Here is a 139,647-nt window from a genome sequence, read left to right on the forward strand (position 1 = left end):
GTTAGTTGATCATTATCTATATAATTAAAATAATTAAATAATTAGATAAATTCATACTTAGATCATTATACCTGTTGTTTGGTTTATAAGCTTTTCTTTTCTCTATCATAGACATTTTATTAAATTTTTTTGATATATCACTGCAGCTATAGCAATTAATAACTTGTAAAATGTCAGACTTTTTTTTATTAATTGACCCGTTATTAAGAACTGTTAACGATTTTGGCTTTACTTCTGTTTAAAGCAGTAAAACAAAATTTATATATTACAATCTTGCTTCTAATTACAATGCATATGCAAAAAAACATTCTTACCCTTCACAGGTATTATTCCAACTTCATCTGGATGTAACTTATTCCATTCATTTTTTAAGAAGCTTAAAATATTAGAACATCCAAGTGCTACAATATCTTCCGGTGGCATAGTAAGAGGATTACGTGCCACTTGTAAATTTTTTAATTTAGGTACCATGCCTGCAAATATATATTATATTATTTACGAATAAAATATATAAATACATGTTTCACATGCAAAAAAAAAAAACAGCATTTAAATTGCAAGTAAACTTGAATATACACAATAGAGATAATTAGTATTTTATATTGCATACTTACAAAGTTCTAATGGTAAAACCTTTATTTTGTTTCCTTGTAATAAAAGCGTATGTAAAGAAGAATGAGATTTTATATTCTTTGGTAAAGATTTCAATTGATTATTCCGTATATCTAGCCATTCAAGATTTTGTAAAGAAGGAAAGAGCTCTTCAGGAATTTCTGACAAGGCATTATTCTCTAAATAAAGCATCTATAAATAATTCATACATACATACAGTAGTAAAATTTACTAGAAGATATTGGAAAAAGTGAAACTAACTTTAACGTATACAATACCCGTATCCTTGAAAAATGTTGCATTATATTATTTGGTAATACTGCAAGTTTTGCATTTGACAAATCCACAAATGTTGAATTATAAACTGACGTTTTTTCAGGAAGAGGTAATAAATCTGTATATTCTTTGTTTGAGTGCTGAGGCGTGTCTTGCGTTATTACTGAAGAAATATCAGATATAGTATCTAAATCTTCTGCAGGTATAGGGCACAACTCACTAATACACAATTCTTCGGGATCTTGAGAATATGTAAAAAAAAATTAAGATAGGTTAACTATTTTATATACAAGCAATAAAACTTTAATAATTTGTTCCTCATTATTTACCATAAGATACATAGGGCATATTAGCATTGTTTTCATGTAGATCAAAAGTTTTTTCATTGTTTAAAATATTAGCAAAATGTGATTCAGAAGTTATATTTCCATCCTCTTTTTCTTCCTCTTTATCCAATCCACAAAAATTATATGTATATAAATCAGTAGATTCCTCCTCATTATGATTCTTCTCACTTTGCTATAATAAATAATTTTTATATTAACATGTGAATATGCATTTCTATGTGTAATAACTACAATTGTAATATAAAAAGTGCAAGTAATATAATTGCATGTATGATTCATCAATGAATTTTGTATTTTCATTAAAGGTTAATTAATCAAAGCAAAATTTATGAGAAGAAAATAATAAGAGTGACCAAAGAAAATACCACATCTCTCGTTGTAATTTCCTCCGTTTCATTTAAGATCGTTTGTTCGTCAATATTTTCCTTTTCATAATCGTTTCTATTATTAACACATTGGTGAATTGACAAAGATCTATCATTATTAGATTCATTATGAAATCCATAATACTGTTCAAGAAGTTCTCGCGTTATATTAATCATTGGAATACATAAAAACCTGAATGGATATAGTTTAAAACATTTATCGTATAATTTTTTAATTTATTGAACAGAATCAATAACGTTCGAATATAAGTGTCGATTTAATTTTCTTAATTCAATGAGTTTCCATGGAAACAAAAGCGATGTTTGAAAATGGATATCGTTCCGCAATATACATTCATTCCACTTGCATGTAAAAATTACTTTAATATAAATGATAAAAAAACGCAAAATTTATTTAACAAATGGTAATCCCTCTTGTCATAATATTATAATATATTGTAATAAATTTTTATTTTATCAAAACATTCATATAAAGATTGCCATTGTTTTAATATTACAAACATTATTTCAATAGGGGATTGAAGGGAAATATTATTCTTCAACATTTTTCTTTCAACGAACCTTTTCATTCATATCATAAATACCAATTTGCTGAGGTACGTTATAATAGTAACAATAGCAATTGAGGATTGTATTTATTTATTTATTTATTTTTTTTTTTCTTAATTCCTTATAAGTATAAATTAAGTACATATATGCTATTAAATTGCAGGCCTTTTTTAAAAGCAGCATTGTTGCCCAAAACTTGTTAACAAAAAAAGGAAACTCATGGACAAAGCAAGGTATCATAGCTATCTTCTAATAAAAATTTTTTCCGATATTATATTATTAAATACGTTTATCCTTTTCTTTCTCTTTCTTTCTAGGAATCATTGCATCAACTGTGGAAGTAGAACAAATACCATGTTCTGTTACAAATATGTCTTTTTTTAATAAGTTACAAAATCCAGATAATGGAATAATAAATATTTCTGGTGTTATTTGCAAAAGATATGATAATGAAATTAATAATTTCCTTGTTTCTGACAAGTTGAGAGAGGTAAATTAAAAAAAAAAAAAAAAAATGTTAAATAACATATAACAAATTTAATTTAAAAGATGTGTTATATATTTCATAGATGTTATTAGACGAAGAGTCAGATCATTATGGTTTATATACAGAAGATGAAAGGAAAGAATTTATCTTTTGTATTTTCCAAATGTTAGTTCTTGGAGGAATATTATGTCAATATGAAGATACTTTGGAACCGTATCTTGATACTACCAAACGAATTTATAAAGATCTTATAAGGTTCTTAATTTCTTTTGTTAATTATTTTATTTGAATCATATGCCATAAGACAGTCTTAAATAGTATCATTAATTATTTCAGAGTACAAAAACGAAAACATTTGGATGATTTATCTGTCAGCACAACAGTTTTAAAAGTTACAGCAGAAGATAATAAAAAGCAAGCGTACTTTCCGAGTAATGATCCTTTTAACATACAAAATATTGGATTTCTATTGATTGATGGAAATCTACGTGAAGTTACAACCTTTCTACATCAGTTTGGAGGATATTGTGATTGATATTATTTATTTTTACTTTTAAGTCAACTTCATTTTTAATTGATAAGGAAGGACAAAGGGAAAAGGATAACATTTTTAATTACCCATTTATCTCATAATCGTTTATCAAATACGTACATATATTCTTAGTTAGTGCTTTCGTTCTCATTATATGCTACAAACTGTAACTTGGAATTATTAATATTATTTATGTGAGGAGAAATAATAATTATTTATGAATTTACAATCGCTTAATTCAAAATTAATGACAAATTTATTAGAATTATGATTTTAAATAAATAAATAAATAAATAAATAAATACGAATAAAGAAAATCTTATATTACATTAGACATGGCACTCTCATTTTCTTTAATTAGATTGTTAATTTGTACCCTATCTTATGCGTTTTGTTCATCGTTTTTATCGTGTAATTTGCATGGCACATTTATTAATAACTATAAAAATCATCTTTCAAGGATTTAAAACGAATATAATCATAATTGATACGATCTGAACGTATCAATTACTACGTTTCGTATATAACATTTTATTTCTTTTTCTCTTTCATAAAATATTTATAAATTAAAACGAAATATTATTTTCCAACAAATGACTGATTCTATTCATGGGATATAGTAATAAAGAAACGTAATCTTTATAATTATAATTGTTCAATAATTATTAATGATTATGAATGATGATGAAAAATATGAAATATTTCAGTAAAAATTATCTGATAAAAATTTATAAACAGATTAGACGTTGTTAAAACAGTATATTTTGTTATCTCTGTTGATATAATATCATTGGTAAAATATTACTTAGAAGAATCTATATATTAGTTATATCAAAAATTTTGAATCTAATAAATGGCCTTTGGTAATGTGTTTATAATTAATTATAAATATTATATATACACATACATGTATATGTGTATGCATATATATATATATATAGAATAATTAATCTTTACAGTAACAATATTTGCGTAAATGGAATAGTGAATTTTCCACACACCTAGCTTGTGATCCATATTTGTTAATCCTACTGACATCAGAAATCTAGAAAAAAAAAGTAATAAATATGATTGTCAAAAAATGTAATTTCATTTAATCAACTTACTCTAGTATTAAAAAGGTTCTTTTTGATGTTATAAGTAATGCTTGCTTCAAACAATCCACCACCTGGTTCTGTTTTTACTTTTATTTGATACATCTCAGATGTTAGCTCAGTTTTTGCACTGAGATCTGCTATGAAGCCATCCTGATCTCCAGATTTGTGAAAATTTAATAAACCTAAGATATTTGTAATCATTGTATATACTTTTCTTGCATATAAAGTAATAGTCTTATAATATAATAATACCTTTAGTGGGTAGAAGTTTAGCAGACCACAATATTTGATTTAACTTTAAAGTTTCACATATATCACGATGTTCCTCTGTATAGGAATTAAGGAATTGAACGAAAAACTTGGCAGCGGCAATAACGTTGGGATTATCAACTTGTATTTCTTTCCAACTAAGGCAAGCACACCAATGTGGCTCTATGAATGCGTCCGCGCATGTTCTCTCCAAAGGGATCTATCATATAAGCATATGACGAACGAAATATTATAATTTTTTTTAATCGTACAATCCTTAGATATTACTAATATTTATTACGTGAAATATATCATATATACCTTGTCAAATAAATTAATAGCTCTTTGATAACGATCTCCTTCTTTTGGACTTTCAAAATTTAATATAGCTTGTAATGTTTTATGTATATCAAACGGTGTTGTTAAATGCTTTGTGTTATATAAAAAATTTTCATAGGCACGTGAATGTACTTTTTTGAACCAAGGCGGGAAAGTGAAAGAAAAGAACGGTAATCGTTCTTCTTGTTTACCTTGCAAAGTATTACGAATTTCTGCAAATCTATGACCATGATCACTCATCAGTATTAAAACAGTATTGTTCAAGTGACCGGAGTCTTGTAACTGTTTTACCCAAAGATACAAATCTTCATCCGCAGCACCAATATCATTATAAGAATCATGAGATAATTCTCCATGAAAACCAAATACAAATTTAGGTTCATCTTTGTAAGTATCAAAAATTGTTTTTATATAATTTAGCATCACCATATGGCGTGGAATGCTTCCCATACAATACTTGTTGTAATTACGAAAATATCGCTCTGCAGCCAAGTAAAATGTTCTCATATAATGATTGGTGGGTTGTTCTTTAAAACCTTTTAAACGATAAGTAAATGTTCCAATCTGATGAACATCTTCCATAAATCCCGTTATATATCCCTTTTCCTTATATTCTTTCCAAACCATCGGATATATATTAACATACTGTGCTTTCTGATGCATGCGTTTACGTGTCTCTGGTAATTCAAGTTCAATTTTTCCCGTTAGAATGGGGATAAGAGCTTGCGGAGTACCATCTCCTACTATATTATATCCTTCCAAAACTAATGTATTCAAATCTTGTTTCAGATAATGGTACGTTTTAGGTAATTTTCGTATAAATGTATTACGAGATAAAGAATCAAAACCAAACATCAATACATTTAATTTGAGTGAATTATTTGGAACATTATCCCAATTATACTTCTTTTTGATTTCAAAGTCTAATTTGACTCCAGCTAGGACACTATGCCATCTAAAATATTAATAAATATTAAATTGATAATACATCATACAATCTAAAGTAGCTAGCTACAAGAAATAATCTTATAATTTTTTTATGATTCATTTTATACCAACTTTCTTTTACTTTCTGAAGTGCATTTTACATCAACAAAATCACTATATCTGGGAATGTAAAAATCATCAGCTTCCACCGGTTCAGAATATTTTATACTAAAATCATCTATCCTAATTATCTCTACAAATGAAAAATACAAATGAAAAACACATTAATGAGACATTTAACAATTTATCAACTTATTTAAAACTTTTAAAATAATTGAAATTACCACTAAATGTGCACATTAATCGTCCATACTTATTTTTTATTTCTCTATCGACTATAAGCCTTGTTTTGTCAACTTTTACCCAATCTTCAGGCGTACAAATTATGGGAGGTACTTTGTTTATAAATTTCATTATTTCTGGATTAGAAACCTTTAATTCTGGTAATTTACATGCTGGAATTCCATTTCTAAAATGTAATTGACTTAGTATCTATCATTAAGCATTAACAATGTCGTTTGAAAGAGATCGTTATGTTAATTTTACATCATATAACTAATTTTACATACCCTAGATACAAAGTATCTTGTTCGACTGATTCTTTTATCAATTGTGACATATGCACACTGCAATGAAACAAGTAACAAGTAAAATATTTCTAAGATATTAAACGACGCTAAACAAATTTTCTACCAATAAAAAATACTATTAAAGAATTACTATTTACAGTTTATCGTAATTTGAAAGGTCATCGTTAAATCCTAGTTCGGATCTAAGTACTTGACCAATACAAAATATTACTGCAATTATTAATGCAGTTATTATGAGCCTTCTAAAGTAACATGATGTGATCCTCATGTTTATTTAATTTACCATGCCTAGAAGAAAATTATTGATTAGTTTTTAATATTAATGTTTTTTAATCAATTTGTATATGGATATATGTAAATAAATACTTTATAGTATATAAAAGTTACTGCATAGATGCATGATAACATGTTTATAAATAATTGTATTTTTTATTTTGTTGAATCATAAAGAGATATAATTGCACCACACACACAAACACAAACACACACACATACACACATGTATATACGCAAAATATCGTGTGTATTTCTAATTTAATAGAGAATAATGAAATTAAAAAAAGATTTGTTATGTAGCATATCAGAATGCATTTTTAATAATCACTGCATAATGGAATACACACACAGAAAATGTATATATATACATATCATACATACATACATACATACATATATACACACAGATATTAATATTCATCAAAACAAAATATTTAATACCTCGAAAAAAGTAAAAATGAATGTATATCCACGAATCACGTTTTATTCACATAATCTTTATCTGCTCGTTTCAAAGGAATAAGAGACATTTCGTTGATTAGATAAAGAATTTATCGAAATTTTGTCGTGTTTTTACAACAGGTCAATCATGTTTCAAAGTTCATATATTGACTGCATCCAAATTATTGACTGCAGTCGAATAGTAAGGAAAATTCCTGCAGGGATTCTGTCTTGTCAATTGCATCGTCTGTGACCAGAATTTCCTTTTTATCCATCTCTGCATAACAATTCTAAAATCTTCAAGAATTCCCAACGAAAAGCTTCTTTTTAATGGTTTTATTTTCCAAATTTAGTGTTACATGCAACATAGATAGGGGGCGTGGCTCAGAAAAAATTAGATAATCTCTGTCGATCCCAAAGTAGCCGTATATTTTGTATTATCTGTTTGTGATAAATCGCGTGTTTTAATATACAAAATATATTTATATTGGAATTCGTTCCTCTATTTTGACATCCTTATAAGCAATGCAAATACACAACACTCACGAATAATTGTATTAATTTCAATTCATCACATAACGAATTTTCATCCTCACAGTACACTTCAACGATTTTTTGGATTTTTGCATAAAAATAGCCAAAAATAACAGTGCGCGTAATCGTTAAGTGAAAATAATCGTTAAGCCAATAATTATTACTGTTCCAAAAAAGACCTAGAAAATACTAGTGAAAAAATGTTCTTTTATAAAGTTTAATATGAATCAGCTGATTATTAAATCAATTGGATACTTGAAAATAAGTATATTTGTTTTATATATAAAAATGTATTTTTAGATATCCATTCACGTGATAATACCATTTGACAAAGAGTAAGAGTTATTTCAAATTTGTAAAATATCTTTTTAATAATTTCGTATATTTTTGTAATAATTTCTTGAAATCATTCACTAATATTAATTAATAATTTTTGTAAATTTATAAAGAAGTTAGAAATAAATAATATATTACAGAGTATTTTACCATAATAAGAGAAAGTAAAGGAATTTAATATTCCATCTAGATTTGATTCATTCGGCCTTATCGAAATCAAAGTTACCTTTCCATGGTAAAATATTTTTAATATTCCTACCCTACAAATAATAAAAAATTGTTTTCTTGTAAATGTTCTTTTCCTTCTGATTTTAACAACTTTTTGTTAAAACGTATTTTAAATATATATATATATAATATTACTGCGTGTTATTACCTGAAGTTGATAAGACGTAGCTGTTTCGTTGTCACTATTAACGAAATGTACGGTATCTGGAGTTTCTTCATTTTTACGAAGAATTCTGTTTGCTCTATATAATTCATAAATTCTAATGAAATATCCAGGAATTAATGAAAGAACAAGTATTACCAATGTAAGTAACCAAAATGTGCCTGATAATAGCAACTTGGGAAATACAAAGAGCATATCACCGTCGTACTGTCTAGAATATAAAATTATTTCGTTACTGACAATATCTATTACGATATCTGATTATTTTTCTATATCCTTATATTAACTCAATTGTTTATATGTTATACTTACATGTTTATAATAGAATATAAAAAAGCAGACATAAAAAAGCACAGTTCTGATAATATGATGCTAAGTATAAACGGTAGTGTCCAATACGAACTGCATAGTAATATCTAAAAAAAAAATTTGAATTATATATAATCTTTATGACATTTTGTACCAAAATAATATAAAATTAATAAAATTATACCTGGCAATTAATGATAAATATAACCATATGTAATATCCATGTACTATAAGTCCACAATTCTACTGGCGTATTGTCGTATAAAATTATAGGATTATTATGTACATAAACATATAATACAAAATATATTACACAGGTCTGCCATGTACCTACGAAGCAATGAAATTTATTATACATGTTTGTTTATTGCACAGATAAATGTTATGAATATTTACCCATAGCAAACCACAATATAAATTGTTTCCAGGATAATAAAAAATTTTTTTTATGAAGCTTATATAAATATGGATTATGCAAAAGTTTACTGGAAGAATAATTCTGTTCTAATAATCCAAATAGAACTATTGGAAATGATGTAAATATTGCATTGAATAACATCAAAAATATACTGTCATATAATCCCTAAATAGAAAACATTTAATATAAATACAATACAATGATACTTTCCAAACCTTGTGCTTTTGTGGTCTCACTTTTTGATATAAATGTACCTGAGTAGAAAAACCATTGTGTATACCAAATAATACTTGTGGAGTAATAAAGACAAAATTTTTATAGAAAAAGTATTGCGTTAAAATGCTGATTCGTCGATAGTACCAATGTCCATGTACAAGAAATACTTTCTTCAGATGTTTAAATCGTGCAATTGCAAAATCCGATGACATCATTGCTTGACGTCCTTCTCTACCCATTATTCCTAAACCGACATGAGCTTCTTGAATCATGGAAACGTCATTTCCACCATCGCCTACCGCCGCGGTTATTGTTCTCTTTGTATTTTTTATCAATTGTACGATCTGTAACATTTAATTTTCCCGCCACTATTGAAAGACACGATTCCATTTTTCTCGTACTTTATGAAGATACTACGTTATTCAACTTCATTACTAATTATGACTTGGTAGAAAAAAGAAGAACGACTGACTATTATTCAAAATAAAATCGCGCGGATAAAAATGGTGTCGTATAAAACGATTTATTGTTTTGTCGTTTTTATTATATCATTTAAATAATTTCTTTATTCGTTACCTCGCTTTTTTGGAGAGGCGTTAATCTGCAACATACGACTGACTCGCATGCCATCGCAATTTTTTTAAACAATTGTGGATACGTTTGTATGACCAAACTCAAACAACTTCCATTGATTATAAATCCATATTGTTTATGAGGTTCCAATTTCATTTTACGCCTGTAAAAACGTATTCGCGAAAATTATATTAATATACGGTAAGAGGAAGGAAATTCGCGCAATATATGCGAATGGTATTATATTTACTCGAAATCAGTAAGAGTAAGGAAGCAAGTTTGTTTCGTTGTTTCAGTCATTAAACGTAGTATCTCAGTACCCTTTTTAAAATGACCACACAAAAAAGCTACATTTTCTGCTGTTTCTGCTTTGTCTCCGGTAAGTATCCAAACCTACGAAATGAAATATACAACGAATAGGTTAACCGTACGATTTACGATACGCATAATAATTATAAAATCATAAACCTTTATTCCAGCTACTTTTAGACACTCGAGCGTTTCTTCAACGTCTTCTTGAAGACGATCTTCGACCGCAGTTACTCCGAGTAAAGTGAGACCACTCTCCATCTCTTCGTAGGCACGTAGTATGCGTGTTCCTCGATCTTGTCCTATCACTTGCCTCGCAAGTTCGATGTTACGTATTAACTCCGTATAATCTCTTTGACTTAATTTCTTATAAGCCACTACCAACGTACGCAATCCTCTCTGATGCAAAACACGTAACGTGTTAGTCGATAAACATAAATACATAATCATCATTTTGTGGAATACTGATATACCATGGAGAAATCTTCAACGTGAGCGGCTGCTGTTTCGATGTCTCCTTCTATAATCAAAGGTAAAATCGATGTGTCCGCACCTTTGCAATACAACCACAAGTCATCCGCGGTATCCTTTAGTATTACCGACATTCTTTTCCGTTCTGTTCGAACAGAATATGAATAATTAGATTTTTTTCTTCTCGATCATCAGGATTGAAGCTCAAAGGATCACGGTAATTTTTCAACTCACCGGAACTGAATTCTAATATGTCCATTTTCGTAAAAATAAGAATATTATCGTTTATTTTAATTTCCATTGTCTCTCTCGTGTCTTTGTGAAATATAACACCGCATCTCGCACTTGCTTCTACCAAAGCTTTCTCGTCCGTCGATGTTGCCTGTAATACGTTAGATCGGGTCGTTGAACAGTTTTTTTTTTTTATTTTTTTATAAACTATTACTATTTCTTCTCTTTTCTAATGTTTTTTTTTCTTTTTTTTTTTTTTTTTTTTTTTTAATATTGTCATCCTTACTTGATATTCTGGAAGATCTGGATGCATAAGTAACGAACTATTAACCTTCGTAATTTTCTTCGATTTGAAACTCTCACGATACTCTAAGCGTTTTGTACTAATCGTTAACTTTCGACTTGATGGTGCAATTTGAACAACGTGGCAAAGAGAAATACTCATCATGAAGTGCCAGATTTCAGACTGTAATTAATACACTCTCTTATTTATATAGACTTTCTTTAAATATGTGCGCATTTTTACCTGCCACGATTGTAATTTTACAGCCTCCCGTTCGTCTCCGTTAGGTGGTAACAAGTAAAGATTTCCATCGCAATCTTTTTCTATATATACTTGTCCGTTGACCGAACATCGCCTAAATACCATCAGATTTTCAGTTAGGGTACCAGTTTTGTCAGTGAATAAGTACTCGACCTGACCAAGTTCCTCGTTTAAATCCGACGTGTTGCTCAATGCTGCTTGATCGGATGCTTTGTCGTACAGATCGATGTCCCATTTGAAAAAAGCAGATCCCAGAAATTTTTGTACTTCTGAAAAGCACACGAGTCACGATGTAAAAGAAAATATGCAACACGTTGAAATATCGTAGATAATGTCTCACCGATCGTAACGTATAACGAAATAGGAACGATGTAATTATATAGAATAGTAAAACTGAGTAAATCTATAAGAAGAGACAACGGGGTTGTGGAACGTTTTTCCCCCAAATAATCATCCCACGTTGAATTTGATTCTATTATGAATTTCAGAATCGTTGAAATACTTATTTCGAACAGCAGGAGTATGATAAACACAGTAAGGTATTTATTGATGGATCTGCAAGAAGAGAAAACATTTTGTTATCAACTTGACAAAGTAATCAAGTTACTGATCTTGTCTCTTAAAATCGAAAGGAATTATATTTTTAGGTACCTTTCTACGGTTGAAAATTTATTCGGAATAATTTTCGAATTTAATGATAATTTTGTATCTTGACCGGTGTAAATGACACAACCGATCACGTAGTCTGTGTCTCTTAATATTGCGCCACGAAGCAACATATTATCTATCGTTAAAAATCCACTTGTCGTCACTTCGTTCGAATTATTTTTTATTTCTATTTTTCCATGAAAGGTATAAAGATCTGCCATTGGAGTCTGACACGTTACAGTTGCTTGCATCGATGCGATCTCTTGTAGAGACATCGTGGATACGATTTTCGGTATGTGTACCGACTAGATACGTAAAACAAAAGCTTTTCATTTTGAAGAGCAAGGTATAACGTGAAATATCTCGATACAAATAAACAAGTACCTTTAAATTTGTTTCTCCATCAAGGTTTGACGTTGTAACGAAACAGTAACCAGAACTTTCGTCGCTGTGTAAAAAAAGAAGATCACAGGGAACATCTTCGTCTCGTCCTACCTTTACTATATCTCCTACGACTATTTGTTCACAATGAATGGCCTATGATATTTAACGATATTTTACATTTGTTATAAAATTATTATGGCGATTATACTCCACTACGATATTACACCCACCTGCAGACATTTGTTGCGAATAACGGTTACCAATTTTTTATTAATGCTATTATCTACCCTATATCGTAAATAATCTTCGTATCCCTGTTTGCAAGCAGTCACCAATATAACGAACGTTAAGGGCAATAAGCTGGTCAATGGCAAAATTGGAGATTCTATCGATAATGCTACTATAGTATTAAGAAGAAAATAGAAATTTGCTATTCGTCGAAACTGCTCGAATAAATTTTTAGGGATGAAATTCCACAAGGTGTACTGCAAGAAAAGAACTTACGTAGAGTCTTCCGTGTCGCAACTCGCGTAGACTTGTATTACACATACTCACTTTGTGTGACACGATACGATTCCTCGGAAATTGGCTTTTCGATGGGACATTGTCAGGACTTATTTTGATGATTCTATGTCCGGTGAATATCGAAGAAGCTTCGCCCTAAAAATTAATGTCCATATAAATATAATAGAGCATTGCGTGAGTCGACATTGCGTAGAATTTTTCAACATTTTTAAGAAACATCGTACCAAGGAGATGGTCAATAAATTCCATTGAAAAGAATTATGATAAATAATACATTAATTTGTACATTTTTCTTTACTTCTCTTACCACAAGAATTTTGTATGTCACGTTTCGTATATCATATTATATATATATATATATATATATAATATATATATATATATATTATATATATAGGCGAATCCTAACATATTCTAGCAACGGAAATATCTTTCCTGTTATCGGTCGAGGCGATAAGAGAATAATGAATATTTACAAAAGCGATGAGTATCGATCGTGTAGACTGCTGGCAAAGTAAAAATTCATTGTATGAAGATTGCTACGAACATATTATTATGTAGCATTGACGTTATATTTAAGAAAGTTGAAGTGTCAAAATGAAATTGACTTTTAATATGAATAGGGAAAAATTGTTTTCTTATTTGGTATATTGCCCTGTAAAAATGTTTAAAGAGAAATAATCATATGTGCACGTTCCATTTTGATTAAAATTCTTTTAGGATTCAACAGACATTAGATAAATTAAAAGATGCACATGACTACACCATTTTTTTTATTACGTGTGCCTCGAAAAATAAGATGTTGTCAAAAAAGGTTCAGGCGTTATAAACACGATGCTGGTTCTAATGAGAGAGAAGACACTTTTCTTACTACATCAAGTAATTATTATTTACAAAATATGTATAATGCTTGGCTGAAGGATAAAAATTCTGTACATTCCTCTTGGAATGAATTTTTTGAACGAATTCATTCTCAAAAAAATAACATCAGATCTACTTTACCTAAAAATAATATTGCTATCATTACAAAAATGGCTGCACGACAAATGAAAAGTGGAGCAGGACAAAATAGTAATTATTAATTTTCTTCATATTCGTACACATATACGTTTGTTTTTAATTATACGTATGTAATAATGAACTTTTGGAATTTTACCAGTTTCGTTATCGCCCAAAACGAGCGGGTCTTTCAATCAGTCTCAAAATGAACGTTTTGTAAATAAAACTTTGGACATTGATTCCACGATTCGTGCTTACCAGGTAGATTTGGACAACAAATCAGGAATTATTTATTGCTGTAATGCAACGATATAATAACATTTCAATGTTTCAAGACTCGTGGCCATTTGATAGCCGATTTGGATCCATTGGGCATTCAAAATCCAGATTCTGCTAAGCTTCGAGGAACTGCTAATTTGCCACCAGCGATCGTGGTGAGAGAATATCTAAAAGGAATGACCGAAGCTGATATGGATAAAGAATTTTTATTGACGAGATCGACGATGATCGGTGGCGAAAAGAAAAGTTTGCCTTTACGCGAGATCATCATGAGATTAAATAAAATTTATTGCGGGCATTTAGGACTTGAATACACTTATATTCATGATCCTTCTATGGTAACTGACCAAAGTCATAATTAAATTAAAATATACATTTCTACGTCGACAATGTGCTCTTTTTCAGTTAGATTGGTTAAGAGAAAAATTCGAAGTACCGAATGCCTGGGAGTTATCTACCGAACACAGAAAATGGATTTGGATGAATATCATGAAAGCAGTGAGATTTGAAGGATTTTTACAGAAAAAATACGCTAGCGAGAAAAGATTCGGATTGGAAGGTTGCGAAGCGTTCATTCCTGCGATGATGGAATGTTTGGAAACGTCCGCTGAAAAGGGTACTAACTTCCTCTCTCGAAGTCTCGACAAAAATCAAATTTTATTTTATTTAATATTTATATTTTTATATCGGCTAGGAGTGGAAACCGTGGCGATAGGAATGGCTCATCGTGGTCGTCTGAACACATTAGTCAATGTTTGTTCGAAACCTCTGCATCAATTATTGACCCAATTCAATCCTATAGCTCTAGACGGGTTTGGATCCGGCGATGTGAAATATCATCTTGGAACGCATGCTGAGAAATTGTTAGAAAGGTCTCGCGCTTTATTATTGTTATTTTTAGTACTATTTCGATTCGATTCTTTCATTTTTTTCTTTTTTTATATCAAGCATATTGTACATTTTTATTTATATTCAATTCGTATACAGAAGTAACAGAAAAATACATGTTTCCATGCTGGCGAATCCTTCGCACTTGGAAGCTATCGATCCTATTGTAGTAGGTCGTATCAGAGCCGAACAAGTGGAGAAGAAAGATACTAAGAGTACGTAACGATTCTTTTCTATTGCGAACAAAAAATTCTAATTTACAAGATTTAAATCTTGAATTTACGTTAACAAGGTGAAAGATCATTGGCTCTCTTAGTACACGGTGATGCTGCCATAGCCGGGCAGGGCGTAGTTTTTGAAACGATGCACCTAACGAATCTACCAGAGTACACGACTGGAGGTGTTATTCATATAATTATAAATAATCAGGTAGATTTTCGAATTCTTTTTGTTATTATAAAAAATCAATTGTGATTTTATCGAATACTTTCATCATCTTTCAATACGTAAATCATTTCAGATTGGGTTTACGACCGATCCGAGATATTCTCGATCCAGTTGGCATTGCTCGGACGTAGCGAGGGTCATCAACGCACCTGTATTTCATGTACATGCCGACGATCCGGACTTGGTAGCTTATTGTAGTAAAGTTGCTAGCGAATATAGGTAAATATCTTGATAGAGCATAAATGTCTGATTCGAGTAAAAATATATTTATATCAAATATTTATGTGAAATATTATTTATTTAAAAGGGCAAAGTTTCATAATGACGTTATGATCGATATTGTGGGATATCGAAGATATGGCCACAATGAGTTAGACGAACCTATGTTGACTCAGCCAATCATGTATAAGCACATAAAAGCTCATCCAAATGTTCTGGACGTCTACAGCGATAAATTATTGAAAGATGGTGTGATAACGGAAACCTTTATAAAGGAAGTGTGTAAAAATACACTCAATCGCGTTTTCAATGTTTGTTTACTTTCTCATCTCCTTTTTTTTCTGTTTTAGGAAATCGATAAGTACTTGGATCATTGCGAGGCAGAATTCAAAAAAGCGCAATCCATTCAATCTATACACATGTGGGATTGGCATGATATACCTTGGAGCAAATTCTTTTCAAATCAGAGCTCGGAAAATAAAATACCGGTGTCAGGCATTGATTTGGAATCAATTAATACCATATGCACAGCTTTATCGACTCCTCCAGAAGGGATAACAGTGCACAATGTGGTGCATAACAGAAAGCGCGATATTTTCCAATGAGTTAGATTTTTAATATTTTAAGGGAATATTCTTTTGGTACGCGTATAGGTGTTAAGGGCAATGAAAAGACGAAAGCAGATGATAACGGATGAGAAAATTGACTGGGCTATGGGCGAAGGTTTAGCATTCCTTAGTTTGCTAAAAGAAGGACATCACGTAAGATTATCCGGGCAAGACGTGGAACGTGGAACCTTTTCCCATCGGATGCATATTATTCATGATCAGAAGAGAGACAAAGTATACAGAAACCTTCTCAACAACGTGTTCCCTGGTCAGGCGCTTTATACCGTTTCAAATTCTTCGTTATCGGAATACGGGGTTTGCGGTAAAATTTACAAAGACACGAGATGCATATGCCTAAGATTGTACATTTTATTTTATTAAAAATTAATCCTTTGATATCGTTGTACGCAAAAGGTTTCGAGTTAGGCTACTCGGTTTACAATCACGAAACACTTACGATTTGGGAAGGACAATTCGGCGATTTTTGTAATACCTGTCAGGTAATTCGCAAACTACAATATATCCTAATACTTGATTAACGTAAAATCATGATAAATCCTATTTAGGTTATCTTGGATTGTATATTATCTTCTGGCGAATCAAAATGGGGTAGGCAAGTGGGATTAGTCTTGTTTCTACCACATGGCATGGAAGGTCAAGGACCTGAACACTCGTCGGCAAGATTCGAAAGATTTTTGCAAATGTGCGACGACGATTGCATTCACATTCCTGGAACAGAACCGAATGCTCCCAAAAATAAATCTGCGGAAGAGATTATGACGAAACAACTTTTTGAAATAAATTGGATCGTTTGCAATTTGAGTACACCGGCAAACTTGTTTCATGTTTTGCGACGGCAAATATTGATGCCTTTTAGAAAACCACTGGTTAATGATTTTACATCCAGAATTCTACCTTGATAAATAATTAATTGATCGTTCATACGCAAACAATAAATAATTATCGATCAATTGTTCCAGGTAATCATGTCGCCAAAATCATTGCTTCGACATCCCATGGTGATATCGAGTTTCAAAGAAATAGGCCCTGGCACAACGTTTCAACCTCTGATTGGAGATTATTCTGTCAAACCAGAAGGCATTAAAAAAATACTCTTTTGTACGGGAAAAGTATACTATGATCTCGTTGAAGAACGTAAGAAAAACAAATTGGAAGATAAAATAGCAATAATCCGAATCGAACAACTCTGTCCCTTTCCGTATCATCTCATTGCGCATGAAATAACTAAATATCCGAAATGCAAGGTAACTTTATGTGTACTTTATTTATATTATATTATAATCGAAGATATTTCAAGATAATTGAAGATAATTACACAAAATTTCTTTTCATAAACCACGTAAACTCGATCTTTCAATAAAAAATTAATCTATACGCTATTTCGAATGTGTAGATAATGTGGTTTCAAGAAGAACACAAAAACCAAGGCTCATACTATTATGTAAGAGAAAGATTAGCGTTAGCTTTACATCTCGCACTGGAAGAAATAACTTATGGTGGTCGAGTACCTAGTGCTTCTCCAGCTACTGGCAATAAGACTATTTATATGACAGAATATCAAGACATGATGAAAGTAGCTATGCTTCTTTGATGCATCGCCATTCTTTGATTGAAATCCAAAGAATGGTAATAATGATAACGTCTTTCGAATATAATAATAAAAATTCAATAATTATTATGAGGTATCGCTCTAACTCACCAACAGACACAGATATTTCGTCCGTTCTATTTTCCAACGCGAAAAAAATGATCGATTTGCATAACTCCACATCACATTATGGCGTATTCTTCCGTTCGATATTAAAAAATTAACTGAGGCATTGCAAAACAACGCATTCTATATCCGAGCTCAAAGATGCGAGGTGTTAACGTAACTAATACGTCTCATATAAGTATATGCATATTCGTCCTTAACCGAAGTTTCACACCTCAATCGATGCTATCATCGAAGATACGTTCTCCAACAAATTTGATACATCATAGATTTGATTCTGGCAAACTACAAGTCGAAATAAAACGAGTGAATGTATCGTACTTACCATATTCGTAATCAGCGATCTATGTAAAACGTTCGATCAAACGAAACAAATACACTTTTTGTTTAAAAAATATAAATACATTGATTAAATATTTACAAAATTTTACAAAATTATTTCACTTTGAAATACTCATCACACTTGAAATGATTAATTTATTCTCAATGCGTCATTATCTTTTTTTACAAGACAACAAACTTTTTTTATTTAAAAATTTCAACTAGAGAAGATTCTCGGAGTAATATCGATCGCGATTGACTCCGATTCCTACAATCCTTTAATGAACATCGAGACGGCTTAATATTATCGTGATAAAAGATGATAAAGAATTTAATATAGCCTATGAACTTGTCCAGATATATAATCAATTCTGAAAACCTTGGTATTAGTACCTTCTTAACGTTCTTATCAAGTTCGATAGTATAGCGTTTTAATAAAAAAATCTGTAACATTTTCTTCAGATAATATCGATAAGATGTTACTTTTGCAGTAACATTACAATATCTATTCTATTCTATGGTCATACGATTTATTCAATTCCTTTTTTCATTGTCTAAGTTAATATCATTAATTCAGTCATTATAATGACTTGATTGTAGATCGTTATTAGTCTCTAACATCTATCAGCGATTATAAATGTAGATTGAGAAATATGACCATCGAATTAAAAAAGTCTTTTATTTTTTTATTTATAAAATATCATTTTGCATGAAAATTAAAATTTTTGATATAATTTAAAACACTGATATTCTCGTTTTATATAAGTATGCATCTATATATCGTATATTTTTAAGAGATCATATCTCGAGGAAGAGTAAGAAGATCATGGTCGGTATTATACCGATAGCGTATATAAAAAGATTCTGCTATCCTACCGATAGAGTGCCTTAAATCACTGTTGAAGAAAATGTCATGAATGATCATAATCATTCGAGTGATTCAAACCATACGATTTGTAACGATTGGTTGTATGTAAATAGTGTGATTGTTAATTACTACATAAGATCTCTCAACGCTTATACGTAACAATGATTAAATAAAAGGGCAATCCTGTTAAAAACACAAATATGACATTACCTGGCATTGGAGTGTTTGGCACAGGAAGTATTGTTAGAGTAATTATTCCCTTTTTGAGAGAGAAGGGATTTAAGATTAAAGCTATATGGGGCAGAACGTTATCCGAAGTATCAGAAGCAGCAGCGGACCTAGAAATACCATTTCATACGAGTCGTATAGATGACGTACTTCTTAGGAAAGATGTAGATTTAATTTTCATCATGTGTTCGCCAAGTTTACATGCACAGATTGCAGTCAAAGCTCTAGGTATCGGGAAACATGTAGTGTGCGATAAACCTGCTGGTTTAAGTCAAAGTGAAGCGTTAAAAATGGTTAGAGCTGCTCAATATTATCCATCGTTAATAAGCATAGTCAATCATAGTTTAAGATTTCTACCAGCATTTGTTACCATGAAAAAAGCTTTAGAAGAAGACTACTTAGGAGGTCCAATAACGGTTATTGAAATTAGAGTACATATGGGAAGTTTATTACATAATGGTTAGTACTAAATTTATGATATATTTAACAAATGTAAAATGATCTCTATTTCTTTATCTACCTAATGTTTTCATTTATTGATACAGATTATGACTGGTTATGCGATGATACGATGGGTGGTGGAATTTTAGCGCTAGTAGGCAGCCATGTTATAGACTTAATATTCCATTTGGTTGGTCAACGTGCTATAAGAGTACATGCTGTTGTTCGAACTTTTACTCAAACTACAAAGTATATAAATGGTATACGTCATATAACATCACCTGATTTTTGTACTTTTCAAATCGAGTTGAGCGGAGGAGCACTGGTTACAGCCACATTGAGTAATCACTTGCAAGGGCAGCTTTCTCAAGAAGTATTAATATGCGGCGGTAGTAATCATCTACTTGTTTGCAACGGAGACTTGTATGGATTTAAAGGAGGACAAGAAGAAATTCTTTATAGGGATACCGAAGATTTAGAATTATCTCTACCTGTTTCTAATTCTATTCCACGTCCTTATATCAAAGGATTACGAAATATGATTGCTGCATTAAGGGAAGCTTTTCAATCGGTTGAAGACAAGAGAGGTTGGGTAAAAGAACCTGTATTTTGTGCTGCTACGTTCGAAGACGGCCTATATGTACAAGCAGTTATCGATGCTTTACGTCAAAGTAACAAACGCCGAGAATGGGCTAAAGTTAATATTTTAACAGAAGAACCTGATCCAAATCCATTACTGAGTGCTGCTGTTAGAGCTACAGCTATATCAATATAAAGAAAGTAATTTTATGAAGGCAAATTACTATGTTCTAATAGATCAAAATTAATTATCACATTTAATCTTATTAAAAACTTTATAATTGCACACATATATATGCACACAAAATGCTTAACATGTACATATAAACATACATTAAGGCAGCTAACATGTTTCTCTATATTGAAATAATATATTTAATATTAAATTGAATATTTTTTAGAAAATACATAACTTTTTCTTGAGATTTTATAGTTCAAATTGAAGGTTGTTTAATTTATATGTAGCTTTTAACATTATTTAATATTCTATATTTTATTATATTCGCGCAAATATGTAAATATTTATTACAAAATGAAAGATATACATACATATACGTTGTATTTTTAATACCAATTTACGTTTGCAGATGATCTTAGGAATTCCCGACGTTTACTCGCCGAAGTATTACAGCAGACTAATTTGTTTTTAACTATTGAGATATGTAGGTCGACTCTATCGTTGTTTGTTGACTTTCAATTCGTATTTACAATAAAACCAATATCAAACAGTTGAAGCTTTGATCTACCTTCACGATTGATGGTATTGTCGCGGTTCTATATATATATATATATATACATATATCTTATGTAATAACTTTTATCTTAAATAATTTTTATTAACATTATACATTTATTTTCTTTTAAACACATATGCCGAAATAATGTAATACTATGATCTAATAATGACATAACAAAATATACATAATTACAATTAATGACGCGCTGTGGCGTTTGTGTCGATATAGACGAATGTAAATATATACGTATATATATATATATATATTCGCGTATGTACAGAAGGCTGTGTGATATCGGCATTCTGAACTTTGTACGCTTACGTTATTTATTTTTGATCGCGTATTTTATGATAATAGCGAGAAAAGAATTTTCTATCGCAGAATAACGCATTTTAATATAATTATTTGCCGTTTCATTAATTTTTTTGAACTTACGTATCTAAAATCATGAAAGAGCAAGAAACCTTAAAAGGATGGTACATTATATGGTGGTTATTTAAATTAATTGGATTTCCAATTACTATACCATGGTTATTGTACCATTTATTTGACATTATGCAGCAAAGAAAACAAAAGGCTATATTAAATAATAAGGTATCAGTGTATTTTAATTTTTGAGAAAAGATTTTATAATATTGTTATTTCATATGTTTTTTCGTTTTATTATACCGTTTAGGTTGTAATGATAACCGGTGCTAGTTCTGGATTAGGCGAAGCATTAGCTCATGTATTTTATAGTTGTGGTTGTCGACTTATTTTAATTGCAAGGAGGGGAGCTGAGTTAGAAAGAGTAAAAAATACGTTATTGGAGAAACATTGCGTATGCTCATCGTATTCTATTTTATCATATATAATGCATATATATGCACACGCATTGTATTAGCAATAGTACATTTTACAGACAGTTCAGACTCATCCACCTATAATTCTACCTTTGGATTTAACTGATATCAATTCTTTACAATCCAAAGTATCAAAAGTTTTAACGATACATGGGAAAATTGACATTTTAATAAATAATGCTGGTATTTCATATCGAGGAGAAATTATTAATACAAATGTAGATGTAGACATTAAAGTGATGCTTCTCAATTATTTTGCACAAATAGCTTTAACTAAAGGTAAATATAAAAATTTATATATATTTAATAAATTTATTTCATTTGAATATACGACATATATATTGTTCTAGCTGTTCTTCCATCAATGTTAAAACAGCAAAGTGGACATATAGTGTGTATTAGTAGTGTTCAGGGTAAAATTTCGATACCACATAGGTTTGTATAATTTTCTAGATCTACATCTTTTATTAAGATAGTCACTATATATCATAATGCACTAGGTCCGCATATGCAGCGTCTAAGCACGCATTACAAGCTTGGTGTGACTCCTCTAGAGCAGAATTAGCTGAACACAATGTAAATGTTACAGTAATTAGTCCTGGATATATAAAGACTGCTTTGTCATTAAATGCTTTAACAGGAAGTGGTGAAATATATGGAGGTTTGTCTATTTAAAATATGTGAAATATGTTTAAATATGTAGAAAGCTTTGTCCCTTTGTATAAAAACGTAATGTGCTTGTAGTAATGGATCAAACTACAGAGCAAGGATATTCTCCTAAATATGTTGCCAAAAAAGTTCTACAAGCTGTACTGAAGAAAGAAAAGGATGTAGTTATTGCTTCGATTACACCAAAATGTGGTATACTTATACGTTTCTTATGTCCTTCTCTTTATTTTTGGCTCATGGAAAAGCGTGCTAAAAAATTTACAAAAGAAAAGTAATTTTCAAGTAGATAAAATCAGTGTAAATATCACTTCGTTTAAAAATATTACAATGTAATAATTATTTAGTCTAGATTAAAGAAACATTTCTTATTATCTATTACATTTTTCTACTGATGACTAAACAATTATTAATCAGCTTATTGCATAAGTAATAACGATGAATGGTGTCATTAGTATACATATAAATACATAACACTAAGTGAACTTGATCAATAGACTTAAAATTGTTTTATTTTTTTTTTTTTTATAAATTTTTTTTACCACAAAAAATCATTTTAGGTAAGTGCTTATACACTGCAACAAATAATAAATTTAATATTGATAATGCAGCAATAATTTGCAAATTAAATTTTAAATATTTGTTTCTTCTGTATGAGAATTAAGTTGTAAACTGATTTATAAAATGCATCTATATGTTGTCACATTAGTAAAAATCATATGACATAGAAATTCAAATGTCATTTTTTCAAGAGTATTATCTATTTAAAAATGTTTAATATTTTTGCTTTAATACCACTGTTATGCTAAAAGGAAATTTTATTTACGAATAAAAGTTTTCATATGTATAAAATTATAAATCATGGTAGAGTATGTTTCAAATATTTGTTTTCTTATAAAAAGAATATATTTACTGTTATCAAGGCAGTTCCATTATTTAAATATTTTACACGATTAAAATAAAAGTATGTGTATTCCAAAGGTTTATGTTATGAATAGTTTTTTCGAATATTATTATTACTATAAGAGATATATCATATATGTATAAATATACAGAATTGTCATGGAGTAGTGCATTAATGATTAAAACTTAGTAATTATAACCAATTGAATATTATGAATATTATAAATATTCTAAACATACCAATTTAAATACAATTATATATATATATATATATATATATATATATATATATATATACACACATATATATACTATACATTTAATCTTTCAAATAAATACATGTGACTTCACTAAATTTATCACAAGGGAAATGTTCTATACATTAATGATTCATATTTTATTGACATTTTTTTATTTTGACTAATAACTTTAATTTTGAATGTATACAAATATCATATATAAGAAAAATAAAATCACTTGGCTGTATTTAAAATATTAACCTCTTTAAATTATATAATTGTTCTTTTCATTATAATTTATAAAATTAAGATTCTACGCATTATTGGTAACATTACAAATCGTCTTATGAATGAGGGAAAACATATCTAAAAATTTGTATACATACATATATAGCATAAACCATGTAACGCATGTGATCGATCGAAAGTTTATTATTTTACAATTATTTATATTACTAGTGTACGTTTAAATCTTTTGTTTTTCTCACATAATATACTAGAGGAAACTAGAGGAAATTGATTATAGCACATTTCTTATAGGTTCTTGTTCATTTTAAAACAAATCAAGGTGATCAAGTTTATGGTTTAATTTTTATGTTTTAATGTATCATACTATTGAGATTTGTTTTGCAAAAAATCTAGTTATAATTTCACATAATCTCCTGTCGTACAAAGATATTGATTTCATTCTATTTTTTTTATATAAAATTTGGCATGAATTAATTAAATTATTATTATTTATTTATACACGTTATATTGTTCTATATTTTGTATTTTGTAAAATATGTATTTGATGTTGCACTTAAAACAATTTATAACGACACTATGTACATATTTATTAATAAAATTTTATATACATATACATATATATATGTATATATATATATATATATATATATATATATATATATAATGTACAACAAGGTTCTTAAAAAATTCAAATGTATTTTTATGCTCAAATATCAAAGATAATTTTTTTCTTATAAATTTAAAATTAAAATTCGAATACCCAGTTGACTAGAACTTCTATATATTCTAATAATTCCAGTAATTCTAAATAGCACTAGTAGTGATTCTACTAAATAGTGGATATTATTTGATCAAATTTATACTATTGCTATAAATATATCAACAATTATACCATCGCTATAATTTTTTTTTTTTTTTTTATTTATTATTTGAACAGACTTCTCACCAATGTGAAGTAAAACAACAAAAGCCTTATCAAGAGGCAGGTAGAAAAAATGAGACGTTATTTTAAAATATGAAATAAAATGGTGACTTTTTATTCGCACATATTCCGAAAGACCTTTTTATTCTGAATAACTTTAGTTGAAAACATTTTTCAGAATAAAGCGCACATCAAAAGTTACAGAAATACAGAGTTCGTACACGCATTTCCATTAAGAATACACATTTGTAACGAGATATTATTGTTTATTGATATTATCTGTATCTTTCAGAATCATTTCGTCGAATACGACATCAGAATGTAAACAAACAAACATAAAATCATTTCGAACAGGCCTACGATTCGAGCAAAATATTCAACAAATGCGTCAAAAGTAAACACTTTTGAAAATAAACGCAAATAATTTCAAAAGTATCTGTTAAAAGAAATATAATCATTTTCTACGGAATTCATTTAATAATTAAATGGGAGTGAAATTGTCGTATAGAGTACTACGACTCGCTGTAATTATTGATGTGTGCATTATTTCGAACAATAATAATAATAAGAATAACATATTTATAATAAACGACTTTCGGAATATGTACGAATTAATCTATCATTCAATTTAATATTTGTTAGTAATATCTTGTTTCTCTCACTTGAGAAGACATTTGGAATTTTGCTTCATATTGATAAAATAAATGTTTTTTCGTGCGATAATGTGAAATAAAATTATACTGACGTAGCGAATTGATATATGAATACAGAGTTAGCGAGTCAGTCTCTATATAACATCGATTGTAGTTCTGTTTATCACGAAATTTGAAATTTTTTAAATAATATAAAAGAAATTAAGGTGAAAATATCATTGGTATTTCTAATGCTATGTTGTAAGAGAGATCTTTATCTATTTATAAGAGAGATGGTTTATCAAGAATTTCATATTAATTGGAATGTTAGAACATTAGAATACTTGGCCGTAAAGGTAGACGAATCCACACATATTGACTTATAGCTGCTGCGTTCATTTTTTTACTCGGTATGTTAGTAGAAAACCGAGTAATCGAAATTCGGGTTTTAAGTAAGAGGCCTAATGTCGATATACAAATAGAGAAATAATCTTTTTCCTTTTACAAGCTTCAAAATGGTTAAATACGTTTTATACACTAAATTGAAAAACTTTTAGAATCGTTCATCATTTGCTGCAGGAATGTTTACAATGCTCTTTTTTTGGGACAGAATTATGAAGCTTGATATACCTTTTCGAGTAAACATTTATTTACTCAAAGTTGGTTGTTTCATTTTGACTCAAAATAATTATTTACTGAAAACACAATGTAATCGTTAAAATGTTATATTATTTAAACAATTTGGAGTATAGAATAACACTATCATTTACAATTATTATGCACAGACACAGTCATTCGCTTTGATTCTGGTTAATTTCATAAAATGAAAAAGTCTAGGCAACGTTCCTTTCTTCATCTTGTGTTCTGTGCAATCTACCTATTTTATATACAATCTAAAAATACACGATGCTACATTTAACTTCTCGAATTTAAAGTGGCAATTCTGTATAGTTAAGAGAACACATATTACTTTAATTCTTTTGGATTATTTTTCAATTTGCTTTGTGACAAAAATGATTATAGTATAATCAGTAAATTATGGATCACAGAGTAAAAACACCTACAACTCTGAAGATAATATCCGAAGCTAAATGCAATTGTCAGGTGAAGTTATACATTTTATGTAGTACAAGGTCTCCTTTGTATAAGCAAATGTGATTCCGTGTTTCTTCTAATATAAAGAATCCTATGCTAGGCCTTGCTTCAATTTTTGATGATGTATTGCACGGCCCTTATGTTGCTTCTTCAATTTAAAAACAAGATATAATTCGTTTTTAACAATCAAATTTTCACTTAAAAGCTTGGTAGATTCTCCATGCACTAATGCTAATCGCTCCCAGTGTAACAGTCGCATGAAGAATTCGTCTCCTCGTATCATCCTTTCTTACAAGGAACGTTGGTGATGACGGACCTAAGATAGCTAACACTTCTACGTGTGGTAGCTTACTTGTGTCAGTTTCTACTTGGTATTGACAGCATGGATCAAACTGCCATGATAACGTATAAAGTCCACAAGTTATAAGTGATACAAAACCTAATGTGCCACAAATATAAGGTCGATCGCCCCATATAAGACCTACAAATATTAGAAACCGATAATTAAACGGACAAAGTATTAATTACAATTACGGTATAAGGACGTTGACAAACCTGTCGTGATGGCTGTTAAGCCAGATAACGTCGCAGTTTTATGAAGACAATTTCCAACCGTTATCCATCTGGAAGTTTCATCTCCTAATTTCGATGGTTCAATAATGATTAAAGTACATTCGGACTCGAGAGCTCTTTCTAACTCGTACTCAAAAGTTTCATGAGCATTTTCACTGTCATACACTTCTCTAATAATTGCAACTTTTGAGTTATCATCCCTGTAAACATAAAAACGTTACGATTTGACAGAACGATACTAATGTCACTTCCATATGTCTGGATAAGCAAAAATTGAATGAAAAGCGTATAAGAATAAATTACAAAGATGTAAAAATGTACGTGTATCATAATACAGACATTAAATGTACCTTTTAATAAGATTGTTTTGCCATATAAAATCATATAATTTTAAACCTTTGATTCGTCATTTTTAAGAGGACTCGTTAAAAATTGATATCTAGCACGTGACATTTGAAAGTAGATCGGACAAATTATGATTTTTTTGACCATTTGTTTTCTTTGCATGTTATGTAAGATGTCTGGTTGAATTTAATCAGATTAAGATTTGTTTCGATATAACATTTTTCCATATTTCTAATGAATGTTTATACGTTTTTTTTTTTTAATACTAAAATATATTATAATAACGTTATTTTACAGGGCGATTAAAAAGCGAATGTAGAAATTGAAAGCAAAAATGTAAAACTGTTGGAAAATATTTAAAATACGTATATACTTTGTACCTTTCAACGATTCATAATTGCAACTTTAAAACGTGACATAGTAGACGCTCTTACAATTTACTGAAATACTCTTTGCAATTAAATATTTACGAATATTAACACAAATAAAAGGTTAATTTGTTATACCCAAAGTATAACGTTAGAGGTTAACTATATTTTGCATTTAATTGCACGATATGATAGCAAAATTTTACGTAAACATCTTTGCGACTAATAAATACAACTTTTCGTATAAAAAATTAAAAATAATCAGAGCTACGAACCTGTAAACACCTTTATCTACCATCTTTACAGGCAATCTCATAGACGATGGAACAACAGTCGTTCTGAACCCGGAACAAATCTACGGATATAGAACCGGACGTGTAAATCAGCTGATTGTTTTACATACGCGTATGACTCAAGTAGTTTCTCAAAACTAGAAATAATTTTTTAATAGCGATATACGAGAGATAACAAAATATCTTTATGAAAATTTTATTAAACAACGTAGCTCGTTTAATGTTCGATTACGAAACGAAGCGAATATACGATACATGTATCAACAGTATTATTTGTTTCGAATGAAAACATATATCAAATTATTATCATTTAATAATTCCCGCCTTTTATGTTTTTAGGTTCATGCGTTTTATTGTTTCAAGATGTCGCGATATATTCGATTCGATAGTAGCGGGAATAAAAACGCAATAAGTAGATCCGTGTCGCTCGAACAATGTCGTTCGTCGTTTCTTTTGTTTTATAAATAATTGGAACGATCGTCGATCGCGTGCTACAAATATTTCGTAATTCTGGCACGGTGTATCGTACTCGTCGCGAGGAACGCGCGCGCGCGCGCGAGTGCGCGCACACACACACACGTACACACGTAAACACACGCAGCAGAGAGACAGAGGTAACTTTGGAAGATTGCTTCGAGATTACATAATTGGTACCTCTACTATCGAATATTTCGATACGTATGATCAAAGAAACGTGTAAAAACGAGAGAGGCCCGTGCAGAAAATATCGCAGCAAAAAATTTCACAAGTATATCCGAGGTCGGCCACTCGGATCGAGAAACACGAGTAATTTTTTATCGTCGATATTGCTTCATTTGTAACATTCGATTCGATCGAAGAAAATCGTATCGTCCGTAAGACGACGTAAGAAACAAAAAAGAATAGAGAAAGATCATAAATTTGCATCGCATCGGAAATCGACCAATGGTAGAAGGCATATGTTAAGGAAATATGGCGGATACGCGTTGGTAGCGTTGGCGACCAATCAGCTGACGAAGATGGGCCGATAGCTGGAGAAAGATCGGAAAGGGTAAACGGTGGCGCTTGGATTAGAGGAAAACGGGGTACGGTAGCGCGGATCGCGGATGGATGTACGCGCGAGTTTCGTTCTGTCATGGATATTATCGGACGGTGTGTCATAGCTTTGTCCGAGCATCGTCGTCGCGCTCGTCTACGTGCTCGTCGTCATCGACGTCGCCGGCGTCGTCGTCGTTCTTATCGCTAGATAGAACGACCCATAGCGCCCGTGAAGACACGGCGTCACGGCGCGTATAGGCGTTGCACGCGAAATTCAGGATTCCGTGCTCGCGTTTTGTTTCTTTCTTGCGGTGGTGCATCGAGTGAAACGGACGGAAGGCCCGCGGGAGGGAGGGGGAAGAGGGAGAGAGAACGAGGCTTCTCCGTGATTTCATTCCAACGTCCACGTGCTTTCGCGGCTTAGGCAAGAGATTCTCGAGCGACGGGTGCGGCGGTGAAAGAGTGGAAAGGGAAAGAGGGGGTTTGGCTTGATCTCTCTCTCTTTCTCTTTCTCTCTCTTTCTATGCCGGAAGGTGGTAGGAGTGGGGGGAGAGCCAGTCCGCCGTCGACCTTAGGAGTCGAGCGGTCGTTTCGTTGCATCGCGTTTAGTGCGTGTCCGTCAGTGCGCGAGTCAATGACGACGTCGTGAACGCGCGAGAACGCGCGTGCTCGTGCGACGACGCGCGTTTCCCGCGACGTCGAGAGAGAAAGAGAGAGAAAGCAGAGAAGATAAAGAAAAAGAAGTGGGGAGACGCGGAAGGGAGAGAAGAATAAAGGAAGCCAAGAACGAAGCATCGTCGAATCGTTTGATCGCACAGCACGTTTGCGTGCTCAAATCCACGCGCGTACGCACGTACGGGCGGAAAACGTGCGTTTCGTTCGCTCCTGCGTTTAACCTCGAGGAAATCAAGATTCGTCCTCCTGCTCGGCGTTTTTCAAGGATTCGAATAGTCTCTTTTAAGAGCGTGACAGGGTTAGAGGAAGACCGGGCGGGAATTTCGAAAGGCGTCAAAGTGATTCGAAACGTAGGTTAGGGGGCGATACTTTCGGATTAAGGGGGTCCGCGAAAGTGACGCGAAGTTGTCGCGAATCCCGGAGGAGGAGGAGGAGAAGGAGGGAGAAGGGTGTTAAGACGGTCAAAGGATAGCGACAGAGGTCGATAAAAGATCTGAGAAAATAAAAAGGGAAAAACTTTGAAGAGGGGAGCGAGTAAATGGAACGATGTCGTTGCCATCGTCACTAGTGTTGCTGTTTTTATCGGCCGATAATAATCGTCGTCCTCGTCGATAAGCTCGCGCTCGCGTCAGTGTGTCGCGATGTCGAGCGGCACGGCGGGCGTCGTGCGTGCTACCGGCGCCGAGTGCAGGAAGTTCGCACCAAACATATTCAACAAGAGCAAGTGCAGCAGCTGCTTCAAGCAGAAAGAGGAGCACAGTGCGGAGGCTCTGGAATGCAATAGGGTGAGTTTTCCTTGACGGACTCTATCTTTATCTCTCTTTCTCTCCCACCTCTCGCTCTTTCTCTCCTTATCCCTCTATCTCTCTACCTCTATCTCCTTTCCTTTCTTAGTCCTTCTTTCTCGCGTGCTCTTGCGTGTCCTTTCTCTCTCTCTCTCCCCCCCTCCCTCTTTCATTCTGCCACCCTCCTCCATCTTTCTTGCGTACATGCTCGACTCGACGCGCCTCGAGACGTCTCCCTTGGCTTCTTCTTCTTCTTCTTTCTTCTCCTCCTCCTCCTCCTCCTCCTCCTCATCCTCCTCTTTCTTCCCTTCCCTTCCCTTCCTTCTCTTCTTTTTCGTCTTTCTTCTTCGTCGTTGAATTCCTCGGCACGATCGGTGAGGAACAGCGGCAGGGAGGCCTCGTAGGGATCATTGCTGTTACGTAAGTCATACTTTTTCATTCGATCTGCTGCTACCTTCGGGGCATGTCTCAAAGGAGCAAACTCGATCGATCGATCGATCGGTTGGTCGATCGATCGATCGATCGTTCGTTCGTTCGTTCGTTCGTCGGAGAAGCGTTAATTGCTCGCTTCCTTCGCGAGATACTTCTATTACGACGCATTTTCTCTTTTATACGTTACAAAGATGCGTCACCTATGAGAATTCGTCGTTCGTTATCCCATCGATAAAGGTGGTCGCTTCTTTTACGTACAGATTCTTCGCAATCGATTTTCTTTTTTAAGGACACAGCACGAATCCTTTTCGATTGTTATCGACGTTCTCGCGGCCTTGGCATCGTGACTTTTACGTATAGGTATGCCTTTCGAATCTACGTTTCCTCTCGCCGTGACGCATCACGTTCGTCTTATCGCGTAGATATATTTATGCGGATTCGACGAAAAAAAAAAATCTCGATGCGCCGATAAGAGGTCGTACGCATTCTCTTATCTTGGACTCGATATACGGAATCGGAACGCGAAGATATCATTTCGATCGAATGAAAATAAAAGGAAATTAGACTTTTGCGTTTTTCGTTCTACGGAGGAGGAGGAAGAAAAAAAAAAAGTAGAGAAAGTCAGGATCCTTTTTTATATCGTTACTTCGTTAGAAAAAAGAAGTCGAGTCGAAGTAGAGCCACGCGTTTCTCCTTTCTTATACTCGTTTGCAAATTTCGGAATGCTGGCAGCCTTGCGACCTGTTCTCTCGGTGCATTCCAATCGCCTTCTTCCAGCACCCTTTATAACTGCCTGTCGGAGAGCCGTTGCCTCGTCGACTTTCGAAGGAACGCAGTAATTTGCGTGAGAAAGAAGGAGAGAGAGAGAGAGAGAGAGAGAGAGCACGGTCCTCTTCCTCTTTTCGTAACAACGTTCGAAGAGACAAAAATGACGAGTCAAATTACCGGTATAATATCTAACTTCGGAATGCTCTTTCAAACTTTCCCTTATCGTTAGGAAATACATTCTCTTATTATCTTTTCTCCTACCTTCGACTCATCCATAAGATCGTGTTTTTATGAAATTAAGAATGGTTTCGTGTAGGTCACCAACGCCTCTCTTTCTCCTCTCTGTCTCAGTTAAGATCATTGCATAAAATTCCATGAATTTGCATTAAGTTTCAGGGCTTTCGATCGTCGCACATGGCATATTTCCATATACACCGCACGTAGAAGGTCTTGCGAGTGGTATACGTATAAAGCGAAATACGTTGCCCGATTGCTTTACCACTAATTACGAGAATACTTGGTTCTCTCTCTCTCTCTCTCTCTCTCTCTCTCTCTCTCTCTCTCTCTCTCTCTCTCTCTCTCTCTCTCTCTCGATGTACGATCTTAAGGAAGCCGTAAGACGTGCTTTTTACGAACGATACGTTCTCGCGGAGCAGTCAAAAGCGTGTGCCCGTTATAAAAGCGACGGAGCTTATTTATATCGGTTTGGTTTATGCATACGAAGTACGTATAGTTTGTTCGACTATAACGGTTATACACGAAAACGACGTCCGACTTACCAACGACCGAGAACATTACCCGCGAGTCCGACTATTTTTTAATAAGAGTAGATGAAAAATCGGTAGATAGCAGTTTCGATCGTAATTTCTTCATCAAGACGCACGCGGTACCTTCGACGGCACTTTTCTATCTCGATAATCCCGATAGAAATTTGACACGAGACGAGAGAAAGACTGGGAGATAAGATTTCTTTAAGCGAGACACGTTCGCGATGAAAAAAATTCTTCCACCGTCATCGCCCTCGTCGTTGCGTTTGGCATTCGAAGAAGATGAGCGAGAGTCGAAGAATTTCAGTTTCCGTTCTTACAGCGATACGAAGAAATTTTGACGTTTGCCCTTCGAAATTCTCGCTACGCTAGAGAAGGTCAACATTTTTTCTTTCCTTCTTCGACGACTGACAAAGACGGCGAACGTTGCCGCGTAACGTGTTCACGCGTCTCTCTCTCTCTCTCTCTCTCTCTCTCTCTCTCTCTCTCTCTCTCTCTCTCTCGGCCGCATATTTACTTTGCTTACGACTCCGAAGCGTATGCCATAAGCGAGATACTGTTATGTTCGGCGCTGTACGATGTACGACGACGTATCGCTTCGTCGATCTTGATATTTCTTTCTCGCTTTTCCGAGCCATTCGGCTCTCGCTACAAAGTTTCGATGAAATTGCGCCTTACGAAAGACGTACGTATTTGTACAGATAAGTAGGTGTATACGTTGTACAAACGTCGTACTCGACAGCCTTTGCCGCTTTGGTGCGAGGCGGTGACACGGTCGATGTACGGTCGCGACTTTTCGCCGGACCGACGAAAGAATCGCCATTGTTTTTCCTATTTCATCGAGGATTGGCGAAAGCGGTGAAACTAGTGTATCGCGTGGTGGCAGAAGCCGCGAAGCGAGTTTTGCGCGCTTCTTAAACGTGCCGTTACAAAAAGGTAAAAAATCTTTAAGAGCGGGCATCCAGTTGTAACGGTATACGGTATACGGAGGCGAAAGAAAAGAGAGGAGATCGGTTCGATCGTTAAGCGGGTAAAGGCTAAATGAAACGTCCTGTACGCGAGAGTTACTAGTGAATGGGAGTCGAGTCTAAAGCGCGCGCACCGTCGGTGGCCCGCTTTACGGTGTATCCCGGATAGATCGCCCTCGAGCGATTAATCGAGTCTGCGAAGGCGAAGAGGAGGAAGAAGGCTCACCGCCAGCGTGATAGACGGACCGCGAAAGGAGGGAAGGGCGCTTCTTCTTTCCTTCGAATCGAAGCTTTTTCCTTAGCCGCCCTCCTCCTCCTCCTCCTCCTCCTCGCTTCGGTTTCCTGCCGTCGAAGTCGCGGAGAGCGCGCGCACGCTTCTTACCTTTATAAGGACTTCATTGAAAACGTCGTCGACGGAAAACGAGCACGCTCGAGAACCTATCACCGGCCATCGTCGGCGCTACTACCGTCGCGCGCTTTACAACTTCTCCTTACCGACCGACGAAAATACTTTTACGAGTTGGCCATCGCGCGTGCGTCGAATGGATTATTTCTTTCTACACGTAGGAACGTTCCCTCGGAGAGGGAGAGAAAGGAGGGTCTCGCAAGGATTTTTTTTACTATCTCGGAGATTGCTTCTTCCTTGCATTTTCCCCTCTCATAAATAAATAATACGACGAGCGCTACGTTATTTCGATTTTAAATCCGAAGAGAGACGAACGAAGAGTCGTTTTTCCTCGTAGGATTCTCGGGACTTCCAGGAAGATTCTATGGGTCTCTAACATGAATGAACGATCTCTATCGTCCGGGCTTTACCTTAACGGAGTTACTCTTAACGAGAAAATCTGGTTCCGAGACGGTTTCCGCGTAGTCGTCTCTTCGAGGGAAGATGACCGTGGCGCGAGTAACTCGACCGATCTTTCCCCTCGAGCAGCTCTCTAAGCTCCCTCTCTTCTTCTTCTTCTCTTCTTGACTTCACCCGGTGAGACAGCGCGTTATCTGCGATCTCGACGAAGGATCGGCGTAAAACTTGGGAGCGCTCGTAAAATGAGCGGGATTTTCAGCTCTTACGCTTTTTAGCTCGTCCTCTGGGACGAGGAGAAGTCTCTCGTATTTTCTTATCTTCTATGCGCTTCTTATCTGCGAGGAAACCAAAACAGAGAGAGAGAGAGAGAGAGAGAGAGAGAGAGAGAGAGAATAAAACGCGATTGGCAAAGATCGATGAGTTATTTCGTTGTTCTCGTTCTTTATCGTCGTCACCGCGGGATCGTTTATCCACTCTCGGTCGTTCGTCCTCCCGTTGACCACCGGCAATTAGCTTCACGGTCACGACAAGGACATCCACTTCGTGATAGACTAAACGCAGGTCGGCCAAGTTATGAGATATTGCTCACCGAACGGACGGCCCGGGGTGACTCGAACCGGACGGATAATAACGGCACTGGATTTACTCTCGATCGAAATTTCTCTTTTCCATTTCCGTTCTTAATTGATATCGCTAGGTAGCTAGTATATCTGAAGCTTTTGGAATTCGATCATTTTACGAGCGCGTTTTTAGTCACGGCGCCAATTTTCTATACGGCTGACGGACGAATTCAGTCGAATAGTCATACATTAATGCTTAGCACGATTGAATAACTCATCGGGTAGAAATCTCGGTGCTACTATAAGCGTGCCTGGAATGCCGATTTATAGGTCGATGAAGTTCGATCGAAGCGCAGAGGATGATTATCTGTAATCGAGCGGGCATAACGTAGTACCAGATCTTGTTTCTCCGATGTGCATCGGCCAGTCGTTTGCTAGTCCTCTCTCTCTCTCTCTCTCTCTCTCTCTCTCTCTCTCTCTCTCTCTCTCTCTCTCTCTCTCTCCCCGTTCCTCTATCATTTTCCCCTCGTCGTGTTTTAAATATATGTACGGTGTGAATCACCGAGGAGGAAAGCCACCACGCTATGTAGTTACTTTATTATGTCAGGAATTACTCGAAGGCGCGATGGGTTCACGTAGCATTAAGAATAAACTCTTGAAGACTGGCGAGAGGGAGAGGGAGAGGGAGAGGAGCAAGCTCGAGCGAAGAGAGAACTCGTCTTGGAATAATCCGTTGCTTCTTACGGAGCCCTCTGATCATTCGATTTAATTGTTGATTTATTCCAAACGAGAATTCATAAAGCGCGTGGGAAAGCGATCGGACCGGTTTCATCGATCTATTTTCCTTTCCTTTTTCGTAAGCGCGATATCAGGGTTAGGCTTTCGAATTTGAAGGATTTCGTATCTCGACGGCTGGACGAATAGGTCGATTACCTTAGATGGCGAGAAGGCCCAACCCAACTGCTCCCAGTGTGCACTCTCGTTTCCCTCGCGGAGATCTTATCCTGACCTTGCAGTTGGCGTATAAATGATTTATAAATAATGTATGGAGCGCATTTATTTGTACACGGGCGTACACCACGCAAAGTGGGCCGTAGAGGAGCGATGCGCGATAAAAAAAAGCTTTGCGAGAGAGAAAGAGAGAGAGAGACACGTAGCTGATATTTGTCTCGGTTCCTCTTCGATTCATTCACTCGATCTCTCCCTCCTTTTACCTCTTCGACCTCCCACTTGACTCGTCCGTTGGCACACCGTCTCCTATCTCTCTGGAGCCTTGGCGGCTGCGACGACGACGACGACGACGACGACGACATTGCGCACCGTAATGCGCCAAAGAAAGGAAAGACTTGATTTTTGTTCGAGACACGACCTCGGCCAGCTCGACCGAAATCGTCAATGAACGTACACGCGTGCAAGAAAAACGATCCCTATGTTCTATCTTTTCTCCGCGTCTCCGATAGCGATAGGATAGGTCAACCAACCTTTCTAGTATCCCATCGAATTCTCGCGTTCGAGCGATAGAACGAAGAGCGCGTAGTCACGTGGAAGCGAAGAACTTTCCACCTGTCCCCGATCTTATCTATATACTCTCGGTGAACTCGCCGTGTAAAACCATACACGTGCGATCTCCGTGCTGCATTGCACGTGCATCGCCGTGAATGGTGCTACACGCTCGTTACATTTGTCTTCGTTGCTTTCTGGAATTTCGCGTGTTACGACGTAACCGAGGAAAAAGGAAAAAAGAAAAAGAAAAAGTCTTCTTTCTTTTCGAATTTTGCAAAGAGAAATCGTATCTTTCGTTCTTCGCCGGCTTTATCGGAGTATCCTCATCGAAGGAGGAATCATCGAGATCGATCGAAACGAAATTTCTTTTCTCGGAATCCCGTTCGCGCGTAAAGCTTGCTTTCCACCTGTTCCGGATCTTATCTCTTTGGCATCGCTCGACCGGTGAAACCTGCGAGCGAAATCGGCGACGACGGCACCAGTAGCCCTCCTCCTTTCATCCCTCTTCAACGACGAATCCCCGCGATCGTCGAATGGAGGGCAACCGCTTACGCCTAAAAAAATGTACGCGTAGACGTGTACCTGCTTACGTACACGACGTATACGCGAGCTTGTCCGCGCCGTTGTGGAAGATTAATTAATATCGCGGTATCGTTCGCGGCGAGCAATGACAAATTGGAGAAAGTGAGGGCAACTCACTCTCCGGTGGTCGTGACTCTTGCGGGTAAGACACTCCATCGTGATAAAAGTCGTGGCGCAGGGTTGGAGCGTGATACGAAAAAGAGCCTGACGCTTCGAGCGCCAAACCTATCATTATAGCTGTTGATGTCGTTGTTATTATTATTTTGCATTATTTTTTATCCTCCTGCAACCACTCGAAAGAAATATTTGAAGAATTTCATGCAATTTGTGTCGGAATTAATTGGATCGCGCATAACGCGCGATAATTATCTACTAGATTTCATAACGATTTTCCGTTTCTCGTCTCGTAACATTTCATTTTTTTTTGCTCGTACTTGAGAAAAGCATAGAGTTTCTACTCGTTTGGTGCGTTGCTCTCTAGTCACGTAAGATTAATAAATTTGAATTCTTCTGTATTTCTTTCGACGGAAAATGCGTTAAATGTTTGCCTGCGTTACGTGACCGAGGACGATGATTTGGCGTACACGCATACGTACGTGCATTGCGTAACGCAGATACGTGTCTTCTAATCCTCTATCTCTCCCTCTCGCTATCGCTCTTTCTCATTTCGTCGTATCTCGGATCGGTCGCTAGCTCGCACACGGTTTACGCAATGGGAAACGCGTAGGAAGATGCGGATGTAATATGCAGATTGAATAAAAGTGGATCACATGGTCGAAACCGTAGGAAACAGGCGGTTCGCGCGTACTCCGTTATATCTTATCCGTCAGGTTCGTATCGGAAAAAATAACGTTGTAATCCTGCTTGGAAGCGACGGGAAACCTATTCTTTTTTTTTTTTTTTTTTTTTTTTAATACTTTGGAGTCGACGAGTTTTGTTCTTACTCGCTTCGTCGCATTCGGTAAACGCAAAAGGTTTTATGAATGCTGCTCATCGAGCGTTCTCGAGTGATTCGTTGTTTGCATCGAAATTACATAATCTCGCGGCTCGATGGGCAAGGGTCGACGAAGCATCGAAAACATTTTTCCACGGTGCAGCCGCGACGCTTCGTCGAGCGAAACGTTTTCATCGGCATACCTACGAACTGGTCCTATCGATTACCGATCCGATCTTATATCGATGCTCGTATAATATTACTGCTCGGCTTATATCCCAGGTGGAAGGAGGAGGGCGGATATCGTGTCTCATAAAGAATCCGTCGTATAAAAGTCGATCCTAGAGAGGTCGGTCTCGCTCTCTTTCTCTCCTTCCTCGCGGGAGGTGTACGCGATTTCGAATCGTGCTCTCATCGAAAATAACAATCGATGACGCTCCCGTGCACGATGATTCGAGGAAAGCGCAAGAGTATCTTTCCCGTGACACATCTCGCAGTGGATCTCTCGAGTCGATCTATCGTCGAAATTCCGAAAGGATTACTCTTCTCCGAGAAAAAGGGTGATTCGGTTAGGTACGAACGTAAAAATAAAGGAAAGGAGAGAAAAGGAAATGGAAGAGAGGAGAAGGAGAGAGGACGGTAGGAGGAGGATGTAGTATCTCGCATAATCTGCGTCAGGGGATCGCCGTGGTGGTGATGGGTGATCGATCGTTACATAGCGTGCATGGAAACGATCTCGCTTCCCCCGATTTGCGATCCTCCCTTTCTCTTCTCCTCCTTCCTTTTGCCAGTCATGAATCCCAGTGTCAGGGCCGTAAGGAGAGCTACGCGGCAACGGGATCTCTCCGCGCGCTCGGTGGAACGCGGAAATCGAAACTTTCCTTCCTTTCCAAGACTCTCTCTCTCTCTCTCTCTCGTTATCGGGCACTGGAAAAGATATCGACGAGAGATACGAACGAGATATCGTAGCGACTTTTGTACGTACGAGGAAGATAAATAATCCGATAGACGACTCGTGCGAGCGACTCGTCGCACCGACTAGATCTCGACGAACTTCTTGCCTTTGCGTTTTTATAATATTTAACGTCATTTTTCCGTATTCCACGGATCGATGTATCCTAGAGATTCGATAGAATATCGACTTTAACTCGTCGATGGAAGCACTTAATAGAGAGGATAAACTTGGTTTTCGTTATTGCGATGTTATCGGTAGATACGGGACTGGTTTATAGAACGGTCGAAGGAAGATGGAAGGAGAGCAGAGACGAGAAGATCGTAGTCGGTCGGTCTCCGCGTGATTATAATCTCCTCGTCACTATGGCGGCATGCAATCTGAGACTAGAAGCATGTCATTCGGTTGTTCGCAGCTGCCAAGGCCTATGGTTATCCCTTCGTTGCCCATCTTTTTTCTTCTCCTTCTTCCTTCTTCCTTCTTCCTTCTCCTTTGCTTTTTCTTTGTCCTTTTGGAATCCGCGGAATCTTTATCGCGAACGAACCACAGCCCAGCTTCGGAGAGACAGACAGAGAGAGAAAGAGAGAGCGAGAGAGAGAGAGAGAGAGCGCAACGCGGATACTCACGTAGATCGCGCTGATCGATAGAACGCGCTCGGTAGCGCAGATCACTGTAATATCGAATCTCGAGAGCCCCTTCGAGCTCCGAACGATCGAAGAATCATACAGGAAGAGAATCTCGAGACACCTTTCAACATTTTCTTCGATCGATCAAGCTTTTCCATGTAAATCGTTGCAGCTGACGCTTCGGCGAAGCGAAGCAGACGTTTACACTAATATTAGAAGCTGATAAGATAGGTAGAGAGAGCTTCCTTGTACGCACTTGTTCGACTTATAATTCTCTTCGGATTAGCTCTAATCGAACGAACGAAAACGAACAGGATACTCCCATTAATTAGTCATCGAGGAAGCAATTCGCGCTAATTCGATATACCTACGGAACAAGTTCTTCGCATTAAAGAAAATGATTAAAGAGAGAGAGAGAGAGAGAGAGAGAGAGAGAGAGAGAGAGAGAGAGAGAGAGAGAGAGAGAGAGAGAGAGAGAAAGAAAAAAGGGTCGTTAACGAGGCGGCCTCGTTGGAAGAGTAGAATAAATCCCGCTTTGGCGAGGCTTTAACTTAGCTGCTCGAAGTACAGAGCAAAGTCACGAAGGCGCAAGTGCGCCGCAGCTGCGGCACTCTTCGCGAAGAGAAGAGAGAGAAGGGAAAGGAGAAGAGGCGGCGACGTACGAAGCGGTGCAACGTCTAAGCCGATGGCTAAGCCTGCTATTCCTGTACGTTCTATACTAGACGGCACACAGGGCAATGACACTCGTCCCTGTCCCGGTTGGCTTCGCGCTTGCAGGTGCGCCTTTGCATCTCGCGCACGGCCACTCTTCTACGGCCGCCGCGACGCTAATTTCATCGATTCCCGAATGCTCTCCCTTCGGACGTCGGATCTCGATGCGTAAACCGTCGTCCTCCTCCTCTCTACCCTCCTGCTATTTGCGATAAATACTCGTCCTCCCTTCTCCGTCCCTTTTGCACGAGCTATCCTTCGTATCCCGTCGAGTTTCCCTTTACGTTTTATCGCTCGTTCTAATTTCATTTCGGTCCGACTTTCGGCGAATCCTCGAGAGAATTTCTTTTTCTCCGTTTCCGTCTCCGTCTCCGTCTCCGACTCTAAGAATACACCGTCGGTCTCGAGAATCATCGGGGAAAAACCAAGCCGCGTCGAACTCGCTTTACGCTCGTGACCCCGCTTCTCCGTCTCTTCGAGTTTATACTCGCTCAGTCTCGTCATTTCGATCGCACGCCGAATCTTTTCCGTTCCGACCCCTTTGTCCGGTCTTTCTTACGGATCGGCCAACAGTTCCTTTTCTTTCTTTTTCTCCTTTTTTGTAATTTTTTTCTCATCCAAATCCCTGATCCCGCGTCGGCCAGTAGCCGTGCTACTTTCGTTAATTTTCTCTCCGACGCGTTGTACGTTATTACTTCTTATTGTTGGCCGGAACATTGTTGGCCGCTCATTGTGGTGGCGCACGTAAGTGCGGCGCGCCGGTGCGCGCCTATAAGTGCATTATAACGGAATTATTAAGTTAATTGCGGTTACGCGCGCGCGCGCGCGGCGGACTAATTGTAAGGCTAACGTTCTGCGAGCTTAGATATATCTGTATGCAGCGCGCGTATCGCATTAAAATAACCGTAAAATACGAACGTTCCTCTCGCGAGCTAATCTTTTTTTTCTCCTCTTCTTCTCTCTCTCTCTCTCTCTCTTTCTTTTTTTCTTTATCCCCCTACCTTACGTGGAAGGAAAGAAGCCGCACATCGTGGAACGCTTCGAATCCTTTTCTTTTTATTGTCCGAAGATTTACCGATAAAACCATAATGGTCGCCGTGCTTCTTGGTTCGCGAGTCAGGCGAAAAGTCTGGCAATTTTATGAGCCAAGAAAGAAACGAGCGAGAAGTTGATTACAGAGTTGCAAAGATTGCAGGATATGCAGGTCGACGACGCTTGTATCGAGCTATCTTCCTTTGACGTGCGTCATCGTCGCGATGCTACATGTGCGTGACCGTCGATACTCTTTGTCATTTCGAACGCATCGCACGTTACGATCTCTTTTTATTTTTCCAGCTCGCTCGCGTGCGTGCGTTCGTCCTGTGTACGATGATCTTCGTTAAACGTTTAACGTTCGTGAAAGATAATTCGACGAAACAGAAATATGCTTTTTCATACGACGACGATTCAAAGATCGTCATCTCCGATTCGTATCCGCTCGGTAGTAATTTACAACGCTTCGCGTTATTATTTCGGAGATTTGCGAAGAAAAAAAAGGCTCGTTACGTAAACCTTCTCGTTTCGTTTGTTGGTCCTCGGAGAAGTTGATAATTCATCTAAATGTCTCGCGACTCCTTCTTGTGATACCAGTCGTCGTGGAGTTGCTGAAAAAGTTGCTCAATGATAATGCAATTCTCGCGCTTCTCTCTCTCTCTCTCTCTCTCTCTCTCTCTCTCGCTTTCGTTCGTACTCTGTACTTTGGTAAATAGCGATTTTGCGATTGCTGGGCGTTGTCTTCTTTTAACAATTTTGCACCGGACACGAGTCGGTCACCGCAGACCGGTTTTTTACCCTACTTTCTCTGCCTTCTGATACTTTATTCTTCGATAACCCGACGCTCGCGAACAACGCACGTACCGTCCAAGATTTTTACAAAATCCGCGTCACGATGATGAATGAAAATCGGTCACGTAGCATGCCGACTCTTGATAGTTGCCATTTTTTCGCTAAATAATCTGCTCGAACGGTCTAAAAGAGTAACGAGTCGATCGCGCAAAGGGGCGTTGTGTCGGGAAGGGGTCAGAGGTTAAACGGAGGAGGAGAGGGAGGGAGAGAGAGAGAGAGAGAGAGAGAGAGAGAGAGAGAGAGAGAGAGAGAGAGAGAGAGACTTTCGAGGGCGTTCGCGCTGCGGTCGCCGAGATAAAAGCGAGCATCGTTATAGATGCTTTCGAGAATAGCGAGTCGGTGGGGTCGACTTAAGCGTGCCACTATGCCAGTAACAGTACTCCTCGTAAGAGGATCGGCCTCCGAGGTCATGACCCGCGTCTCACGTACGTGGTACCACTTACCAGCCCTCTAACCGACTTCAAATCGTTCTCGAAAGCACCTGCGCGTAACAAGATCGTCGTTCCTTTTTCTCATTCTTCAAACCTTTCTCCCAATTTCCAAGGTCCGATAACGTCGGAGATACGCCTCGACGTTCTTCACGATGTAATTGCACGACGAAACTCCGTCGCGTACTCGATAGGATCGCAAAGAACGGAATTAAACGTTGCCATCGGGTGGCTCGTAAAGCTTAGCGCGTTACGTTATAAATATCAAGGTAAGCGAGCGAGCTGCAGGGATGTGAGAGAGCGTCGTCGGTATTTTCTACGTCGTCGACACCTCTCGGATCGTAGATCACGGAGAGAAAGAGAGAGAGAGAGAGAGAGAGAGAGAGAGAGAGAGAGAGATACAACGACATCGATAAGATTTAACTCGGCGACGTTATCGTATCGCCGCGGCCGTCGAGATATATAAAAGCTAAGAGCGATCGCTCGATTTCGAAATTTTTCGGGGTAATTGTCGTACGATCTTATCGATTTCCGCGATGCTAAATTTCCTCCTACTCGGCATCTCTTTGAAATGTGTCAATTATCTCGGTTGGCGCGCTTTCTCGAGTCCAAGACTCGAGGTTTCTCACAAGTAATGGCGCTTGTGCTCTCGGAACTTTTTCTTTCTCTCGACTGGAGGAACGGTAGTAGTAACAGCACGGCAAGAGCCGCACACAAGAGAGTGTTTCCATCTCCGACTCTGGTCTCTCTCTCTCTCGCTCTCTCGACTCTACGCCATCTTGAACAGTTGGTTGCATTTAGTGACGAAACTAGGATACTGGTATTAGACAGGAATCCGTGCACGCGTTGCTCCGGGGCTCGTGTCATTCGAGTGAAAGGACCCTCTGCTCTACCCTTTGTCGAGGTTGCGAAGGACGAAACTTTGCGCTCGATCACGGTGTATCGATATCGTCGTTCTCCTCGCCGAGCCTCGAGAATAATTCCAACGAACTCGTCGGAGCACCGCGGCCTCAACCACTTTAATCCGCGCGCACACGCACTTACGCCTCCAGATGATTCGATTCGACCCGATCAATTGACCTCTCGCGATCCTACGCTCTCTCGCTCGGTCGGCCGTCGATATTAAATCATCGGTGGAATTAAACATTTAATGGCTTTATCTCCGCCGTTCGTTGCACTTTTTCACCGAGGACGACTTTGTTTGTCTCGCTCTCGATCAAAGTCCTTAGACGCGTGCCTCTACGTTCGATCGCGACGCTTCTAAACGTAGAAAACGTAACGCGACGTTCGACCGATTAGAATTACAGTCTCGTTCAAACGGCCCGTCGTAAACGAAGGCTTTCCTTTTGAAACCGTTTTCGAACGGTCGCGTCTATTAATTGTTATTTGAAGCGACGCTCTTGGTTTCTCTGCCACTTACCTCTCCTCGCGTGGAATTCTAAACCGGAAGTGAGGTACGCGTACGAATGCCAATCAGCGAGATTAATATTCCACGTCCAAGCTCCAAAGGAATTCGAATATATCGTGTTACATTCTTAAATAGTCCGACTCGTCCAACGAATTTAGTCGGCTAGATAAAAATGTGCTTGCATTTACGTATGCGCGTAACGGTACCTCGAAACGCGCCTTGCCGTGCGCAAGTCGCTTCGTCGTCTTCATTGTTTCCTCTGCGTCTCTCTCCCTCCCTCCCTCCCTCTCGTACCGATGGCCGATGAGGTAAGACGAGCGGCCGACGTACCGCGAAACGTCCTATACATTTTTCCGGCATTATCGAGCCATCATCATCATCCTCCGAGAGCGCGATTCTGTTACGTCGCGTAAAGATAATCGCAAGATTCGAATGCGCGTAATTAATATTACGTGCGAACTCGAACGCCTCGCGACTCGGATCGTACGTTTTCGAGCAGCGCGTATAACTGTATTTGCAAATTGACGGAAAAGCGTGTGCGCGGTAGAAAATAACGGTCTTCGATCTCTACGATCTTGCAAAAGAGATGAAAAACGATAGAAACGTTGGCGTATCGGTTCCGTAACGGTTTCGGTTGTAGTTAATATCGGTAAACGCATACCGTCGTCCGTTTGAAATAATACGAGAAAAAGGAAAGGAAAGGAAAAAAAGAGAAGAGAAAAAGGACGAAGGAATAAAGGAGAAGTGGGTCGGTCGAACGTACTTCCGCGTAATTTCGCATAAATAAGACGTTTTCGCAACGAATCGACGAAGGGAACCGAAGGATCGTCGATTTTTACGAGAGAACGTCGAAATATCTCGACGAGGCGCGTAATCGTTACGAAGCATTTTCATTTACGGTCGAGTCACGATTCGAATTAAAGCGCGCGCACTTTCGAATGCGATCCTACGGTGAAGCGGAGCGGTTCGAGTCGCGAATCGTCGACCGAGGAAACCGCGTACCTCGAATACGAATCGGAATTTCTATTCACGGTCGACCGTGAAATCGAAAACTTAGGCTTTGTCGGTAGTCGAAGAAAGTCGCGTACGAAGATGCCACTCAATGGCGATTCTTTTCACCGTGCTCTTTCTTGTCATAGCGAGATCATTGTTATTCGCGATTCGTTTAACAAAAGTAAAGGAGAAACCTCCTCTCTCTCTCTCTCTCTCTCTCTCTCTCTCTCTCTCGCAAACTTTCGATTTTCGAGCTTCCACGCGACGTCGTTTACTTTCCCAGAAAGAGGCCATTTCACGAATCGATAATGATATTGCTGCCGTTTGGAAGGAGCGAGGGAGAGAGGGAGACGGAGTCGAAACGGAGCTCTCTTTTTTTTCGCTCGAATATTATACGCGTACGCGCAAGTACTTACCTGTTATTGCCCTGGGCAAGCACGAAGCGCGCAGCAGGCCAGTCATTGCCGACAAGTGCGCATCACGACGTCGTTTTACCTATATATACCGACGTATTCTATACGCGTAACGTATTTACGACCGTATTTACATACGTAAGTACTCGCGTACCTACCTCTATACACGTAGAGACGTCCCGATCCCGATCGTATTCGATTACGTCATTTGCTTTTTGTCCGACTCTCGAGATCGTTAATAATATAATAATCCCGTGCGTGTCCTTGCGAAGGCAGACCAAGCCAGAGAGCCGAAAATATACGATCGGGATCATCCCGCTGCTTCGAGGTTCGCTTCTTCGAGGTGAACGGTGAAAATGATAACGCGCGACTCGCGCCTACATAACGCGGCTTTACTACGGCTTTACGATTCGTGGAAGAATTCTTACAACACGGATATTTCGCGGATGAGGCAAATAAAATGAGAAAATGCGCTGATTCAGAGGCGCGTGCGAGAGCGAGAGAGAGAGAGAGAGAAACGTTTGACCTTAAAAAGGAAAAAGAAAACGTATCGAACGTGTAATCGTAATATTTTCCACGAATACAACGCCCGAACGATAAAGAAACGGCTGTTTACGTTGGAATGTTTTTCTTTTTTACGAGGATTTTTGAAGGATAACGCGATAAAAAAGGTCGTACAGCGATTTCGCAGAGACGTTTACGCGTCAGAGAACTTGTAATTATTGTAAGAGTACGTAAAGAGAAGGAAGGGGAAACGCCGAAGAGCGCGAGGTGCGATAACGAGCATCGATTTCCAAGGAAATTTAAACGTTGCGGAGATAGAGAGGATAGTTTTGTAATCCGTAGGTGCGAGCAGCATGCGAGGCGTTCCGTTCCCATCTCGTTTTTATTCCCGATAAGCGCACGATTCTCACCTCGAGTCCGCGGCGCGGAGGCTTGTTAGCGATTTGCGTGGCAAGAAAAATGGCCGACAAAAGTCTTCGGCCGATTACGCTGAAACGTAGCTCGAAGTGGCCTCTCTTCGTTTCTCTTAAGCGACAACGAAACGACTCGTTCGATCCCACGTCTACGACCTCCAACGATCTCTTCTCTTGAGTAATTCTTTTGGAATACCTACGGTCGCGGTCCCCCCCCCCCTATGTTTGTACGCGTTTGTGTGTACAGCTGCATCGCTATTGCGAAACGCTCGAGAGGTAATAATCGGCGTAACGTAACGGAGGAGGAAGAGAGAGGACGTGCGAGGGCTCGGCGAGAAGGGAGCGGAGTTTGCTTCTGACATAACTGCGACTCGCGAGCGATAATTTATGTGCATCGACCGAGCGCTTCGCCGAGCGCCTCGCGAGTAAGAAAAATTGCTCGATAAATCGTCTTATCTAACGTCTTCTCCTAACTATTTCGTCGAGTCTCTCTTTCTTCTCTCAGCTTCTTCAATTATAACGATATTCGTTTTACGAGCAAGAGATCGCGAAACCGTCGTTATTGGGTCAAGGCGATGCCGCGGACGCAACGAGGCTTATTAACGCGTCCCACTTCCCTCTCTCTCTCTCTCTCTCTCTCTCTCTCTCTCTCTCTCTCCCTCCCTCCCTCCCTCCTCTCCCGGGATCGAGAGAAGAATCGCGAGAAAAATGCAATTATAGTATTTAACGAATCGTACGACGAGATCGCTGTGATCGTATTATTAAATCGAGATACACGTGCGCGTACGGTCGTAATAAGCGGGAGGCAAAGTGTGTCGCGACTCGAAAACTAAATCGAAGCGTTAGTCCGCTCGTTGACCGATTTCACGGCGTGATAACGTCTCGCGTCGAGGGACAGTCCCGAGCTGCGAGGACTTTGAGCACGAATACCGGATGTGGGATACGCGGAGGACGGGATTTTTCCTGCGACGTCCGCGAGCAAGACTCTCGGTACGTTTTAAGAATCGATGGAACTAAGTAAACTCGTATTATCGTCTCCGTTCAAACGGCCTCGTCGATGGGTCGTTTCATTAACGAAATATGCTCACGTATTCTTGGCTCGATTCATAATTAATGCGCGTCCGTCGGATTATTTCCGAACGAGAATACGAGAGACGTTCTTTCATCTTGTATGGACAAGTCGGACAGCTAGCATTCTTCGAGAATAGTTTATACCATGCTCGGAGTACGTAATAACGATTTAAAGTCTATGCGCGTGGAGAAGGAATTAACACGTTTAACGGTATTCGCCCATTGGACGGGTATCGCCCACGTCGACGTGTTCTGATTGGCTAACGAGTTGATTCGTCGACAAGGTAGACCTTTAATTGCCTTAATAAACGCCACCTCGCTCCTCGTTTTCCTTCGTTGTGCCTTTTGCGTGTTCGCGCGCACGTACAAAAAGGGAGACAGAGAGAGAGAGAGAGAGAGAGACAGAGAGAGAGAGAGAGAGAGAGAGCGTGCATATACACCTACGAAATAACGAGAGAACGCCTTATCGGCCTTATTAGAAATTATAAACGACGCTCTGGCCGAGATCTGGGTCGCGAATTGAAGCTTAAGGATCGGCAAGGACTAACCTCGAATCGTGTCAAGGATCATCACGAGGAAACGGAGCCGGGATGCTCGTCGGCGATATGTCACGTTCTTGCCTCTCGTCGTTTTTTACTCGCTGACAAATAAATTTCTGGCAGGACGTTTCGAACGACCTCCTACGTATTTACGTGCGCGTGTACGCGCGGTCGCTTTACCCAGCGGAAGTTAATTGTTAGTGCCGAGGAATGACAGGAAATCATCGGAAACCGGATGGAAAGCGGTTAAACAGAGCGTACCCTCGTCGGCCGATGCTACGAACTATATCGATCGGTAATTTCGAACGATAACGTTTTCCGTAATATCGCGAGAATGCGATGCGGATTTATATATCGATTGCGACTTTCCAATGTCACTTTTTCCTTTTTAGTTTTCTACTTTCTTCTCTCATTCTCTCTTCTCTCCTTTTCTTTTCTTTCTTTCTATTTTTCTCGATCGCGCACGATTAACGCGGCAAGCGAACCGTGAAAGACGCTTTTCGAGATTCACGATGAAACTGCACGAGAGCTCTCCCGCCGCCTCTCTCTCTCTCTCTCTCTCTCTTGCGCGAATCGGAGCACGCTCCATCTGCTTCGTCGTCGTCGTCGTCGTTCAACGAGTAATTTTGCGAACCCGTTGACAAGAGTTTTGCGAGCGTACTTTCCTTTTATATGGGTCGTCTCGATTAGGACGAACGTTTTCCCTCGGTCGTGCGTGAAACATCGAACGTAGAAACTACCAACTTGCCGGTTCTTTTTTTCTGTTTCTTTCTTTTCTTTTCTTTTCTTTTCTTTTTTTTTTCATAGATTTATTTCCGAGAGTTTAAACTGAAACTCGACTCGTCTCAGTTTCCATCCTACAATTTTGTTCTTTAGAAACGATATACATAAGCAGAAACTCGTTTGGAAGGAGCGTTCTTACGAGTTAAGTTTTGCACGTGGGTTGTGCGTAAGTGGATCCATCAAGACGAGACGCGACGAGGCCAGATCGAACAATGTTCGCGCGAACGAAACGATCGGCCCTACGTGTAATTTCAGTGCTTTACTCTGTCATGTTCGACGCGAGAAAAACTCGAGACGACGGGTGCCTCTTCTCTTTCGTAACGAGCGAAAGTTAAGCGCGCGAACCACCTGGATCCATGGCGAATCATTTTCTTCCCTACGTCGAGAAACATTTTCGAATCGTTTAATCAAATCGTTTCATTTCCTTTATTCATTTTGTTGCAGGCTACAAGAAAGATTTCAAAATGTGGATACCTCTTCGTCGCACCCGGCTGGGACTTTTCGAATCCTCTCAACCGTACAAAGGTTCGTTATTTTATTCATCGCTAGAAAATGTTCACTCTGATTATCTTTTAAAAGTCCACCTACCTACCTACCTACCTACCTACCTACCTACCTACCTACCTATCGATCGGTCGCTTCCGATCGTTAGATTCCGTCGATGCCTCCTCGGGAATTATCGTTAGTCCGTGATCGACAAATCGTGTTGTAAAATCGATCTCGAGTTTCGCAATTTTCTCATTATCGTGAAAGTGAGGATAACCGTGCCTGCCGCATATTTCCTTTTTTTCTTGTCTTTTCTTTTCTTTTCTCTTCTTTTCTTTCCTTTTCTCCTCATCTCTTTCATTTTATCTTTACAATGGTAGGATCGACGTTTTACGTAAGACGCGAAACGAACGATTATCCACATTTCTTCTTTCTTTTCGATTCGATTATTTGTTATTCAATCAAAGAAAGAGGAGAGAGAGAGAGAGAGAGAGAGAGAGAGAGAGAGAGAGAGAGAGAAAATGTCTAACGTATAAGAAAATTTCAAATCTCAAACATTCCGTCGCGTGAGCACGGCGGAGAAAGTGAATAATTAGGAGTCGCCTTAAGGCCTTAAAGGCCTTTGAAGCCTCGAACGACGAACGACGCGTAATGGCCGTTAATGCTTGGTATCGACTCCTTAATCAAGCGGATCTCGTTAATTCGTACTCTTACTAATGTCGCCGTGCCAGAAAATTTTCTCTTCTCGCGAAAAATCAATGGGCGAGATCGGTTTGTATTTTGTTTGGAAAAGAGAATATATGATTTTGTATTTATTTACAAGCATAAATTCTCCATGTCGGTAGTCCTCGTCTTTCGCTGGCAGTTCCCAATGGAAGAAAGTTCTATTTTTGCTTGGCGAAGCTTAACGAGCGTGTTTCGAGCGTAATGACGGCTCGTCGTCGCCTCGCGAACGCGCTCTCTTGCCTTACACGCGAGAGCTCGGCTTAAGCCGTCTTTTCTTCTTCTTCCTCATCCTCCTCCTCGTTCGTCTCCTCTTCTTCCTCGTCTTCCTCTTCCTCTTGTGGAACTTGGTCGCTGCAGCCTTTGCAAAATGCATTTGCTTACGGCTCGCACCGCGACGAGTGCACGGTGCCGTATAAAATGGCGCATTATTCGCGAGTTATGTCCCGCGTACGCACGCCGCCTCTCTTTTCTTTCTCTTCTTTCTCCTTCCTTTGTGCCGCCTCTCTCAAAGCAGCACCAGCAGCACCAGCAGTAACAACCTTAAGGCGGCGGCCCCCTTGGCGCGCGCCAATACGACGACTTTCTTTTCTCTCTCTCTCTCTCTCCCCCTTTTTCTTCTTACCGCACTCTGCTGATATTCTTTTTCCTTGACATTTTTTATTTCCTACAAAAGTACACGACAGACGGGAGCTTCTTCTCCCAACTTTTATTTCACGAGTTCCAAACGACTCCACGCTCGTTTACTTTTCTTTCTTACGGTTTCAAAGATACGCACGAGTTGCGACTCGATTCGAGAGTTTAGACCCGAGTTTGCGATATATATATATTTTTTTTTTCTTTTTCTTTTTCACGGAATTCAACGGATCGAACGGGATCGCTTTCACTGCTGGGTCTGCTTTCTTGCGTCTTCCGGAGTACACCGTGCAAAGTTCCCTTAATGGATAAGTTCATGCGCGTCGACCTCAACTTCGTTTCGCTTTCCATTATCGGTACACCTGGAGATGGGTAATAGGAATCGTTTTTCCATTATCCGTAGTTACGCGAAATATTATTCGAATACATTATTCGGTCAATGATCTCTGGAAAGTGAAAATCATCTTATACATTTCCCGAGCCCATTAATGGGATTTTATATATTTTCTTGGCTTCCACGCTTCGCGTTTATCCGACGAGAATAGGGTTACCGAATCGCCCTGCGGGTAGATCGATACGTTTTAAACGAGCTTGGACGAGCCAGCAATGGACGATATTTTTTTAAATACGTAACTATACGATATACCTAGCATCGAGAGAGAGAGAGAGAGAGAGAGAGAGAGAGAGAGAGAGAGAGAGAGAGAGAGAGAGAGAGAGAGAGAGAGGAAAAAAAAATCAGGAGCGGCTCTACTCCGTGTCCGTTTTGTCTTATTTCTTGTGAAACTCGTAACGGTCAACCCGGTTTACATCTCGCAAATTGTTTTCGTGTTAATCGTAGTTTACGACGAACGTATTTAAACTCGGATTTTAATCGATATCGCTCTCGATGTACCCTGCAAAATCTTCAGATCTATGCTTTAATTCGCAAACTTTTTAAACGATGGTTAGTTTCGTCGACCGCGAAGTACCGTTCTCTACGCCGATACACGAGAGATGGAAGAAGCGATGGAAAAAAAGAGACGTAAAGCGTTCTCGAAGGCCGGTTGACACCTGTGTCGAAAATAAAAATGGACCGCAAGTAGGCGGCCTGAAATATCTCTCTCTCCCTTTCTCTTTGTCTCTGTTATTCTCGCCCACAGTACTTTGCGCTCGAATCACCGCGAAATCCGTGTGAACGAACCGTCGTGAGAACGAGAAAAAAGAATGCTTCGGAGTCGTAAGGAAAGCGCTACCACATGGTGCCAGCTTGGAATAAAAGGAGAGCTCTGCGAAGCGGCGCTAAAGAGAGAGGGAGAGAGAGAGCGAGTCGTTAGACGCATATTAAGGTCAACGTCCGGCAGGACGCAAGCACGAGACCTCGATTTTAAAATTCACTTTCGTCATCGCCACGGCCCTCCTCTCGTGTCAGGTGCATTTCCATCGCAATACGAAAACGATGCGAAAAAGTGAAACGCTTCGTTGGCGACAATTTTATTAGATCGATTTTTAAGAGCCCTTTCTCGTTGCATGCTTTCTCGATCGCAAGGACGAAATAGTTTTCGTAATTTGGACTTTCTCGGGCGTTTCCTTCTCCTCCGATATTTAAAAATGGTCTCTCTCTTTCTCCCTCTCCGTGTACCCCACTTCATCGCGACTCTTCGCTTCGCGGATCTACCGATCCGTATAAAATCGTTTCGAAACGATCGAGCGAGCCTACCTGACGCTTTCTTCTTCCTCTTTTGCTTCTTCAAGGTATCGGTTCGTTTTGAGGAAGCCTTGTGAAAGAATCGGAACATCAAACGAGCTGTCCGTTCCTCTCCCTCTCTTTCGATCTCATTGGCCGAGAATTGGCAGGTGTTTCGAGCGTGCGTATAAAAAGCAGGGCGTTAGGCGCATGCAAGATGATAATTTATCGACTCGCTGGCACAGCAGCTTTGCAATATATTTTAATTAATATGCGACGCTGAAAAAGTCGGTCGAGGTCGCGTTCTCGAAGGTCCGAAAAAGTTCGATCGATCGACTCGCCGATCAACCGACCTACGTACGATTGATATTTATTTAGATCAAATAACGGTGAAGAACGTTCCGCGCGAGGGACACTTCGTAGGCGAGTCGATCGTTAAAACGACGTTCGAGGAATCGTATTCTCTCGTTTAATGGGAATACTTTAAAAAAGTGTAAGTTGACTTTTCGAGCTAGTTCGATTAAATTTTTACCGTACTCGATGCAATGACAAAATGACTCAGTTATGTCCGAGCCGTTAACGGATCGATTCTTTGCTTCCCTTATTTTCTAGCGCGTCCAACGAAATTGAGAAACGCTCGTACGTTAACGTTTGTTTTAGAAAGGTAAGAAACAGCCGAGCTCTGGAAAGCTCCCTTTCTCTCTTTCTCTCTTTCTCTATCTATCCATCCATCTGTCTATCTATCCATCTCGATCTCTCTATGGATGGTTTCTCCGATCGGACGCAAAGTTAAGAACATCGTTGAGGAAGAAACCGCGTTCGGAGTAGCTCGCAATGACGATATCGGTGAAAGCGAATCTTCATTAATGCTTCACGAAGACATTAAAGGCCACGCCGTTTGGTTCGTCGACTTCCGCGTAGAATCGTACCTGCGTATCTTAGTAGGTATCTTATCCCCTGTACTTACGTAGGTATTATTTACCTATCGTCTTTATCTCGAGTGAAATTTTTCACGATTCCGTCGAAAGATTTGCATTCGAGAGGGCAAACAAACGTAGAAACAATCGTCGAGAAAGATGGTACGATGTTTGAAAACGCGTATCCGCCGGACATGGCTGTGATACTCGAACGCTCGTCTTATATGCATAACTGTACCTGTCCGCGGCGGAGCGCGATTACCGGTGCCGATGCAACGAGGTAGGTAGGTACTATTAGCGATTCTGCCGTTAGGATAAATACGTGTCAGGCGCCATGGGATCATCTCGTCCTAACGATTAATAGCGACGGATTAACCCGGACGCTAAGACACCAGTAGGGATATAATGTCATTCTGGAATTTCATGGAAAATTGAGCACGAAACGTTTAACTTTGAAGCTCGAGGTGAGAAAAAGGTTAATCCTTGCGTACTATTAAAAGCGATACGGTGGACGTCGCACGTGCGAAGCCGAGCGAGTGAGTCACCGGCAGAGAAGGAGGAGGGAGAGAAGGACACTCTCGGAGGACGATTTCAAGGGGGTTTCTTGGCTCTTACGCAGGTGGTTCTGCGGTAGCACGAAACCTTCTCTCTCTCTCTCCCTCTCTGGGGGGGGGGGGCATGGTCGGACGCGCGTGCGCGCGAGCGCGACTCTCGGCGGCGGCGGTGGCGGTGGCGGTGGTGGCGGTGGTGGTGGTGGCGGCGGCGGCGGCGGCGGCGACGGTGTGGTAGTGGTGTTACGGTAGGTTATGCCTTGCATTCCTCGCGAGGTCGACGAACCGAGACGAGCGAGCGCGCGAGAGCGACTGCCTTGCATGTTCGGCCACGTTGCCTTCGCTTCTGGCCACTGTCCGCTCCCTCCCTCTTTCCTCCCTTTTCCCTTCCCGACGGACCTCTTTTCCCTTTCTTTTTTTCTTCCGAATAAAATCCATCGTAAAGGCACGTTTTGAAATTTTCTCATTCACCTCCTTTAAATTTATCTGTCGTAATTTCAACGCGTGGCTCTTTTTATTCTCCATTCGACGGCGTATTATATTTACTTTAATAGCTAACGCAATCCTCGATGAAGAGGAAGTCGATACGGGGGTCTTGCTCGTAAGTTTCTTTCTCTTTTCTCACTCGCTTCTATCGTACTCCGTGGAAAGAGAAGGATCGCCTCTCGCTCTCCCTTCGTCTCCTTCCTCTCCTTTCGTCCTTACAGGGCGTTCCAGCTCGGGGACACTTCCGTCTTTCTTGCCGAACGAAGGAGAAGGGGAAGGACGAGGAGGTGGAGGAGGAGGAGGAGGAGAAGGAAGTACGATCGAACGATTCTGACGACTTCTTGCACGTTACCACGGCAGCTATTCTCCACGACTCCACGAGGCACAAACTCGAACAAGTTCCTTCTCTTTTTCGTCTTGCTCCACTTCTCCGGATCCATCAAATTTTTTCCCTTCCTCCTGATCCTCCAGAGCTCTTACCGATCGAATACGTTTCATTCCGATCGTATAGTTCCACGGAGAAATTATTAAACGGTAATGTCGGGGAAAAAATGACCCTACGAACGACGCGTCAGCGACCTCTCGGCTCTCGGTAGCTTTGCCTCGCGAAGGGCTTTCGACGGGTTTTTTCTCTTTCTCTTTCTTCGTCGTTCGCGAGGCGCGCACGTGCCGATGGTAGTAACCTCGAAGACAATGACACGTCGGCGACGAGCTCGTCGGCACATGTAAATGTAACCTTTTGCGAGCGCACGTAGAAGACGTTGCGGCTCCGTTCGGTGAAAGGTGCGACGTGTTTCGATTCCGCGATCCGTAAGGCCTCCGCGCTGCCGCTTCTTCGCATTCGCCGCTAGGAAATGTCAGGTAGCCGTTTGCGAAAATCTCGGAGGTAAAGCGGCTTCGATCTCTTCCTCTTGCACCTCCTTTCTCGTCGGTTCGTTGCGAAACCTATCGACTTTGTTTCTCCGGGATTCTTTTCGTCGTTTTCTTTTTCTTTTTTTTTTCCTCGCAGCCACGATAAAATCCTAATCTCCGATTAATCGAGTTCGGCGCGACTCGATTAACATTCGATTCCTATTGGAAAATCGTTTAATTGCTATTACGTACGACGAATCGAGAGGAGAAAAAATCTGCGTTGCGTAATGCCCGCCGATCGCGTACGAATAGGGAGAGCTAGCGGGGGGAATTTCAATGAGATCTTTCCCTGTCAAAGTGGTAGGGGATCGTTTGCGCGCAGTCTCGAGAAAGATCACACGAGAGCAGGATCATAACAAAGTCGCCGTATCCGTCTTACGACGAGGATCTCGTATTTCTGTGGGACCGTTTCACACGGATACACGGATCTTCGACGTCGAGCGGAGATGCAGCGAGTCGTGTGTGCTGTATCGTTGGATGGATACGCGCGTGGAGTCACGCGAAACGGGCTTTACGATACCGACACCATTCATCGCGCTTCTTCGAGCAATCCCGCGGAATGACCTTCGATCTTCTCGCATCCATCACGCTAGGATCCTCGCCGCGTAATCCTCTTCTTCCTTCGCCGTCTCTCGTAATAGATCGCGAGGTGCTTGCCGATCGTCGCTTGAATTTCAGCTTTCCGGTTTCCCATTGGATCTCGCGTTAGCGAAAAAGATACCTTCTTAGGCGATTCCGGGAAGATCAGAGCCGCCGATCCAACGCCGCTTGGAACGCGCGGGTAGGTTCTTTCGAAACTCTCTCGTTCTCGGCGCTGTTTTTCTCGCTTCCTTCGAGAGATCGTAATTTCCACCTGCCGGACCACGCTCGATTTGCATTCGCGTGCTGCGCGAGCAGAGGCCTGCCAAGTACCGCGATCCGGTCGATTAATCGGCTCCCGTGAACGCGAGAGAGCTCTCCTCGAAGGAGCGTTGTTTCTCGTAGCAACGCGTAACGCGTTCGAACGAGATTACGCGTCGCCTTATTACGACACCGATCTCTTCCCTCTCTTTCTTTTTCTTTTCTTTCCTTCGCTTTTAGTTTCGTTATGTCTTTTTTTCTTTTTTTGCCTTCCTCGTTCTGCTCCCCTTCTTTCTTATCCTTTCTCTTCTTAGCTGGCGAACGAATGTGCCTAGCGATCGCTAGTCATTAACGTTTTCGCGTCGAAAGGTCATCTCGTTAGGCGACATCGCGCTTCGCGAAACCAAGTGTTGCAATAATTCATTGCGTAAGCGCGACTTTAAAGGCGGCACCTCGCGCTTTTACGTCCGGGATCATCGAGAGCGTCCTTTAACCTCGGACCGACTCTCGTGCTTCGCAATTTTAATGTATCCGTCAGCGACCGCGATCGAGCGAGTTCCTCGCCCGCCAGGTTCTTCGCCCGAATCAAGATCCAGAGGATCGATCATCGGCCGTTAAATATTTCGCTATTTTGCCCGGCTATGATCCATCTTCCGGAGAACCCGACGATTACGTAACGATTTTCTACGTTCGCGGCTCTCCCTCTTAGATCTCGCCTTTGATCGCCATTCCCTCGACTCTGCGATTTTTGCGCAGTCGCGCAATCGTGGTCACGGTTGGCAAGGGAAAAAAGAAGAGCGAGCGAGAGAGAGAGAGAGAGAGAATATCATAGAAGAAACGATCTACATGGAGGGTAATACGAGTTAGCACGAGGAAGCTGTCGACAAGAAGGTCGTAACGGAAGCAAGATAAATGCGTGCGAGCACGCATAGCCGTCGGTACATCGGCCACTTTAAATGTACACGCTCGCGAGATAACGATTCCTCTCGAGGATTGCCTTCTGTTATCGCGAAATACTCTTCGACGGCTAATGAAAATTCTCCGGATAGTAAAAAGTCGAACGAGCTCGATAGATTCTTTTTCTTTATCTCGGCCCGTCCCCTTCGTTCGTGCCTCTCTCGTTTTCGTTGTCCTCGTTGAACCAAGAGAACGACGTCGCATTGCGCCGAGATTTTATCTTATCATATCGCGCCCTTGGACAAAGGTTCGTCACGGCAAATTACGATAGGCGAAGGTACTACCCGTTTACTTAGTCGCGCCAACGAGGAGGCGCAGAGGACGGGCGCGCGCGGCTTACTCGAGAAAGTAAGCCGCCAATTATCACCTTTCTAGCTCTTGTCCGAACACGAACCCGTTTTACTTTTTCTCCGTTCGACGTAGCCTACCTACGCGAGTCCCCCTGTTTTCTACCTCTCCTCTTCCGTTCGAAAGAGACGAATCGTCGCGCCTTTTTCTTATCTGTCGGGTGAAAACGCGTTGGAAAACTACGAGAGAGGAGGATTTTCCTGTCTTCCTTTATAATCCTGTCGTCGAGCCTCGAAAAAGCCGACGGATCTACTTTCGACCGTCGCGATTTCACTTAATCGTCCGAGAAAAGTACGAGCCGAGTCTTGTCGCCATGGAGATTCGTCTTACTTTTCATTTGTTCGCCTCTTCGCTTCTTTCCTCTCGGCGCGAGTAATCACGCGTCGCTCGTAACGGTTTCTACAACGAGACCACTACGATGTTTATGGCGCGTCACAAATTGACACGCCTTTTTCTTATTTTTATCTCGAACCCGCGATCGAGCCTTTGCTTATGCGCTCGTAAATCTGACGTATCGGGTGCGGATAAATTATTAACCTGGACTAGAAGGATAGTCGTGCGAGAGCGCGTGGGTGGATAGTCGGCTCGGCGGCGAAATTTCGATTTACATTTTAAGGAGGTGTTACGAACTAGCCTGCGCCCCGCGAGAGGGGACGAATATTTATTTATTAACGTTCGCGCTCTCCAAAGGAGCTATCTGCCGGGTGAAATTAACAAAGCCGGACTTTCTATGGGTTTATCGCTAAATCATTGCCCGTTAATTACAGAACGAAATTCAAAATAAGATCTACGCGGCGCATCGTTGCCCACGGATCGCGTGTTTGGATTCATTTAAAAATAATCTTTTTCGAAGATCGAATTCTGCGAGGGGCTAGGTACATATATAATACATATATCCGTTCCACGCGATGTCCTTTCTTATAACTTATTAATCGAGAGAAAATCTCTAAGGTCGGATAACGTCATCGGCGCGTAGCGAAGCAGCGGGATTCGTCGAATATACCTATTTTAACGATCGTCCGTGTACGTACGTACTTGGAGCTTCCCCTCCCTCGCTCTACCTCCTTGTATTAATTATTGACTGGACGAGCAATTATCTTGCCAGAGTCCGAGGACTAACGGCGAAACTTTGAAATTATGATCTTCGCAAGGCGGAGAGTTAATTACGCTATTTGACTTCGATCTCTACGAAGACGCCTAACGAGCGATCAAAATTCATCGTTCCCTCGATCAAATCCTTTTACTTTGTCTCTTCGTTTCGTCGAAGAAAGAAAAGCGAATCAACGAGCGATACGCGGAATCCGACTACGGTCGGCCATCGAAAGAAATTTCTACTTTCATCGGAAAGGAAGATTTCTCTTTTACGTTCTCATCGAAGACGTTGATAAGGTCGAAGATTCTCGGCAGCGGTTGCGCGTCTAATAAGAGAACGATAATAAAACTGATTTCTCTCGTTGCAACCACGTACTTGTCTCTCTCTCTCTCTCTCTCTCTCTCTCTCTCTCTCTCTCTCTCTCTCTCTCTCTCTCTCTCTACTTTTCTCTCACGATTGCAAGTGGAAAAATGCGTAGCACGTCACGCTTCGAGGAAAAAAAGTTCTTCCAAGTTCGCGTTCGCGAGGTGCCGTTCAATTTGAACCGTCTCGAGTTTGCGCCAATTAGTCGTTTACCGTCCGAATCGATGTTTGCCCGTTCTTCTCGACGTTCCGTAACATCTTTAAAGATCAGGATACTTTCACTTTACGCGCTGCATTACCTTTTACACGCTTGCAGTCGGTGCATCCGACGAAACTACTTTCTGTATACATTTTCTCTTAATACATATAATTCTTTCTTCTTCTCCTTTTTTTCTTCTTCGTTTTTTCTTCTCTTTAAATACCCATCCGCAGGAGACTTTTCTCGCGGGATTAATTCTTTAGCGGGAGTGCGTTCGCTAATTTCGAAAGAATCGTTCTCGAAGAGAAAGGAGGGGGCATGGAATGCCGGTTGACGAAACAAGATCCATAAATTGTGGGTCCTGGATGGAAGAAAAAGGATCATGGTTGGAACGGATTGGGTCACGTTACCGTTGAGGTCAGATCGGTCTCTTTAGCAACCTCGCCCATTTCCTACCGCAGGGGAAGACCATAGCGTGGCGATAGTAGTTGTCTCGTAGCACGCCAGGCCATAACCGCACGACGCCGACGACGGCGCTTCCTCTTCGATTCAGACGACGGAGAGTCGTGAGCCAAAGAGAGGAAGCCGAAGAAGATATAATCCGATCGACGTCTAGGAAGTCGAAGCTAACATCGGGAACGTTTCTTTACCACGTTACTTTGTCACGAAACGTTTCGCTGTTTCTCACGAGAACGACGCGCGTTCTTCCGTCATTGATATTTCTTCTTCTTTTTCTCCCCTTTTAATAACTCTCGCTCGCTGATATAACAGGATTTGTTATAAGCCAACTCAACGAACGAAAGTAACGAAAAGTTATACCACGATAGGAGTTTTGCCATCCGTATCTTTTTCATCCAGGAAGCGCGTCCCGAATGACCATCGATATGTAAGACGAACTTCTCGATCCGTGGGCGATGCAAAACGATCGTCGCTATACCCGGAAGAAGGTGCGGTAGGTCAGCGTTCCGAAGCGCGCACCGCGATCGATCGATCGATCCGTCGATCTACGGTCCATCCTTCTCACTCTCTCTCCGTAGAGTTCCGTGGAGCGCATCGAGGGACGGACGTGACTCGAAAGTCTTTTGCTTCGAGAGGAATACGATCTAATCATAGAAAATACGCGCTTTATAACGTTTATCGAGTAGTATTTGTCCTGTCATTTTTTGCCGACCACCGTTAAAGACAGGGTGATTCATCCGTATTCTAAATGACCAAGTGGTACAACGATAGCGCGCTAACGGTCTGCGCTTTATTATCTTTAGGCACGCGACACAAAGAAGCCTCGATCGATTCCTCTCATCGCGCGCGCGCGAGGGAGAGCGAGAGAGGATATATACGAGGGCTAGGTCTCTAAAAGTATAGCTAGAATTACAGCAGACGTTACACGAGGAAGAGATTACGGAGTCCAAAGTTCCGCGCTTTCTCTTCTGCGCACCGTGTCTCGATTCTCTTCCTCTCTTTCTTTCGCTGGCGCATTGTTCGCCAACGACGTCTCGCTTCTTCGTCTTTTACGTCCTTTACGTCTTCCTTCTGCTTCTCCTCCGCCTCCCCCCGCCACTTCTTCCTCTTCCCTCGGCGAAGAGAAGATCTTCCCACGCACGTGCCAGGGCCCCTCGTACGAGTTCACCGAGGCCTGGTGAATAATTACCAGATAAAGATACCGCCGTTCTGTGTAGGCCGAACGTCTCCTTTCTTCTTCTTATTCTCCTTTCTCTCTTTCTCTCCTTCTCTCCTTCTCTCCTTCTCTCTATTCCGCATCGGACGATTTTGCAACGGTACCTAGATGCCTGTTCGACAACGTACGACGACGTATCTCCACGATGACCACCGACGAATTCTATCTACGAGGAAGTTTTCTCCTCCTTCTTTCCCTTCTCGATATGAATGCGAGGATAATGAAAAGATAAGGAGAAAGAAAATCGCAAAGTCGAGTCCTCCATCTTCTCGTCTTCCTTCGTTCGTCAAAGTTCGTGCCAGGAGCGATGACTCGGCACACTCGTCGTCGCAAAGTCTCGTTCCATCTCGCCGTAAATCAATGGCGGCTTTCTACCGCGGCCGCGTTTTTTACGAGGCATCGTAAAATTTGGAAAATGCGAGGCACACGTTTCAAAAAAAAAAGGAGTCGCGGCGGCCTCGCCGCAGGTGGCATTGAAAGGGAAATCGCGACGACCTGCCGCGATGGCTCATGCCGTCGTTCCTACCTTTCTTTTCTTCTCCGACTTTGTTTCTAATTAACGGCTACCTCGTGCTAATTACCCAGCTAGCGCGTCGGTAAACCTTAGAGATTCCTTGCCGCGACTCGAACAAGTACGGGCTCCTGACTCTTTCTCGTAGAATAGTTTTCGCTCGGAGTCGTAATTACGATTTCGTGGAAGCTCGCTGTATACTTGGAGAAAAAGAGGAAAAAGCGAGAGCGCGGTTTTCGCGGTACGCAAGTCTAAACGACGATCGACGCGTCTCCGCGGCTATCTTTATTAACCTTTCACTCGTCCTTCTTTTTTATTTCTGTTTCAGAGATGGCAAAGAAGATGGTTCGTCCTTTACGACGACGGAGAGTTGACTTATTCGGTCGACGAGCACGTAAGTACTCGCTACGATTTATAATTCGAAGTAGGTACGTTAAGACGAAATCGAATCCCTTTAAGGGCACCGTCGCCCCTCGAAGGCGCTTCAACAGCCTTTCGCGTTAGCTCGAAAATCCACTTTACCGCTGACTAATCCGTTTACCGTACCGATAGGGATTCGTTCGACTCGCGCTCCGCTATGCTCGACCGTCGCTGAGAAAGACGACACGGGTCAGCGTGCCGTGTTCCGTTAAAGAGTACGAATTAATACCGCGTTCCTTCTTTTCATTTTTCATTTGCGTCATCGAGTCTCTTGTAAAGCTTGCGTAAGATCCGTTGGGGTACGCTTCAAAGCTAAATCGGCTTCTACGATCATCGATCCCATTACAGGGAGAATACTTAACCCCGCTCCGCGCGCATTTTTTCTCGAACAAAATGTTAAACCTTGTCTCGTTCGTTTCCCCCGGCGCCTTCTACAAAGAATCATTTTCATGGAATTCCGTTCCTCCTTCCGTACTCGGTAAAGAAAGAGAGAAAGAAAACGAGATGGACGAAGCCGACGGTCACGTATTATCATTGAAGTATCATGAACTGTCGGACTTGTAACTTTATAGCCAGGCAGTGAATCAAAAGCTGCCCCGCCAAGTGGCTTCCTCGGAACGTAGAAGCGTCAAAGGTCGAAGTCAATTGTGCTCGACTGACAGGCCGGTTCGCGCTTCCCGGACTCCCCACGATCTCTCCGTAATATCTCTCTACCTTGACCAAGAGGACCTTCGACGAGAAGAGGGAGAAGGAAGAGGAGGATAGCGGTTCGTCCGTGCGCGATAATATTTCCTCTTCCTGATGTCGATGCTCGCTGGAAAACGCATTGTCAACGGTAACGATTTAACGTCGCGTACGCGAGACTCGAGGACGATTCGTTCGAAAAGATTCTTTCTCTTCCTCGGCGAAGCTCCTTGACTCGTGGTGGTAGGCCTTCTCGTTCAACCGGTCGAAGGTCGCGTCGACGATCCAAACTCTCCGAAGAAGCCCTATCGTTCCTAACACCGACACGGCCGTCTCTAATCTCCTCGCAGTCCGTTCGAGTTATTAAGAAGATAAGTACGACCGCGTATGGGGAACGAGACACGCCATTTCTCTTTCTCTCTCCCCTTATCTCTGTCGTTATCCTTCTATGGTGACAGAGGGAGAGATCCGCGTAGCCACCGTAAGTACGCCCTTTCTTTCGGTTATCTCTGTCGCGCGCGAGTCCGTATTTCTGATATTCCGTAAGGTTCGTGATACGAAGGCGTGCGTATCTTTTGTATTCGTCGACCTTGGCTCGTCCCCTTGCTAGCAGCAGCAGCAGGTCCTTGGAGGCGTGGTGAGGCTCGAAATCGTCATCTCGCGCGAGGTCGCACGAAAGTCGCAAAAAGGAAATGGACGATCTTGTTCGCGTGGTGCGAAAGAGGTTCACCTCGAGACGCCTTTTCTCACAGTCGTCTCTCTCTCTCTCTCTCTCTCTCTCTCTCTCTCTCTCTTTCTCTCGCATACACGCACGCACGCACATCTCGTTGGCACCTTGTGCTCATTCCGAGATGAAATCTGTCGGGGTCCTTGATTTCCTGCGCGCTCGAGTTCTTGTAACGCGTTCGATCATTCTATCTCATCTTCGAATCCAATTGATCGTCGGACTCGCAATTACCTTCCTCTCGCATCGCACGCCTTGCGATAAAACGCGTCACGATCGGTCGTCCGTCTCGTGTTAGGAGAAAACTGCGGAACGAGGAATGGCCTTGTCGCTTTCGTGGAAGAACAAAGACGATGCGTTTGGTCGGTCTTTGGTGACGGTGCGCGATAAGACGTCGCCGCCGTCGCCGCCGCTTGTACCTCAAAGTGACTCGGAGATAACAGAAAGTTCTACCGTTAGCGGAGATATGTGGGCGCCTCCATTACCCAGCTGTTCAACCTGCTCGCTCGCAATCGGACTCTCGAAGGAGATCTCGAGGAGACTTGGAAGGAGCGCTTTGAACTAGACCAAACGGGGTACCGACTGTTGGCTACGTTTAATGGTACCTCTCTCGCATCTCTCTATCTCTCTTACTTCCTCGGATCGTTCGCCCTTTTCGCATAGTCTTCGTCGTCGTCGTCGTCGTCGTCGTCGTCGTCGTCGTCGTCGTCGTCGTCGTAGTTAACAGTTAGTCGGAACACGGAAGCTGCACCTTTACGATTTAATGGAACGCGATGGAGGACGAAGAAGGCACATCGTGGGCTCGTTGAAATCGAGCTTCGAAACGAATGCCGGCACGAGTTTTGAGCTATAACGACCGGTTTAATGACCGGCTTAGATTCATTGTATCGAACCACGCTTCGGTGCTTAGGCCTCGAGAGAGGTACTTACTTTAGAAGTAAGTATGCGAGAGCTCTGATCAACGACTCTGTTTACTTACGTGCAACGCCCGTGTCCAGTTAGGTTTAGCTCGATCTCTCGCCACCATAGCAGCCGCGCTAGCAGCGCTGCTAGTAGCGGAATGTTCGCTGTTCCTTCGGTATTCTCACGACGATTCGACGCTTTAAGAAGAAGGCAGCGCTATTCAAAGGAGAGACCTTACAACGAAATCTTTTTAGGTACGTTCCATCTCGAAATTCTTCAGGCATTTTTCCTCGACGCATTCCGTAGAGAAAAAGAGAGTGAGAGAGATAGAGAGAGACGGACTTATCGACGCCAATGACGAAAAGAAGCGGTGACTCGGAACCGATAGCCCCATCCCCGTAGAGAGCGGGGCAGAAACTCATTTCGAAAATTCCTCAGGGAGAGGTATGTAATTATCTGGGAATAATGGACACCCTAGGCGGTCTGGGTAATTTTCGTCCACTCAAATCCATCCAAAGGGAACCAGTTGAAACACGACGGCGAATTAATTGTCTTCCTATGCGCTATACGACGACGATGTCGTCGTCGTCGTCGTCGTCGTCGTCGTCGTCGTCGTAACGTTTTATGAATAATCGTTTCTCCTTTTTAACGCGGTTCTTTTAATTACGTTACCAGCGATTAATAATAAAAGAGAAAAAAAAACATTTAATTTTACGAAGCATATTTCATTGCTTCTAGTAACAATACAAACGCGCTCGTTAGAAACGATAATACGAATTGATAAAACGTAGTAGTAATTTGTAGTACTTTAATCCCGTGTAAGTCACACTCGGATAATTTATTACCGGCGTAAACGAGACGGCGTGACGACACATGAATTATGAGCGCTCCTTCCTCGTCTCGTGGACGGACCCTCGGAGTCACAACTTCGAACGGAATTTAACGAAAAGACTCAAAGGTGAATATTTTCAAAGATATTCTTGTCGATAAGACGATGTGGAATTTTGATCTTCTAATTGGATCTCTTTTTACTTTAATTAAAATCGAAAACGACGCTGTTTTCGCAATATCTCGCAGATCTCTCTCTCTTTCTCTCTCTCTCTCTCTCTCTCTCTCTCTCTCTCTCTCTCTCTCTCTCTTTCCTTCTCTCCGTCTCTCGTTTACAGGGAATCGCGTTTGAAATATAACGAGGCGTGTCTTCTGTCGAATTTTCTACTCGACTCGTCGACCCACCGCCAGAACTGGTCGACCTCTATCCACTCCGTGTTTTTGTTTATCATTTTCCTCCAGACATCCTGTTGTCGTATTGTTCCCCTCGTTCATTTGCGGCTCGATCCGAGAGCGGAGAAGAAGGAAGGTTGGGATCCGAGGATCGGTCGTTTTCAGGACGAGGCGTTATACAGACGCAATTATCAATAATAATAGTTCCGAGGAAGGTCGCTCCTCGGCAACGACATTCGTTCCATCTTCTTCTTTTACTTCGTCCTCTTCGTCGCTGTCCAAATTGACAAGCACTTACCGTGCGAGATAATAGAGAGCAACTTTGTCCCTTTCTTTCCGTCTACGACATAGAAATCACGCGAGCATTATTTTCCTTTCGTTTGCCGATAAAAGTAGATTGAGATAAATACAATTACCCCGCTAGCTATTAATTATAATCGTCGTCGATTAATCGGACCTCTTTAAACATAATTTCAAAGGAAAATCGTTTGAGAGTTAATACGAAGGAGAAAGATGAAGAATATTTATTAAGACGTACCTACCTACTCCGTCGTAAATGACAAGAGAGCCTCGTCTATTCGGAGAGACGTTTCATGGCACATACCTCGAGGAGTCACCGTAGGAAGTTCTCCTTTCTCGTTAGAGCGCAGTATCAAAACATCGACTTGTAATACTGGTACTATTCCTTACTCGAAGCGATTACCCGTTTGGGCGCAGTCTTGTACGGAGATATCGTATCGTTTGTCTCTAACTATTTGCCGCTTCCGTCATTCCTCGATACCGGTTCGAGCCTATCGTCGTCGTCGTCGTCGTCGTCGTCGTCGTCGTCTTCGTCGTTGTTTGCCGAACGAACGTTCGCCAAGTCGAGTGGATTCCTATCAATGACATGCAAATTGATCTCTTGTCTCGACCTTTCCTGCGATGCCAGACGTATGTATCTCTGATAGCGCATTGCTATCTTTGCCTTTGCTACAGGTATATCCTTTCATACTTGTTGCTCGAGAAGCTCCTCTCTAACGTAAATAGGATTCTCGGTATCTTCTTTGTCGCGTTGATTCAACAAAGTAACGCGTATCTCATCTGGAAGGATTCGTAAAAGTTGTCAAGGACGAGAGGCGCGTTCAAGGGCGATAAGACACGAAGGATTTTCGCCCGTGGCGCGTCTTCCTTTCCAAAAGCAGCCCGTAATTTCTCGCCTTTATTTGGTCGTCGTGAACCAGCTCTTCTCTCTCTCTCTCTCTCTCTCCCCCTCCCTCGTCCTCTCTGCGGACCAGATGCTACACGAAATCTCGGAGGAGAAGACGGGTGAAAGGGTGCCCCGCCGTGGGCTCCAAACGGGTTCTAAATTGCGCCAGGCAAAGGCATTTGAATGCGAAACACGCGAGGATACGAAAGGAGCCGCCTCGGCCTAGCCGGAGCAGACTTTTCTTTTCATCCTTTTAACGCACTTTGTCCTTGTTACTTTCTCGAAAGAGATGAAAAACGCAAGACCATTGTGGGATTTTTGGAAAATCAACCGAGACGGACGACTCCTTTCGCCGTTCGTCTTCGTCTCGCTCGTTGACGTAGCGAATCCCGGATAAGTAGTTCGAGTTAAGTGGCTTGTCAAGTCGTGAATCGTCGGCGTATCGGCATCGATAAACGCCGTGACGTCTATTGGAGAAACGCTTGGAGAAGCGTGGCTATTAAAAGGGTTCAGGGATTTGCATACGTCGAGGATGGAATGCGCGTGGAAAATATTTGAAAAATCACGCTCGTCGTCGCGAACACGCCCTCGCAAACTCGAACGATGATCGATGAGTCGCGAGTTTTTAACGAACTACTTAAAATTTTTATCGATCGTCCTCGTGCTCGGAAGATATTCTCCTTAGGAATCTCGCTCCTTTCCTTTTCGATTTTCTATGCGATGTACGGGATTCGAACGATAAGGGGATTCCTGAGCCGGTGTAAAGAGCGAGAAAAGTGTCGGGGCCGATAGATCTCGGCGTAATTGGCTTTCCCGTTCGACCTTTCAATTAACGCCAATCGATACCCGCGCTTACCTCATACATGTACATAAACCTATGTATACAACGATCGTTATAGACGTACATACGTTAAAAGCGCAGGGAGTCCGTGGTGCAATCTAATTCGAGAATCGATCGGGACCGACCTGCCCGGTATCCTGATTAACACAGGTCGTACCTCCGATCGACGCGCGGTGCCGGACAACGAGTGTAGCGGACTTCTAATCTAATTAGATGCAATTAGAGGAGCGAGCAACGGCACCAGCTGTCCATCCACGATCGGCTCCGTTCAAGCGGTCGAGCCTTCTTCTTCTCCTCTCCTCTTCGCTTCGCTTCGATTCGATTCGATTCGATTCGATTCTACTCGATTCGATTCGATTCGATTCGATCCGATTCGATTCGCTTCGCTTCGATTCGATTCGATTCGACGAGTTACGAGCTTCTTAGTTTCTTACAATTAAAAGAAACTCTGTTTATTCTCTCGGACGGTAGGATATCTTGCTTTTTTCCCGATCGGACGAATCAAACGTGCATTTACGAGGATATTCGCTCGAAGCACGACTATAATTTCGTGTCGCGAAGCGAAAGCTAAGAAAAATAGAAAAAAGCTCGGACCACTCCTGGCATATTATTTCCATAGCTTAGCTCGCTCTCTCGTTATATCGAATAGCACGAGTCGGTAACGAGTCGGTTACGGTGTTCCTGCTTACATGGTGTCCTTTACAATCACCACACGATGATGCTTGCACCATGCTCCAGCGGCTTCGCGCGCATTCGCTCGGCAATGTCTGTCGGACTTCATTAAGAGGGTCATATACCACTCTCCTCCAAGAATAAGAATAAGAAGAATAAGAAGGAGAATACGAAGAAGAAGAAGAAGAAGAATCGAAGGAGGGAGAAGAGCCGAGGAAGAAGGTCGAAAAAGCGAGGCAGTGATCGGTTGCGATGATCGCCACTTTTCTGATTATAAACGAATGACCCCTCGGGGTCGAACAAATTTTGTGCGGTAATCGAGTAAAAATCTGGGCCCGTTGATTTTAAACGGAGGATGATAACTTTATTTCCAGCGTATCCATCGACGTAGAAGAAGAAAGAAAGGGAGAAGGAGAGATAAGCTCGGCGTGGAATGCTCCACGACGGCTGTCATTAATCATAGGAAAATGAGCGGACTTATCTGCGCCGTAAAATCTACGAATAAATCTCGGTATCGAGGAGAGTCTTAAATATCCGTTCATTTTCTCGTGATTAATCGACCGTCAAGACGATTCCAAGCGAGCTCCTTCCGTCCTTCCATCTCGAATAAACTTATTAATCCTTCTTTTACGAAAGAGCAATCGCGAATCGAATTAAGGAACGAGTGCAAATCGGAAAGGACCGAGAATAGAAATATTCGGTTCGTTGACCCCTTTGATATCGTCCCGCGAACACTCGGTGGTTCCTGTTTTCGAGAATCGCTCGCATTCTTCGATCTCTTTCTCTCGAGGAAACGTCCTTTCGGACGAGTTACAGGACCTCCTGGACTCGACGGCCAAAGGTAGCCGATGTTGCCTTCTCCTTTGAAGTATTTACGGTCTCGTCGAGACAATGAGCCTCTCTCTTTCTCTCTCTCTCTCTCTCTCTCCTTGTTTTTTATCTCCAGGCGTCGTGCACCGTGAATCCCACTTTTCTCTTCGGCTCCGATACACCTTGTCTTAAGGAGGAAGAGAGATAGAGAGATTTCGCCGTCGCCTTCGTCACCCTTCTTCCGGTTACCATTTACAGAAAATATCTGTCCGGCGTATTAACCCGACCAAGAGGTTGGGAGGTCTGCTTTCACCCAATATATCTTATATACCTGCTACTTACATCGAATCTATATCGTAGAATTAGCGTTAAATATTTTCTTTTCAATCGCAAATATAATGCGACGTTGATTTATAGTTGTTAACGTTTAACGAGACGTCTTAAAAATCTATTTGAAAAAAATGACGGCGGTTTTGACTCACAAATATATCGTCGAGAACGCGAAGATAGAAGGAGAGAGACTCTTCGGGACTTGTCGCTCGATCACGAAGTCGTATTTCGTAATCTACCGCGCCGTAAGGTTACATAAATCTCTGTTTATGCCAATGTTCGCGTATCGGATCGCTAACTCGTTCGGCAGATAAATCGTGCCGGATTATACGTACACGCTCCCTCTTCTCGCGAGAACGTTTTACGAGGTAAGATCGCGCCGGGGCCTCCTTTGCGAGACGATCTCTCGCACGCGCTCGATTATTATTATTATTATTATTATTATTATTATTATTACTATTATTACTATTACTATTATTATTATTTTACGAGGGTCTGTAATGAAACCCCCTCTTTCTCCTTCTATCCGACGTTCATTCTTCGAAAAGCGTACCGGAAACGGATCGAGTTTTCACGTCATTTTCACCCATCGTTCGATTCAACGAGGACTTTAAAAGGAATTCCTCTGGATCGTTCGAATACGACCAACTCGCTTTGGTGGATCTCTTCCAAAAGCGAGGGCAGTGATCCTCGTCGTTGTCGTCGATCCAACTCGGAGAAGATGAGAGAGGAGAAGGAGGAAATCTTTTTATTATATCGTTCTACTTCCTACGAAGAACCTGGAAGTAACGTACGTAACCGTGGAATTGAAACGACCCGATGTAAGAAGCAGAAGAAGAAGAAGAAGAAGAAGCAGCAGCATCCAAGAGAATCAGAAGAGGAGGAGAAAGAAGAAGAGGAGAAGAAGAAGAAGAAGCAGAAGGCTATTATACGGTGTACCGACCATTCAACCGACCAAGCCCATTACCATTTATCCTGGCAGCCGCGTGCCAGAATCGGAATTTGTACTTTTGCGGGGAACGAGCCGAGCGAATTTATAATAACAAGGAACTCCTTGTTCGAGAGCCTTGTAATCGACATCCTAGATTGCAGAGTATGCCAATCGACGGACGATTTGACGGATAGAGAAAAGACTAAAACGCTTGGAAAGAAACGAAGGGAAAAAGGACACGCAGACCGATAATCGCTGAGGCGTAAGCTCGATTATTGGTTTTCGAGCCGCAAAATACGATCGTTTGGCGTATTGCTAACGACCAGGAAAAACGGAAGAGAAACGAGAGGAAGAAGCTATGCTTTTTTCGTCGCATCTAATAATTGGAATCGCGGTAGCCAAAGTACCTCGGGCACCGCGGAAATTTTCACCGACGAGTTTCCTTTCTCTCTCTCTCTCTCTCTCTCTCTCTCTCTTACAAACGACGTAATATCGCGCGACTGAATTACGTAGATTCCGATCGAATGATCAATTTTGTCGAGATCGGAGCCCTTCGCATTCTTTACGACCGTTCGATGACTGCGGATAATTGCCATTGTCGAGATCGCGATCGTTAACGGCGCGTTTCGAATTAATCATCGAGAGACGTTAAAGGCTGGAAACGATCAAGGATTTTTCTGCGAAAGAAACGTCATCGCGCCTCGCGCTTCCGATCGTGTTACGACCAAGACGTTCCTCTCGGATCGATGATATCATCGAGCGTGGCGAGAAAGGATAAAAGGATAAAGGATTGTGAAAAATATAGCTACGGGTAGCAATAACGTTATTACCTCGATTCGTCCTGAGAATACAACGAATAATTGCGATCGATAGTTGGACTTTGAAAAATAAGAGGGATGATGGACGAGGGGTAGGAAGGGAGACGAGAGGTAAAGGAAAAAAGATATACGAAGATGGGCAAAGAAAAGCAAAGGGTAGGATTTATTGCGAGGATCGTATGTCCCGCAAGAGCAGCCGTGAAAGTGCACTCTTCCCCTCCATTCCTCGTATCTCTTCCTCCTCCCGCGCGAAGGCGGAGCACTTTCAGCGAGCGCTCGTGTTCCCCGACGATCGACGTCCTCGCATTCGATTAGTCGGTAACAGTACGTACGCGAGCATGAATTATTAACGGCTAATCGTGTGTACGAGCGGAAAATTACGACGGTCGGCGTGTTTTGATGTAGGTAGAAGGGCAAGGGTGGTGCCTTCTCTCCGAGCGGAAGGGAACGAGGTGTCTCTCGATATCCTCTTCTTTACCCGATTCTTCTTCTTCTTATTCTTCTTCTTCTTATTATTATTACCCCTCTTCATCATCCGTCGTTTCTTTACGCAGACGTCCTCTCTGCGAGAGGAAATTAATTTCATTTAGTTTCCTGCGTTAATTAACGCGTTCGTTCGAGCCTTATTATAATATTATTACGATCGGCCGTGGATCGAATAAGAAACTCGATATCGATTCGACGAGTTTACCTCGGGATATTTCAGCGAGTATTTTTCTCGGAGCGCGCAATTACCTTTCTAAAGCGGCAAAGTAGCGTTCTTATTAGATAGAAATTATGGTCATCAGAAATGTTTAACGCAGTAGATACAACGGTCTGGCGCGATCGACTTTTTTTCTAAGCCGCGGTTATCTCGTTGCCGCTTAGAAAAGCGCAAAAGTCGACGAGAGGAACGTCTAGCGAATCCTTCTCGAAAGGATTTTCGGCACGTCGAGTTGCGGTCTTTTGCAATTCGATCGTATCCGAGAAGAGAGAGGGAGAGAGAAAGAGAGATACGAAAGGAGCGGGGGGATACCTTTGATCGTAGTAAAAAAAGGCACGTAAGCTAGAAGATATTCCGCTCTCGTATCGTTTGATCGACTTGCGGTCCCGCCCTACTTCCTCCTCTTTCGAACGAACCCGATGTCTCGCAAGTATCGTTTTCAGATCGCCCTTGATCTTGGCGAGCGTGCGAACGCTTCTAGAGTCTTTTTCTTTTCCTTTTTCTTTTTCTTTGTTTTTTTTTTTCCCTCGACTAGACTGTACGCAAAATGCATAGAAATTTTTCCACGCGTATTCTTACGACTGGTCGTAGCTTCGCGTACGAAAGAAATGTTCCGTTTAAGCTTAGGAATGAGTAAAAGAAGAAGAAAGAGAGGCAAAGACGCGGAACAACCGAAGTAGAGCGATTCGCGGCCGTAAACATTCGACCGATTTCGCGCGTGCGTCGTCGTAAAGTCTCGGCGGACGCGAGGCAGAAAGAAAAGAGATCATCCCTCGAGTTGCTTCCTCTTAAGACTTGAGACCGGAGAGAGAAAAAGGGTGTTATCCGGAGTAATACGCCGCGCCGTCCTCATCATCGATCGCGGGCTAAGCTCGTTGCATCTTGCGGTGGAAATAAGAAACCCCGGTCTTGTTCTCGGTAATCGGGCGCATATCGTTGGAAAACGCTTAGGACCAGCCAGTATTCTTAACCGAAAGAGAGCGTACCTTGGCGTCTTATCTTTTCGGAACAAATTTTGTCTCTTCCTTTTCCTCAAGAGAGTTCCGAAACCCGGCAAAAGGGTTTAAAGAATCATTCGTCCTTCTTTACTACCCTCTTTGGATCGACGTTATCTCTCTATCGCCATTGAAGGCATATAAATGCAAATTCACCGAGCGAGTAATTTGATTATTTCGATTCGTCGGTCGATCGAGAGATCTACGGTTAATCCGGCGATCGATCGATTAAGCGACGTTAGAAGTGGAAAAGGAGGAGGCTCGAGAAACGAGCTTTCCTTCCTCTCGTTCGAACGTTCTCTCGATAGGTTTCGATTTTCAGAAAGTCGATTCCGCGCTCGGCCTGAATGGCCGTGCAAACGAGATATTGAGTGGCGGACAGTAAAATATCACGATGCTTCCGATGTACCAATTAGCGTATATTGAAGCGCTTCGTAAAAAGGCGCGGTCGATATCTCGAGATTTCAAAAGAAAAGGACGAAAGATGTGGAAAAAAGGATCGTTGGTAGGAGAAAGGGAGAAGGAAATACGCGTCGTGCGAACGTACTTATCGAACGTATACGCCAAAGTATTACGAAACTCGAACCACTGGTCTTTCCATCGATTCTCGTCATTTGGAATTAAAGAAAACAGGATTCCTAACGACGCCATAGAGAGAGGAGGAATTGCTCGTTCCTTCGTATATTTTCTGCTCGTTCCGCGCGCGCGAGCGCGCTCGCGTAATACGAGCATGGCAAAAAAAGACACACGAAGAATGCGTTTTATGCCTTGTCCAAAGATAACGTAGAACGATTCGACTTTGTTCTCTGTACGAGGGCCAAGAGAGAGGAAAGGTCTTGTAAACTCGAAGCTTGCCATCAGCACCGGTCCATTACGTCCCTCTATGGAATTTGGTCGGGTCGGTCGTCCGGAGGGAAGATATCCCTCGAGTTAGAAAATTACGGACATCCTATCCCGGGGGCCCGACTCTCTCTCTCTCTCTCTCTCCCTCTCTCTCGTTACAGTCTTCTGCTCGACTTTGCTTCTTCGTTCTCCGCGCGGTCGAACGAAATAAAAGTCCTTTGCTCGATTCTTGGCGGAGCTTCGAAACTACGAGCTGCATCTTCTTCCTTCCTTCCTTCCTTCCTTCCTGCCTTCCTTCCTTCCTTCCTTCCTTCCTTCTTCCCTCCCTCCATCCTTCTGCCGACCGGATAAGTAAGGGTAACTACGTCTCAATAGCTTCCATCGTGGTAGACCAAGAAGCAGGAGTCCTAATATGGAACTTCTCTCAACAAGCACCCTGCGCTAAGAGCTCGCTTGGTTCTCCTTCGTCGAGTCGATTGAAAAAAAAAGAAAAAATAAAAGTATAGAAAAAAAAGAAGAAGAGAGAAGCAAGAAAGAGCAAGAAGAGAGAGAAAACTGTAAAGCGTTATTACCGCTAGTTTCTTGTCCAGAAGCAGCGGTGGTAGCCGATGCAGCAACTGCAACACAGTTCGTGTTACCGAGCTACTTATCTTTAAACTCGTGACCAAACTGCCCTTTTACCTTTTCCTCTGCCGGCTCTGCGTCCTCTTCCAAGTCGATCTTGCAAAGACGTTCCTCGTCTTCGATGGCAGATATCGAGACGAAAAGACGCGACTTTGAAGAAAGAATAAAAATAACAGAGACTGAAAGAGGGGAAGAGGGTTGATCGTCGAATGGTGGCAGGTGCGTGCGAGGAACCATTCTCGAGTTTTACCGTCATCGCCGATGGTAAAAGGGAAATGGTAAAGGAATTTATCGTCGGATCGAAGGTCGAGCCTATCGAAAAGGAGAGATCACGAAGTAAGGCCTCGGTTAACGACATGACGCAGTTACGACACCTTCGTAACGACGATCGTTATCTTTACGAGCGAAGAACGCGCCGTACGATCGTAGATTCGCGTAGAATTCGCCTTCTCCGCCTTCTCTGCGTTCTCCCGACGCGCAGGTGCCGCGCCGAGCCGCAAATTCTGCGCGGTACTTTCGCCTCGCGAATTTTTCATAAGTCTCTTCCTCGATTTATTACTCTCTCTCTCTCTCTCTCTCTCTCTCTCTCTCTCTCTCTCTCTCTCTCTCTCTCTCTCTCTCTCTCTCTCTCTCTCTCTCTCTTTCCCTCGCGTTGCCGCGCGCTATTCTCCTCGGAACGCGATCTCTCGGCTTATCCGCGAACGATCCATTACCTCTGAAGATGGGCGTCATTTTAATTAATGAAATAATACGAACAACGAATGTGAAATTTTATTTCCACGGTAAGACGGTGGTGGCCTTCTTCTCGGTCGAAAGGAAACTAACGTACGCGTATGGGAAATAGAAAAGAGGATGAATATCTGACAAGAGAAAAGGGGGAGAGACTGTAAACGGAGGAGAGGAGGGCGTGACAACGGCTGCTCTTAGCATAATAATATTTACTATTAGAAGAAACTAAGAGACTTGAATATTCTATGCGGTGGCCTCGCCCAGGCCTTGCACAACGACTTGCAGTCTCGCACCGGCTCTATAATTATGCACGGGGATGGGACGTGCACACGGACGCGTCTCTCTCCTCTCCTCTCCTCTCCTCTCCTCTCCTCTCCTCGTAGCAATCCGTGGATTGAGGAGCAGCCAGGATCGTCGCTGAGAAAGAATGCGCGAGAAGCTTAGGATAGAAATTAATATGATTCCTTGGAGTGACGATGCACTTTTAATCGCGACGCGTTTAGCGAATTTTCACGGGAAACGAGTTCTCGCGATCGCGTAATCGACGCTTTTACAACGATTAACTCGAAAACAATGCGAAAGAAGGACAACATCGGTGATCGTCGTTGATTATCGCGACGGTGGAAGACGTTGCACGCTCGACCGATACAACTATGCCGAGTGAAAGTTAGTCGTAGAGAATTACGTCAATAGTCGGGCCGGTGAAATAAAAAAAAAAAAAGTCACGCGTCTACTAAGAACTTTGAAACGAATATTGTCCGTGCATCTGTGAGAAGAAATCGTGAGCTCGCGGTACATCACGCAATACGTGTTCGTATCCTCGACTAATGGCATTAAACACAAGGTACGTACTTACGTACGTTTTACGTATACACACGTACCGAACCTCGATATATTCCTGTTCTTGCGTAATCGCTGCTGTCTCGTTCTCCTAGTCCTATTCGTCTCTCTATCTCTCTCTCTCTCTCTTTCTCTCTCTCTCTCTCGCGCGCGCGCGTTAGTCCTTCTGCTACTTTTTTTTTCCCAAATACCGTTCGCGTTTTATTCGACGGCGAGTTCTCCCCGAGCATCGATTCGCCGCCGTTCCTTTTATCCTCCCGATCTCGAACGTGTCCTTTTGTTCGAGGCCGAGCGCGCTCAACGATCTATCGACGGCACGCTAATTAGTAATTACCGATCGGAGCGATCGATGCGTTTACGTGTCGTACGTCGAGCGATTTCTCCTGGAACCCGGAAAAGCCTTCTCCTTCCCATCTCGCGAGTCGAATTTACAACGGTCCTATTGTTTCCTCGTCGAAACGATTCACGGCTCGTTTTATTTTACGTAATTTACCGTTCCCCTCCTTATGCCGCCCACATTGACGGCTCGTCGTCGATCACTCCTCGCGACGTATCGTTTGTATTTAACGACTCGATTCTCGTCTCGAGCTCGAAGGAGGTCTTTGTAATTTCCCGCGAGACGATTCGAATTCCAGCGCGCGTGCCGCCATAATACCTACATACATACGCCTGCGTACTTTGACGAACGTAACGTACCTACTTAACTTTCTCTCGATCCGCTAACTTATCCTCCTTTATCGCGCGAATTATAATCCGCGAAATAGGGCAAGCGTCGATGTTCTTTGGAAACTTCCGTCATAGCCTTTTATATTTTTCATCAGCACGAAATATGGCCGAACAATACCGTTCGTCGTCCCACACGTCACGGAACGCGCGCGTTTTCAAAAGCGCGTGCTTCGGCGAATTTAATTTATCGCGAGTACAATATTCCTTTTCTCTCTCTCTCTCTCTCTCTCTTTCTCTCTCTCTCTCTCTCCCATTTTCTTTCACTCTTGGAAGAAAGAGCACGTGGTAGTAGACGTTGGACAAGAAATTAAGGTTCGAGTTCGCGTGCTTTTGTGGGCGTAATTGCCGCGACGTACGCGCGCGACCGCGTACCTAAGACTTTGATTATCAAGCACGAAGAAACAAAACGTGACCGTACATGTGCCGAGTTAACGGTAAACGTCTTGAGAATAGAATGCCGTACCTTATTAATCGTTTCGACTTTGGATTAATGCCGCGGCCCGACCGCACGGAGGGTTTCTCGCAAGTTTCGCTCTTGTCGAGGTGGGGCCTTCTTTCTTCCTAACAGTTATCTCTTCCCCCTCGTTTGCTTTAGTTTTTCAACGGAAGATAGCGCACGCTCGCGCCTCTCCAACTTTACGATTTGACGATTCTTATCTCGCCGTCGAAGGCGAACGGAAAACAGTCGCCTCTCTCTCTCTCTGTCTCTCTCTCCTTCTGCCTGGGAAGTCTCAGGCCCTTTACGTAATTACGTTCCGTTTGCGGAAACGTTCCGCGTTATCGTGGATGTAATTAACTTTAGTGTCGTTATGGCGCCAACTACGATACCGTGCGAACGATTCCTCGAGGCTAACGTTCTTAGCGATGTCAAAGAATCGAGTCTGGCTCGACTACGATGATACGATAAAAACAAAAAAAAAAAAGATTTCTCAGGACTCGCTAGAAAATTTGAAAAGGCAGGATAACTCGATCGCTTCTTCGATGCTCGCGAGAGTTCTACGGCGAAACGACTTTACTCCGTTCCCCAGCTTCATCTCTATTCTCGGATGATCTTGGGCAGTGCGCAAGAAAAAGTAGACAAGATCTCGTGGAATGAGAAAGTGCGTACGCGCGAGTGCCGATCGCATAATTGCATGAAATTGGCCGTGGTAAAATAATTGACTTACAACGTATTTGCTCACATTCTTTTGCGACAAAGAGAAAGATATAGGCGCTCGCTTACTATCCGGAGAAAAAGATGCTCGGGGGGAGAGAGAGGAGGTCGAGGAAATAGAGAAAAGGGAAAGAGAAAATGAGGAGAGGACGAGAATGCTTTTCCAGTGCGAGGAACGCGGCATCCGGTGTATTCATTCGTAGCTAAGCTACGGATCTGCCGCTTCTCTGCTCTCCTGACATTGCCTTTAATTAGGCATCAAGATAGAACGCACGCGATCCATAATTCGATATGCGCCACTTTCTGCCTCCGTCTCTCTGCCTCTCCTCCCAGAGGGGAACAAACGCTTAATGAATAATTATTCATTTTGTGGCCGGACGAGGAGACAGAGTTCTCCGTAACGAATCCTTTCGCCTAATAATTAGCGACTCGAGTCCAAAGACGGAAAAGATTCTTTCAATTTCATTAACGCGACCATAAAACACGTTTATTATTTTGCATTAACGTTTTTTCGCCGAGCATTAATAAATAAACGCTCGTACGTTTCTATCGTTTGTTTCTTACCGCACGAGAGACCCCGATTGTCTCAAGAAAGCTGTTCCACTCTCCTTGTCGCGATGCCGCAAAAAAGTCATTCGCTGCGACCGAGAGAAACAATTAAAGAAGTTATATTCGGTGAGGCGAAAAGCGAAGGCTTTTCGTGCCCCACCCTCCTCTCTCTCTCTCTCTCTCTCTCTCTATCGATGTGCGCGCGTTCGCGTTGTACGCGCATACCCGTGACACGCCCAAGCAAGCCACCGCGAGGCCGACCAGGAAACCTAACGTTTGCTCTCTCTCTCTCTCTCTCTCTCTCTCTCTCTCTCTCTCTCTTTCTCTCTCTCTGTGGGATACTAGCCCTATCTATCCTGAGCAACATATTTACCGACGTGTCACCTAGTACCACCGAGCTCGCGCACGATTTGCGCACCATTCCGTTGGATGCTTTGCGACTCGAAAGATGAACGCGATAAGCACGAGACGACGACGTAAGATTTTCTTTGTAAAAGAACCTAGAGAGACTCTCTTTGGTTCCTTCGAGTACCTGCGGATAAACGAAGCAACGCGGAGAAGAAGAATGGATGGTACGCGCAGTCACGCGTGTGCGTGTGCGTGCGCGCGATCGAGCACGTGTGAGTGCTCGCGTATAATTGCGAGCAGGTGCCACATTAATCTTGCGGCCACCGTAACCCATTTTCTTCGCTCTCCTATCCGGCCGTAGCCGCGCCACGGATAATATGAAATAACGCAAAGAGAGAAAGATAGATAGATAGAGAGAGAGAGAGAGAGAGAGAGAGAGAGAGAGAGAGAGAGAGAGGGAGAAACGAAATGATATATATAACTCATTACTTTGTAATCAGACAGTCCATTTTCTCTTGGAAAATTTAAAACGCGATGACCCGTCTCCTCGATTTACTTTCATCGATCTGTTCGTTAAAACTTTCGAGTGTTCTCGTCCAAAGAACTTTCTTCGAAGAAATTTTATAATTGAAAAGTTTCTCTCTCTCTCTCTCTCTCTCTCTCTCTTTCTCGAGAAAAATTTTTCATCTTTGTCGATTCTTCGTGAACGACTTTTTCTTCGGTCTCCCTCTCCCCCCCCTCTCTCTATCATTCTCGTTTCCACTCTCGCGAGTTAAGTTCGGCGTGATTCACGAGCGGATACATCAACGGAACGATATAAACCGTAAAAAGGAGAGAAAGAGGGAAGAGAGAGGAGAGTCATCGGGGTGCAGAGAGAACGGGGTGCGTCGTAAGAGTCTCGACAGGCTCGTCGAGTCGAGGCAAAGATGGGAGAGGGAGAAGGAGAAGGTACGAAGGACGCGCAAGGTGCCATGAATGCCACTTAGAGGATTATTAACGAGCGACCGATGCTTAGGCCGGCCGATGGCGATGTGCTTTCAGGCTATTCGAAATTCTCGGCTACGCGAAGACTGTTTAACGACGAGCAAGTAGAGATTTACGTCGAGATCCTAGAGGCGAATCCTTTCGCGCAAAGTAGGCGGCATAATCGTTGATAAACCTTTCGAGGACCTCTTGACATAGAACAGCGTCGACGTAAAAGAGGAAGAGAGGAAGACCCGAAAACGGGGAAAAGGGCCGTCGCTACCCTTGGTGTCGAATTCTCGAACGAATCATCCAGTCGAGGAAGATCGGATCGAGATATTCTCCTGGCTGAGAAGGAAGGGCGCGACCGGTCTCGCGTTTTAGATATCTCCGAAGGATCTTATCTCTCCCTTCCTCCCTTTCTTCTTTTTATACCTTCTAACGGATCGCGAATGAGACTCTAAATTTTGATCGAGCGTACTCGCGATATCTCTACCGCCGATCGAAAATAAAACGTGCCTTTTTTCTCTTCTGTTGCAGCCAGAAACGGTGCCACAAGCGCGGATCGACATGACGCGAGTCCTGGAGGTCGCAGCCGCGGAGGACATCACCGGGCATCCCTACAGCCTGGCCGTGACCTCGCCCGAAGGCGTGACGTTCGTTAAGGGCACGTGTCGAGAGGAAACGAGATGGTGGGCCGACGTTCTCCAGGTGTATTCGCGAAACAAAGTACGTCGATCGTACTTCCTCGAGAATCTCCGAGAGCCTTTCCCTCCCTGCAAAAGTATACATACCCACCGTATATAAGCGTCCGTTCCCTTCACCGAGCGCGGCCCGTACGTTCCTCGATCGATCGATCGATCGAAGCGTTTAGAATCCTGTAGATGGTTACATCGTTGGAAGGTTTACGATCGTGCGCATATCGATTCGGTTACGCAAGAAACGATCGATCGGGTAAAGCTCGTCGTCGCGAACCTGCCGTTGTAAACGCGCGAACGATCGCATATGTTAGGAGGCCAAGGCGATGCGTACGTGATATCTCATGCCGAGAGAGCGCGTACTTAGTCGCCTATCTACGTAGGTATATGCGCGCACGCATATGGAGGAGGTGAACGTACAGGAAACGCGAGGGTTCTCCGCCAATTTTTTCATTTTTTATCTTCCGCCTTCTTCGCGTCCTTCTCTCCTTCTTCCATTCTCGCGCCGGCGCAAAAGCGACGCGATTGTTATCTCCGTAATAGAAATCGTAAAAGTAACTATTTCGACGCGTTGCGTACTATTCCTTTCGAGAACGATAAAGTTCCAGGAGATTTTTAAAACGCTTCTCGTCGTTATCTTCCTTCGGAGAATGAGAATACACCGCGCACGAGGGAGAGAAAGGGAGAGGAATTTTAGGAAAGGATCCGTCTGCGTCGGTGGCGATTTTGATTCGTTTGGACGGCCTCAACGTTATCGATACACGACATCGAGCACGGCTAGCTCGTAGATCTCCAGTCGGCTCGACCGTTTACGTACGGTCGAGATTATTGCTTCGGACACACGTCGGCGCTCTTATGAATTATGCACGCGACGAGGGCTACACCTTCGTGGAACATTATCAATGTTATTGCTTATCTGCCATTATTACGGCTGCCTACAATGGACGATTCTCTTTCTCGTTCTTTTTTGCTATCCTACGTTTCTCCCCTTCGTACGAAGAGAAGACATCGCCTACGTAGAAATTCTAGGACATATCGTGTTATGGGATCCCTTCGTAGGATGATTCCAATTGAATTTTTCAGGGTCGACACAAGCGAAATGCCACGTTTCCTGGCAGTCAAACGACGATCCTCCAGGTTACGCCGACGATTCGAAGTAAGTCGGTTTGTCATTCGTTACATTTTTTTCAATGTTTTATTTTCGATGGGTCGTTCTTTGAAGGTAACACGCCGAATCCGCCTCGACCGCGCTTCAATAGCTGCCGATCGGAACCCCGAAGCAATGCCATGTGGATTACGGAGACGGCGAGCGGCTCGTCGGAACTTTGCTCCTCCGTATTTTCGTCGGCGCCTTCTTTGGTCACTACCAGCGTGTCGACGATGACTAGTTGCTCGACGAATTCTCTCCTGAGCAACGGTACCGTGGACAGCAGCAACGTTTCGCCTCTGCGAAGCAGCACTCCTTTGGAGAACGGTACGAACGGCCCGTATTTATCCTCGTCCTCGTCGTCATCCTCGTCGTCGTCGTCGTCGTCGTCGTCGTCGTCGTCGTCGTCGTCGTCGTCGTCGTCAGCAGCGGCAGCAGCAGTCACGTCTGTTTCCATGAACGGAAACGTCGTAGTCGTGAGCACGGCTTACGCGACGACGCCAACGAGCACCGCCGTCGTTGTCTCCGCCTCGAATACGACGATCTCGAGCACGTTGTCCGGTAGCGGTGCTGGCACAACTTTGACCGAGAAACCACCGATGATACCGAGCGAAGTTAGATCGTCGTACAGGGATCAACCCGCCAGTGGATCCTCTCCACCCACCAGGGACAAATTGTGCGCCGAAGACAAGGCTAGACGCAGGTCGAATCATCAACAGGGAGAACATGGATCGAATGAAAAGTTAGGTCGGTGTAGAATTTCTAACGTTCGTCTTGCATCACATCGTTTTGTACTTGATATTAATCGGTAGATCGACATTATTCCCCCTTAGACGACGACGCTTGCCGAAGAATATTCTTAGAACACGAGAGAGAACGGGAAGGTAAATTACGGGATATTGCCGCGTCATTGACTCAACCGCGAGTTCGCAGAATCAAGGCTAGAACCTCCGAGCCAACGAGGGACGTCGTCGATGCCTCTAACGCGGTCCATCGAGACAAACTCGTGAGTACCATTCGATTTTAATTAAGTGGAGATAAAAGCGACACGTGCCTTATCCATCTTTTTCTCGATCTTTTTTAACAACAGGTAAGAGGCGATCCCGACGGTTGTGGATTAGATATTTCCAGCATTAGATATTCGCCTACATCCGAATTGAGGGTCGACTTACCAGCGGAAAATGTACTAAACATTAAGAAGGGTTGGCTAATGAAGCAAGGTTTAAATAAGGTGAATATTTTCCAAAACCGAAGTAGTAATTTTGTTGAAAGTATACTATCGGTTTCTCTTGTCAGGAGTGGAACAAGCATTGGTTCGTTTTACGAGGTTGTGGCCTGATGTACTATAGAGATCCTTGCGCGGAGGACAAGGGCATCATGGATGGCGTTATAGACTTGAATACCGTTACTGCGGTTACGCCGTTGCAGGTCGCAAGAAATTATGGATTTCAAACCGTGGTAAGATGCGCAACAGGAAAATTATACCCGAGCGGTGCTTCGGAATTACTTTTTGTTAATTCGGATATTTCAAGATCGTCAACGTCGTCGTCGTCGTCGTCGTCGTCGTCGTCGTCGTCGTCGTCGTCGTCGTCGTCGCATAAGAGAAAGACGTTTCGAATGATAACTCGTGATTTTCCCGTGATGCAGGCCTGGGACGAAAGAGGTAGCACCGTCTTATCCGCGGTGACGGCCGGCATTAGATCCAGCTGGATGTCGGCTATTAGAAGAGCGGCTAATCTGCCCGATCCTGATAGCAATGGGGAAACGCTGCCGATGTGCTCGGACAATCAACAGGATACTAATCCTCAATCACCGACCACGTAAGCGATAAGCGTCGCCTTTCTCTTTCTCGACAACGCGTTCTCTCGAAAGACGTCTTACGATTGATACTAACAGATTCTCTCTCCTTGAAAGGTCCATCAACGATCGCGAAAGGGACTCCGTGATCCCTCCGACGTCGAACACGCCTCGATCGGTCCTATTTTCCTCCGACGAAGAATACAGAACTGCGTCGGAGGGCGGACGAAGGGAATCCGGTGACTGGTCGGAAATTCCGGTTTCGCCGCCTCTTATTAGAAACGGCGATTGGTCTTTGCCCTTGAAAGGATCCAACTGGTCCGACACGACGAATCACGAATGGTCGGAGTTACCACCGTCGCCGCCTTTGACGAGAACCGCTCTGTCGAGGGTTAAAGCGAGATCGAGGTCGAGTTCGAGATCGCGCGTTTACAAGAGGAGTCGCAGCTCACCCCCGAGTTCTCGACGAAGCACCCTGGACAGCGTAAGGTCGGAGGACCTTATGATGGCCTGCTGCGAGTTAGGAGAAGACGAGGAGCAAAGCAACGGGCACGTTCAGAGCAACAGCCGTCTCTCCGGTTCGAACGACAGTCCCTTGATCGTCGAACTCTTGGAGAACCAAGTCTCCCTCTTACGCGATCAACTCGACCACAATCAGTCCCATCCAAACGCGCTGCTAGTCATCGTCGAGCGTCAAGAAAACGAGATAGAGAAATTAAAGTCACAGCTGAACACGGCGCGACTGGACGTGGCCAACGCCGAGAAAGAATTATCGAGGCTGAGGCAGCAAAAGGCAGAGGCGGCGATCAGGGAAAAACAGGTGGAGGAATTGCTCGGTACGATACAGAGAACGGAACAACAAAGGAACAAGGATCTCGACGATTTGGAGAAACTGAAGAAAGTTTACACGAGGGAGAAGGAGATACTGGAATGCAAATTGTTGGAAACCGAGGCTATTCTTAGAGAGACGAGCGAACGATGCGAGATGCTTACGAACGAGTTGACTTCGAGCCACAGGAACGTCCAACGTTTGCAGGAAGAGGTGCAGGCACTCGGCGAAAGACTCTCTCAAGGTTTCTAATTACCGCCTCTCTAATCGAAGATGCAGACGACGAAATGCAGGCTTTGTTAATTCTTTCGTTCCTTCCCCTCGTATTTTCAGGTATCGAAGAAAACGAACGACTGTACAATAGGGTGCGAGAGCTGGAAGAGAGGGGTGGCCTTTCCGGATCGCGAGAACGAGGCAGAAGCTTCGATTCCCTTAGCGATCTGACCAATATCGATTTGGACATGGATCTCAATATGCTGGACAAGGAGAGGTAACGGATAGATAACGCGCGCTTTAACGCGTACTTTAACGCCATTTCTCGAATCGAGTAAACGCGTCGTTCGCGTGTATCGTTTTCTTTTTGCCTTTTAGGGTCGTAGAGGAGTACGAAGAGTTGCGAGTTCGATTCGAGAAGGCCATATCCGAGATACGTGCGATGCGTAAGGAATTGCGCGAAGCCCACTCGACGCAGGATGCATTAGAATTGGAGATTTTTGCTTACAAGCAGGACGCCATCGGCGTTAGCGAGACGAATCAAGCGCAGGTTCAACTGATGGCAGCTCGTATTCAGGATTTGACGAACAAGCTCGCCGCCAGCGAGAAACAAGTTAGAACGCTTAAGCAGAAATTGACGAAGGCGGAGACCAGGGACAAGAGAAGATCGCTCTCCTTGAAGGGAAGGGAATCTTTTCAGATATCTCAGGAAATGGAGGATAAGCTTTGCGACTTGGAGAATAAGATTTGCGCTATAGAACGCGGTAAGAGCGTCGGCGGTGGTCCGATTTCGAGCGGCGTTGCTCCTAATTCGAAGGAGTCGAGTCCCAACGCGAAGAAGGAGAAGAAGAAGGAAGGGAAACATTTGGATCGCGCTAGATTGCGCAGAAAGTCGTTGGATAGCGCGACCAGTTCGGAACCTATGAAGGTGCTGATCAGATTGAGCACGTTGGAGACCAAGGTCGCGAGCGTGGCCGAGAGCATGGCGAGCGACGCCGAGAAAGACTCCAGCGAATGCAGCGAGGTCAGCGCGACCTCCGTCGGCAACGAGATCCCCTTGGAATTTCTCTCGAGATTGAAGAAGTTGGAGAGAGTCGTGTGGAAGTCGAAGCGACGATTGGAAAAGTGTCTGGGCTCGACGCAAACGGAGGATAAGGCGGAGAAATGCTTGCGCGAGGTCAACGACATTTTGGATTCGTGCTTGGAGTGTAAGAAGGGCCAAGTCGTCGTCGGCGGTCAGATCGGCGAATCGATAGGAGTAGTGGTATGTAGACTAGAGGCTATACTTAAGGATAAATTAAGCGAACTCACGAAGAGACGGCAGACGCTCGCGTCGAACGACCGGTTGGACGACAGGGAGAAAGTAAAGTTGATCGCCGAAAGGATAGCCTTCGAATCCGTGATTCTTGGACGATTGAAGCGCGCGATCGGCGGTGGTACCTTAGGCGACAAGAGCGCCGTTCTCGGTGAATTGCTCGAAACTAGTCAGCTTGCCTCAAGCTTAAAGCATAAGATTCATGGAACCAAGCCCAAAACGTACCAAAACACGAACTACGTTCAGTATCTTTCTAGGGTCTTAGCTAATAAGTTAGTGCTCGTAGGAGGCGTTCTCCCCGTTAAAACGGAGGCGTCGCTTCAACTTTGCAACGCTCGAACCGAGAGCTTGAACTTTTTGTTGCAAAAGCAAAAGGAAGTCGACGGTATCGTCGGACGTTACAAGGAGACGAAGTTGAGAGAGCTGGCGGAGGCCTTGGCGATCGAGACGCTCAATCTGTCGGATCAGGAGGATCATCCGGCCAAGCAGACGAACGTTTCGAGCAAGAAATTGCTCGAGGATAAGCGTATTCGCGAGGCCTGGGCCCTCGCCCAGGAGACCGTCAACAAGGAGCTCGTGCAAAGCGAGGTGTCGCGCGTTATATTGCACTGCGCGCAGATCTACGAACAGGATATCGCGTCCGTCCTCGACACCTGTCTCAGTTTCAACGAGGCTGGATCCGTCGGCTTGGAGAACTGGGCGGACGAAACGCGATCGAAACTACGCGAAGAGATACGACTCTCCGTGGAGGAACTGTCCGAGGTTTACGAAGATTCCCTTCGTACGATCAAGCGGAACAAGGCTCTCGTTAATTCCGAATACGATTCCCGTCGACTTTTGACGGATTACGCCGACGTGATCGCGCACAAAGCTTTAATAGATGCCAGAATAGCTCTTCTGCGGAAGAACACGAAACCGTCGACGACCTCCTTCAACGGTCAAAGCGGTCAGAACTTTCTATCTAGTCTTATCAGAAACGAGGACCTTCTCTATCACTTGACCGAGGATAACTCTGGTAAATTCGATAACGATCTCGTTCTCGAGGCGGAGTGCAATTATCTGTATCGACAGTTCGCCGAGGAGTGCGAGGATAGGATATCCGGTAGGCAGGAGTCGAAGGAACGGCTCAAAACGATAGGACAGAGTTTGGGACATCTCGAGGAGGACATAGGCGGACTCGCCAAAGCTATAAAACTAAAGGCGGGAGAGTCGGCGGCGACTAAGACCATGATCTGTCAGTTCGAACGTTCGAGCAGCGGGCTCGCGGATTGGACGAACGTTTGCGAAAAGTGTTCGCATTTGCGAGAGCAAATCAAGAGACTCGCCGCGTACGTCGACCTTATGTCCTGCAAGCAGTGCGAGGAGCTGCAAGAGACCGTAGAGAGGCTAACGGCTCAGCACGAGGAAGAGCTGGAAACGCTCAAGAGAAATCAGGAGAAGGATATAATGGACATTAAGGGCGAGCTCGACAGTCAAAGGCAGTCCCTTACGACGCAGTACGAGCAAGAAGCGGCCAGTCTGCGAGAAAGAGCGAGAAAGTTGGAGTACAGATTGAACGCGATGGACTCGGAACATTCTGCTCACGTCAACGAGCTACGTGCCGTTTATCAAAGATCCATAAGCGCCGAACTCGATACCGATGCCGAGACCAGAAAAAGATACAAGGAGGAGATCAAACAGCTCAGGGCACTTTGCGAGAAAGGATTGTTGGCCATGGAGAATTCGCACCGACGTATCATTTCAGAGATGGAGGAAAAGCATCGGCAGGAATTGGAAAATTTGAGAGTGGAGAAGGAGCAAGCACTCTCGGAAGAGACCCAAGCGACTTTGGCTGCCCTGGATGCCATGAGAAAGGCGCACGAGCACGAGGTACAAAAGGAGATTGCCAAGTTCAAGCAGGAATTCATCAAGCAAATGCAAGCTCGAGAGGATATCGGTGAACTGCACAAAGAACACGAGTGAGTATGGTAGCATTGATTTTTGAGTATGGTAGCATTAGTTTTAAGGAATTGCTCCTTTTAACTTAACATTTAAGTCGTTGCTCGAGCTTACGAATAAAAGTGGATGTGTAATTCTTAGGGAAGAAATGGAGGAGATAAAGCAAGAAATTCTTTCATTGTCCGCCAAATATTCGTCGAAATGCGTCGAGTCTGCCGCTTTGGAGGAGAAAGTAGGTACTCTTACGAAGCAACTCGCACAAGCGCAACAGCATATAATGCAGCTAGACGCTAGGAACAAGCAGCTGAGGGCGCACTTCTTGGTGGAATGTAGCGACGCTGGTATCAATGATACTATTCAGATTTTAAAAAGCGGAGAGAATGACACAGTCGAACCGAAGGAGGAACTTTACAAGCTACCACAGCACATAAAAGTATGTAAAATTAGGCTCGTCTAATCTAGGATATATCATTCGTGAACAAGTAGACGTGGTTAACCAACGTACATACTATATCGTAATATCATTAACTCTGCTGCGATCGATTACACGTTACGTAAAAAAAAAAAAAAGAGAGAGAGAGAGGGAGAAGCAAGCGTTAACGCGTAATCGTCTATCCATTAGCTAACATCGATTTCTAGCTATTCCATGAATTCGCATTAGCCGTACTGACGCATATTTTCGATATTTCACTAACAGCATGGGGACACCCTTCGTGAAACGACCGGTGTACCACAGAAATCTTCGTCACTAAACACCTCGCCAGCGTACTCACCGCAACGTGTAAGAAATAATCACGAGTCGATGCAAGGAACGAGCGAGGAGCAGAAATTAACGAGCGAACGCCCAAAAAGCTCCTTATCCACGCTTCAAAAGTCCCTTTCGGCGGATAAACCGAGCAGCTTCTCGTACAAGCTCGAACGAATTAAATCCATATCGTTGCCTTACTCGAATAATTTAGTTAGGCCGGGGAGTAGTACTGCTATTTCATCGCACGATAGGAAAGATACGATCTTAACTCAAAAGAACGAAGAACATAATGGTATAGCATCGCCATTATGGGACAGCTTAAGACCAAGGAGCGGATTGCCCCATCAGTATCAAGGTACAGAAGAGAGGTGAATGGAAACGTATCAAAAAAGCATCTCTGGTGGTGGTGGTGGATATGCATCTGTATTCGGATAAAAAGTGCTGCTTTCCTTTTTTTCTTTTCTTTTGTTTTTTTTTCCCCCCCTTTCTTACCAAGTACATTCCGCATTCAGTGTATATACGAGTAAATTGGTCATACCCAGTTCTATATCGACGGAAAAAGATCAAATTGCTTTGTTTGTGGTATCGTTTGTTATGCCGTGTGATTTACTACGATACTTGAAGCATGCACTCGAATTGACTTTTCTTTACTTTTCTAACACGGATCTTTTAACCGATATGCGAGATCGGGGCAACCCGGACGTTGTCCGATTTATATCTATAACTGGTGCTTGTTAAAATTAATTACTCCAAAACGGGGTTGCTTGTATTTTACGGAGGCAAAAAATCGCGATGAAAAGTTGATTCAAAATCATTTTTCTCGTACCGTCTTTTGAAAACTTTTGTATCTTTAAGAAAAGATTATCCTTCGAAAGAACGGTACGTTTGATGACAGGAGAAACGTGTTTACCAAAGTGACGCTCATTCGTAAACGAGTACGTTTGTATCTCATTGATTCTAACGCAAAATTTGCACGAGCCTTTTATAATATTGTTAGTAAATACATATATATATATAGACATATTTATATACGTGTTAAACGTCAAAGCATGAAGGTGATAATTTATAGCTCAATCATAACCGATAATTATATTCTTATTTGCTAACATTTGTTTGAGAGCAAATTAACAATGCGCGATACGCAAGACGATCGTGTTTTACTCTATCTATAGACGTCTGATCTTAATGCAATACTTAACTGACTTTTCATAGAAATCGAAGTTGTATCTCTATGTCCATGTATACGCTTCTACGTGGAATCGTAGCTCTTACTTGGCCAATATTTAACCGTTCGAGTGACGCTTCTATCGGAATTTAATACAGGGATGTGTAGGGGATAGAATTAATTGTGATGTTTGACGTTAAATTGAACGGAGAGCGCATTTTGACGTAGAAGTACAGGTACGATTCCCTGCATTTTCCTGGACACGATAAGAACGTGCAAGTAATTGTAATATTTAATCCAGCAGTTGGTGCGATTAATAAGGTATCCGAGTATATAACTGATATTCCTTGGAAAGGTGTAATCCAAAGTAAATGAATCTTTGTTTGTTGCGAAAAGCTATCGCATAGATACATTTACACGCGTGTAATATCTGTGAGATATGAAAGCCCTATTGGCGCATAACTGTATTTGGACAATTATTTAAAACAAAAGGTGGCACAGCAGAGATGCGAATCAACGGTACTGGCGGTCGGAAACAGGCGGACAAACAAAGTGAAAAACAGCAACAATCGGAGACATATACCTTCCGTACCGACACTCGTCACCCATCCTACCTCAGCCCGGAACCCCCAGCTCTCTCCGTTGCAGGTCTGCTATTCAAAAAAGAAAAGAAAAGAAAAAAGAAATACATACGTTTCACGTAATACTTTCGATGAAAACCATCAACAGCCTTTTTCTGTAACCATTTTTTTTTACTTCTTTCCCTCTTTTCAGAGCTGATGAGGTCTCCATTATTGAGGTGGTCGAGCAGAAATTGTCGTAGCTTGCCTCCTACACCTTTACCGAGTTATCATCAACCGCTCCACCCCCCACTCCCCGCGGTGGGCATGGTTGCAGAGAGGAAGAAACGTTTCGAAGTTTAAACTCTGTCCATCTTACGCATTAAATCACTCGAATCATCGATTTATATACGCACGAGCCGTCGCCTTTTACGAAATATCGTGCAAAATTCGTTGTTGTGTTTTATATGGTGCTAATATGGTCGCTCTCGTGCATATTACTTCTTGATTTCTGTTTTTTGTTTTTCTATCTTTTTTTCTCTCTTTTTTTTTTTTTTTTTTTCTTTAATCGTAGATGGGCTCAGGAATTGAAATGCGTGGGAACTCGGCGTTTAAAATGCGTTCCTTGTGACTGTTATTCGCGACGATGATTCAGTATATGCGATTCGTAGATAATTAGTATACTTTGATAATGTGCAATAAGTCGTGCTCAAGTACGTGCTTACCTTGTATCGCATCACTCTATTGAGCATGTTTATAAGGTAAACATGATTCAATAATAATCGAAACGAGTCTTTAGACTCGTCGAAGTAGGCGGGCTCTCTACGCCCATCTTCGTTCCAGGTGGCTTACTATACGAGCGTACATTACACGCCTATTCGTACAATAGGTTGTTTTTGAGAAAGTTTATCCAGAAATTTTTGCTAAGTACATTCGTATACAAGATGGCCGCGAGATTCTCGCGACGACTGACTGTCCTTTGATATGCATTTAAACTTTGATAACAAGTTTTTTCGTAGATAGCGATTAGTCCCTTTCCTACGAACAACTTTGACCAATGATATTTGAGACGCGCTATTTTTTCTTTTTTGTTTAGAACAAAAGAAAAAGAAATTACTTTCGACCAGAAAATTATCTCCGCTATATACAAACTTGGTGCGCCAATTACAATTAACGAAGGGGAGGAGAATAAATCGCGAGTCATGTACACAAGAAAATATTTCGTGATAATTGCTATAGAATATTCTCTACTACTCCAACGCATACGTATCTCGATGTTAAGTCGTCCAATAATAACGATAGAATCCGTTTGAATCGTCTGTTTTCCAAATATATATCCACACATGGTTAAGTATATTTCTGATTTCGAAGTTAACGGAGAATTTCATTTTAGCCGGAACAAGCTCAAATTTTTATCATTCTTTTGTATATCAATTTTGATTCGAAATTAGACCCTTGTTGTGAATGAATTTTTTGTTACACACGGAATAAATCTAAATTAATAGCAACGTGCAAAACGAGAGAAAGCGAGAAAAGGAAAAGACTTTCGTTGATTTAGAATCGAAATGAATGTTATGCTTGTTTTTGCTCTTGTTATGTACAGATTTTGCACATAATTATGCCGTTATATCGTCGCATTGTGTATTATCGCATCTTTCATCGTGTAAATGTTTTCAGATTGCGATCATTTGATGTTAATACTGTATAGTTTATGATGTTTTCTCTAAGATATCAAATATAAATAGTTTTGAATTAATCTTTTTCCATTGAAAATGGATCGTTTACTATATATCACTATTGTATTTTCTACTTTACGACCGATCGCGATCCGTTGCAGCGATTCGCTTGCTATTGAAACGGTAAACGATGTTAAAAAAAATTCATTATCTCTTATGTAATTACTCAGGATTGTTTAACATTTATAATATATTACGATTATGATATTGTATTTGTATTATAATTTATAACACGTTTGAAATAAAATATACAGTAACTATCGTATACTTGTTTCTTTATCTCGCGTCTACTCGTCTCTATTCTGTTGAACAAAATAGTCAAAATCTTGCTATCATTGATACTTCAATAGATATTACAAGAGAGATAAAAAGAGGACACAATTTGACGCATGGTTTAAATGTCGGTATATTACATCGAATAAGTATCATCTGTCGAATGATTGAAGAAACAAAAAATATAAAGTTTGTACAAATAACAAACGCTTTCCTAGTGATCTATCTTCACAGGAAGTGTAATCTTACATATGGTTTTATTAGATGTATACTACATTATTTTTACGCGATTCATCGCGCGTAAAGTGGGTGGTATAACTTAGCCAAGCTTCCACGTTGATCTAGCGCATAATGGTGACAGAGAGTTGCACTTGCAGTTCGTATTTGTCTATATCTGTCGCTAAAGTCACGCACATCGTGATCGAAAGATGGTAAACAGCCTTAACAGCAACTTAATATTGTTTCGATGAGAACAGACATTGTCGGGCAGCCCACTTTCTGATTTTCATAGGCCTCTTAATATTTCACAGCTCCACAAAGTCGACCGAAACGGAGATCTAGTAATAGGAGAATATGACATGCTAGAAAGTAATCGTGTATGCGTTACGAAGTTGGCCGAAGTAGTGGGCGGGCTTACGTAAACGACCGAAGCGGACAGACCAATCGGAAAGCAAGGCACGAGATACTCTTACGAAGTCGTACGAAGTACTCGTCGCGCGTACGAAAAGAGCCGAAGCGAGCCGCTAATTAGGGATCTCGGCTTAGGATAAACTGCGCCATCTCCTTGCTCACATACGTCTCCTTGTATCTCCCCAGCTCCATGAAATCAGCCGCAACAGAGTTCTTGCAATAGGATAGTAGAAAGTATAAAGAAGTTAACGCTAACCTCTTACGATATCATGCTCTCCTTGTAATTCGTTCTTTTTGCGGCCAAAATTCTGTCTTTCACGAACGAGAAGGAAACAATATAGCGCCATTTAAAATATATTGTAGAACGTTCAAGCGATCGTTTTTATAGCCAAATAACCTTTTTCGTATATTCTGGTGAAGATACATTTGAATTTCGAGAAAAGAACTGACAGTAATTTTCATCCCCGTTGAAGGTAAACGAAATAAAATTTACCAAGAGATATATAAAATACGCGTAATTAATTATTAACAATTGTTACATACAATACGAAAGTACGCGTGGTTCTCCGCATATTTCCTCGTCGTAAGACCCGGACAATAGATATTGTATAATACTGTATACGAAACTTATTGTGTAATATTATAAACAACTGTCGTCGAAGTATTGGTTTCATATGTTTAGGTTTTATTAAATTTGTTATTATTTCCATACCAAGCGAAAAACATTTGATAAATGCTAGTTTAACCTCTCGTCGATAGTAGGCGCTGCGATCGACTTTTAACCTCCTCTCTCATAGTCCGTCGGTAACGTCGAGTGAGGGAGCTCGCAAGTGTTCGAGTTAAGGTTATGGACTTTTATTATTTCGTCAATTTAATAGTTACGTTTGTTTCTAATAATAATTATTTGTCATGATCAGTTTCCTATTAAAATAGACAAGTGCTAGGAATCTGTTATATCTTTATTTCGTTCTAAGTAATAATTAGTTTTCCGTGTAATCGAATTTAAAGGTATAGGCAAAGTCGCTATTTATATTTGAAGAAAAAAATTCGTTCCTTGGAAAACGTTATTTTCTTTACCCGTTAACCGTAAAATTAAGCAAAATCATCCGTCGAAAGTATCATTGTACCCTGATAAAATATGATACCGATAAGAGGACTACCTTGTTTCTTATTTAGGCGATATCCAATAACAACAGTATCTAGTAATTCTTATTTTTGTTGTTATAACATTACATTTAATGTTAACGTTAAACAATGTCACCGATATTCTACGCAAAGGGATATAACTAAGATAGATCCTAAAGAAACTAAAAACAAAGTAAGCACGGATTTTGTGGAAGTAGGTAATTTGTTTTAATTTTCATATTATCCGACAATGATGAGACGCTACTAACATTGTATTAAATTTTCTGTTATATTCCAGTTAAGCAAAATACGATATCTGCGGGATACTTAATAATTATAGCAGTGGGCATTACCCTTTCGATCTATATCATTTATTCTATAGTACACGAATTGTTTTCTAGTAACAGCCCGTACGGAGTTTATAATAGAGCTTTGGATCGTTGTCAAAAAGATACAAAAGTTTTAGATGCTCTTGGAGAACCCATAAAAGTTTATGGCGAAGGAAGAAGAAGAAGAAATCATTTTAGGTAAGACAAAGCTAATTTCGTTAACGCTTTTACACGGAAAGAGAATATATTTTACAATTTATCGTAGTCACGGTTTCTACGAAAAAGATGGCATGAAATACTTGACGTTGAAATTCTATATGGAAGGGAAAAGACGTAGGGGCATTGTATACGTGGAAGCAAAAGTAAGCATACGCATTGTTTTCTATGTATTACTTCGTTCGTCGTTGCTTCGATCGGTGATCTATATAAGTAGAGATCCCGTTAATCATATAATTCAATTTAAATTTCAGAACGTATCTGGTAATTACGAATTTACATATATATATATGAAGCTGGATGATATTCTTGGAAGTGTTCTTACAATAGAACATAATGAAAAGTAGAAATCAACAGTCGCAACGAATAAACGTGCTTAATCGTTTGTACAACGAATAAACGACGTTAATTAATTGTTTACATATCTTGTAAATCTGTCAAAGAAAATGAATTGTACATGTAGGAGATATTTTTTATCTGTAGAATAATACTTATATCGTGTATGAGTGTTATTCATTCGTTATTCAAGATATATCGTAACAATTATGTATGTATTATGTATACGATGTGCCAATATCTACGCACACGTGTTTTTTCCGAGAAGAGATCATTAAATTCTTATAAATACTTAAAAATTTACATCGCATTCCGTCGTTTAATCGTAACTCGACTCGAGCGATATAATTCGAAGCACGCGTCAACATAGTTTTGTCCTCTTCGGACTAAGCTCTATCAAAAGAAAGGTATTAAAAAGAAGCACGTGTCCGAGCTCAACAGTAACCTCTCAAAAGTAAGAGCGAGTACGTCGAGCGGGAGTTCTCTCTCACGCGCTTCTTTGCCAATACCAGTAGATTCGAACTGACAGTCGTGCATCCGTCGGCGAAGTACGAGCCACTCGTTACGCATACGCGATTAGGTGAACAAAATTTCGCATTAACGGGAAAGATATTTCGTGACCGTAATTGTAAAAATAGGAATTTTAATCAAGCCTCGATCGAGATCGAGAGAAGGTACCGATTTAAAGAAACGGAAGAAATTTTAGACGATTACACCGGATTCTCGCTAATCGCACCCATTTATTATTTTCCTATATTTTCCTATTTCTCTGGTACTTATACTTCGAGGGTGAAAATAAAATAAAATAAAAGAAAAGAAAAAGATAAAGACAGATTCGTTTAACGGTTACGGACCACGGTATCACGGTCGTTGGCAAGGAGTGAAGCCGATCGTCGACGTCCTTGACAATCGTCGATAGATTGATCGAAGAATCACGTTTTCCTTCGATTCGCTTTAAAGGAAATTCATCGGATCGAACGATCGATAAAGATCGCAAGCGGCATCCACGGACATCCCGTCTCACGGTGCGCCTCTTGACTCTTTCTTCCGCGATGTTTTTGCTCGCCCATTTTTTTTTCCTCCAAGAATCTCACAATCGGAGTCAATAAGAGAAGCATCGATCTGTAAACATAACGCGTCCTATAATCTTTCGCATATTCATCATCAGATTCGTTGAAAGAAAAGGAGTAAAAAATCGATGATATATCTCGATAAACGAGAAGATCGATCATAGGTAAATATAAAATTAGCACGAACGATCGAGAAAAGAAATGTTGAAGAAGTGTTGTTCCTGCTTCACGGGATTCAAAGCCGTCTTTCAACCTCAAGACAGTGGCACGGCTTTAAAACCGATATGCACCAAACCAGAATGTATGCCTCGTCCACCGAATGTCTCCGAATCAGGTAACGATTGATTTACTCGTACGTATCGTCAATCGCACTTTGATATTTACTCCCACGAGTAACTGTCACGAGTTATTTCAAGGACATCGCGTTGCAAGTATGCAAACGATTATTTCCTGAATCGCGCATCTTCCTCGCAAAGAAAAACGATTAACGTAATTGAGATCCACGATGAAACAAGGGAATAACATTGGAAAAGATTCAGAGAGAATTGCATTCATCGTCGGGAAGTTAAACCCCGCGAACGAGTCGTCGCATTATCCTCGATCGAAAATTACATTAATTTAAGACTCCTTCGAATCGACGATCCTTCTCGTCGTTCCAACTTTTATCGATAAGAGATCAATGGGTTATCAAACTATGATAGAAGATGCGAGGAGATTTCATAATTGAAATCATCGCGAATTCCACTTAGTAACGCATTTACTTTTACATCGCTTCGCAATCCTTCGCGATAATTCATAAGCGTGTGTCATTAATATGGCGTTGCTAATAGAAAGAAAGAAGTTTTATGGTCAGCCTAGAAATTATGCGGAAAATGATTTCACTTGCAGAGACACGCCTATCTCGCCTACGGTTATCTCGACACGGTTATATACGCTTACTCCCATCTTCCGTTCAATAATATTTAACCAACCTTAGCCTTTCTTCTTCGAATCGATCCATTCATCCGTCACGAAGTTCGGAATTTGTCCGACAAAAGTTGGCCAAGGTAAAAACGCCTCGAACGTTTGCGCGCCTTTGGTAATATAATTCGCAAGTGCAACGAGCGACGGTGTTTACGTTCTTCGCGGGTGTGAGCGTTTTCTGGTCGATGATGTCATTGGACTCTTACGCCGATACAATGATATTTAAATCTTTGCTCGTGCTCGTCGCTCGTCGATCACGTTTCTACGAAAATTATTTATATCCAAGTTTCGAACTGGTAGAGATCGAAAAGGACAACTTTTTTTTCGCACGCCCGCACGATGTTCGAACGTTCGTGCAACGAGAGAGAGAGAGAAGGAGACTTTTCGGCATAGCCGTCCGTAATCGAGTTAAATCGTTTATTTCAATCTCTCGCTTAACGGAGAAGTGCCCTTGACACGGACCCTTGACACGCTCGGTCGACGTTTTTAGAGAGGATAAAAAAGATCTGGAAAAACGTACTTGGACTCGATTCGACTCGCCTCGCGAAGGAAATATTACGTTTGTACAAACGTGTACGCTCGCAAAGGAATTCGTACTCGTTCGTTATTCCTCTGCGTTGGCAATTGAAAGCTCTTAACCGTCTAAAAAAAGAATTTCGTTAACCCGCGGAGCGCGTTTATTTCCTGGCGCCATTCGCGGCCCGTCCCGCCGAGCGAAAAGAGGTTTAACAATTTCTTAAAACAAATACACGGATGATAGGAGTTTAAACGTATAGAGAGTAGGCCGTGAAATAGTTCGCAAACGGCCGAGAGCCGATTCATCTCTCGCGCAATCGGCTGCCAGCGCCTGATTTGAATTATTAAAGGCGCCTTCTCGACGGGCGTGCAAGCGCTCGATCGCGTTGATCTCGTTTCGAGTCGTACAGATGCGTGAACCGTCGCTCCGAGAATTCGATCGTAATCGTTCACTTTGGCAAGTTCGAGTCAGAGAACTCCGTTCTTCGAAAGCACACCTACGAGTGATTCATAACGTCGACTCTCTCTCTCTCTCTTTCTCTCGTTAAAATACGCAACGAGTTTTCTCGTCGTGTTTTCTTACTTCCTTCCTTCCCTCCTGCGTTTTCGTCGTAATCCTCGCCTTTCACGTTAGACCTTTTCGTCGGTCGGTATGATGCATCCGATAAATCGATAGACCTCAACGAGAAATCTTCGTAGCTCGTGTATTTTAGCATACCTATAAATACGATTGCGTAAAAATATACGGAAGTGGAGTACGTCATCGCCGTACTATGAGTCAAGCATTGTAGTCCGTCCAAAATTAAATAGAATTGTCTTCGTAAGCAACGAGTAAGAACGCTTAAGAGATCGTTAAACGGGGTGTCTCTAGATCGCTTAAACAAACCGCATAATAGGCTCGGTAAACGAGGTGACACGAGAGGCTCGATCGTCGGAAATATGCGTCATTGACCCACTTTTCGTAGACATCGATCGACGAGAGATCGATAGAAATCATAACGCGCAAATCCTTTCTCGATTAAAAGGATTCGAACGCCTCGAGAATCGGCGTTTCTTCGTCGAAAAAGAAACGTTCGAGGTAATCCATCGATCGACAAATTCGACGAGAGAATTCGAACGAGCAGAACGGAGCGGAGCTTACCGATATGGACAAAAACGATCGTTCGAACGCGAATCGAAAATGATCGGTATATCGATACCTATACCTCTATACCTATACGTTTCGAGTTTATTATCGAGGCTCTTTATTAGCTTCGTTTGACGACTCATTTAACGATCTCTCATTGGCAATCGATCTTGGCTGGCACGCTCGTTAATTACCCGCTATAAGGAAGCAGACGTATCGAGGATCGAGATCGAGTCTCTCTCTCTCTCTCTCTCTCTCTCTCTCTCTCTCTCTACCTTCGAGATTTCTTTTCGACCGTATCTCGGCTATTCATCCGGCGAACGAGATTCCTTGGAAATTGATCGCGATCTGTAGAAATGGGAACTCGAGTGATATCACTTTTCGCAGATCGGTAAATCGTACGGTTCCGCGATAGACCGCGTAGATCGCATAAAACGATAATTAATGGGAGGGACAAAGTGGGAGAAACGATCCATCGAGAGATAGAAGAGCGAGAGACCATGTATGGTCGCGTGCACCGTGCACGTGCCTCGCGCACTGCTCCTCCGACTTGGAATGAACCAGTTGCGATCGCGACTTTCAGTGCATCTGCGGATCTCCTGGAGGACTTTACCGTATCGAGTACGAGCTCCACCGAGCGTCGCGTACGTTACGTCGGTAATCCCGTATGGATTCGGTCAGGCGCATCTTTGCGAGACGTCTGCCACCCGAACCGATTCCAAATCGTCGCAGAATGTTTTACAGATTTTACGATCGTTACCGCATATTCAACGATCGACACTTTCGACCGTTTCCCTTTAGATTTCATTGTGAGTGCGTTGCGCCGCTAAACCCGGCTACGCGCAACGCTCTAATCTCCTTCGACATTTTTTTTTATTTTTAGGGGAACATTACGGGGTGCCGATCTTGACGATCCATCACGTCGATCCTTGCATAGGAGAGAACGGGAACGATCACAAAACCTCGAGATACGAACTGATGACGCGCCAAGGAGACGAGGCGAGACTCGTCGTCAGGCGCGGTCAACCCTTTTACTTGCATTTGTCGTTATCGAGGGACTACGACCCTACCATAGACGGTATTTCTCTCATTTTCACCGTCGACGGCGTGGAGCAGCCTCAATACGGGCATGGCACCCTCGTCGCCACTCCCGTTCTCGAGCCAGGAGAATATTCCGAAGCTTCTTGGCAGACCACCATCGACGCGATAGAGCCGGCCTTTATACGACTTAAGGTACGCGATGAAACGAAAGCTTTTTCGGCGATGCCACGAATCTCTTTGAAACGTTCTTTTCATAGATCACACCTTCCCCGAACGCCATCGTCGGCAAGTGGAAGATGGATATCGATACAAAAAATAGAGAATCGGAAGGTGCGGTGAGCTACACGATGGAGCATCCCTTTTACATTATCTTCAATCCGTGGTGCGAAGGTACGTCCTACGTTAAAAATCGACATTTCTTTTCTCTTCGCGAACGATCATTGGTTCGTTGTTTCTTCGGGATCTTATAGAGGACACGGTTTACATGGAGGACGAAGCTCGGAAACAAGAGTACGTGATGGCCGACGACGGTTTGATTTGGCGCGGTAGTTACAATCGTTTGAGACCCACCGTATGGAAATACTCGCAATTCGAACGGGACATATTGGATTGCGCTTTGCACCTTGTGATAAATGTCGGAAAGGTTCGAATCTCCGGACGAAACGATCCCGTCGTCGTGTCTCGCGTTCTATCGGCCGCCGTGAGTATGAAGTACTATTTTGACAACTTTGAATGCCTTCGTACGGGCACGAATATCGCCGGTCGCAGGGACGACTACCTGTCGTTCGTTGAAAGGACAAAAGCGATACGCGAATTTGCACGATAACGGTTTTGACGATTCGTCGAAGCACGTATTATTGGCCGTAGGTAAATTCGCCGGATGATAACGGAGCCGTGATGGGTAATTGGTCGGACGATTACGAGGGTGGAACGCCACCGACGAAATGGATGGGCTCGCAGAAGATCCTTCAGCAGTACTACAAGACGAAGAAGCCCGTTAAATATGGCCAGTGTTGGGTATTTTCCGGAGTATTAGCCACCGTTTGTCGTACTCTTGGTATACCCTGCCGAGTGGTAACCAATTATTCCAGCGCCCACGACACTCAGAGTAGTTTGACGGTCGATTATTTCGTCGACGCGGAGGGCAAAATTATGGAGGAACTTAACAGCGACTCGATATGGTAATGAGGACGTAAAACGCCATCGCGGACTATACTACCATCCTCCCCCTATAATTAATCTCTCGAGGAATTCGCTGTTAAAAAATGTGACGCCTCTTCGAACAGGAACTTTCACGTCTGGAACGAGGTATGGATGAAGCGCTTGGACCTAGCCCCCGATTGCGATGGCTGGCAAGCCATCGACGCGACTCCTCAGGAATTGAGCGAGAACGGTTATCGTTGCGGTCCGGCGTCCGTGGCTGCCGTAAAGAACGGCGAGGTCTTACGTCCTTACGACAACGCCTTCTTGTTCGCCGAAGTCAACGCCGATAAAATATTTTGGCGATACAACGGCCCGACTCAACCTTTGAAGTTGATACGAAAGGATATTTATGGGTGAGAGTTCGATCGCGAGAACGTAGAATTTCGTTGTACAACGTGGAATTCCTTTTCCTCATCTTCTTCTTTGCTCGCGTAGAATCGGTCAGCTGATAAGTACGAAGGCGGTTGGTCGCTGGATCAGGGAAGATATCACGCATACCTATAAATATCCTGAAAGTAAGTTTACGCTCTTATTCAATCTCCGTCCAGATCGCCGAGCGACTCGCGAGCATCGATGTTTTTACAGAATCGGACGAAGAACGGGCTGCCATGATCAAGGCGTTGCGCCAGAGCGAATCGCTCTTTAGTCGCTACTACCTCAACGAGGAGTTCAACGACGTCATGTTCAACTTCGAACTTCGCGACGATATTATAATAGGACAACCGTTCAGGTACGTAGATAGGATCGATCGTCTGCAGGAGTTTGCAAGATTCGTATCGAAGGTATCACTCGTTTTATTTTCAGCGTCGTTCTTTTGATCAAGAACCGAAGTTCTTACCAACAATACGAGGTGTCCGTTATACTGAGGGTCGAAACGGTTCTTTATACCGGTCGCGTCGGTACTCCGGTGAAGAAAGCGCAGATCGAACGTTTGGTCAAACCTGGTGTCCTCGAAGACGTACGCATGGACGTCGCCTGGGAGGAATACGGTCCACGATTGTTGGATCAATGTGCCTTCAATATCGCTTGTCTGGCCACGGTCAAAGATACAAACTTTGAGTATTTCGCTCAGGATGATTTTCGCGTGAGAAAGCCAGACATAAAGATCGAGGTAATTGTCAACGCGTTGGTATCTCTTTTCTTACTTGTTGAATATTCGATCGAAAATAATTTACTTTTAACGAGCAGTTGTTGGACGAGCCGATAGTAGGCGAGACGCTCAATGCAACGGCAAGGTTTAAGAATCCATTGCCGATTCCGCTGAGAAAGGGCAGATTTTTGATCGAAGGGCCTGGCTTGGAGCAGCAATTGAAAATAAAATTATCCGAGCCCGTGGAAGTCGATGCCGATGCGGAATGTTCGTTTTCCATGACGCCAAAACAGGAAGGAAGGGCAACGATCGCTGCTAAGTTCTACTCTAAGGAGCTGGAGGACGTCGATGGATTCGTCAACTTCATGGTAAAGCCTACGAAGGAGTCTCTGAGCAACGACGTTTGATGCCGCTCGAAACCTTTAGGGAATATTCTTAGGTTATTCTTACGACAATAAAGGCGCGCGTCGAAGACAAAGAAATTCTAATAAAACGAAGGAGAAAAATCGATTACGAAATAGTACGCCCTATCCGATACGAAGATACCCGGTACAGATTTATTTTTACAAGCCAAAATCACACATGTTTGGATACTGGATTGATATTTACGAAAGATTTATATCTCTTCTTTACAGGTACACGAAAAACTGCATATATGTATTATAGAAATATATTTTTGACAAATTTTTACACTTGTACGCACAGAAATCACATTGTCGAGATCTAACTCATCCGTTGTCCTCTATCAAAAAAAAAAAAAAAAAAAAAGGAAAACTCTGAGAATTACCTATTTTTCTTCCTCGTTCGACGCAGAACGCAGTGGAAGATCTCCTACTGGCAGGTAATGAAAAATTTAATACGGCAAATATATCAGAAAGAGTAGATACGGGTGACTTTCGAGCGGAACGGGATGAATTGATAGTCGTCAATTAGGTTTCATTCTCGAACGAAGCGTAATTATTTGGAAGAGAAAGGAGGGCAAAAAGGAAGGATGACGGAACGAACGTTGGGACGGTACGCGCGATCCTGATGCAAACGATGTATCATCATCCGAGAAAATTAATGTTGAAATATGGCTGTTGGTGAATGATAGGTGAGGTAGGAGGCTAAGCGATATATCGGTACTAGAAAGGGAGATACATACATCAGGGTGTCCGAAGCGAGGAAGGGAGAACGAGTCGGAGAAGTTATTGCGAGATATCGATTAATGAATGCCGGTGCAAAATCATAAGGTGGCGAAAATAGCGAGGCAAATTGGACAGTGAGTTGAAGGGAAGACTGATGAAAGACATCGACAAGGGCGTTGTAGGTGGAATCGGCCGAACAAGTATCCCTCTAGCTTTTCTCTCTTCGAGTACCGATCGAACGAGTACGTTCGTTCAGCCGGATCTATCGTCGATGGCAGCAGCCACGATCATCCGCGTTGCACGCGCTTGACAAACGTTGCCTTCTTTCGAGAGATTTCGTATTTTCATGAAAAACGGTCTTACCTTCGGTCTGTCCATCCGAACGAATAGAATATCGTGTATTGGGAGATTGGTGTAGCGGACGAGAGAAAAAGGAAGAGACAAAGAGAAAGGAAACAGAAGGGCAAACAGTGAGATATGTCTGCGAAGGTAAGCGTGACGTGTGATGGACGTGTAGCGGCCCCTGTCCGCGGGGTTCTCGAAGAAGAGGAGCCAGTGGAGGAACTCGTGGAGGACCCATACGGGGGGTTCATTTGGGTTCAACGTGATTCTGGACTCGGCACCATGCTACGCGCCATGCATCAACACCCAAGATCCATCCCATTATGTATATCTCATCAAAATAACAAACACGCCTTCCACCGTTAAACCAACATTCCTTTGTTGCCATCGAAAAGCCGGTATCCATCAGAATTGCCAGGGAAGATGCGTCAGTGACGTATGCCCCTAACCGTGAAAAAGAGAGAGAGAGAGACGCAACCCCAGCGGGACGTCGTGCGTGGTAGGGGGCAAGAATTCGAGATTTCTCGTGAAACGTTATTAATGCCGAGGATCAACGACGATACGCGCGATCGGAGAGCGTCCTCCTTTTTTTTAGATTTTTATCTAGCTCTTCCTACTCGTCGTATAAAGAATTAAGCGTAACAGCGACGATTGTTCCAACAAACCCACGGCTGCTCGTTGCAACATACATTTTTAACGTTACGTCAATATTTTGTCTCGACGGCTAAAGCTTCCATTCGTTTCAGCAGGTGGTTCTCTCGAAGCTCGGTAGATGGCAGCACGATTCCCTCTCATCAAAAAGCATCAGCGCCGTAGCAAAGAAGGGCGACGTAGTTCCGAAGAAAATTTTAATCGATCGATTGCATTTATCCATCCGCGTAGTTTCGAAGAATTATCACTCGCAAGAAATATTTATCGAGAATAATTAACACGCTCTTCTCGTCGACACGGTAGGCGGATTACCACCTGTCGAGTCAGCTTGCATCGAAGACCACCGAGAAAGACCTAATCGTTCCGATGAAAAAAGAAAAAGGAAAAAAAGCGAAAGAACGTTTAATTTTGCGGTTCGTCGGCTCTTCTTCCACCTATAGAGAAACAAATTACTTCCTTATTAGATGGCATACATTTTATGAAAATTATAGTCGGCGCATAATGGTCTCCGTTCCCATAGAAATTGGCCCAATTTGGGTGACAAGCGATTAGGACACGCGAGGTTAAGCCAAAGGTATAGGTATAGCGAGTAAGTAGTAGTTTTGTCTTTCCCCCGTCCCTTCCCCCCCCCCTCTCACTCACCCTCTCCGTAACCCCTCTTCCGTTTTGGTCACGCCAAACGTTGTTTGTCGGCAATTTTCGAATGTTTATCTCTTCTCTTTCATCGTACCGCGAGAAAAGCGCTCGATCTTTCCTTTTCACCGATGCTTTCACCTTCTCTATTACTTTCTCAGCCAACTGTGGAATAGCGTCATATTTTCTTTTCTTCTCGTCGACTTTGACGCACCGTTGCGGTTTGAAGAAGCAGTCGGTGTTCGTAAAAGAGATCACAGCAGCAGTCGAACGAGTACGGTAGCGACCGCGAGAGAACCCATTGTTTCTCGAAGAAAGAGAGATCGGTTACCTCGGAGCTTTGAGAATATCATCCTTGTCTCGTTACACGAACGTTTGCGCGACAGCCTATTATTTCGACCGATCATAACCATAATCTCGGGCGGAATAATGGGGGAGCCGTCCGAGCAAAGAGGAGCAAGATGGCTGTGACACAATGCCCGTGAAAGAGAAAGAAAAAAAATTATCGGTCTTTGAAAGTCGGGGTAGGAGATAAACGAGAGAGGAGCTCCTTAACCCGTATCCGCTAAAATACGATACTGGTTTCGTGGAGTACGATTCGGAGAGGGAGAGAGAGAGAGAGAGAGAAGGAGAGATCTCCGACGAAGATCGAAACTTTGCGAAAACTCGAAACTCGATCGGTGGACTTTCGTCGAGGATGTCGACGAAAAGGCAGGAGGAAAAGGAAAGTCCATTCGTCCGGCTGTTGGCGCCGCCGCGCCGTAGAGAGGTTCGAGAGCGAACCCCATTACCGAGGAGATTATGGTAAAGCGAGTACCAGTGGCAGCGGTAGGGCAAGAAGGGCAGGGCCGTCGTAATTAGGGCGTCGCAAGAGGGAGAAACGATGGCTCGCCCGAGGACACGCAAGTGGAGTAGTAGCGGTAGTGGTGGAGTAATAGTAGCGTAGTAGAGCAGTAGTAGTAGCGTAGTGGTAGTAGTGTAGCGGTGGTGGTGGTGGCGATGGCGGTGGTGGTGGTGGTGGTGGTGGTGGTAGAAGGAAGAGCGAGTTTACACAAGGGGAAAGGGAGAAAGAGAGAAAGGATTTTCCACGGGCGCTCCTCGTTCGGCAAGCCGGGAGAAAACCGATATTTCGACGAGCGTTGGGTAAACGTTGCTAGTACTACGTACCTACCTACAACCTTTCATCCACATGCCTAGCCAGCTAACGCCTCTATGTACACGAATCCATGGACATAGGTACCTATGGAAGTAGTGGCTACATAATAGAGGCGCATAAGTGGGAAGAAGGGAGGTGTACGCGTAGTCAGTCAGTCAGTCAGACCCTTTTTCGACCGGGGGTGCATGCGTAATGAGGAAGGCGCGCCATTCCAAGCTCCCCTTTTTCGCATATCATCCCTCTTTCTCCTCCTCGCCATCTCGAAATCCCTCCTAGGGAGAGCCTTCGTGCACACCCCTCCGAAAAATACCGCTCCCGCTCCCTCTTCCTCTCTCTCTCTCCCCCCCCTTCCCGCTGGATGGAAAGCTCGAATAGCGCTGCTTCTCGCGAACGTCCAACTTCGAGGATTACTCCTACGGAAAGTGCTACGTCTTGCCATCCTCGATTAGGCTCCCCGATAAGAGAGAAGAGGGAGAGCCGAACGAATAACGAAAGCTGCTGCGCGTAAGTAGATATACCGTTACTCTTGGAGGGCAACGATAGTTAAACCCCTCGTTGTTATGCGCCCGACATGCTGCCAAAGTCAATCTCTCGTTCGCTCTCGTTCGGTGCATCTCCCTTTGTTTGGACAAACTGTCAGCGAGTCGCTACCATCCCCGAGTAAATACAGAAGCGCAAATAACGACGCGTCGAAGCGGACGATCGTGACACGCTCGAAAAAAAACGATTTCGTTGGCTCGACTTTCCGAGTTGGAATAACGAACGAGAAAGATTAGGGTCGATCTTTCGGGCGAGCCTCGCCTCGCGCTGCCCTTCGTGTTCCGGCAGAGAGAGAGAGAGAGAGAGAGAGAGAGAGAGAGAGAGAGAGAGGAGCGGGTGAGTTTGTGGCTCGCCCGAACAAATACCTAATTATCGATAAGATCTAATAGAGACGTAAGGAAGAAGATTTACAGGTCGGAGGATCGAAGCCGTTCTCTTATCTTTGGAAATTATAGACGAAGATACTTAGTACTGCTCGAAGTAATATAACGAAGAATCGAATTTGCGATGAGAAATAGGTAAGAAGAAAAATCGATCGATCGCGGCCACGTTCCTATTACAAGGTCGGCCTTGGTGCAGGTACGTTCGGTCGATAAAACAATTGCCGAGGGGATAATCGGCATTATTTACGCCGGATTCGCTCGGAGATAGTACGACGGGGGCAGCAGCTGGGTGTTCGCGGCACACGAAGAGAGAGGGTGGCGCGGATAGAGAAGATTCCTCCTCGGCAGTTATAAGCCTAGGGTGATCTCCTACGGTGGGTCCGTCGGCTTAAGCTTTATCCCATCCATCCTCTCTCTCTCTCTCTCTCTCTCTCTCTCTCTCCCTCGCTATACCCACCCCCCGCTAAAGTGGCCTCAATTAGATACGTCAGTGGATTTCGATGTCAAGCAACTAGCCCGGATTTCTCCCTTGGGAGAGAATCGACGACCCCTTTCTCCCTTCGCGCGCCTCGTGCTTTCTTTCTTTCGTTCGTTCGTTCGTTCGTTCGTTCGTCCTTTCTTTCCTACGTTCCGCGAAAAGCAGCCTCTTAATTAGTAGCAACCGCTCCTTTTATTATCACGAGTTGCGCGGAAGCGCGTTCGAGGTTATTCATTTTTGGTACTACTACGTTCACCTCGATCGTTTCGCTGTGATCGAGAAGCGAGCAGCTTGCCTTCCAAGAGCTTAATAGAACGCACACCCGGTCGTTCTCCTCCCTTCCACTTCTCCGCTAATTATGCTATTACTCAGAAACGTTCTCCCTCGTTTCTCGAAGCAATATTTGAGCGCGAATTATGCCGATCTTCTCTTCATCCTCCTCATTATCCCTCCACCTTTCTTCTTCTACGTTTTGTCCCTTTCCTTCTCGAGGAACTCACTTCGAGTACGAAATACTCCGTTCGCAAGACTTTTTATCAATATCGCTCGCGACGGTTTCGCCGAGCGATCGGGCATAAGGAGAAAAAGGAGAGAAGGCGCGCCGTATGTCCGCCATTACGACCTAACTTCCCCTTGTAACGACTAAATAAGACTCCACGGTTAAAAAATTAATTTCGAGTAGAATCCACGTGCGGTTAGCCGAGCTAGGGTGTCGACGATGTCTAGGGGTGGTAAAGAAGAAGGACTAGAATTTATTAACTTTGATACGCGTTTGGAAAAGAAAAGGTAGAACGTGGAGGTAGAGGTAGAAGCGGAGGTAGAGGTAGACAGCGAGAGAAAGGGAGAGAGGCGAGAGCACGAATGGAATTCCAGAAGAAGCGTCGCCGTGCGCGTTACAACGTATTTCACACTTCGGGCAAGTCGCCCACGCCCAAACAAATATATAATGCGGCATTAGAATAACAAATAGTGGTTGAAGCATCCACGCCTGCGAACCGCGGGGCGCCCTGGGGCCCACAGCACCCACGTAAATACTAATACGCGCATAAATAATTGCATCTTCCGTGGCAGCGGCAGCTCCGAGATGGTGGCTCGTTTCTCTCGGCTCGGATTCGTCGCAAAACCTTTCCCGGATATCTACTTGCGTGCTTACCTACCTACTTGCTACTTGCGTTTCCTCGCTCGCTCGCACGAGGACGTCAAACGTCAACGGCGACGTGCATCGAGGAGGAAGACGAGGTCCGTCGACGAGTCCTTCGTTATCGACCACGAGTGGAAATGGAAAATTTGTTGATAAAGGACCACGGAGAAAGGGTAGAAGGAGGAAATTCCTTTCGAAGTGGTGGGTCCGTTAAGAAAGCCGGTAGACACGTTACAAAGTTTTTTAACGTCCACATCGCGCGCGAGCACCTCTACGATCTCTCGAGGGTCTCTCGAGAAGCGAAGAGTAAACGCGTACCTTCCTCTTGGCCGTTCCTAGTAACAACGGAAAAAGCACCATCCGTGTTGCCGATAACGAGGAGACGATGCGAGACGGACGGACGACTTTCGAGAGAGCGCTCGAGAGGACGACGGCCCGTCGATCGGCCTGTTTCCTCTTCGAAACTCTTTACAAAGAGGAAAGACAAACTTTTAACGCAAAGTCTGTCTATGTTTGCTCTCCTTCTTTATTTTTCCTTTTTTTCTTTCTTTTTTCCCAACGACTTTCGACCAGAAGAGTTTTGCTAAATCTTCGCTCGGATATTTTTTTTACTCCCCCCCCCCCGCCCCCTCTCTGTCTCTCTTCGACGCGCGCATCGACGAGATTACGGAGCGCGAGTCGAGACGTACGAGAGATAGAGATAAAGAGCGAGGGGGTGGGGAGAGAGAGAGAGAGAAAGAGGGCGGAGAGGATTGGAAGAAAAAGAGGCGTGTGCGTGGCGTTAGAACACGTGTAGGGTGTAAGATCGAGGACTGCGTGTCCCATGAATAACTCATACGAGGCGCGCACACGCACGATCGTGTTTCCAACATGAGAAACGCCACCGCGCGTAATCGTTTTAACTTATATATTATCGTTAATTATTTTCGAGCGTAACGCACGAAGGTAGCCGGTCGAAAGCTCGGAAATCCTTCGATCGTAACGACGTCGAAGACGCGGAGGAACGGCAGGTTCGATGGACGAGAGGAAGCGAAGGAGGATTACCAGGTAGAGATAGGATCGACAGGATGCTCCGCATAGGCCGAAAGAGAAAAGTGCTGAGCCGTCGTCTCTCGTCCTGCATATCCGACGCGTATTTATCGATAGCCCCTGTCTCGAATCGCTGACGTTTCTCCTAGCCGCGTTTCTATCGCTTCGTGCTCTCGGGAAGGCTCGCTTCGAACGGTCCAAGTACGCTTTCTTCGTACTTCGTGGGATAATTCCAAATCGATTTGTCTCCGCGATCGGTAATCGATACGGTAGATCCTAATTACGAGCCGCGACTCGAGTCGCATCGAGAGCGCGTCAGAGTGGAAAGGGAAAAAGAGGATCGTGGACGGACTCGTTCGCTCGTGGACTAGGTAAAGTAATGCGTCACCAGACACCCTCGCCGCATGTGGTCGGCCATAGAGGAGATTCGCGTAGGTAGGTGGGCGCACGAGGAGGAGGGGTAGAGAGAGAGAGAGAGAGAGAGAGAGGACCGAGTTAAAAGCGCGTTAGCGCGATGCGCGTGGATCCCCGGCCCTTTCCGGAACCTCCGGCTAAACGCGCGCCTCGTATATCCTACACCTACACCCGCTGCCGTCTTGCTACCGTCGCCGTTGCCGCCGTTCTTGCTGTTGCTAACGCGAGACGCGACACCAACGATAGCCGCCGTACAAAGCTCTCGGCCTTTCTTCGGATTCGTCCCGTAGCCGTTGTCGACGAGGATTCGCGTCCATAGGCGCGACGATTTTACAGAGATCCGTCAGAGACTCGACGAGTCGGTCGACGTACCGGACGGTAATCGAGTCTCCAAAGTACTTCGACGATCTCGAGCGACGATAGATCGCCGCGGTTACGTATCGCGACGCGCGACGTATCGGGCGAAACGATAGGATCGAAAGAGTTTTCGAAAAGATTGGAAAAGCGACGCCTATGTCGGTGGCACTCGTCGTCTACCTGTCTTGGCAGCTACATCGGATACTACTCGGCGGTATTAAGCGATACACGATGCTTATCTAGGTCCACACACGACGCGCATCGTTGCGACTACCTTCGACTCTCTTGCTCGCGCGCTTATTACCGCGCGTCTCTCCGCGCTACTTCTCGAAAGCAACTTCCTCGGTAGCCATAATGGACGAGCGAGCCACCTACCTCTACCTACCGCATTAACATCGTCTTTATAATCTCGGCATTAAGTATGAACTATAGCTCGAATTTGTATTTTTGAGGCTACGCTCGAGACGACACCGTCGAAGGTACTGCTACGTCGCGTCCGTTCGGCGAAAGTCGAAGCGATACATCGAGAGAGGATTACGCGCGTATATTAATTCTTAACCGGTGACAAGAGGTCGGACCGGCTAAATCTCCTAGAAGATTCGTATACTCATCGGATAACGTCATTAGCTCTCGATCCCCTCCTCCCGCTCGTTAGTAGACGGATCGATATTTTTCCCGAAGCTCGAAAAGGTTCTCCTCGAGTAGACTCGTCGGGATGCCGTTGCTTGGCTCGTCAGCGATCTCGAACGTTCCGCGTGGGTGGCCTACCGCTTCCACCGAGCCTCCTCCGGCTCGTTCCTCCAAACTTCCTCCGGCAGCGTTAACCGCGCTCTCTCTCTCTCTCTCTCTCTCAGTTTTTTCTCTCTTCGTCTCGCGCGCGCGCGCGAGATGACGAACGACTTCGTTTCCTCCCCGCTGCTTCGTCGCATGCGTGCACCTCCTCCGTCGTCCGACTAGGAGGACGGCACGGAGGAGGACCGACCGTCCGGCCTCTTCCTTCTCTTTCTCGATTCCATCTGTTCGCCGCGTCCCTTTTCTCCGTTCCTTCCTTTTTCTTCTTCTTTTTTTTTCACGGCACAATGGCGCGCAATTTCCATCCGAGCAGCCCCTGTCGATGCCACTGCCGTTGCCGCTGGCAACGCGAATGTATCGCGATTCGATGGCAGAGAAAGAGAGAGAGAGAGAGAGAGAGAGAGAGAGAGAGAGAGAGGGACGGGAAGAAGTGCGCACGCATCCCATCTCTCTATCTTGAAAGGAAACGCGTGCCGGATAATCGAGGTCGTTACGAGCCTCGAAAAGGGAGAGAAAGAGAGATGGTAGGAATCCGTTTCGCGTGAGCTCGGTCAAACACGAATTTCGCCTTTGGCGAAGTGGAATTCGAAAAAGCGACGTTGACACGGCGAAGCATCCTCGTTGGGTCTTAAAAGGCGCTCGAATACCAAGCGAAACGGGGGGTCTCGAGGCTTGGCTCGTTTTCTGCGGTCGAAATACTCAACGTGGAACTCGTCTTCCTCTTCTCTCTCTCTCCCTCCCTCTCGGTTACCGTGCTCTTGGCTACCTGAAACGACGCGATAGAAAAGGATCGCAGAGGGGAGGGGTGGGAGAGGAAGCTTCATATTTTCTCTACGAGAGACCCTTTATGCGCTCAACTACGGGGGCACCCAGCGTGTCGAATAGAATTCAGAAGGCCCACGGCTACGCGATAGCTATTTTGACATGCCCGAGAAATTAGTATAATAAAGAGGAAACGTCGAGCGAGAGCGAGAGAGAGAGAGAGAGAGAGAGAGAGGGGGTATAAGCGCTGCCTTAAGTGCCTAAACACACGCCGTAAATCTTCCTCGTCTCTCCTTCTCTCGCTCTCTCGAGCATATATCCAACTTCCCTTGTAAACCAACCTCAAACGTTACGCGTTATCCGACTCCTTCTTATTCTTTTTTCCTCGGGATCGATCGAGACGCCTAGATAGCAGCTACGTACTTACCTATCTAGAAACGTCGATCGATCACCTTCCTAACGGTCCTCGTTCCGTCCCCGAACAAACTTTATCTTTCGCTCGAAATTTTCAACGCTCCTCCACGCGGCCCTTCGCTCGTAAATTTCTTTAATTCTCCGATCGCAGGGGGAAGGAGGAAATTTGTAAACATCGACTCACTCGCGAATCCCATCGAAACGACGAGATCGTCGATCTCGTCTCGCTCGAACGTACGGGCGAGAAGACGAAGTCGGTTCCTTATTTCTTATCCTTTTAACGATGATTTCGGCGAAGTCGAAGTAGGACGCGGAAGAGAGTCGTAGGCGGTTAGTTCGGGTAGAGTCGCGGTACGCCTCGGGGGTGGGTGGGGAAGGGACGATCGAGAGAGCGCGGCCGTAAAGCCGGGAGAGCATAGGCGATAGCCGTAGGAGGACTCATACTCGGTGCCGGATAAGCGGTAAGCGAGCGAGTACTCGGGGGCACGCGGAGGAGAGCAGGTAACGTCGACGATTCGAGCGTCGCTTTCGAAACGTCGATCCGTCCGCGACGGCAACGTCGACGCGTGCTCCTCGCGGTGGGAGTAAACGGGAGAAAGAGGAAGAGGGTGGCGTAGGTAGAGTATAACCAACGCCGGCCATCCAACGAGAGAGGAGGTCGATCGATCTCCCTTTCGTCGTGCGCGCGGCCACCGTCCTCCTCCTGCCCCCCTCGGTGCGCGCACGTACACATCCGTACACACGTACTACGGGTACGTCGCGCGTAAAGGACGCGCTACGCTCCTCGCGTCTTCGCGCGGCCCCACGGCCGAGTGCGCGAAGCCAAGGTGTAAGAGTGGTAGTAGCGGCGGGTGCGACACGATGACAAGGAGGAGGAAAGCCAGCTCGACGATTCCGCCGGAGGTGGTTAGCCCGCGTCGGGAGGGCGTGCCGTCGCGGAAACGGCTCCGTCGTCCGGCGGGGAGGGCTCAGACGGGAGACCGGCCGAGGCTCCGCCCCGCACGGCGTCCTCGAAGGCGAATCGGGCCAGCCGCTGGGACGCGCCGTTCGCCGGCTCGGGACCGCCCCCTCGGCCGGACGCAGCCCCTCCCCCTCGCCGCCGGGCCTCTAGCGAGCGAGGAAGGGGCGGGGTGGGCGCGCGCGGCGGCCCGGGGGGAGATCGGTGCCGGTGCCGCCGGTGGTGGGGAGAGCCTGCCGCGTGGGAGGAGGAGCGCCGGGCCAGTGGAGTCCGGGAAGTCGAGCAGCGCAGACGCGTTGTGCGGCTCTTCGCGCTTTACGTTTTCTTTCGACCATCTTCGTGGTGCGTGTCTCTCTCGGTGAACCGGGAGAGAGAGATATATACTTCGGGAGTGAGAACGGTCGAGGAAGTAAAACAACGCGGAAAGGACGGCGCGTGACCTCGCGGTGTATACGCTCTCGTTGTCGTCGTCGTCGTCGTCGTCGTCGTCGTCGTCGTCGTCGTCGTTGCCGTCGCCGTCACCGCGCGCGTCATGTCGTCGAGCAAACGACTCGCGTCTCGCTGAGAGACGCTTTTCCGAGAGATAGAGCAGAACGTGGACGAGGACGAGGACGAGGACGCGGTGCTGGAGGAGGAGGAGGAGGAAGAGGAGGTGGTGGCGGAGGAGGAGGAAGAGGCGGAGGAGGAGGAGGAGGAGGAGGAGAGGAAGAAGAAGAAGAAGAAGAAGAAGAGAAACGCGAAGACGTTAGAAAGAAAGGAACGAGCGAGCGAGCGAGTTGTCGCGCGAGAAGGGATGCCTGCGAAGGGGGAGAGGGGTAAGGCGACGGACTTTAGCATCGCGGCCATCATGGCGCCCAGGGGTCCGTCCTTCGGGCATTACCACCTGCAGGGCATCGGCAACGCCGCCACCGGCCTCGAGTGTCCTACAGCTAAGGGATTCGTCGCTGGATCGACCCTCGATCATCGTGAGTTTCCTCGTTATTCTAGAAATCCGTCGTCGTCGTCGTCGGCGTCCGACGGCCACCGTTCGCGGTAGAGTCTCGTTAATGCGCGCTTTCGCGTTACGAGCGAGCGCCGCAAAGAGATCGACGATCGCACTCTTTCCCTACCTTCTCGCTTTTTTCGATTCCAAGCGATAACGCCGTAGAGCGCGGCCGCGTACGGGAGAGCAAGGTGGTAGTCTCGTCGCGCCGCGACGGCAAGAGCCGAGGAGTCTCGTCGCGTTGCCGCGACGCGCTCCTATTTCCGACGGCAATTAACTCATATCTCGCGGGACTGCGAGTTCTCTCGGTTACGAGCGAGCAAGGTAAACGAATCGTCGCGTCGTATTTACTCGGATCTCGCGATACGAGGCGATCGAGTCGAACGCGATCTCGGTCGCGATCTCGGCCACGAATCGAACGGTCGTAATGGCGTCTCTTCGGTAAAAGACCGATCGAAAACTGGTTTCTCTCCCTCCGTCCTCCCTTCGTCCATTACGCCGTTGAGCGTCGGCAAGAGGGACGGTTTACGTTCGTAGGCGCGAACACCCTCCGCGGACGCGTCGGAGCCGCGCGACTCGTCTTCGTTTTCTCCCCCTTTCCGCGGAAAAACGTCGCGTAAGCGCGTGCACGCGTGCACCGTGGTAATAGACGCGTAAACGGTAGAAGTCGTCCTCGCGCGCGCGCTTCGCCGATAGGAGAGTTCGATCGCGAGAAAGCCCGTCGAGCGACGACGATAAAATCGACGGATGGACGGATCGTTGCGCGGCGATACGTCCGCGTCGAGGGAAAATAGGGCCGAGAGGGAAGAAGGAAAGGGGGGAAAAAGAGAGATACGCGGACGTATAATTTTCTGCGAGTCGGCGATATTTTTCCGTTGGCGCGGCGACGTACCGTTGGCGAGCGCGCAGATCGCTCGTGTTTTTGTCCTCGGGAACTTGTCCGCTGCTTTCAGCCGGTAATCGCATTAGCGCGGTTAACGACGCCATTACGGGCTCTCTCGTAGCAATCTAGAGATTCTTAATCGTTCCGCGGAACGAGTTCCCTCTCTCTCCCTAGCCCGTCGTCCGTCGCTCGAGGTCTTCTCGAGGATGGCGAGGAGCGGGAAACGTTAAATACCCACCGCAATTAAATTCGTAGGATCGTCGTCTCGCGAATTCGGTTATTAACCATCGGGCTACCGGGAGGAGCGCGTCGAGGACACGACAGGGGTGGGCGAGGGTCGTCTGGAACCTCGGTTCGTACTCGGTGGAGAAGGAGACGAGGATAAAAACAGGGTTCTCGGAGGGCATTTTTTAGGGCTCGTCGCGCCTCCTCCTCTCGCGGAGGATCGCGGTCGTTGGCACCGTTCGACTCGTACTCCTCTCGGAGTTCGGCAGAGGCGTCGCGCGATGCAGGACGGCCGGCAAACGCGACGGTTCGCCGGGGTTCCTTCCTCGATCCTTTCGAACGACGCGTTCCTCGAACGGGTCGGGTGGTGACAGGATTCTGGGTGGTCGGCCGTCGGTGGTGGCAAAAGGAAGCTGACGTCGGTAGCTCGGTCATATTTCTTCTGGCTTTAAGATCGTGGGACCACCTTCTTGGCGCACGATGGACCGTACGAGAGAGACGAAGCGCGCGGGGGAGAGAGAAAGGCGGCTTTCGTTCGTACGCGCCAGGAAAGCTTCCGGTTTGTGAAACGTTGCAGTCTCCTTACAAAGTCCAGACGCGCGATCGGACTTTGTCGAGGAAGAGGAGAAGCTGGCTCTGCTAGCGGGATAGTCTTCTCGCGAGCGAACGAGGAGGGAGGGAGGTACGGGCGTACTCGTCGCGACCTCGATTCGCGAGTTTTAGTCGGTTAAACGGGCATGGATAATTGATCGGCGCGTCGAAGGTAACCGGTTATCTTTAAGTATAGGCTGGGATCGCGGAGGAGCGGAAGGCGGCCCGGCTCGGCCCGAGATAATCGCCGAGAGAAAGAATAGAGATTTCGTGTCCGCAACGAATTATCACGTTCTCGGCTCCGTGAGTTTCGCGTGCTTCACGGACCTTTCGATGCCCGGCACCTACGTGTTAAGCGCGATGGAGGAAGCGATAAACGAATAGACCGTATCGAATCGTCCTATCAAATTCGCTCGCGGCGAAGAAGTCGAAGAGAAAAGCGCGTCCGTCTCGTTTCGTTCCGTCCGGTTCCTCTCCGATCGATCGATCGATCGATCGATCCGTTCCTCCGTCGAACGCGTTTTTCATCTTCGACGAGAGAGAGAGAGAGAGAGGAAAAGCAGTCGCGGATCGCTGGTACACCTACCTGTACCTACCTGTAACGAAAGGAAAATGGCGCCGAAGGGATGCGCCGGGGGGGAGAGAGTTACGGGGTAACGTGCGCGCGTTCCGCGCATCGCGTGAGCGTTTCGCGCGTTGCGTGCGCTCTCGCATCTGCACGCACGTACGCGCACCGACACACGCGAGAGACTAATAATAACGCGCGCGTCCTTACATCCGCGTTCGAGGAAGACGACGAGCGTTCCCCTCCCCCTTCCTCTTTTTTTTTCTCCACTTTCAGCCTCGAATTTGTCCATTTCCTTATTGAGCCATCGAAAATTATTCTCCTTTCTCGAAGTGCGCGGGTACGTAGGTAGGTATGTACGTACGTACGTACGTACGTACGTACGTCCGTCGTGAGTAGATAAGTAGAGATACGTAGATAGGTGCGTGCGTCGAAGGAACAGCCGGCGATCGGACGAGAGCGAGAGCGACAGCGAGAGCGAGAGAGAGGAGGAGGACGTTTGCCTCGCGGACGATCCAGCGTTAAAATTAACACCTCAAACGTCGTTGCGTGAGTTCCCTCTCTCTCGCTTTCTCCCCTTTTTCTTCTTTGTCCCGTCCTCGCACACCGCGTGTCACGCACTCGCGATCTCGCAAAGCAAAAGTCGCTTTGGCTGGAGCGGCAGCGCCGGTGGGAGCAGCAGCAGCAGGCTGCGCTCTTGTAACGAGTCGCTCGAATAAAGCGAAGAAAAAGAAACTAATAAAGGGACGTTGAAAATCGTCGGCGCACGTAGGTACTCGCGTTCTCCTTTGTGTCGGACTCGTCGAAACTCTTTCGAGAACAAAACCGAGAGGGAAGAAACGCGATTCCGCGGAAGAGGACGGAGAGAGGAAGGTAGACCCTTCTTCTTCCTCGTCGACGAGACCGAGCGGAACGACGATCGAAAAATAGAGTTACTTTTGGCAAGGGTCGGTCTCTCTCGGTCGGACCGCGAATATATCGTGCGACGATGGAGGAGAGATAAGATGGTATCGGACGAAAGCGCACTCGATATCGTCGTTCGTACGCGCGCGCGAGCCGAGTTTCCAAAGAGACGAGAGAGATAACCATAAGTTGGAGCTCGAAAACGTTACGAAACGGTAGTCGTCTCGAAACGATCGAACTCGAAGATAAAAGGCGCTCTTCGGTGTGTGCCGGTCGATCGCTCGAAATTTGACTACAGGAACCGGTTTCCTCCGGCTCGTCCTCGTCCTCGTCGTCGTCCTCGTCCTCGTCGTCGTCGTCGTCGTCGTCGTCGTCGTCGTCGTCTTCGTCGGCCGAGCAGCACGCGCGCTTTCGAATATTTCTCGAAACGGCAGTCGCGCGGAAAGAAGAGGAAAGGGACGAGAGGAGGATCGAGAGGCGCCTCCGGGAACGACGATCTCTCTCGCGATGGAACGAGTCTCTTTCGAGTCGGTTTCGAATTTTCCGCGATCTGCCGAGCGAATGATTTGCTCGACACCGGAGAGAGAGAGAGAGAGAGAGAGACGCTCGAAGCGCGCGTCGATCGCGAAAAACTAGAGAAGGAGAGGATCGAGGGAGCGCTCGGCTCGCGCGTTCGAGCGCGTTTGACCGCCGGTCGACGGCCAGCCGGCGAATGTAATCCGGATGTAAGGACTGGTTTCCCCAGAGCCAGCCGAGATTAGATATTATAATACGATTATATACGCGGCCCTCGGTTCTCGCGCGCAGCTACCACAAAGCGTCGAGACTCCGATCGAGTTTGGCGCGCCTAAAGAGAGAATTCTCCTTTACTCGCGGATTCCCGGCGATCGCGATTCGACGATAATTCGTGTTTTCTTAAAGCGGGCAAGAGGAGAGGAGAAAGAGAGAAAAGGAACGTTGCGAGCGAGTCGGTCGATGACGGGCCAGCTCGTCGCGCTCGAGATACGCGCTCGCGCGTAATTAACGAGCTAATTATTCGACCGGAAATTATAAAGCCACGTTTCTACTCGTTAGTTCTCATACGTTTAGCGAATGATACGAGGAAGATACTAAATCTTCCCGCGTTGCGAAGGGTCTATATACGAAGAAAAGTTTATATTTCCGATAGGATCTGGCGCATGCGTCGACTCGGGGCCTCATCGAGCAGGCCCTATCTTCGCCTCGTCGATAAAGCGCGAGCGCGCGCGCGCTTGTCTTTGGCAGCCGTTCTCCTCGGGCGCTTCGGTGGGAAGAAGGTGCGCGCGAGTCGTCGATGGTCAAAGTCCCGAATAATCCGGTATTGCTACTACTGGTCGCGCGCGGCCTCGTTTCCACGCTCGCTTATCGCACCTGAAACAAACGTCCTCGAGCGCGGCGACTCCCTTTGGATCGACACCGATCGAGGGAAGGAAGAAGAGGCGACGCGAGGCGTCCTCTCGGTGCGTGCCGTTACATAATTTCTCAACGTCGCGAGGCGCTACCGCGGACCGCGGCACCTCTTCCATCGGACGCGGATCCAATTTGAGATATCGCGCGGAAGGGAAGACGCTAGCCGTTCGCGCGAAACGGCACGAATCAACAGATCGGTATCGAGAAAGCGAAGCAATTAACGTTTGTGTACACAGTGGGCTCGCGACGCCGTCTCTTTGCGAGCGCGCGCGTGCCTTTCTTCAAATCTGACGGTTTAATTAGGCGCCGACTATGCGGCAGATGCGCGCTCGCTTCTCGATTAATTATCCTCGACTTTACATATCTTTCGCCTTCATCTCTCCCTCCCTCCCTCCCTCTCTCCGCGCGTGCGTGCGCGTTCCTCGAATATGGTCGTAGAGCTACTTACAAGGGAGAGTAATTTTCTCTTGCGTTTGGTTAATTTTCAGGCGCGAGAACGTCGCCGGTCAACATCGTGGCGACCGCCACCGTGGTGACGGACGACGAGGCCCTGCTGGTCGAGGAGGAGGTCGAGACGTGCGAGGCCGAGAGCGAGGGCACGGAAAAGTCGACCAACGAGGAGGACGAGGAGGTCGACGTGGACGTCGACGTCGAGGAGTGTAGCAGCGTCGAGGACGGACCCGTTCACGGGCTTCCGGACGATCTCAGTACCGGCTCGTCCTCCTCCTCCTCGAGGAAATACGACGGGGCTAATGGCGTTCCCGGGTGCAACGAGCATCACGAGAGAAAGCACAGACTCAGGACGAGCTGCAACTCTGACGAGCTCCGGGACGTCGAGTGCCAGCTCGAGACCAAGGATTTGTGGGATAAGTTCAACGAACTCGGCACGGAGATGATCATCACCAAGACCGGACGGTACGAGCCGCGTAGCGCGCTTTCCTCCGTTTCAAACTTTCGGAAGGACAGCGACTTTCGTTCGCCGCGATCGACGGCAGAGAGGGAGAGAGACCGTGTTAATTTCTAACGTTCCAAGAGAGGGAAGCGTGCCTCTTTAATTTCCGAGCGAATTACGCGAGAACGGCTGGACGAAAAATACAACGGCGTTCGGCGCGTCCGTTGCACGGCGTTAGCCGTACCTGAACTAATGGATTTCATTGACTGACGTTTTACGAGATATTTAAAGGGAGTTTTAGATGTAATTTATTGCATCCATTTATGCCGTTCGCTCGCGCACGAGCTAGCGGATGGATACACCGCGCGGTGCACATTTTTATAGGTATGTTAATAAAGTTGAGGCCGCAGCTGCGGCCCCGGCAGGATGCGTGACCACGTCAGAATTATGAGATATTTGTGCACGAAGCGAGAGAGACGGATCTCCGTCTGCTCGAGCGTAACTCGGTATCGTCTCCTCCGTCGGAACTCTCTCTCTCTCTCTCCCTCGAAATCGACGATCGGACGCTTCGACGCGGGACAGAGGCGAGAAAGAAGAGGAGAGGAGGAGAAACGTTTCCAACTTTTTAGCGAGCTCGTATCTTAATCCTTAATCGCTAAAATAAAATCTAATTTATAAGCGCGTTCGGTTGCTCGCTTTAACTAGAATACTTTTCTAGCGATATAATCACTTTCGGTTAATTAAAACCAAGCGAGAACGCGTAGCTCCTCTCTACCTCCCTCTCTACCTCCCTCTCTACCTCTCTCGCTCGTGGATTTTCACGGCGATACGAGCGTGTGTGGTAACGACGTTAAATAGATTCGTACGAAGAAACGAGATAACGCTCGAGATGACGTACGAACGTCGGAGAAAGAAAGAAAGAAAGAAAGAAAGGAAGACCGAACGCTTCGCGGTTCTTCTCGTTGTCACGCTAGCTTAGCATCGCTCGGACGTTATCTTCTCGGGCAAAGAATAACCGAGCGAAAGGCCATCGGCTTTCACGCTTTTTACGAATGCTCGCACATACGCTCTCGAATTATCCGAGGATCTTGTCCTCGATAGAAGAGACGACGCGTCCGTCGATGCGTTATTAACGGTACGATCGTCGGCGCGATTTATATTTACGAGGGATAGTTTCTAACGTCTTCGATGATCGTAAACGCGCGCATTCGTAATTGAGTTTTCCTTCGCGGAGAGGACTTTACGAGTGGAATGAGAAAAAAGAGAGGATGGATTAAAAGCCGCCGACTCGACTCGATCGAGCGAGACTCGCGCGAAATCGAGACTATCTTTTCTAGACGAGTCTAGAACTCGTACACCTCCTTCCCGGAACCTGCGCGATTAATGCGCTCGATTAACGTTCGGATTCTTCGCGAAAACGAGCTGACGACGAGCCAAGACGCTCGAAAACTCTCCATATTTCCTACTTTCGAGGATCTCCAGGGCACTTTTTTCTTTCTTCCTTTCTTTCTTTTTTAACGCAAGCGCTACCTATCGCCGAGCGGTATTTAAAAACGTCGAGATAGCGAGCAAGGGTAAGTTGGGCGAGTCGATCGATATATCAAGTATACCGTGGGCGATACACGAATAGCGTCGTTAGCACGACGAAACTTGGCACGAAATCCCAGTCGAACTAAAACGTCAGTCTCTCCTAGAGTGACAATACGAATTCGGACCAATCAGGTGGAATTGTCTGGCCCGACGGGGTGCCAGGACCCTCTCTCTCTCTCTCTCCCCTCTCTTCAAGATTCGGGCTCTCAAACTTTCTTTTTCCCACGTTGACGCCCTCTCCCTCTCCCTCCCTCTCTCTCTCTCTCTCTCTCTCTCTCTCTCTCTCTCTCTCTCTCTCTCTCCGAATACACCAACCGTCGAGATGGCAAACAAAAGCCATTCGAGAGAGAGACTTTTCCTTGCATAAAATTTGTTTCGATCGAGCACGACGGACGATTATATTTCGACAAGTAGTTACATCGTAACGACGAAAGATCCTTTCCCAAGAATTTACGTGCTCGACTTCCGAGAGAAACGAGTCGTAGTTGCGGAGGAAAGAGCGAATGCGGGTCCTCCTCCTACGTTAAATCGTAGCCTCCGTCGCTCTCGGAGGTAGTATAGTAGGAGGTGTGGACGAGCAGGTCAGGAGGAGAGAGACAGGAGGAGGATAGGAGCGGATATGGAGGGTACTCGTCACGCGAACCCTTCATCAAGGTGCCAGCCAGCCTATATCATAGGCGTTCAACACACGCGTGACGAGTCTCGGCGTATACACACGCGCAAAGAGAGAGAGAGAGAGAGAGAGAGAGAGAGAGAGAGAGAGAGAGAGAGAGAGAGCGATGTACCGTGCGTTTCTCTCCGTCCGTATTTCCGCGTGTGTAGGAGACGAGGGAAGGCAGGAAAAGAAGGTCGCCGGAAAAGAGAGAGAAATAACGGAAGGTGGATGAGATGCGAAAGGACAGATAAAGGAAGTGTGCGAGAGAAAAAGAGAGAGGTGGCGGGGACTAAAGCAGAGAGGGCACGATATGGGCCAAAGTATAATTATAATAGCGACACCACCTGGCCAGGGCCAGAGAAGTCGTTAGCACGGCAAACAGCGAAGAGCAAGTCGGATGGCCACTCGGATCGGTATAATATCCAGTGCTTCCGTAATCCATTTGTACGAACCCTACTCCGTATTTCTTCTTCTTCTTTCTTCTCTTCTTTATCTTCTTCTTATTTCGCTCGCCGAGCCCGTTCCAGGCTATATCCTTCTCGACAGTGAATAAGCGACTCTGGCAGCACGCGCGTACGTCCGCGAGAGCGAGCGAGCGAGCGAGCGAGAGAGAGAGAGACAGACAGACAGAGAGAGAGGCAGAGGCCTGAGAGATGTATGACGGGAGAGGGAGAGAGAGAGAGAGAGAGAGAGAGAGAGAGAGAGAGAGAGAGAGCCAACTCCGGCAAGGTTTAGGGTGCTTTCCGAACGACTTCGAGGGTCGAGCCGTTCTCGCGATTATGCTCTCGTTAGCCACGGCCTATGGAATCGAGCCTCCTCTTTGCGTCCGCTTAATTTGCCGGGGCTAAACGATGATGAACCGCGAGGATACGTTGCGCTTAGTTCCAAAGAGAAAGACCAATTTTGACGGTTTCGAACGAGTCTGGAAACGGTAAATAGCATATAGGATCGGCTGATAAAGCGATCCGCTAATCGTTTGGGTCGTTACTTTGACGATGATCGTCTCTCGTAGGATCGTTCGAAAACGAAAAAAAGAGAAAAAAGCGAGGGAAGAAAAAAAACACGAAAAGAAGAAACGTAGCGAAAGACGACATTCTTTGGAAATCCGCAAAGCGATCGAGAGCGGCAATCTTTGGAACGTACGCGAACTTGTTCGTCACGCGAGTCGATGCCGTGTTTCTTGGGAAAGGTTTCGCGCGCACGAATCGCGAGAGGATAATCCTTGCGGTCGTTCTCTTTAAAGCGGTTGCGGCCTTTGCGGTTTCTTCGACGTTTTCTCAAACGATTTCTTTTCATCGAGATCGGGGCACGTCCCTCCTCTTTGTGTTTCTCGCCTTTAACGAGGAGGAGCGCCAAAGTATGGCGCTCGAGTAAAACTCCCAACGAGATCAAGGAAGAAACCAAAGATCGATCTCTATTCGGACTTTATGAAATTTTCAAAAGAATTTACAAAGGAATCGTGCCGGTAGTCTTGAAAAGAACGAGCGTGGCGATTCCGCAAATTTGGCTCGAAAGGAAAATCACGTAGAAAGATTGGTGCCAAGCGACTGCGGAGAGGGAGGCGTGAACGATCGCGTAGATGAAAATGAACAAGATAAATCCGACGCAGATTGGCATTGGCTTCCTCCTCGCTCCCCCCATTTTCTTAGTACCAATTTTCTTCGACCTTCCCTTCGAGCCGGGATCGATGCATCTCGACGAACTTCTTGAAATTTCCGACGACTCCCCCTGATATCGTTCGGACTTCATCAACGAGCCGACGTTCCCTTTGGAGTCGCACGAAGGTGGTCTCCCAATGTCCTCGATTAATATTTGCGAGAGCGCGACGTTGACGAGCATGACTTTCTCGATCATCGTAATCGTTTCCTCGTCCACTAGAAGAGGCGGCGATTCGACCTTCGTAAGGTCTACTCTCTTCATCTTGCCGTCTTCGTCGTCGTCGTCGTCCTCGTCGTCCTGCTCGAGGTTGCCGCCGGCCACTTTGTCGTCTTTGGCGTCGAACAGCGGACGCGCGCGGCAGCATCGCTTCTGGGTCGTCCTCTCTACGCGCTTGTGTCGGCGATGATTGCACGGTCCCGGACAAACGATCGGTTGACCGTTACACATTCGCCGCGGCGTACCGATCATTTCACCGAATCCCCCGTTCCTTTCTCCCTTCTCCGTAGTTGTTCTCCACTTTGACCGATTGCCTGCGAGATCGTTGGAGTCGTCAAGAGAGAGAGATAGAGAGAGAGAGAGAGAGAGAGAGAGAGAGAGATGGGCTACCGCTAGCGCCGAGCGCGTACTCGTCGCGCTAATTTCCCCATCCCCTAATCTAGTATTTATCGCGATACGCGTATTTGCCATTTCGCCGATGCGTTACGTTCGATTCGAACGCTCGTTAACGTATCTTTAATCGATCGATCAATCAGGATTAGTAGCCGGTTCTCGTTTGGCAACGACGTTGTGCGCGAGAATATCAATCATAGCCGGTCGAACGTAAATTAGTCGTCGTCGCGCCGGGAGAAAACGCTCGGCGAAACGCGAGAAGGAAAAATCGCGATTGCGTACTTGATGGAAGAATCTCTCGGATCTCTTGGTCCTCGATGTCGTCGGGGCCGAGAAGAATTCAAGGACGCGCAGAGGAGCGCGTCCGACGGTGGCGCGTGCGCGCGGACGTTGGAGGCGTTGAAAAGTTGACTGCATATAACGAGGTTCAAGGGTGACTACTACCTCGTAACGACGCTCGAAAGCCCTACGGGCGTCCCTTTCGATCAAAGCGTCTGCTCGTGCCAACGAGACTTCCGATGGTCGATTCCGACGGTTCGGCCATCGTTTTTGACAGAAAGAAAGGAGGTTAATGATCGTTTCTTTGTTTCGCTAAATCCGATCGTTCTTTCTTCGACGCGAGCGATCTAACGAGCAGACGTATTTTTCTCGATTCGCAGCCGGATGTTCCCCACCTGTCGCGTCTCCTTCCGAGGATTGAAAACGGAAGGCCGTTACGCGGTACTGATGGACATCGCGCCGGTCGACAACAAGAGATATCGATACGCCTATCACAGAAGCTGTTGGCTCGTGGCCGGGAAGGCAGATCCACCGGCGCCACCTCGTCTCTACGTCCATCCGGATTCACCGTTCACCGGGGATCAACTCGCGAAGCAAGTGGTCTCCTTCGAGAAGGTCAAGCTCACCAACAACGACATGGACAAGCACGGCCAGGTAAGCGCGGCTCGTTTCTCTTTTCCTCCCGCGAACGAATTCGACGATCGAAAATCGTCGTATCCGCGACCGCGGAATTTTAATCCTATCCGCGTTCCAATTCGCTAGGTGTATCGGCGAGAACGCAGCGGTTCGATCGTAAAACTCTACGGCCATCGTTACGTATCGGATTTCATATAGGTAACCAACGCGTTTAGTATCACCTCCTCCGTATACGAGTACGAATACGAGGGGGACATTCGATCTCGAGAGATCTCGAGAGAAGAAGGAGGAAAGGAATCGGTTCGCGAACTCCGTGGAAGAGAGGATTCACGAGGCATGTTATCCTTTACTCTCGAACGACGGCGCTGAAACGCGATTCGATCGTTTGTCGAATCGATTCGCCTTTCCCTTCTTTCCCTCCTCTCCTTCGAACGACGTCGCATAATTTTCAACCGAACGACGTAGCGCGTCTTCATCGACGACGACGACGACGCTGACGTTGACGCTGACGCTCGAGGATTACGGTGCCGTCTTTCACGGTCTCCATCGAATCGCGCTTTCGCTTTTCTTCGTCGCCTCGTCGACGGGTCGTCGGTCTCTTCGTGGTGAGTCCGCGTGCGCGCGCACGCCAGCAAAATGGCCTCGTAAAAGAACGAAAAAGAAAGAAAGAGCGTAGGACGCGGTTTATCATCGATCCAAGTTCGATCCTCCTTGCGTCTTTGTTAATCGTGGGCGTCCGACTCTCTTCGATTCTCGCGAAACGATTTTTCTTTTGGTAACCTCGTTCAAAAGAATTTCACCGAAAAGACGAGTTCTCGTTTCCGTCCGCTTACCTCTCGGTTCGAATTAGCCACGAACGATCGCAAAATATCGGTAGCCCTACGATCGTGGCGAGGCTACGCGATATCCGGTTTAAAATTAGAAAGACGAGGAGTGGAAGCGGAGGATGCTCTCGGACGCAGCCCTATTCTTCGCTTCTTCTCTTGAAATATCACTGACTGAGGAAGGCCAACCGTAAAAAGTGTAACTCTATGGGAGAAGGAAGAATAACGCGCGGAGAGTGGATCCTGCTACTTTGGTAGGGTAGGAAAGAGAGGGTCGGTCGTTCGTGCGCGGCTCCACCACGTTCTCGCGGAACAGTCATAATGTTGGTATCATTATAGGCGACCGCGGTGGTGTGGTGCGGTGTCGTAGGTGGTATATAGTGGGTACTACACCGGCATGCCTATAAGCTAATAAATTGAATGGATGTTTGCCCGGAGCTTTTGTCATGATGATCACGGGTAGCCCACGCCCGGCCCCGTTGAGCACCTTTTGAATCTCCCTCGAGGCCGTTCCCTCCCGTTTCGCTCTTTCCACTCTTTCGGATCATCGAGGATGTCCAAACTTTTCTCCTCGCCTCTCCCACCCTCTCTAGAATTCTAATTTCGACGATAACGATAACCGGAATAGGAGGCTTCTTTTTCTACAGGACAGATAGATTTTCTGATAATCGTCGAGTCACGAGATTGTCCGTCTCTATTGTGCGCGCGGAAGAGAGGGAGAGGGAGAGAGAGAGAGAGAGAGAGAGAAGAAAAAGAGAAAAAAGGTAAAGCGGTCGAGCTCGAGGAGAGCCACGCAACGCAACACCCAACCGCCAGTCAAGTCGGAGTCGAGGGCTCGAGTGGTAGAGAGAACATTCCTTCGCTACGGCCGCTATTTCATCGTTTCGTATGACGCGATATTATAAGACCCCCGCCTGCGTGCCGGCTACTACACGGTGGTCCAAAAGCGAGCGTCCACCTGCGCGCGAGAGAACCGGCTCGACTCGCGCCTATCCTCTCTCTTTCGTCCGTCATTGAGATTTCTATCGCCGTCCACCTAGCTCGGCAAACTGTTTGTCTATTTTTATCGTGCCTTTAAAAGCTGAACGATAATCGAGAATCCTTGCGAGACGCCCGATAAACGTATACGGTTTACTCAAGTACTCGGCTACAATCTCGTTGCTACGACCTGAAAAAATAGCGCGATGTAATTGAGGAAAGGCGAACGACTTGGCGTCCTTTTTTCTTTTCCTTCCTTTTCCTTTTTTTCTTTCCTTTTTTTTTTAAATATATTAATGTACCCTAATCGCGAGGATTAAGGAGCGATAAACACGTGACTTACGTAGCCACCTCTTGAGTTATTCGATCGAATTAGCATGGAGTGTGTGCCTTTCGAAAGATAGGAATTTGCGCGTAGCGAGGAGATTTATAAATGTTCATAAATCATTTTTAATCTTTTATCGTCCTCAACACGTTTTTCTATGTACCTACGTCCAATCTACCTTACGTTTTGTCACGCTCCAAAGTCGAAACTTTTTCGTAGGCGAGACACGCTAGAGCGAATTCCCGCTTGGAAAAAGGATCGATTCTCACGATCGAACGCCACGGAATACGTTCGTAAGGTTGAGCTTAAGGTTGCGAGGATTAAATTTCGCGCGTCCGACTTCCTGGCGGGAATGCGCGAGAGAGTGGCTGATAAATCGAAGAAAGACTCCTTTACGTGCAAAGTCCCCTTAGGACTTGCGTGGTCGCGCGTGCGATTCCAGCTCGGTTATCCGGGACGACAGAACGAACAGAGTAGAGCAAATTGGACTCCTGACAAGTTACGGTAGGGTGTCCTGCCGTGCCACCACTCGACTCGCGCGCCGAGAAAACGAATAGGGACGCGCCGCGGGATTCCGAAGGACTATAATCGAGAACATAAAGCGATTCCTTTTCGTGATATCGCGATCGTGATCGTTCCTCGCGCTCGACCCATCACCGATCGCGGACCTCTTCTGTTTCCGCAAAGAACGCCAATGCTTCTTTCTTTCTTCTCTCTTTTTCCTCTCTTTTTTCTCCTTTACCTCGAGTTAGTTTCCACCGCGTAGACGGTCCCTGCATCGTTTTAGCGTCGACGTGTTCTCGCCTCTCTCTCTCTCTCTCTCTCCCTATCTCTATCTTGCTTTATTTTAGTCCTTTTTTACCTGGCATACCAGCATTAGGAACTACATTCTAGATCCTTATCGGCGTTTACGTACGAGCCTCGTCTCTTCCGCTTATGCGAGAACTTTTTGAAAGATAATCTTGTCCGTTAGTGGAACTCGTGAAAATGCAAACTTCTATGTTCGGTATGTCGGACCCTCATCTTCCTACTTTGAGAATTACTTTGTAGCGGCCACTACGATTGCTACCCAGTTTGCGAAAGGCCGAATTTACGTCTTTTATAATCAATGAAGTTGTAGCGGGGGAGAGAGAGAGAGAGAGAGAGAGAGAGAGAGAGAGAGAGAGAAAAGAACACGCTCGATTACGCCTGCAGGCCGTTTAATTAATTCGCCTATAATTCGTAGTCTTTGCGTAATTACGCCCTCACATTTCGCCCTGATACGAGTGCGCGGTAGATCCGGATAATCCGTGGAAGCACTCACCGCGTTGCTCGCACGCACGAACGAGTCCGACGGAGGTGTAAAGAAACTTTCAAGAGCACCCACGTTGTACGTATGCTATTTCGGTCTCTACCTACCTATACGGTCAAACAATTCGTTCGAGAAGATTGGGAAAAATTTAGTCTACTCAATAAAACGTGTCTAGCTAGAGAGACAGAGAGAGAGAGAGAGAGAGAGAGAGAGAGAGAGAGAGAGAGAGAGAGAGAAGTCAGTAGCCGGACTTATACATTATCGCTAATATGAAATATAGAGGCGGCTGCGGTGGCGCAACTGTTGAAACTTAACGGCTGCAGGTGGCCCGAAGAGTCTTTGGGCATTGGGTCCCTTCATGCCAGCCCTGACTTTCGAGTCTCGTTCGCACGACGACTGGCATTCGTGGCGCCGTAAAGACAGAGAAAGGAAGATATAAGCGGAAGGAGAGAGAGAGAGAGAGAGAGAGAGAGAGAGAGAGAGAGAGAGAGAGAGAGAGAGAGAGAGAGATGACGCACGCACACATCTCAGCCTTTTGGCTTCTCCTTCCTCCTTTTCTCCTCGCTCGAAAGAAAGCGAGAGAGAAGCGCGATTGTTCAAACGTTTCGTTCGATTTCTTAATATCGATCCTTTTGGAAGCAAATACTATTTTCTTTCCGGCGACGTCGAGTGGTAGCCTCAAAGTTTGCGATTTTTGCTCTAGTTTCTTCCTTCGAGAAGAAACGAGACTATTAAAAGTTATTTCTTTTTTCTTTGCAATATTGTAGCGAAAGAACGAAACGATTACGACGTCGTGCGTTTCATTCGAAGAAAAGAAAAAAAGAAAACTACAAAGTAGGAAAAGTTTATCGTCTTCGTTGTAGGTAGAAACGATGGTCGGTTTGATTTAGAATCGGCACCGTACGAACGTGATATTTAATTTCTCGTCGGTCCGGCTATAAATATCTTTAGAGGTTACTCGTAGGATAGACGCGTGCGAGCTTAATTAGTAAATCGATTAATAACGCACGCGTACGCGTGTCTATATATTAACGTAGGTATGGACGTAGTTTGGGTCGATAGTTTGTAAAAAGGCGTACGTATTCGATCGCGAAGGACTCGTTCGTTCTCTCGTCGCTGTCTCTGCCGTGCGTACTTTCATACACGCGCGGACTTTAATAACGGTATTTTGCCGTGGCAAATGTCACGACGTTAAAGTTTCAGCGTAAAAACTCGACTTCCGTATCCGAGTTTTTCGCGCCTACGTGCGTCTACGTGCGTCTCTACGTGCGTCTCTACGTGCGTCTCTACGTACGCGCCTGTGGATACTCGGTAAAAGACCTATGCATTTTCTATCGATTTTCTGTCAGAGACAATGCCGCGGAAAAAGAGACGAGTAGCCCGAGTATCTCTAGATTTACATACATTTTACCTTACCAACGTACACGTTGTTTCCCTTTGATTGCAGATCGTTTTGAACTCGATGCACAAGTATCAACCCAGAATACATTTGGTGAGATGCAAGCAAACGGACGACAACAATCTCCAGATCAGCGATCTCCGAAAAGAGGAACACAAAACGTTCATCTTCCCCGAGGCGATCTTCACCGCGGTCACGGCCTACCAAAATCAGCTGGTGAGAACATTCATCTTCGCAATTCGTTCTACGAACTTTTACGTTGCTGATACTTCCTCGCTAAACTTATTCTCTTTCTCTTTCCTTTCTCGCAGATCACGAAGCTGAAGATCGACAGTAATCCGTTCGCGAAGGGTTTCAGAGACTCCTCGAGGTTGACGGATTTCGATCGGTACGTAAGAAACATTCCGATATAAGAATACAATTTTTTCGAGGAATCGAGCGAAGCGAGCGATTAGCACGCCGGTAATGAATAAATTGTTATCGTGCAAAGTTATTGAAAACGGCGTGGTAAGCGAGCCGCGAAAGCTGTCAGGAAAGTGAGCAGCAAACGTTACCTTTGCGATCGGGAAATCTCGCGTATCGCGTAGCAGGGTATAATTTATCGCGTAATTGCTCTCTCTGTCTCTCTTTCTCTCTATTTCTCGAACGCGTAGTAATCTTTTTCGTATCGTATTTAATCGACTTGTAACATTACGACTACGACTACGACAATGTCGCTAAATCGAGTTGCAATTAACGTCGGACGTTGCGTAAGTATTTCTTTGTATCTCGTATATTTTTTTGTGAAACGTAAAGTAAGACTTTCAAGATTCGTCTTATTTAATTTGACGCGTAATTCGCGGCGTGTAAAGTATAGTCGGCCGTGAAACGAAACAAAAAATATCATGTAGAAAGACTTGTCGCGTAAAAGGTGTGTAATATATCGGAAATGATCGATCGCATCCTAGCTTAAATTACAAAATTTCTACAACGTTAAACGATGCACGATACTTTATTAGATAGGTATATCGCGAGTAAGCGTGCACGCGTTCTCTCGACCGATTTCTTATTATCCACGACCATCTATCTGCATGAACGATGACGCACCTGCTCTTAGTAGCCGCGTTTCGTCTTCTCTCGATGGTTTCGTATAAACAGGAACGTAGCTCTCGAAAAAGAGTTTTTACCGTTTATAAATTATCTGCGTATATCGCTTTAAGTGGAAATTTAATCGGACAAATTTTCCAACACTTTCTCGCGTTCTCTTCGGAGAGCTGTTATCTTTTCGATCCGATCGGTCGATCGGTCGATCGATCGATCCCGACGATTCCTCAGGATCGTTAGTTCGACGTTGGCCGAGCTAGGCGATAATCGAGAGCTCTCTCGATCATCTAGAACGCGTTATCCTTATCGTCGTCCTCGATTTTCTCTCGGCGATGATGCGAACTTTGAAAAGGGTTCGCGCGATAATGAGCACGGACACGCGGAGTCCGGTCGAGTCGACGCAAATTGCAAACACGCCCACTAAATTGTTAACGACAGCGCCAGCAGCTCGCTCGAGCGCAATTCAAGGTTTTATGCAAATCGCACAAAGAACGCTACTAACGGCGTGTCCACGAATCGATAACGCTCGCCCGATAAACTTCTCTCCTCCCCCTTTTTACGATCGAAACTCGAATAACGCGACCTCGCGCTTCGAACGTCTCTTCATTCTTTCCTTTTTCTTTTTTTTTTTTTTCATTCTTTTCTTTTCTTCTTCTTTTTTTGTTTTTTTTTTCTTTTGTCGAGCCTCCTCGACGACGACGACAACGACAACGAGGAGAGTCGCTACTTGCAACACCTGCGCGCCACGATCGAAGATGGGCGGATCTTAATTAAATTGTTTGTTCGCTCCTAACGATGAAATACTAACTGCGGAGATTTAGATAGGGATTAAGTTACCGTCGCTCCCTTATTGCCTCTTTCTCTTCCTCTTCTTATTCCTCGTCGTCGTCGTCGTCGTCGGCGTCGTCGTCGATAGCGGGGACGAGGCAGCGGTCCGGCTTTGCCAGAAAAATCTTTCGAATCGTTCGAGGGACGATCGAGATATCCGGTCTTTGCGTTTCGACAGAAGAGGAGCCTTCTATCTTAGATATTAATCTAATTATACGATCGATGCGCGCCGTTTCAACGCCTTCGAAGGTTCCAACCGAAAAGTGCACGACCTCTTCCCGGATTGTTGCCGGTTCACCATGACCCTCCCCAAATCAGCACCTGCCTAAACTGGGGCCACTCGAATCTTGCTCCGTCACTCGGATCTTTTACCCGCTGACCCGTTCGATCGAGCGTCTTTAAGGCGCGAAGATAAGGCTCAAAGTCCCTTCTCGGTCCAGTGAAACCACGCTCTTCGGCGTTTATAGGCGGTGGAAAACTACACCTAGCTACTACCTACGTAGGTGGGATCGAACGAGCGCGGAATACGAGGAGGAGGAAGAAACACGACTCGAAGCAAAACAGATGTCCGGGTTCCTCTCGATTCCTCCTCTTTGGGATGATCTTCGGCGATGTCGGCGTCCGGAGTTAATGAGAGACTCGGGACTGCGCGCGGAGCAATACGTTTCGAAATTATGATTCTCGATTTATCCTCACGATTTTATGGTTTTATTAAAAAATTTACTCGATTCGTCGAACATCCGCCCTTCGATCTCCCCTTCGATTACACTGCCGTAATACGTTCGACTTAATGGGATATTTAAAAAAAGTGTATCGGCGTCGAAGGAGATCACTCCTTCTCCGAGCGGACTTTTATGAGATCGAGGATAGTTACAATTAATTAGGGACGTAATATTGAAAATCTTTTATGACTCGATAAAAAGTTCCTTCATCGCTGCTCGCAATTTTGTTATCTCCGACGTGCGCGAGAGGGTCGTTTATGTCGTCGACGAGAGTTTAAGTTTTCTCGTCGAGAGCGTTCGTAACATTGCGATCGAGAGAGAAAAGAAGAAATTCCTGATGGTGTCTCGAACGCGTTCTCTCGAGGCTGCCGGCTACCTCTGCTACCTCTGCCGACGCAGCATCCCTCCGCGGTCCTCCCCGGTCCAACGCGGGCTTCGGCGGCGTCCAGAGTTAATGAGAGAGCGGCCGTACGGGGCAATACGGCGCATGCTCCCGCCCACTTCACGCCGGCGCTGATAGATAGACTCTCTCCCTCTCCCTCTCGCGTACGCGTATGCGCTCGGAGGAGTAGAAAGAACGAGCGAGCGAGCGAGCGAGCGAGCGAGCCAGCGACCGAACGAGCGACCGAACGAGCGAACGAGAGAGAGAGAGAGAGAGAGGGATGGATCGCGTCCATTTCGCCCTGCATTGCCGCCACCGGGCAGCTTTCGTCGTTCCTCGAGATGCCAGGAGGAAGAGAGGGACGAGAGAGGAGCAGGAGGAGGAAAGAGAGCGATTCCGTTCTCTCCCTCGTTCCGCAGGGCAAGGAGGGCAGGGCATTCATCTATATTAGCTTCGAGAGCGGACGGCCTGTCATTACCGCTGCCGCTCCTGGCCCTCTCCCTCTTTTCCTCTCGCTTTCCGCCTCGCCATCCGTCTTTTCGTTCTCTCCCTCTCTGGAGTGGGCGCGCGCGCGCGCGCGCGGCCGTACACGGACGCACACTCTCTCTTCCGTTTCCATCTCGATCTCTCTCGCGCTCGACGCACGGTGGACCCTTTTTCTCGCCACGCACACGACCAACTTATTCCTCTCCTCTACTGGCGTAGAAGCGCATCTTCGAGCGCGGCACCGGCAGCAGCACAGACATCGATACACCAAAGTCTTCTTGGCCCATTAGCGGGCCCCATTACCAAAGTGCCAGCGAGCGAGATGAATAGAGAGCAAAAGAGGCAGCCTTGCCGTAGGAAGAAGAGAGATGGAACAGAGGGGACTGCTACGGAGCTAATAACCGCCGTTTAAAACGCAAAAACAAAGGTCTCGCCGTGCATCATCGAGAACCTTTGAAAGAGAGAAGAAAGGTGCTCAGGTAGTGGTGGTAGCGACGGTGCGATGGTGTGTGTCGCTAGTGTCCAAGGGTGAGGAAGAGGAGGAGAGCTTGGAAGCACATACCCCGCGTGGCATTCGGGGGGAGGCGAGGCGAGGCGAGGCGGCGAGGCGTCAGGGTCATTACCGGATCATTACCTACCATACCTACCGTGCGACGACGATGATGACTCGAGCCGTGAGCAACAGGCTCGCGAGGAACACCTACACGAACGCGTTCGGTCACCCTGCTATCGGTCGACTATATACTATAAACGCACGTATATACGTACGTACAAGACCGTGCATCGCGAGTCCGATCGCGGACGTGCGTGTGGGATCGTACGCACATGCACGCGCACACGCGCGCGCGCGCGCGCTCGGCGGCAGCCGGGGTAAATTACAGGCTCGACCGTATTTTGCGTTGTTTTGTTGTTTTTCAACGCGCCGAAAGGAAATGAGCGAGCAAACGCGTCACGCCACCCCGAACCTGCTAATTTCTATTCATATTTTATGGCTATTAATTTCTTCGCTGTTACACTCGTCCTTCTCCCTTTCTCTCTCTCTAGCTATCTATCTATTTATATATATACATATATATGTATATATATATATATACGAGTAATATACGCATTGACCCTCTCAAAAACGAACCTCGCTTTCTTCCTTCGAGTCCTTCTAACGTCCTTTCTCATTGCGCGTTCCTCGATGTCGTCCTTGGAAGTAAACACGCTACCTCGAGATTTCTCCGAACAACAAGGTACGATCGAAAAAAGTTATCCTTTCGATTCGTCAATGACACATGTCCACGACATCTTCGTACGATCCCCGATGGTCGTCCCGTACGCGTTGGTAGGAGAGAATATCTACATGCGTGCGTTGTATGCGCGAACGGAGAAAGCGAAGGGGAGTCGAACCGCACCGTTCGATGGACTACCTTCGGCCATCAGTGGGGTGTAACCTATTATTATCTACCACTTACCTAATGCCCTGTGTCAGCCCCAGGGTAGACGGAGAATAACAGGCTCCCCGCTCGATGGAATTCATTCGGCATTAATATCGCGACCCGTGCAAAGCCGACTCTTTCACACTCCGCCTTCCACCGCTTCTACATAACGCTTCGAGTTTCAAAAAACGTTTGAAAAAGTCGATCTTTCTTTAAAACGTATTACCTAATGCTTTTAGCAGTAGATGAAAATCAGAGGCACTCGAGTATGGATTGCTCTCGAAAAAGAAGGAAGGGAAAGAGACGAGAATATAACCCCGTCTCTCTCTCTCTCTCTCTTTCGCTCGTTCGCTCGCTCGCTCGCTCGCTCGCTCACTCTCGAAGGGTGTAGCCGTGCGAACGTCATGGACATTTTAATGGGTAACGGCGGTGGCCTCTAATTAGAACGTTTCGAGCGTAACCGCGCCATTACGGGGAAACGCAGACTCGTCAGATCGATGAGGAATATTTATTGCGGTGTAACAATTACAGGAGCGCCCATAGAGGGAATAGTAATAGGCAGCGGAGGAGCCGGGGGCAGCTCTTTCGTCCTGGCGAAACCACCGTAATTAGGGCTTTTATTGTTCGTACATGAGGAAGCTTTATGAAAACATTAAAGATATAATTCAAGGCCGGAAGGCACGACGCCGCAATCGCCATAGTCCTCTGGGCCACCACCGCCGTCTCTCCTCGTACTTTCGAAGCAACAACGTCATTTCCGCTTGGCGAATATACAGGTGCCCCCGTCCAACGATCATTAATCGCGAGTCTTGGATGTCCCGATTTCCTTCCTACGTCGTATCGATCGTGTATCGTTTGTGTTCAACGACGGCAAGAAGAAGATATACGTCAGCTGCCTTTTATCCTCCCGCGTTCAAAGTGTCGACACGATGATGTTATTGGTTTACCAAACGTATCGTCCTGCCGGATCTCCGAGACGATGCTTATCGGACTCGCTCGTCGCGAGGAAAAAAAATGGGAAAGGAATCCTTTGCACCTGGTGCTCTAACCGAGGTGAAAGTATAGCTCTTAACTACGTTACAAAACGATCGACATTAAAGATACCGATTGGAAATATAAAATGAATTCGCTTATACGTCTTCGTCGACGAACACGAATTAAGATGTGCCTCTCGATAACGAGAGTGCGCGGCAGTGTGAACATTACATATCGCATTAAAAAAAGCGAGTCGTCGACTATTTTTCGGCTTCTCGGGCAATTTTAACGAACGATTGAGGCTCGCGAAAAGCGCGCGTCTCTCGGTGGTAAGCTGAAAAGAGGAAGGACGGAAGGACGGAAGGACGGAAGGAAGGAAGACGATCAAAGCCGGTGTGTGGTCCGGTCGCTCGAAGCGGGGACGGGCCGATTAACCGCGGGCTCCCTAATCCCTTTCCCTTTTCCCTCGGTGACTGGGCAAAGGGCCGAAAGCTGCCGCGAGGGCCCAGAAATCGCGTGCTTACGTGGCACACCACGGTGCGTGTACCTATGTAGGTCGCGCGCACACGACGCGCCTTTCCTCCCTCTCCCTCTCACCCTCCGCTTCTACCTCGGGTCTCGTGTTACGTGCTAAGAAGCGGTATACGGCCAACGCGTGGTAACCGAGACGCAGGAACTGCACACCGGACCCCATTGTTCCTCGCTTCCTCTTACGAGTTTGCGTTTCTCGTCGCTCTCGATCTTTCGAGTCTTTACGATTTCAAAACTGCTTCATCGGTCCCGTTCGCCGCGATTTCTACGTAAGAAAGGTGCGAAAGGTCACGGCCGTTCGGGCAAAACTCTCCTTCTTTATTGCCTCCGTCCGCTCTCGTTACCCTCTTTATTTTGACGTCTCGATCGTTCGCGCCTTTTTCGAGCGTTTCAAAGAGTAACCGGAGACCGCGTCGTTTAACCTTCCATACACGGAGAACGCCCGATTACCACCGTTTCGCCGAGATCGAATCGTACGCCAGAAGCGATCCTTTTCCTCCTTGCTCCATCTCTCGACTCGGCAAAGTCAAAATCGATCGTTATCGATTTTTTTATCTCCCACCGAGAAAAGGATCCAGTAGCAAAGAGATTTCTTTCCTCCGTACCCTTCCCTCTCGGCGCAGCCTCGGCGTTTATCGTTATCGTTTTGTACGCTTTGAATTACTTTTCGACCTGACGCGCGCGCGAAAGAGAGAGAGAGAGAGAGAGAGGAGGCGCGTACGATTCAAAACCTTGAAATATCAAGCGCCGTTCGTGAAAGACAATCTCCAGACCGACGAGCAGCATCGCGCTACGGTGCGTTTCGGGGAACTGGATGATCGATCGGTGGTATCATCGTCGGCCGGTCGGGCTAAAATTATCGTCCAAGCTTCTAGTATCAAGTTTTCGTTCGAGCACTCGACTACCGAAAGGCACGGGGAGAAGCAAAGGCACTTTTCTCTCGCTTCGAGAGAAGGATCGGTTCGCCCGTCCGAAGAAAAATCGAGCCGAGGAAGTACGTCGTTTACGCGCGAGTCGTAAAAGAGAGAGAGAGAAAAAAAACGTTAGGAGAAAGGACGTTAGGATAATTAAGAACCCGCCTATCTCGCGGAGACGGTCATCGTCGATGCGCGCCGCTCCCGCGCGTAATCGGCAAAGTAGGAAATGACGCGGCACCTCTCGGACCTTTGGATTTCGCAATAACACCAACCATGGCCGAGGCGCATTAATTATCATCGACTAGCGCGCGGGGTCGCGACACTTAAAAGCACCACGAGCACTCTCGACGGCGCTCGCGATCGGCCAATAATCCGCTCGTTAGCATTTCCCCTCGTCCTCTCGCGCGACGTAACGAAGCCCGAAGGATCGGCTCGAACGCACAATCGCTCGTAATTAACCCTAATTATGCCTTCGAGGCCGACCGTACGAATTCATCCATCACGTTATTGCGATACGCCGCGTTACCGCGAGAGAGAGGAGTCCTACGGACGTCGATTAGAAAAGCTCCCGCTAATTATCCCGCGTCCATCTTCCGCTCGAGTTTTCTCCTTTCGTCTTTAAAGACGATTTTCTAATAAGAACCAACGAGGATATCCGATTAGCTCTAATGACATGTTTGCAGAGATCCTATGGAGCTGATGGAGCAACAGCTGGTGAGATGCGGAGTACCACCGGTGAGATTGTACGAGCACCTAGCGATATCCTCGCCGGCGGCGGCGGCGGCAGCGGCTGCCGCTGCAGCCGCCGCGGCCGCTGCTCTCGGTGCTCAACAGCAACAACATCAGCAGCACCAGCATCAGCATCAGCACCAGCACCAACACCAGCAACATCAGCAGCAGTCGCAGGAGAACGGAGGACACGCGACGGCCGCGGCTTTGGCACCGTGGCTCACGGCGGCGGCGGGTGCTTCTACGGCTCTCCTTTACGGCGCCGCCGTCGGACAGACTCACCCCGCGAACAGAGCCGCCACTGGCTCACCCTCTCCCTATCATCCCGCGGCGGCCTCGACTTTTCCCTACCCTACTGCCCTAGGCTGGTCGTGGCAACCGCCACCGGTCGCGATCATCTCCCGACGGACCTCGCCACCCTCCGCTACCCTCAGGTACGCGCCCTATCCTCATCCCAGCGGTACGCCACCGCCTACGACCCTGCGCGCACGCCCGTCCACCCCCAATTAGCGAGCCATACGCTACCGTCTCTCCGCTTCTTCTTCTTCTTCTCCTCCTTCGACCTTGCTCCTAGAAGAATGACATTTCCCCTCCTCCCCCCTCACCCTCTCTACTCCCTGCGTGTATCTATGTAACATACGTGGCCAAGTTTTTGCGATAGTGAAAACGGAGACGTTGTAAATTCCTAAGTAGATGTAAAACGCGTTCTTTTCTTTCCGTTAATCGTAGTCTAGTCTCGCGCGAAGAAAATTCGACGATTCGTCGATCGGAGGACATTGAAAAACAAAAAAAGAAGAAAAAGAAAAGAAAAGGAAAAGAAAGAAAAGAGGAAAAAGTTCCGTTCGACGGATACTCGCGTTGTGTTTCGCGCGCAGCCAAAGAGAAAGAGCGATCTTTCTTTTTCTTTTTTTCTTTTCGCTCCTCGAGGATCTCCCAACGTCTCCCTATTTATGTAGACGTAATTCCACGTAGGTGTGTCTTGTAATCTTATCGATACGGAAGGAAACGAGCGACGAGCGTTCTTAAATTCTAATGCATGAGAGAGTTTTATCCGCCGAAGCCGCTTCGAAGGACGATAATTGTAAAGTAGAAAGTGCGAAGAAGGAAGTCTCGTCGTTGTTTCGCTTGGAACGATGCGAGCTTTCTTCCATGTTAGAGTTTAACGCGTAAACTTTTGTATATACAAGAGTACCTCTATACGGATCTGTATGATATATTTCTCGTACGCTTCGAGCGAAGAGCGCGCGTCCGTTTTGCGTGTATGTGCGTTTTGCTTGCGTGTTGCGTGAACGTCGAGTACGAAAGAGAGAAAGACTCAATAATAGTTGTACCATATACCGCGATAGTATTAATGCGTCTTCCTCGAAGACGATGTAATTTGTACATAAAGAATTCCGATGGTAGAGCATAGTTTCAACGCCCGTATTTCTCGATGTAGCAGGACAAAAAAAAATAAAATAAAATGAATTTTCATTAACGATTCGCATTTTTAAGGAGAGATGGACGGGGACGAGCTCAGCGATGGCGCGCTGCGTCATCGCTCGAGGGTAGGTAAAGAAAATGACTATTATCTCGTGTTACGCATCTAGAACGTTTCTAGCCAAACCCACTTTCCACGGAGATTTGTACCTACGTACCTAAGTACAAACTACAAAGCGATGGACATCGAGCGGGGAAGAACGCGAAAGAAACGGAGATGGCCGAGATTACGTTGGTACGAGAAAAGGTGGTTAATGGTTTAATCGTTCCTCTCATCTCGCAATTAGTAATTACCTACGACGCACCATCTCCTCTCTCTCTCTCTCTCTCTCTCTCTCTCTCTCTGTGTGTGTGTAGCGTGCGACGAGGTTAATGTATGTTCTCGTGGCTGATCGATCGACGAGAGAGATTAAAGTAATCCCACGCGTTTATCTGATCGCGCCGAACGATCGACTAATAAACTTTGTATTTGTAATCGTTCGTTCGTCGTTGCGATAACTTTGTAACTTTAATAAGCCTCTCTCGCGCTTAAATAAGTATCTTGTCCGATTTGTAGAAAAATAAAGGATCGAATAGTCGAAAAAGATTGGGTCTCGGGGCTGAAGAAAGAGAAAGGATATAAATCGTCGGCGAAGACGAATGTGGAGCGGAGGACGAGGGGCGTCCTTCGGGTTCAGCTTCGAAGGCGGCTTTTCTCTACCTTTTAGCTCTT

General features: G+C 44.5%; 12 protein-coding genes and 1 long non-coding RNA gene across 24 annotated transcripts in view; 8 read left to right on the forward strand and 5 right to left on the reverse strand.

The window, feature by feature from the left end:
- Positions 1-1,777, reverse strand: part of LOC122628819 (leucine-rich repeat-containing protein 27-like) — an 8,919-nt gene extending 7,142 nt beyond the window's left edge. For both annotated transcript variants that reach the window (XM_043811515.1, XM_043811514.1), the window contains exons 1-6: positions 1,601-1,777; positions 1,218-1,407; positions 891-1,129; positions 615-804; positions 315-473; positions 72-234 (exon numbers count right to left, since the gene is read on the reverse strand). In XM_043811515.1, the coding sequence (XP_043667450.1) occupies positions 72-234; positions 315-473; positions 615-804; positions 891-1,129; positions 1,218-1,407; positions 1,601-1,777 (1,118 nt within the window). The remainder of the gene's footprint in view (positions 1-71; positions 235-314; positions 474-614; positions 805-890; positions 1,130-1,217; positions 1,408-1,600) is intronic.
- Positions 1,778-1,891: 114 nt separating this feature from the next.
- On the forward strand, positions 1,892-3,702 carry LOC122628823 (cilia- and flagella-associated protein 300-like). The gene is made up of 6 exons (XM_043811520.1): positions 1,892-2,025; positions 2,136-2,217; positions 2,334-2,403; positions 2,488-2,660; positions 2,740-2,912; positions 2,994-3,702. Exons 1-6 carry the CDS (start codon positions 1,931-1,933, stop codon positions 3,190-3,192), a joined length of 792 nt encoding a protein of 263 aa, XP_043667455.1. The 5' UTR covers positions 1,892-1,930; the 3' UTR covers positions 3,193-3,702.
- A 226-nt stretch (positions 3,703-3,928) lies between these two features.
- LOC122628817 lies at positions 3,929-7,681 on the reverse strand. 2 transcript variants are annotated; one of them, XM_043811512.1, is made up of 9 exons: positions 7,169-7,681; positions 6,589-6,739; positions 6,431-6,487; positions 6,146-6,330; positions 5,934-6,054; positions 4,857-5,829; positions 4,539-4,755; positions 4,296-4,468; positions 3,929-4,234 (listed from the first exon to the last, which is right to left on the reverse strand). In XM_043811512.1, exons 2-9 carry the CDS (start codon positions 6,717-6,719, stop codon positions 4,136-4,138), a joined length of 1,956 nt encoding a protein of 651 aa, XP_043667447.1. In that variant the 5' UTR covers positions 6,720-6,739; positions 7,169-7,681; the 3' UTR covers positions 3,929-4,135. The 2 variants fall into 2 exon arrangements, with proteins under 2 accessions (XP_043667447.1, XP_043667448.1); XM_043811513.1 differs by lacking the exon at positions 7,169-7,681 and adding an exon at positions 6,818-6,943.
- Positions 7,314-18,696, reverse strand: LOC122628811 (phospholipid-transporting ATPase IF-like). 3 transcript variants are annotated; one of them, XM_043811487.1, is made up of 20 exons: positions 18,218-18,551; positions 13,088-13,192; positions 12,763-13,017; positions 12,533-12,685; positions 12,152-12,453; positions 11,841-12,055; positions 11,483-11,769; positions 11,243-11,422; positions 10,960-11,107; positions 10,728-10,870; positions 10,414-10,653; positions 10,196-10,338; positions 9,949-10,108; positions 9,411-9,716; positions 9,135-9,321; positions 8,923-9,068; positions 8,742-8,845; positions 8,415-8,640; positions 8,265-8,298; positions 7,314-7,445 (listed from the first exon to the last, which is right to left on the reverse strand). In XM_043811487.1, exons 1-20 carry the CDS (start codon positions 18,287-18,289, stop codon positions 7,351-7,353), a joined length of 3,501 nt encoding a protein of 1,166 aa, XP_043667422.1. In that variant the 5' UTR covers positions 18,290-18,551; the 3' UTR covers positions 7,314-7,350. The 3 variants fall into 3 exon arrangements, with proteins under 3 accessions (XP_043667422.1, XP_043667421.1, XP_043667423.1); XM_043811486.1 differs by lacking the exons at positions 7,314-7,445; positions 8,265-8,298; positions 18,218-18,551 and adding exons at positions 7,500-7,609; positions 7,715-7,891; positions 18,558-18,696; XM_043811488.1 differs by lacking the exon at positions 7,314-7,445 and adding an exon at positions 7,752-7,891 and having other exon boundaries at positions 8,189-8,298.
- LOC122628821 (2-oxoglutarate dehydrogenase, mitochondrial-like) lies at positions 16,506-18,299 on the forward strand. Its single transcript, XM_043811518.1, has 4 exons — positions 16,506-16,997; positions 17,064-17,384; positions 17,478-17,762; positions 17,912-18,299. The coding sequence occupies exons 1-4, from the start codon at positions 16,842-16,844 to the stop codon at positions 18,107-18,109; spliced, it is 960 nt and encodes a 319-aa protein (XP_043667453.1). The 5' UTR covers positions 16,506-16,841; the 3' UTR covers positions 18,110-18,299.
- A 741-nt stretch (positions 18,697-19,437) lies between the features above and the next one.
- LOC122628820 (glucose-fructose oxidoreductase domain-containing protein 1) lies at positions 19,438-21,397 on the forward strand. The gene is made up of 2 exons (XM_043811516.1): positions 19,438-20,108; positions 20,195-21,397. Exons 1-2 carry the CDS (start codon positions 19,622-19,624, stop codon positions 20,863-20,865), a joined length of 1,158 nt encoding a protein of 385 aa, XP_043667451.1. The 5' UTR covers positions 19,438-19,621; the 3' UTR covers positions 20,866-21,397.
- Positions 21,398-21,700: 303 nt separating this feature from the next.
- Positions 21,701-23,410, forward strand: LOC122628822 (dehydrogenase/reductase SDR family protein 7-like). Its single transcript, XM_043811519.1, has 6 exons — positions 21,701-22,000; positions 22,083-22,226; positions 22,308-22,527; positions 22,599-22,683; positions 22,749-22,909; positions 22,993-23,410. Exons 1-6 carry the CDS (start codon positions 21,854-21,856, stop codon positions 23,190-23,192), a joined length of 957 nt encoding a protein of 318 aa, XP_043667454.1. The 5' UTR covers positions 21,701-21,853; the 3' UTR covers positions 23,193-23,410.
- A 1,905-nt stretch (positions 23,411-25,315) lies between these two features.
- On the reverse strand, positions 25,316-29,023 carry LOC122628825 (transmembrane protein 11 homolog, mitochondrial). Its single transcript, XM_043811522.1, has 3 exons — positions 28,516-29,023; positions 27,510-27,727; positions 25,316-27,435 (listed from the first exon to the last, which is right to left on the reverse strand). Exons 1-3 carry the CDS (start codon positions 28,554-28,556, stop codon positions 27,149-27,151), a joined length of 546 nt encoding a protein of 181 aa, XP_043667457.1. The 5' UTR covers positions 28,557-29,023; the 3' UTR covers positions 25,316-27,148.
- An 880-nt stretch (positions 29,024-29,903) lies between these two features.
- Positions 29,904-91,838, forward strand: LOC122628810 (protein outspread). 5 transcript variants are annotated; one of them, XM_043811482.1, is made up of 18 exons: positions 29,905-31,010; positions 49,499-49,579; positions 61,743-61,808; positions 79,968-80,156; positions 81,209-81,281; positions 81,348-81,655; positions 81,689-82,019; positions 82,106-82,278; positions 82,363-82,503; positions 82,569-82,730; positions 82,920-83,092; positions 83,187-84,142; positions 84,232-84,388; positions 84,490-87,384; positions 87,506-87,797; positions 88,062-88,467; positions 89,770-89,925; positions 90,052-91,838. In XM_043811482.1, exons 1-18 carry the CDS (start codon positions 30,867-30,869, stop codon positions 90,198-90,200), a joined length of 6,852 nt encoding a protein of 2,283 aa, XP_043667417.1. In that variant the 5' UTR covers positions 29,905-30,866; the 3' UTR covers positions 90,201-91,838. The 5 variants fall into 5 exon arrangements, with proteins under 5 accessions (XP_043667420.1, XP_043667419.1, XP_043667417.1 ...); XM_043811483.1 differs by having other exon boundaries at positions 81,348-81,619; positions 81,653-82,019; XM_043811481.1 differs by having other exon boundaries at positions 81,348-82,019.
- A 1,330-nt stretch (positions 91,839-93,168) lies between these two features.
- Positions 93,169-94,649, forward strand: LOC122628824 (mitochondrial import inner membrane translocase subunit Tim21). Its single transcript, XM_043811521.1, has 4 exons — positions 93,169-93,819; positions 93,900-94,128; positions 94,196-94,292; positions 94,401-94,649. The coding sequence occupies exons 1-4, from the start codon at positions 93,615-93,617 to the stop codon at positions 94,491-94,493; spliced, it is 624 nt and encodes a 207-aa protein (XP_043667456.1). The 5' UTR covers positions 93,169-93,614; the 3' UTR covers positions 94,494-94,649.
- Positions 94,650-95,597: 948 nt separating this feature from the next.
- LOC122628816 (annulin) lies at positions 95,598-102,199 on the forward strand. 4 transcript variants are annotated; one of them, XR_006327120.1, is made up of 11 exons: positions 98,702-98,966; positions 99,041-99,390; positions 99,456-99,588; positions 99,669-99,898; positions 100,066-100,379; positions 100,485-100,754; positions 100,837-100,916; positions 100,987-101,131; positions 101,206-101,512; positions 101,590-101,971; positions 102,049-102,199. XR_006327120.1 is itself a non-coding variant. In XM_043811510.1 (10 exons), the coding sequence occupies exons 1-10, from the start codon at positions 95,754-95,756 to the stop codon at positions 101,896-101,898; spliced, it is 2,271 nt and encodes a 756-aa protein (XP_043667445.1). In that variant the 5' UTR covers positions 95,598-95,753; the 3' UTR covers positions 101,899-102,199. The 4 variants fall into 4 exon arrangements, 3 of the variants coding, with proteins under 3 accessions (XP_043667445.1, XP_043667446.1, XP_043667444.1); XM_043811510.1 differs by lacking the exon at positions 98,702-98,966 and adding an exon at positions 95,598-95,886 and having other exon boundaries at positions 101,590-102,199; XM_043811511.1 differs by lacking the exon at positions 98,702-98,966 and adding an exon at positions 96,374-96,598 and having other exon boundaries at positions 101,590-102,199.
- An 11,133-nt stretch (positions 102,200-113,332) lies between these two features.
- Positions 113,333-138,933, forward strand: LOC122628479 (T-box transcription factor TBX20-like). Its single transcript, XM_043810835.1, has 6 exons — positions 113,333-113,633; positions 118,734-119,160; positions 124,310-124,583; positions 129,431-129,598; positions 129,694-129,770; positions 137,411-138,933. Exons 1-6 carry the CDS (start codon positions 113,462-113,464, stop codon positions 137,964-137,966), a joined length of 1,674 nt encoding a protein of 557 aa, XP_043666770.1. The 5' UTR covers positions 113,333-113,461; the 3' UTR covers positions 137,967-138,933.
- LOC122628480 lies at positions 122,790-124,257 on the reverse strand. Its single transcript, XR_006327059.1, has 2 exons — positions 123,933-124,257; positions 122,790-123,571 (listed from the first exon to the last, which is right to left on the reverse strand). It is a non-coding gene; the product is annotated as an uncharacterized LOC122628480 (long non-coding RNA).
- Positions 138,934-139,647: the final 714 nt, after the last annotated feature.

The sequence above is a fragment of the Vespula pensylvanica genome, chromosome 4 (genome assembly GCF_014466175.1).
Source record: "Vespula pensylvanica isolate Volc-1 chromosome 4, ASM1446617v1, whole genome shotgun sequence".
NCBI lineage: Eukaryota > Metazoa > Arthropoda > Insecta > Hymenoptera > Vespidae > Vespula > Vespula pensylvanica.

Coding starts and splice junctions, on each gene's coding strand:
- LOC122628824 (XM_043811521.1), top strand. CDS start 93,615: ATGATACCGATAAGAGGACTACCTTGTTTCTTATTTAGGCGATATCCA. Junction 93,820..93,899: donor CACGGATTTTGTGGAAGTAG/GTAATTTGTTTT, acceptor GTTATATTCCAG/TTAAGCAAAATACGATATCT. Junction 94,293..94,400: donor TTGTATACGTGGAAGCAAAA/GTAAGCATACGC, acceptor TTTAAATTTCAG/AACGTATCTGGTAATTACGA.
- LOC122628816 (XM_043811509.1), top strand. CDS start 98,825: ATGGATTCGGTCAGGCGCATCTTTGCGAGACGTCTGCCACCCGAACCG. Junction 98,967..99,040: donor GTTTCCCTTTAGATTTCATT/GTGAGTGCGTTG, acceptor TTTTATTTTTAG/GGGAACATTACGGGGTGCCG. Junction 100,755..100,836: donor ATACGAAAGGATATTTATGG/GTGAGAGTTCGA, acceptor TTGCTCGCGTAG/AATCGGTCAGCTGATAAGTA.
- LOC122628817 (XM_043811512.1), bottom strand. CDS start 6,719: ATGAGGATCACATCATGTTACTTTAGAAGGCTCATAATAACTGCATTA. Junction 6,055..6,145: donor ATTAATGTGCACATTTAGTG/GTAATTTCAATT, acceptor TTTCATTTGTAG/AGATAATTAGGATAGATGAT. Junction 4,756..4,856: donor CTATTAATTTATTTGACAAG/GTATATATGATA, acceptor CTTATATGATAG/ATCCCTTTGGAGAGAACATG.
- LOC122628821 (XM_043811518.1), top strand. CDS start 16,842: ATGCATATGCCTAAGATTGTACATTTTATTTTATTAAAAATTAATCCT. Junction 16,998..17,063: donor ATTTTTGTAATACCTGTCAG/GTAATTCGCAAA, acceptor AATCCTATTTAG/GTTATCTTGGATTGTATATT. Junction 17,385..17,477: donor TGCCTTTTAGAAAACCACTG/GTTAATGATTTT, acceptor CAATTGTTCCAG/GTAATCATGTCGCCAAAATC.
- LOC122628822 (XM_043811519.1), top strand. CDS start 21,854: ATGAAAGAGCAAGAAACCTTAAAAGGATGGTACATTATATGGTGGTTA. Junction 22,528..22,598: donor ACAAATAGCTTTAACTAAAG/GTAAATATAAAA, acceptor ATATTGTTCTAG/CTGTTCTTCCATCAATGTTA. Junction 22,684..22,748: donor AAAATTTCGATACCACATAG/GTTTGTATAATT, acceptor ATAATGCACTAG/GTCCGCATATGCAGCGTCTA.
- LOC122628479 (XM_043810835.1), top strand. CDS start 113,462: ATGCCTGCGAAGGGGGAGAGGGGTAAGGCGACGGACTTTAGCATCGCG. Junction 113,634..118,733: donor TGGATCGACCCTCGATCATC/GTGAGTTTCCTC, acceptor GTTAATTTTCAG/GCGCGAGAACGTCGCCGGTC. Junction 119,161..124,309: donor ATCATCACCAAGACCGGACG/GTACGAGCCGCG, acceptor CTCGATTCGCAG/CCGGATGTTCCCCACCTGTC.
- LOC122628823 (XM_043811520.1), top strand. CDS start 1,931: ATGGATATCGTTCCGCAATATACATTCATTCCACTTGCATGTAAAAAT. Junction 2,218..2,333: donor ATAAATACCAATTTGCTGAG/GTACGTTATAAT, acceptor ATTAAATTGCAG/GCCTTTTTTAAAAGCAGCAT. Junction 2,661..2,739: donor TTTCTGACAAGTTGAGAGAG/GTAAATTAAAAA, acceptor TATATTTCATAG/ATGTTATTAGACGAAGAGTC.
- LOC122628820 (XM_043811516.1), top strand. CDS start 19,622: ATGACATTACCTGGCATTGGAGTGTTTGGCACAGGAAGTATTGTTAGA. Junction 20,109..20,194: donor GGGAAGTTTATTACATAATG/GTTAGTACTAAA, acceptor TTATTGATACAG/ATTATGACTGGTTATGCGAT.
- LOC122628811 (XM_043811486.1), bottom strand. Junction 11,770..11,840: donor TTCGTTATACGTTACGATCG/GTGAGACATTAT, acceptor TGTGCTTTTCAG/AAGTACAAAAATTTCTGGGA. Junction 7,892..8,414: donor CTACGTCTTATCAACTTCAG/GTAATAACACGC, acceptor TTTTTTCACTAG/TATTTTCTAGGTCTTTTTTG.
- LOC122628810 (XM_043811481.1), top strand. CDS start 30,867: ATGTCGAGCGGCACGGCGGGCGTCGTGCGTGCTACCGGCGCCGAGTGC. Junction 83,093..83,186: donor AATCCTCAATCACCGACCAC/GTAAGCGATAAG, acceptor TCTCCTTGAAAG/GTCCATCAACGATCGCGAAA. Junction 87,385..87,505: donor GAACTGCACAAAGAACACGA/GTGAGTATGGTA, acceptor TGTAATTCTTAG/GGAAGAAATGGAGGAGATAA.
- LOC122628825 (XM_043811522.1), bottom strand. CDS start 28,556: ATGAGATTGCCTGTAAAGATGGTAGATAAAGGTGTTTACAG. Junction 27,728..28,515: donor GTAGATAAAGGTGTTTACAG/GTTCGTAGCTCT, acceptor TTATGTTTACAG/GGATGATAACTCAAAAGTTG. Junction 27,436..27,509: donor CTTAACAGCCATCACGACAG/GTTTGTCAACGT, acceptor TAATATTTGTAG/GTCTTATATGGGGCGATCGA.